Source organism: Enhydra lutris, unplaced genomic scaffold (assembly GCF_002288905.1).
Source record: "Enhydra lutris kenyoni isolate GAN:26980312 unplaced genomic scaffold, ASM228890v2 scaffoldscaffold60, whole genome shotgun sequence".
NCBI lineage: Eukaryota > Metazoa > Chordata > Mammalia > Carnivora > Mustelidae > Enhydra > Enhydra lutris.
In genome coordinates this window covers 2085715-2229893 of record NW_019154144.1, presented here as the reverse complement: position 1 = coordinate 2229893, position 144179 = coordinate 2085715, and the positions used below count along the sequence as shown (strand labels likewise).

Here is a 144179-nt window from a genome sequence, read left to right as displayed (position 1 = left end):
TTCCCGGCATTCTTCCAGGGGAACATGTGTTCCTCAGGTTGTATATAGGATACCTCCGCAACGCAGTTTCATGGAGGAGACTCAAAAATCCCCCAAGGGTGGGGGTGACATGACTCATATCAATCATGGAACTCTGGGGGGCATGATGTCACTTTGATTTACTCCAAACTCTAGACTTGATCGTGATAAGTCAAATAAATAAATGATTGATAGTTTCGCTACATAATTCAATCACACTTATCCCCATAGGAGGGAGCATTTGGATAAGGTTGGCAGTTTTTGCTAATTTAACAATTCTGACCCACTCAGAGGTAGTACCAATAAGATATTGATTTCCCAGGGGAAATTTTCTTCTGATCATGCATACTGAGCTTGAAGCCTTTAGGCATATGCAGATTCTGAGAATTTTTTTTTTTCACCTGAAGCCATTTTTTGTTTGTTTTACTCTGACATTTCAGAGTATTTATTATATTAGCCTGAGGAGATCTCTCCCCCCTCTTTACTCTTAGGTCCTCGGTCATTTTGTCCTAAGAGTGAGTGTGTTTTTTCCACTACCTTTGACTAGATCTCTAGAAGCAAAAGATGGCAGCTGCCAGGGCTCTTCTTGCCCATAGTTCAGATTCAAGAAGGCAGGAAGGTATCTTTACCAGCAGAAAAGCAGGTGATTCGGTTTCATGCCACAAGCTTATGGAAAGGACATCTTTAAAGGATCACAACTATTATTTTCCTGATAAATCTCAATCAGAAGCTAATTACTAAGCATCTACCCACCATCTCCAAGGCACACATAGTTATATTAGATAACCTGTAGCTAGTTAGATAAGACTCAGACCAAGATATACTCTTCACTCTACACACCAAGAATAAATCAGTGAAGTATCATAAGAGATTCCCAAAACTTTAAGAAATCCAAATGTAAAGTGGATTCAGTCAATATGAGCTTCTTGAGTCTTTTAGCTATTGGTCTAGGAGAAAGTCAAAGTGTAGGACTAATGTAAATCAGTCCCATTTGGACGGCTAGGGGAATGTTGCCTCATCTTTGTCCCATGGTTTGATTTGTGTTGTGCCACTCCCAGGGAAGCTGGAATATGTGTGGAATCTGTTTGGGAACAGTAACCAGTGTTTGGAAACAGTTGCCAGTCCAATGGGGGTGAAAGTCTAAGTTTGGAGGAGCAACCAGTTGGAGTTAAAGAGATACCAAAATAAAGACAGATAGGTGAGTATGGTGAAGTTGTTTGCTTACAGTTTTGGATAGGTACATTGTTGGTTTTCTTCTTCTTCTTTCTCATAGCGCTAATAACACTGCTTCAGCCTTGGCTTAAAGAATGGGGAAGGCAGCAGAACGCACTGGGAATGTTCTGGGTAGAGGGTGAGCACTGCATGTGCTTGTCCTGGTCTCCTCCCCCATTCCAGGCTGCCCCCCCACCCCCAGCAAGTGTCTGTTAGCTTATGATTCTAAGTGATCATCCATCACATGCCTAAAAATCAGCTTTGCAGGGGCACCTAGGTGGTTCAGTTTGTTAAGCATCTGAATCCTGATTTCAGCTCAGGTCATGATCTCAGGGTTACGGGATCAAACCCTGCATTGGGCCCCACACTGGGCAGAAGTCTTCTTGAGACTCTCTCTAGGTCTCCCTCTGCTCCTCCTTTTGCTCACACTCTCTCTATCTGTCCCTAAAATAAACAAAATAAAATCTTTTTTAAAAAACTTAGCTTTGGGGCACCTGGGTGGCTCAGTGGGTTGGGGCCTCTGTTTTCGGCTCAGGTCATGATCCCGGGGTCCTGATCAAGTCCCGCATTGGGCTTTCTGCTTCGGTGGGGAACCTGCTTCCCTCTATCTCTCTCTCTACCTGCCTCTTTGCCTACTTGTGATCTCTGTCTGTCAAATAAATAGATAAAATCTTAAAAAAAACAAACAAATAAACAAAAAAAAAAACCCTTAGCTTTGCAGATGAACTTGCTCCAAAGCATTTGTGATAGCCTTTGATGGTGGGGTATAGTAAGTTGTCCTTTGAGGTTGAATTGTATCCACCAAAATGATATACTCAAGTTCTAACCCCAGTTATCTGTGACGCATTTTCGAATGAGGGTCTTTGCGAGTATAATAAACTTAAGGTGAGGTCATACTGCATTAGAGTGGGCCTTTAGCTGATGGCATCCTTCTAAGATGAGGGAAATCTAGTCACAGACACAGGCAGAGGAGAGGCCATTGTAAAGGTGAAGGCAGATGAGGCAGAGATCAGAGTGACGCATCTCCAAGCTGAGGAAGACCAAAGATTGTTGGCAACTGCCAGAAGCTAGAAGACAGGCAAGGAATGAATTCCTTCTCAGAGCTTCCAGAAGGATCCAAACCTGCCATTCCTGTTGAAGGGAACCGTGTGTCATCCCAGAAGCAACACCTTGATTTCAGACTTCTGGCCTCCAGAACTGTGAGAGAATAGATTTCTCTTGTGTAAGCCATGCAATTTGTGGTACCGTGTGACATTATCCCCAGCAGACTAATATGGCGGTCATCTAGCACAAAGGCCAACATAACTGGAACAAGCTTTATTAGAGCCTTTCCATGTCAAGGGAACACATTTTGGTCTCAATGGAAACTTTATTTTGAAAGGATTGCTCTCCTTGACATTCTTTCCTAGGTGTTTTAGGGAGGTACATGCCTCTGTGCTCTTAAAAATATTAAGCGTGCATGTCCACACCCACATAAATTCACTACTCAGCTGTATTTCATCTAAAAAATACATATACTGGGGTACCTGGGTGGCTCAGTGTGTTAAAGCCTCTGCCTTCAGCTCAGGTCATGATCTCAGGGTCCTGGGATCGAGCCCCGCATCAGGCTCTCTGCTCGGGAGCCTGCTTCCTCCTCCTCTCTCTCTCTGCCTGCCTCTCTGCCTACTTGTGATCTCTGTCTGAAATAAATAAATTTTTTAAAAAATCTTAAAAAAATACTATACCTAGGGGGTTTCTTGTTATGAGGAAATTAATTAATTAATTAATACATTTTCTCGGAAGAAGGTGACCCATGTTACATTTTTTAAAAAAGATTTTATGTATTTATTTGTCAGAGAGAGAGAGCAGAAACACAGAGAGCTGCAGGCAGAACAGGCAGAGCAGGCAGAGGGAGAAGGAGGCTCCCTGCTATGGCCCTGCCCAATGCAAAACTCGATCCCAGGACCCTGGGATCATGACCTGAGCCGGAAGAAGACGCCCAACCTACTGAGCCACCCAGGTGTCCCCCATGTTACATTTTTAACATCATATTTAATAGCTCTGGTTCAGTGTTATTGCATTCTCTAAGAGCACCAGCCAACCCCCAGCCAGTGGGGGCCCACACTCTTTAAGGCAGTTTGAGGAAGAGTGATCATCCCTTGTGTGGGAGACTTAAGACTTAGATTCAGATCCACTGGAAACTGCACATGTCCACCCAAACCAGAGGCCACATTCACCCATCTTGGTTTCTGCTACCCAAAAACATATAGACATCTGATGACGATTCGGTGATTTGCATAAATGAAAACTCACCCAACGACCACCTGGACCTCAAGTTAATTTTGTTAAACTTAATGATCAGGCTTAAGGATTAATTTTTTACTGTTCAGTCTGATTTTCTATCACGATGTCAATTTTTCACTGGCTCACTGAAACAGCCACAGACTTGTGTACTCAATAGAATTCAATCCTGCTTTCCATACATTCTGTCCTATCATTGCTTTATTTTTGGCTTTTTGGTGTTTTTTTGTTTGTTTTTCTGGCTATAACTGGTCTAAATAAGAAGAGTAATAGGGAGCTTTTAAAAGTAATTCTATGACAGTTCATATTATCACTGGGAAATACATACAATATTCCTTTAAATGAAACAAGAAGAATACAAATCAGTTTATGATTCTAAATAAACACATTTTAAAACCAGTTTTTTAAAATGGGGAAATTTCATATAAACTCTTTAAAATCTTTTTGACCTAGACAGAGAGAATTTCTGGCATTTTCACAGTTGAGAACTTTATGTGCCCTGGAATTAGCAAGAGAGACTATCCATTTCTGGTCAGTTGGCCTGGCAGAATGAAAAAGGTAGCCTTTAAAAACAAAACGGCTTCCTTTTTCTGTAGAAAGTGTGTTTTGCAGAAGATGGAATACATATTCATCATATATCTGTATGAAATAATCCTGAGCATACAAACTGACATATATCCAAAGTCAATGTCATAATGTCAATGTCAACAGGGTTATTTTAGGATGCTGGGAATAAGAGTGACTTCTCCCTTTTAGCTACTCTTCTGTATTTTCTACAGAAATATCTCATTGTATTATAATCGCAAAATGTAATATAATTAATTGTTAAAATGATCTAAGGGCAAACCTGATGCTATGAAACATGTCCACAGACAGCCGGGAAACAACCACAGTTGACAGAACCTGCTGTTCCACTGTTTTCAAGGATGAGGAGTGGCCCAATTTGGGTGAAAAATGCTCACACCAAGGCCAACAGACAGGCCAGCAGCAGCAGGTTCTCCAGGTGAAGCCCCAGCTGGCCAATGGCCTAAGACCAGCCTTCCCCAGGCTGGAGTGTCGTGGTGTCCAGTTGGCACCATTTTTGTGGCGTCAAGCTCATTTCGTCTTTAATCCCAGCCTGCTTTGATATGTTCAGATGAAATGCTGAGAATTTTTAGAGCAGAGAAAGCAATGAAGAGTCTGGCTCCCCAATCTGTCCATCTGGATAGACACACTTTGAATCCAGAGAACTTCTGGCACCTTCACAGTTGAGAACTTCATGTGCCCTGGTATTAGCAAGAGAGACTAAACTATTTATCATAGGGTATTTGGCCTGGCGGGATGAAAAAGATGGTCTTCAAATAGGAAAAAAAAAAAAAAAAGCCTTCCTTTACTGTAGGAAGTATGTTTTGCAGAGGATATACCTATGGGGAGAAACATTAATCCTAAGGATATTAAATGTGCTGCTGGGGTGCTGGGGTGGCTCATTTGGTTAAGCATCTGACTCTTGACTTTGGCAAAGATTGTGATTTCAGACTCAACCCCAGAACTACTGGAGTACAGTCATGGGGGTGGGGCCCAGCAATCAGTGCTGTAACAAACCCTCCACACGACCCACGATCCCCATGGACACTCAAGGTTGAGGACTACTGGTCTTGCGCATGGGTATGTTACAGTAGGGTGGGGAGGAATCAAGTATTTCAAGTAAAAGGGACATTAATAGGACATGGAGGGAGCTCACTGTTCTAGAGAAGTACAGTGTGTGGGGCTGTCCTTTGCCTGATGGACAGGGCTTCCCAAAAGTCATTTTGTTGCCCTGAATGCCTGGTTCAGTGGCAGTTGCAGTGTTTATTTCTGAGAGATTCAGTAATATCACTCTCTTAAAATGTCAGACAATATGCGATCTTCTCAATCCAATATGATATTGAAGTATTTTTTCAATTTACTTCTAGAATGAAGTCAAAGGACCCAAATTAAAAATATCTCTACTCTTTCTTGCTGATGTTCTCCGATCAGAATGTCTTTGTGCTTTTATGGAATGGCTGCAGTCCAGCCTCCACGGCCCAGTGGAAGTCTGCCAAAAGGTATTCTGGGAACTCGAAGTGGCTCTTAAAGATGTCACCTGATAGGTGGCTAGAGCCACACGGCTCCCTTGGAACAAACACTTTCCACTTACAATGACATCCACTTATTTTCTCTTTTTGTCTTGTCTTCTTTCTTCCTTATGGCACCATTCTTAGTTAGGAAAGCAGTAATTCTACCAACTAGCCCTCCTATCCAATTTAACAGGCCTGGGTCCAGCTGTGTGGGAAGCAAAGCTGCCTATGATGTGAGCCATGTTAGTCTCCTGGGTCGAAAGGACTTGCTCTTCGGGACAATCTGTTGTGTCTCCCATGTTCTCTCTCTCTTGGCCGGAAGGGGTGTGGCTGTGAGGTTAACACAGCCATACAGTGGCAGCTGGCCACTTCCTTTCTCACCTCCTAAGGGCTTCATTTTGGATCCTGTCCAAATAGCCATGTTTTGGATAGAATGTGCAAAACAATCCAACTGAAAGTCGCTTTCGTTGCCTATACAGTAGACACCATCCTCATAGGTTTCGACAGGAGGGCTGAGGTTATGACTCCCTTTCCTATTGCGTGTCTTTATTCAAATTCCATTGCAGAACTTCATGCCTACAGCTAGTCACAGCCATTGAAAATAATCTAATCACGACCACTTATTGAGTGCTTGCAACATGCAAGGCATGATATTAGTGTTTTCTGATCTAACCCCAGGACAACTCTCTGAGGTGGGTTTTTTTAGCCCATTTTGCAGTTATGGAAACTGAAGCTCAGAGAGGTTAAATGATCTGTGGAAAGTTACGCAACAGGAAAGATGCGGGACTGGGATTGGAATTCATGTCTGATTCCATCGTGCTATGGTGCATCTCAGATACGCCTACAGCGAAGGGGTAGAATGTGACAAGTCATTTGGCTGAACACATGATTCTGTGTTCTCTAAATGTGCTCTGGCCAGGGCTCAGACAAAGCAGTCTAAACTAATGACTACATCTCTGAGGTTTCTTATCAGCCTGAGTTTAATCAAAGAGGAATTTGCCAATGAACGATAGATTCCAGAGCTGGCAAATAAGTTCATCTCACTGATTATGATTATTTGTTAGTTGGTACCTGGCCTGCTGTGTTGAGAAGGAGTTGGAGGTCATATGTGAGCCCAGGGGGTAAGGAATGCTATAACGCATGAGGGATATCCGTCCTGGCCTCAAGAGAAGCAATTACAATGAATCAGCTACCACATACGTCCTATCTTTGATGTATCCTGCTGGGTGCCAGGATCTAAAAATGTAGGCACAGCCCCTGAATTTAGATGATACACTGAGACAATAATATTTAATTCATAATGAGGTATGATGAGGATATGCTCAATAAAATGTGGTGTTCACCAATTCTGTGGGACTTGGGGACAATGAAACACCACAGTAGGTCAGATTGGAATTAATGATACAGGCATGCCTCATTTCAAGGAAACCTAATTTTGAAGGCCTGAACTCAACATGATAAACGATAAGGTTCTCAATTTTACAAAAGGATGGCTAGGATGTTTTAAATAATAGCATCCCACCACCATCCCAACACTTGCAAGAGGTTATTTACAATCCCCAGGACGGGGAGTCGGGCTGAGAAGCTTAACTGTTGGAAGACATTCCTTATTGGAGAGAGGTTGAGAATAAGCACTTATAAAGCTGAGACCGGAGTGTTAGAGAAGGGGAACTATGATTCAGTGCATCAAAATTTAATGTACATGACTTTTCAAGAACAGATCTGTCGAAGAAAGTCTTGGGTATCAATATTCTTGAAGAGAAGGAAAATGTCAGGGGATGAGGAAAGATCTTGATACCAAATCCTCATAATCTGTTCAGTTAGGCTGATCTTCACGACAGGAGCTCAGAAAGGATGATGCTGTCTTTGGTGTAATCCAGCATCTCCAGGAAACTTTGGCACATGTGCAGCTAACTTGCCTTTGGAAACAAATCAGAGCCCCAGGGGCTTTGGGACTGCAGGTGACTCAGGGTGGAAGGCTTGCCCAACACCACCAGGGCCTCCCCAACCCATCTGTGGCCATCACCTGAGACAGGCTTTCAGGGACCAGACTGGAATTGGATGCTATCTACATAAGCATGCTGGAATTTACAAGAGTTTTATATAACTTTGCTCAGAATACTGTGAAATACTTGCTTCATTTTCTGTTTCAGTATCTATTGGATACTTTCAACTGTTACAACTTTGCAAGAGTTACTGTTCACTGATTAAAGAAATAATTTCATATTGAGAACATCTTGTACATTCAAAATAGTTGGGGGTCTGTTTATATTTAATGAACTTTCAAAGTACATCTGCAATGTACTTTTTACTACCAGAAGAAGGGGTTGACCAAATGGCATACAATTGGAGTTTGAAAGCCTGCAAAGCTAATTTGACATTTCGTTGATCATTAATATTGACTTTCCAGAGGCAGTTCTCTTCTGGGTAACAAGTCTTACAGAACATCCCAGATGTACCCAGTGGATCACAGAAGTAACCCTCCGAACTGGCTCCATGCAGGGCCAGGAAGTTCTCACTGAGTGAGTAGATAACATTTTCCACATGAATGTGGAAAGCTGGGAACATCAACAACTATACAGCGCTGATTTCTTCTACTCATTGAGAGGAATAAACCTGAAGGACAGCTGTATGCACCTATAGAAACTAATTTGTGCTCTCTGCATCTTGCACAAAATACTAGGAAGCATTAGGTTTACAAAAATCCCATTTGGTCCACGAAAGGACTTAACGTATCCTTCCTCTAACAATCTCTGCTTCCCTCTTCTGCTCTCCACATCTCTAGCCAAAGAAAAGAACCCGTCTTTTTCAAAGGCCTTTCCATGATATATGGTGAGAAATACATTTCACACTATGACCACGTACACATATTCATATATGTATTATGGAAACAAAAGACCCATGAAAAAGTGGTTATCCTTACTCTATAGAATGTACTCTGACACTTTCTATTTTATTTCATTTTTTTTTTTTTTTAATCCTGGCAGTTTGGAACATCTGAGTAAGAACATGATGGAAATGTTCTAGATCTACGCTGTCTGTATGGTGGCCACTAGCCACACAGGGCTATTGAGCACTTGGAATGGCTGGTGTGACTGAAGGGCTGGATTTTACATTTTATTTCAAGTAAAATTTAAATAGCCACATTTAAATTTAAATCGCCCCTGAGGGTGGTCTCTGCCTAGGTACAGCATTCTCCCTGTTTGGGAGCATTTTCTCAAGCTAAACATTTACTAAAGCAATTCCAGTCCTAGGAACATACCAAGGAAAGTAAGTGCCTATGTCCACCAAAGGACATATAATAAACATGTAAAATAATGGCACAAAACCCAGAATAAGCCCAAGGTTCATCACTGATAAAATTAAAAATTTTAAGTATAGTATACTCATACAATAAAATACTATAAAGCTGCATCCAAAGGAAAAAAAAAAATAAAGAACTGCTATCATATGGTTATAATGTTTGGGTGAAAGAAGCCAGACAGAAGAGCAAAGCTGTGTGTATGATTCTGCTTACATGATGATTGAGAATAGTCAAGATTATTAACCTCTGGTTATCAAAGTCAAATAGTGGCTGTCTCTGGAGGGGGTATTTTTTTTTTAATTGAAGGGTATTTTATTTTTTAATTTAATTTAATTTTGTTTTCAGTGTTCCAAGATTCATTGTTTATGCGTCACACCCAGTGCTCCATGCAATACGTGCCCTCCTTAATACCCACTACTAGGCTCACCCAACCTCCCACCCCCGCCCCTCCAAAACCCTCAGTTTGTTTCTCAGAGTCCAGGGTCTCTCATGGTTTGTCTCCCCCTCTGATTTCCCCCAACTCCCTTCTCCTCTCCAACTCCCAGTGTTGGAGGGGGTGAATATTGACCAGGAAGTCACCTGGAGGAAATTCCTGGGGTGCTGGAAATGTTTTCTATCTTGATTCAGGTACTGGTTTTATGGATATATACCTATGTAAATGACTTACTATGCCATACGTGTAAGATCTGTGTACTTTAGCATATATATTATACTTCAATAAAAAAGTTTTAAAGAACGCTGGTTCCCAACCACTGAACTGATTGCATGATCCTCTCATGGGTTGGGAGCTGCGGTTTGAAGAACAGAGCTAAACAGACAGAGCTCAACATCCCTCCCAAGAGCGCCGTTCCCTCCTGGAAAGGAAGTTCACGGAGTTTTAAATGGTGTTTTCTTATTCCAGCCTGGATTTCTTTAAATTTGCTGCATGGCTCTCATTATTGTTCTGCCTTTGCATAGAAGAGCTGATATAAATGTATGTAAAATCAAATCAACTCACTCATTACCCCCGGTTTGTTTTTCTTTATTTTATATGGTTCCCTCTGTTCTGCTTCTTCTGCCTTTACCCGCTTTGCGTGGTCACAGTATGAAGGCACTCTGTAAGCATGAGCTGGCACTTTAGTTCACCTTCTCCTCCTGCTGCTGCCTCAAGACCACTTACACAGAGACAGTGGACTCATCTAGATGCCCACCGGCACAGACAACTGAGTGACAGGGAGTGCTGTCCTCCCTGCCTGGCCAGAAGGGCTTTGGGTCGGCACCACACTTCCTTAATGGCTGATGTTCCGCCTAGCACTGCCCACTTGCTTACAGAGGACCCACAGGGCTAGACATGCCAGCGCCACGAGAGGCTCACTGGCCACCTGAAGGAAAGAGCAGAAACATCACAGAATGTTTGCCCATAAAAACACTGTGGTGGGAAGTGCTCAGGAGGAGAGAGAAACTAGCAAAGAGCACCTCAAGACCGAAGGGATAAAGAAGCAGGATAGAATGACAAGGTGGGAAATGCAAGCCTTGCCAGCATGGAGCCCAGGAAAAATGGAAGTGAACAGTGAATGAGAAGGCAGTTTGGGCAGATGCACACAGTATGAGACCACCAAGGGAAAAAGTGGGGGAGCTCCTTAGGGCAACAATGAAGAGAACTGAGAGTTATTAAATGCCTATTATGTGTAGATTCTTTAATTCTTGTGATCTCATTTAATTTTCATAATAACCCTGTGGGATAAGTGACATTCTATCCATTATACAGATGATAAAGTTGAGGCATATTTATGTTGAAGACCTTGGTCAAGGTGCATAACAATTCCTTGAGTGGCCCTCTGCCAAGACAGTAACAATCTTCACCCGGACCATCCACTTCCAGCCCTGCCTTCCCAGATCTCAAGTGGGCCTTTGGACTAAGGAAGCAGCAACTTAGTAAGGAGTAAGAAGAATGCTCCCTGATGTTTGGCAAGCAAGAGGTGATCTTGTGTGATTATATCCATGCTACTCCAGCAATTTGAGGCCAAAGAAGATTTCTGGGCTATTGGATGTTCATTCTGGTCTGAAAATGTTCCAAGAGATTCTAGTTCTCTGTAAAGAGTCCTTAAAGTCCTGTCCAATCCAAACGGATCTCTGGAAGGGCAGTACGAGGTGTTTCCAGTCCACTCTGAAGGGTATTCTAGAAGGCAGAGCAAATTTCTCTTCTAAGTTTTCCCAGGGACTTTCAAACCAAACTGTGTTGCCCTAAAACTTGATGTCTCAGGGCTTTCCACTGGAATTTCCAAAGTAAACCAGGAATCAAGAGAGTCCCTGCATTTTCCAAGATATGGCCATATTCTTTGGTCCAACGTTGGCAACAGTGAATTTGGTCACGGTTTGGTGATTTTGAGTCTAGATTCAGATTCAATTAATGGTTACTAAGACCTATTAGGTGCCAAATGTAGTCATATATATTATTTCATTCTTTCAATAAGCCCAGAAACAAAGTGTGATTATTTCCATTTTATAAATGGAAATAAGAGAGATGAAGACATCCATCCAATATCATACTGCTCATGAGTGGGGACTGGTCACCAAGCCCAGGCCCTCCAGGCACGTGATCTGAGGCCATCCCATTGTGTTGCTCATCTTGACATGGTGGGTGTCCAATTGAGGGACCTTTACTGTATCATCATGGTCCTTACTTACCAGGCACTGGTAAAGCTCATGATAGTCTGTTAGAGAGGAGATAAAGAAGGAGATAGAGAAGGAGATACACCCACCTCACTAAGAGTTCTAGCTTACAGATAGCTCATAACCAGCACCAGAGTGTGACCAATGAGTGCCTATCCTGCACCAGGTCCTCAGCCCTGACAGTCAATCTCTGATGTCGTTTAACTTTATGATAAGAATACAAATGGTGGCGTGCCTGGGTGGCCCGGTCAGCTGAGCATCTGCCTTCAGCTCAGGTCATGATTTCAGGGTCCTGGGATCAAGTTCTGCCTCAGGCTCCCTGCTCAGCCAGGGGTCAGCTTCTCCCTCTCCTTCTGCCCCTACGCTCCTCCTGCGCACACACTCACTCTTGCTGTCTCTCAAATAAAGAAATGAAATCTTAAAAAAAATATATAAAATGTTATATACCTAGAGTTCATCCCAGGTTACTCCTCAATCTTTTGCTACTTAAGATACCTTTGCGATCAGCCCAATAGAATCTTTAAAATTAAAGTGTTATGCTAAGAATCACTTCATTCCTGGTGATCATCATAAGGCTGCAAGAGATGGCGTCTTGAGTAGTATTCTAGTCCCTTAAAGTAAAAGAAGTTGTATTTTTGAAGAGGGAGTCAGAATATATATATACCTGATCCCTATCTGAGAAAGCTTCGTAAAGTAATAGAACTAAAAATAGTCGAGTATTAACCAAACCTCAGTGGTTTCACCTCAATTTTCTCTAGAGCATCTGGCAACCAGATGACAAGATTTTCCAGTTTTGTTCAAGTATGTATGAGGTAGATTATTAGCCACATAACAAATTAAATCCACTCTGCCAACATGGTTTTCCAGGTTTTGGGTCAAGCCTAACCATCCCTGAACTGTGTTTCAAGTTGGTGGATACCTCCTTTGTAAAATAGCATTGACTCCAATAGACCCTAAATGATCATGCCTTAGCTCATTGGTGATCATGAGATAGATGACTAACAAAGTTTGGAGTAGGATGCAAATATTATTCCCTTCTACTCAATAAGTAATTTTTCTGTAAGGCTTGGTGATAAACATTTCATTTACCACACTAGAAAGGGAGATTTAAGTGGTTTTTCTATTTAAGTACATATAAAATATACATTTTATATAAAATCAATATAATTTGATTATAATATATTTTAATTACAAGAATTTGAGTGGGAAAAGGCTGGACATATACTTATAAATATTTAAAAATATAATTCTCTTATATATGTAATATATATTATATGTAATTTATTACATAATTATATAAAATACCAGTCCCTTAATATGCAGAGTGAAGTTTCATGAAGATAAAACAATGATCTATTTACAGTAATGGTGGCTAATCTATGCAGAACAGAGAAAAGTTGAATTAATTTAGGTAAAACAAACAATGTTTTTTGTTCTTTCTTTAAGATTCAGTCAATAAGGACAACATACAAAATGTTGGCAGTAGAATCTTGTGGTGTTTGCCATTTATATAAAAGTCTGATACAGTTAAATTTTTAAAAACCGTATTCCAGAAAGCTGTCACCTGATTGTGTGAAAGTTCCTGGTTTTCATCATACATCCTTTGGTACAATTACGTTTTCAATTGTGCTGTTGATGCTGCCAGTTCACAGCGATATTTGTGGCATACGTGGGGAGTGAGAACACGAGAAAAATAAGGATAATGAGTTTAAATGAAGTTGGCATCAATGATGGCTGTAGATCTTAGAAAAATGTTTCCTTTGCCAAGAAAAAGGAAGCTATTAAAGTGTGAATAGATCTCATAGAGAGTGTGTTGAAAATCCACTTGAAGTGGGTAGTGCGACTAACCACCAGCATCTGGGAAACCAGAGTGATTGCTACTCAGAGTCAATGGGACCAATATGCCATCAGCCAGGTCTGAGGCCACGGTCACAGGCAGTGTTAGGCCTTTGAAGCAGATAACGGACAACGATGCCTATGGAGGCTTCACATAAATCACATTCAGCAGAGGGTCCAGGACTTTGTTTGAACAATTGCTTCCACAGTCATGGAGCAGCCTGTCCTGATCCAACCACTCCTTTCTTCAATTTATGATTTCCAACATTATTAAAGCAACCCTGGGAAGACATAGGTTAGCAATTAATATTGCATCACTTTCTATTGGAAACCTCAAAGGTTTGGTAAAGCCTTTGTCTTTCAAGGGTGGAAAAGAGTTTTCAAAAATTAAAGACTTTTAAAAATTCATGTGAAGGTGAAGGATGGACTGAGACAAGGAAGTACTTAACATCCTGGTGCATGACAGACTATATCTATACAAGACCAACCATATGGTGGAAAAGAAGAAATTATGTCTTCCAGATGTTTTATCTGCATAACATGAAAAGTTCTTTGATTGAATTTTTCACTTTCATTCATGTGTTTGATGTTCTATGGACAAAGTCACAGATAGGAGAATATGAGAAGAAAATGAAAGGTGTGCAGAAATACATCATCAAAAATGCTTTTTGATGATAATAAAGTTCCCCTTTAATATTTCAGAGTTTTCTTCCAAGCAAGATTTGACGGGTTTATATTTATATAAGACATACATTAACATGTTTTTTGGCCTTTAGGAACTGTTGATCTCAATATCTAAAAATCAAAGAGGAGAGAGCCACAGACTGAGTTTTGGAATGTCCTCATCATAAAAAGCTTGCTCCTGGTGGTTATTTTAGAAAATAAGCCATTAAACCAAAGGAGAAGCTAAAGCAGGAAAACAAAGATTAAAGGGGAGAAAAATCATGAAGTTGGAGGAAATGTGTGTAGCAAAGGCAGCAGAAGCAGAAAAGCAGAGACACACAACTATGACACACAACCCTGGAAAGGTCCATGGGTTGGAGGCCTTATCATAGAGAAATTTGGATGTCAGGTTCAGGAGCTTGGGGAGCTGTTCAATATTTATTTTTAATTTTTTGTTTATTGGAGTCACCAATAATAGAATTCCTTCTGCCTCACCCAAGCTGAAAGAGAATTTATCAAACAATATCAGGTAGCTTATAGAATCTTTAAGTGAGCCAAGGAGTCTGGCTCTAAAACTAGGTAACAGGAGCTACTATCATAAAAACACCACCAATACTCCCAAAGATCCAGAAACCTCCCACACCACCTTTGACAGAAGAATGGATCCCAGTATGCAGCTACCTCCTCGTGTTGCTGATTTCTGGTTCCACTTCTCTTGCGGAACCTGAAGCACTTGAGATTCACAGAACAGAAATCATAAACCTGAACCTTAGCTGCAAGGGAGTCTGGGATATGAGGTTTCTCCTTGAGGAAGCCATTGACCCAGATGGTGAGAGGATGTTCAGCAATGTTGAGCAGCCACTAATGAAAAATGTCCACTATAGAAATGAGATGATCATAGCTGTGCTTTAGAAAAATTAATTTAGCAGGATTTGTGTGGAAGGACTCGAATGGGAAAAGGCTGGACAGGAAGACAAGTTGGGATCCTGTTGGCAATTGTCCAAGGAAGGATTAATATGATCTTTCATATTAATGCTGTTTGTGGTGGGAGCACAAGAGAAGGGAAAGATTCCGGAATCACTACAGAGATAGAATCAACAACATTTAGCAATGATAGCTGAGGTCAGTCGGCAGATATAGGGAAGTCAAGAGGAGATGCCACTCTGAAGGGGACAGTTGAGTCCAGCCTGGGACACAGCAAAGTACACTTGAGGTGGACGAATCCAACAGGCCATTGTAAAGACCTGGAGTTCCAGAGAGAAGTATCTAGATACAGGTATTAGAGTCACCTACAGAGGAATGATAGTTCAAAGAAAAGGACTCGGAAGGTACAGTTCAAAGTTAGTGCTTTTATTCCTTTCCAAAACTGGTTCCTTTTTTTGTACCACTGTTTCTGGTTGTCAGCTTTAGTGATTTTAAGAGACCTTAACCCGGAGCCTTTTCTCCCCCAGCAGAAGAAGAATGAGTGAAAGCCTCGCTCTTATCCAAATAACACATTCTTTTCCATTGTGAGGAGCCAGCCTTCAAATGATTCCCAGAGTCTTTGTAGAACTATGTCTTGGGGTTAGAAGACTTAATTGTTTGTGTGCAGGTGACAGGATGGATCATAAATAAGGAAAACCAAGGCTGCTTTTATTGCGGTCATTTTTCACCTGGTCTGACAAAAAGCTAATGACACAGTTGGTAGATCAAAAGAGTCCACATCACAGGAGAGAAAGTTTCTGAATCTCCAACCTGGACAGGGCTCTATGTGAAAGGAGAGGGAGGGGCTTGTTCCCACGTATTTAAAGTGCCACAAGAGCTCACAGCATGATGCTTCACTGTCCTACATTTCCACTTTGCAGTCTCCTAACAGTGAGGCTTTCTCTGAGGAAAAAGACCCTCTGGGAAGTGAATGGGAAGCTTGTGACCCACAAAGAGTGAACTAAAAAGTTGGGACCAGCATTTTCTTTTAAATCAAGGGACATTTGTTTTGAAGGGTGAAACTATCCCAGAGCGGCTGAGCTGTGGTGCTGGGAAAGAGTCCCGGCCTCCTGCTCTCCTCTGATCAGGACCCCAGGGTCCCCGGGCATGGGTCAGGGTCAGGGTTCCCCAGACCCTGGAAGGATCCTGAAGCTGCACCTCCCTGGAAAATGTGGGTCAATCAGTTGCCCTGGTTTGGTGACCTGGACACAGTGTCACGGCTACTGACTTCCTTCTGAAATCTCACCTCCTGATGTGGAATCTTTTTAGGAGATGCCTTAGAGAGACAGATCTACCCACACAGGGGAACACCCTGCCCCAGAACCGACTCTCCTAACATGCCATTTATTTAAGACGATCTGCACGTGCCCAACGGGGAGTCTCCACAGAGACCCAGTGGTTGCGTCTAGCTGGACACAGCTTCTCTAGGGCAAACCACCCAACCTCTGCATGGTACGTAGTAGATAGTTGAGTCCATCTTCGGAACTCTGTCTTCCCAGAATATCAGGCAAAGCACGGCATTATTATTTAATATCTTGAAGCATCACAAACGTGCATTATTCCAAACAGTAACAAACATTGTTCCTGAGACAGAAAGTCCTCTGCCCAACTCGAAAGACACACTAGGACAGCATGGCAGGGTGGGGTGCAGTTTCCTTCAGGAGGCCAGATGGCTGAAGAGGGTCAGGACCGGTATCTCTGCTCTGCTTAAACTCCAATTGTATACTCTTTCTGCAAAGGAGCCTTCTGCTGTCAAAGGTTTCACAGACGGTTCTAGATGTGGTCACAGATTAGTAAAGGGAAAGGCAAAAACTTGCTTGGCAGGGCTTACACTTCTCAAGTGTTGACCTGGGTTTTGGATTTTTGCGACTGTAATTTTAGATGGTGTGGGACACTCACAGAAGCTGCCTTAGAGGTGTCAGGAGACAAGAAAAGAATTGCTGTGGACACGGTCCTCAACACTGAAGGCAGACAGTAACACACAGGTCAGAGCACCAGGAAGAAATCAGTTAGTGGGATATGAATAGGCATGGATTCCTTTCCTTCCCAACTGGGGCATATTCTTAGACTTTTGTGGAGGCTTCTAGGTGCCCCAGTAATGGCTGTATTACCATGTTGAACCTGACAATGTCCCAAGGCACTTGGGCCTAGACTCAGAGTGCTTCCATCCCGCAGAGGCAATGTGGAGGGAAAAATGTGATGTTTCCTGTAGAAACCTTCCACATCTCCCAGCAGTGGCAGTAAATCTGGGGTCCACTCTTCTTTTCTTTTCTTTCTTTTTTTTTTTTTTAAAGATTTTATTTATTCATTTGACAGAGTGAGATACATCGAGAGAGGGGACACAAGAAAGGGGATTGAGAAAGGGAGAAGCAGGCTTCCTGCTGAGCAGGGAGCCCGACGGGGTGCTGAAGCCCAGTGGCGTGCTGGATCCCAGGGCCTTGGGATCATGACCTGGCCCAAAGGCAGACACTTAACGACTGAGTCACCCAGGCACCCCGGGGTCCACTCTTCTGCCCCCTTAGGCATTAAGCAAAGCTACAGGAAGAGAGTAAGATTTTAGTTGGTGCTTGGCCCTGCAAATCATGAAGGTTACCCCACTGTGCTCGGCGGCAACCCCCAGAGGAAAATCAGGATTACAAAAGGGACAAAGGTGTTAGAAGAGAGGAGTGAAAAGTCTGAGTCCTCGACTTACTCAAGAAAGGTCTAGGACAAAAAAGAAAGGGAGAAGTTGGGGGTGGGGGTCAGCATAGGATGGAGCTCCGGGGTGGCAGCCCCCTGCTGCTCCTTGCTTCACACCAGCCAGCCTTATATAAAGATGTCCTTTACCCACCAGCACTGAGCAAATGTCCCTTCATGGGTGGTCTGATCTGGGCCATAGGTGGAGATGGAGAGAATAAGATAAAGACACTATGACTTCACCTTATCCCCTGTCTGAGGGTGGTCTGGTTCTCCCCGGGGCTTCAGAGAAACCAAAGTGGCCTCCTTCTTGACAGAAGCAGCTGGAAGCTTTGCCTTTATATCTGGCCTCCTTCCTCTGACAGACTTTTGGCCAACAGCACCGTTATATCTGGAGATGTGCTTACAGACCACAGAACATGTAGGTACCCGTGACCCTCACCACAGCCCAGTGGGTGCTTATGATCTTCATGTTCTCCGTGTGGAACCTGATATCCAGAGGGGTGAAGAGACATGTTCAACACCACATCATCTGAAGAAAAATTACTAAAATCTAGATTTCTTTTAGCCCAGAGTGTGGCGGGGGTGTTCTTGTCCCGGTTTGTGGACGGGGAAGCTGAGGCACCCAGGGCACACCCACGTATCTTGCCCTTGGACTCAGCCTTCAGTGGGAGGTATCAGAGGATGACGTTCTGTACTACAGCTACATTGTATTGTTATCTGTCTGCCAAAATCCAATTCTTTCTCTCCCCCTGCCAAAAACTCTTGTCCCCTCCCAAGCACACTACTGCCATGCATACTCCTAAATGTACTTTCTGCTCAAATCTGACCTATTCTGTGGTTGCATTAATTAGAGCAATGGTCCCCCACCACAAATGAGTATAATAATCATCTGGGGAGCTCTTTCAACACAAAAACACTCGTCTCAATTGGAGATAGTCTGATTCAGTATAGCAGGAACGGGGCTGGGGGTAAGCACAGAGTGATTCTTTGCTGTTTCTGGGATAAATCAATCTATCCTTTCAATTCACCCATTACCCAACTGATCTAACAACAGCCAAGAAATGGGCTAGCAGAATCAGAATTCGTGGGTGGTGAATACTCATCCTGAATGTTTGTTCTTTCCCCCCTGCACGGGATAGGTCCATTTCTCTGCCAATCACACAGTGCACGTGCAAAGGATTGGCTGTCCTGCCTCCACCCCACCCCCAGTGACACAATTTCCTAACCACGGGCTTCATTCTCCTGTCACGTGTCAGCTTAGCCAATAGGTATAAATCTGAGCCTTTCTGGAAAGGATCAAAATCACTTCTGATCTAATAAGTATAAGGCTGAAGGAGCATGGATGGTTTTTCTCTCTCCCTTGGAGACCTGAGCCCAGTAATCTAGCTGTTCTGAGGCTTGGCCTGAGAAGAACTCTTCAAGAAGAGTCCTTTCTCTTTAAGGATTTTCAAAGACCAACCCCTTATGTGCTTATGTTTTCCCTTGACTTTTTTCCCTACAATTCCAAAGAAAGCCTCACATTGAGGAAAGCTAGAAAGGCATGATTCAATGATGTCAAATGCTCTCAAGATTCCTCCTTCCAAAGTCTTTGTTAATTGTGCGCAGTATCTATAGTGATAAATTTAAAGACACCCGAAGCAGTGAAGCAGCGGGATCCCAAAAACACTAGACTATTGTATTGTCCCATTAAGTTGAAACAATGGAGCAGAGTCTTGAGCCTGTCTCCAGGGCAACTGGAAATGCCAGTCACCGTCAGGTGGGCTTTCTGACGAATCTTTTAAAATGGACTTCCACATACTTGGTTATTTTAAATATGGAAAAATTAACTCATAAGTATTTAGATAAAATTATGAATACTTTGAACCAAAAATAAATCTTTGCTTTAATCCCTTTTTGGGGGGGGGCATTTTGTTGATCTGTGGCAAAATAAAATTTCTCAGATCAGGAGAAAGAAAAGACCCCATGAAAAACACAAAAGCAACATATTAGCAAAAAAGAAAAAACAAAAAACAAAATAACCAACATGCTCCCTTTTTTTTAACTTAAAAATCTATTTTCGTATTTAAATATGACAACATTGTATAATGCTGGCATTCTGAGATGTAGTCTTAAAATCTCTATTGCCAAAAGACTTCACTTTGCTCTGGACATCAGGCTTGGACCTTCCAGGAAGGCTGAAACAATCAGATGTGAGTGAGGAGCTCTTAACACACAGCTGTAGGCCAAGAGCCCCCGAGGCCTGTGTAGGGGAAAGCACCATGGCATCCTGTCGGACACTCTGCCCCCAGCCTCTCAGTCTGGCCTTGTCTCTCTCTGGTCCCAGCTGGTCCCCTGCACTCAGCTTTGAATCCTTGCCATGACCTCTCGTGCATGACCATGCATTTTGGCAGCATTTTTCTTGGCTGACCTCAGTATTCTCTTTTGGATATAATTTTAAATCCTTGCTCTCCAGACACACTTAGGATGACTAGGAATAAGAATTTCTAGAGCTGAGGGAGGAGTCAAGATGGCGGAGAAGTAGCAGGCTGAGACTACTTCAGGTAGCGGGAGATCAGCTAGATAGCTTATCTAAAGATTGCAAACACCTACAAATCCAACGGGAGATCGAAGAGAAGAAGAACAGCAACTCTAGAAACAGAAAATCAACCACTTTCGGAAAGGTAGGACTGGCGGAGAAGTGAATCCAAAGCGACGGGAAGATAGACCGCGGGGGGAGGGTCCAGCTCCCGGCAAGCGGCGGAGCAACGGAGCACAAAATCGGGACTTTTAAAAGTCTGTTCCGCTGAGGGACATCGCTCCAGAGGCTTAACCGGGGTGAAGCCCACGCAGGGTCAGCATGGCCTCAGGTCCCGCAGGGTCACAGAAGGATCGGGGGTGTCTGAGTGTCGCAGAGCTTACAGGTATTAGAACAGGGAAGCCGGCTACAGAGACAGAGCCGAGGAGTAAGCTCTAAGCTCGGGGTTACCTTGAACCGGTCGCAGGCTCGGTCAGCTCAGAGCGCGGCCGGAGGCAGGGTGACGGGAGTAAATCGGCGCTGTTCTCTGAGGGCGCACTGAGGAGTGGAGCCCCGGGCTCTCGGCTCCTCCGGGCCAGAGACCAGGAGGCTGCCATCTTCATTCCCACCCTCTGGAACTCTACGGAAAGCGCTCAGGGAACAAAAGCTCCCGAAAGCAAACCCGAGCGGATTACTCAGCCAGGCCCCTGGTAAGGGCGGTGCAACTCCGCCCGGGGCAAAGACACTTGAGAATCACTACAACAGGCCCCTCCCCCAGAAGATCAATAAGAAGCCCAGCCAGGACCAAGCTCATCTACCAAGGAGTGCAGTTTCAATACCAAGGAGAGCAGCGGAATTCCAAAGGAGGAGAAAGCAAAGCACGGATCTCATGGCTTTCTCCCCATGATTCTTTAGCCTTGCAGTTAATTTAATTTTTTTTCTTTTTCAATTTATTTTTCTTCTTCTGCTAAATTTTTTTAACTTTTACCCTTTTCTTTTTTAACGTTTTTTAACTAGTTTATCTAATATATATATATATTTTTTTTCCTTTTTATATTTTTTCTTTATTGGTTTTCTTTTTTTAATTGTTTCTTTATTTTTTTTTCTTCTTTCTGAACCTCTTTTTATCCCCTTTCTCCCCCATCACGATTTGGGATCTCTTCTGATTTGGCTAAAGCATATTTTCCTGGGGTTGTTGCCACCCTTTTAGTATTTTACTTGCTCCTTCATCTACTCTTATCTGGACAAAATGACAAGGCGGAAAAATTCACCACAAAAAAAAGAACAAGAGGCAGTACCAAAGGCTAGGGACCTAATCAATACAGACATTGGTAATATGTCAGATCTAGAGTTCAGAATGACGATTCTCAAGGTTCTAGCCGGGCTCGAAAAAGGCATGGAAGATATTAGAGAAACCCTCTCGGGAGATATAAAAGCCCTTTCTGGAGAAATAAAAGAACTAAAATCTAACCAAGTTGAAATAAAAAAAGCGATTAATGAGGTGAAATCAAAAATGGAGGCTCTGACTTCTAGGATAAATGAGGCAGAAGAAAGAATTAGCGATATAGAAGATCAAATGACAGAGAATAAAGAAGCTGAGCAAAAGAGGGACAAACAGCTACTGGACCACGAGGGGAGAATTCAAGAGATAAGTGACACCATAAGACGAAACAACATTAGAATAATTGGGATTCCAGAAGAAGAGGAAACAGAGAGGGGAGCAGAAGGTATATTGGAGAGAATTATTGGAGAGAATTTCCCCAATATGGCAAAGGGAACAAGCATCAAAATCCAGGAGGTTCAGAGAACTCCCCTCAAAATCAATAAGAATAGGTCCACACCCCGTCACCTAATAGTAAAATTGACAAGTCTTAGTGACAAAGAGAAGATCCTGAAAGCAGCCCGGGAAAAGAAGTCTGTAACGTACAATGGTAAAAATATTAGATTGGCAGCAGACTTACCCACAGAGACCTGGCAGGCCAGAAAGAGCTGGCATGATATATTCAGAGTACTAAACGAGAAAAACATGCAGCCAAGAATACTATATCCAGCTAGGCTATCATTGAAAATAGAAGGAGAGATTAAAAGCTTCCAGGACAAACAAAAACTGAAAGAATTTGCAAATACCAAACCAGCTCTACAGGAAATATTGAAAGGGGTCCTCTAAGCAAAGAGAGACCCTAAAAGTAGTAGATCAGAAAGAAACAGAGACAATATACAATAACAGTCACCCTACAGGCAATACAATGGCACTAAATTCATATCTCTCAATACTTACCCTGAATGTTAATGGGCTAAATGCCCCAATCAAAAGACACAGGGTATCAGAATGGATAAAAAAACAAAATCCATCTATATGTTGCCTACAAGAAACTCATCTTAAACCTGAAGACACCTCCAGATTTAAAGTGAGGGGGTGGAAAAGAATTTACCATGCTAATGGACATCAGAAAAAAGCAGGAGTGCCAATCCTTATATCAGATCAATTAGATTTTAAGCCAAAGACTATAATAAGAGATGAGGAAGGACACTATATCATACTCAAAGGAACTGTCCAACAAGAAGATCTAACAATTTTAAATATCTATGCCCCTAACGTGGGAGCAGCCAACTATATAAACCAAGTAATAACAAAATCAAAGAAACATATCGACAATAATACAATAATCGTAGGGGACTTTAACACTCCCCTCACTGAAATGGACAGATCATCCAAGCAAAAGATCAACAAGGAAATCAAGGCCTTAAATGACACACTGGACCAGATGGACATCACAGATATATTCAGAACATTTCATCCCAAAGCAACAGAATACACATTCTTCTCTAGTGCACATGGAACATTCTCCAGAATAGATCATATTCTCGGTCCTAAATCAGGTCTCAACCGTTATCAAAAGATTGGAATCATTCCCTGCATATTTTCAGACCACAATGCTCTGAAGTTAGAACTCAATCACAAGAGGAAATTTGGAAAGAACCCAAATACATGGAGACTAAACAGCATCCTTCTAAAGAATGAATGGGTCAACCAGGAAATTAAAGAAGAGTTGAAAAAATTCATGGAAACAAATGATAATGAAAACACAACGGTTCAAAATCTGTGGGACACAACAAAGGCAGTCCTGAGAGGAAAATATATAGCGGTACAAGCCTTTCTCAAGAAACAAGAAAGGTCTCAGGTACACAACCTAACCCTACACCTAAAGGAGCTGGAGAAAGAACAAGAAAGAAACCCTAAACCCAGCAGGAGAAAAGAAATCATAAAGATCAGAGCAGAAATCAATGAAATAGAAACCAAAAAAACAATAGAACAAATCAACGAAACTAGGAGCTGGTTCTTTGAAAGAATTAATAAGATTGATAAACCCCTGGCCAGACTTATCAAAAAGAAAAGAGAAAGGACCCAAATAAATAAAATCATGAATGAAAGAGGAGAGATCACAACTAACACCAAAGAAATACAGACAATTATAAGAACATACTATGAGCAACTCTACGCCAACAAATTTGACAATCTGGAAGAAATGGATGCATTCCTAGAGACATATAAACTACCACAACTGAACCAGGAAGAAATAGAAAGCCTGAACAGACCCATAACCAGTAAGGAGATTGAAACAGTCATCAAAAATCTCCAAACAAACAAAAGCCCAGGGCCAGACGGCTTCCCGGGGGAATTCTACCAAACATTTAAAGAAGAACTAATTCCTATTCTCCTGAAACTGTTCCAAAAAATAGAAATGGAAGGAAAACTTCCAAACTCATTTTATGAGGCCAGCATCACCTTGATCCCCAAACCAGACAAGGATCCCATCAAGAAAGAGAACTACAGACCAATATCCTTGATGAACACAGATGCAAAAATTCTCGCCAAAATACTAGCCAATAGGATTCAACGGTACATTAAAAGGATTATTCACCACGACCAAGTGGGATTTATTCCAGGGCTGCAAGGTTGGTTCAACATCCGCAAATCAATCAATGTGATACAACACATTAATAAAAGAAAGAACAAGAACCATATGATACTCTCCATAGATGCTGAAAAAGCATTTGACAAAGTACAGCATCCCTTCCTGATCAAAACTCTTCAAAGTGTAGGGATAGAGGGCACATACCTCAATATTATCAAAGCCATCTATGAAAAACCCACCGCAAATATCATTCTCAATGGAGAAAAACTGAAAGCTTTTCCGCTAAGGTCAGGAACACGGCAGGGATGTCCGTTATCACCACTGCTATTCAACATAGTACTAGAAGTCCTAGCCTCAGCAATCAGACAACAAAAGGAAATTAAAGGCATCCAAATCGGCAAAGAAGAAGTCAAACTATCACTCTTCGCAGATGATATGATACTATATGTGGAAAACCCAAAAGACTCCACTCCAAAACTGCTAGAACTTGTACAGGAATTCAGTAAAGTGTCAGGATATAAAATCAATGCACAGAAATCAGTTGCATTTCTCTACACCAACAACAAGACAGAAGAAAGAGAAATTAAGGAGTCAATCCCATTTACAATTGCACCCAAAACTATAAGATACCTAGGAATAAATCTAACCAAAGAGACTAAGAATCTATACACAGAAAACTATAAAGTACTCATGAAAGAAATTGAGGAAGACACAAAGAAATGGAAAAATGTTCCATGCTCCTGGATTGGAAGAATAAATATTGTGAAAATGTCTATGCTACCTAAAGCAATCTACACATTTAATGCAATTCCTATCAAAGTACCATCCATTTTTTTCAAAGAAATGGAACAAATAATCCTAAAATTTATATGGAACCAGAAAAGACCTCGAATAGCCAAAGCAATATTGAAAAAGAAAGCCAAAGTTGGTAGCATCACAATTCCGGACTTCAAGCTCTATTACAAAGCTGTCATCATCAAGACAGCATGGTACTGGCATAAAAACAGACACATAGATCAATGGAACAGAATAGAGAGCCCAGAAATAGACCCTCAACTCTATGGTCAACTAATCTTCGACAAAGCAGGAAAGAATGTCCAATGGAAAAAAGACAGCCTCTTCAACAAATGGTGTTGGGAAAATTGGACAGCCACATGCAGAAAAATGAAATTGGATCATTTCCTTACACCACACATGAAAATAGACTCAAAATGGATGAAGGATCTCAATGTGAGAAAGGAATCCATCAAAATCCTTGAGGAGAACACAGGCAGCAACCTCTTCGACCTCAGCCGCAGCAACATCTTCCTAGGAACATCGCCAAAGGCAAGGGAAGCAAGGGCAAAAATGAACTATTGGGATTTTATCAAGATCAAAATATTTTGCACAGCAAAGGAAACAGTCAACAAAACCAAAAGACAACCAACAGAACGGGAGAAGATATTTGCAAACGACATATCAGATAAAGGGCTAGTATCCAAAATCTATAAAGAACTTATCAAACTCAACACCCAAAGAACAAATAATCCAATCAAGAAATGGGCAGAGGACATGAACAGACATTTCTGCAAAGAAGACATCCAGATGGCCAACAGACACATGAAAAAGTGCTCCACATCACTCGGCATCAGGGAAATACAAATCAAAACCACAATGAGATACCACCTCACACCAGTCAGAATGGCTAAAATTAACAAGTCAGGAAATGACAGATGCTGGCGAGGATGCGGAGAAAGGGGAACCCTCCTACACTGTTGGTGGGAATGCAAGCTGGTGCAACCACTCTGGAAAACAGCATGGAGGTTCCTCAAAATGTTGAAAATAGAACTACCCTATGACCCAGCAATGCACTGCTGGGTATTTACCCTAAAGATACAAACGTAGCGATCCGAAGGGGCACGTGCACCCGAATGTTTATAGCAGCAATGTCTACAATAGCCAAAGTATGGAAAGAACCTAGATGTCCATCAACAGACGAATGGATAAAGAAGATGTGGTATATATACACAATGGAATACTATGCAGCCATCAAAAGAAATGAAATCTTGCCATTTGCGACGACGTGGATGGAACTAGAGGGTATCATGCTTAGCTAAATAAGTCAATCGGAGAAAGACAACTATCATATGATCTCCCTGATATGAGGGAGAGGAGATGCAACATGGGGGGTTAAGGGGGTAGGAGAAGAGTAAATGAAACAAGATGGGATTGGGAGGGAGACAAACCACAAGTGACTCTTAATCTCACAAATCAAACTGAGGGTTAATGGGGGGAGGGGGTTTGGGAGGGGGGGTGGGATTATGGACATTGGGGAGGGTATGTGCTATGGTGAGTGCTGTGAAGTGTGTAAACCTGGCGATTCACAGACCTGTACCCCTGGGGATAAAAATATATGTTTATAAAAAATAAAATTAAAAAAAAAATTAAAAAAATAAAAAAAATTAAAAAAAAAAGAATTTCTAGAGCTGTGCTATCCAAGATGGTAGCCATTAGCCACGTGTGTCTACTTAAAGAACTTAAAATTGAATTAAATATAAAAATCCAGTTCCTCAGTCACACCAGGCACATTTCAAGTGCTCAATAGCCACCTTCCCTTCCATACAGAAACTTCCATGGAACAGTGTGGATTTAAAGGTATTCCTAATTTCATTCCAACCCCAAGGGACTGACCAATTTGACTTGAGTTAACATCTTCTCCAAGTTCTCCCAATTCAAGTAATAGGAAGCCAAAATCACTGGAGTCCGGAATAATCTTGTTAGTCTCCTCCTGAGATAGTTCCAGCAGTGGTTCAGAGTTCTTTCAGATGACTCCAGAATGACTACAACACCACTTTGTCCATCTAGATATCTAAACATTTCAAACACAGCATAGCTAGATCGTAAGTGATCTAGGTCATTCAGAGCAGCATGGAGAAGATGACTCAGAGAACAGCAGAATACCACATTTATCACAACATGTATGGGCAGAGCCAGACCATGTTAGTTTGCTACTTATTTGTCTATTTATTTGGCAGGGTGCCTGATGTTCCACCATTAGAGCTTTATTCCTTTGGGTGTTACAGGTATCGTCTTTTGTCTCTAGACTGGGACAGGGCATGTGGACTACACTGGTGGGGAGGTGAGAAAGAGACAGAACTCTAGGGCAATAAGGGTAGTTGTTGATGTTCTCTTGACTTACTGCCACCTAGAAACAACCGTACAGGTGAGAGAGAACAAGAATGAGGGCCAAGAATGCCTCCTCATATATCATATATGATAAGTGAGAAATTATGCTTTAATGTTACTTGTTATATCGGGCCCATAGATATTCAACACATATTTGTGTTGATAGATATTCAATTTTTTTAAAAGATTTTATTTATTTATTTGACAGAGAGAGATCACAAGTAGGCAGAGAGGCGGGCAGAGAGAGAGAGAGGGAAGCAGGCTCTCTGCTGAGCAGAGAGCCCAATGCAGGACTCCATCCCAGGATGCTGGGATCGTGACCTGAGCTGAAGGCAGAGGCTTTAACCCACTGAGCCACCCAGGTGCCCCGATATTCAATTTTAAGAACAATTTTAAGATTACTTTAGCATTAGAATCGTTCTGAAGCACTTTCATCTACCCTAAATTTTAAACTAATCTCTTAAGTACCCAATGCAACTTTTCTCGATACTTTTTTGGCCTAATGAGTGAAAATCTTCTCTTCCGCATCCCCATCCCAAACAAAATTTCATTTTATTCACTCATTTATTTATTTATTCATTCAGCCGCTATTTTGTGTACATACTCAAACACTGTCCAGTGTCTGCAGAGAATACAAAGTTGAATAGTACCACTTGGTCTAGAAGCTTGGCGGGTGACCATACAATCCCAATTTGGACCTGAATCTTCTAGAAGAGAAAATTCCTAGCTTTGCTCTCTCTGTTTTGTAAACTCCGACCCCAGTCCTGAATCCCAGTCTATTGGAATTCATCTTGGGTGCCTAACTAAGGAAAGTCTAAATAGTAGTGGCCCACACCAGATGGAACTTTATTTCTCCTTAGGTAAAAAACCAGAATTAGACTTCAGGACCAACATGGTGGCTTTTCGGAAATCCAGGCTCCAGTCTTCTTGTTTCATCAACCTTATTGCACGCTTTCATGATCTAAGATCTACGTTCCAGATGACAGAGAGAAGAGAAACAGAAGAGCATCCCTTCACCCTTTGGGGGTTGGCTTCTTCTTAATCTCATTGGGCATAATTTAATCCCATGGCTGCATCTTGCTACAAAAGAGAATGGGAAATTCCATCTTTTTTCCATCAGGCTTCTGTTCCAAAAGAGAACATTTACAATGGGTGATGGGGCAGGGGCGCCTGGCCGGCTCAGTCATTCAGGGGAGCATGCGACTCTTGATCTCCAGGCTGTAAATTTAAGCCCCATGTTGGGTATAGAGTTTACTTAAAAAATAATAATAAATAAGGATGCGTGATAGAGTAGACACCTAACAATCTCTGCCACCTGTCACACACTGTGCCTAAGGCACTGTCCCATCTAAGCACACTACCTTTGGAGGCAAAGGTAATAATCCATGCCCTCTGCTGATGGAAACAGAAGTCATTAACCTTGAGTGATATTATTCACATCACCAACATTCTTTAAATTGTGTATATTGCAAAATTCTAATCTCATCTTCTGCAAGCTTGTTACTGTAACATAGGAATAAAATGGATGTCAGCGGACACAACTACTAAAACCTTCCATAGATATTAAGACAAAACTCTTGCAGAGGCAATAACGAAGTCATAAAACACGAAAAGCTGTAAAATTAGAACATCTAGGTTTTTCATAAAAAGTAAAACAAAACATTAAATTGGTCATATTGACCATGGTATTTTAAATTTCCAATTATCCTGTTAATTTCAAAAGCTTAGAATAGGACATGGGAAATGGGGAAGTAAATTAATGTTACCAGGAGAACCCTAATTTTTTAGACCATAACTTTGAAATAACTCCGTGTCTTTAATTTTTACGCATAAAAGGAAGAAACGAGCACTGTGGAAAACACTAGCCTGTGGAACACAAAGACAAAGTCCATGGAGGCTTTGATGTTAATATATGACAGAGTTTAAAAACAAAAAAAAACAAAAAAAAACAGGCAGAGTGGGGAAACAGATCAGAACTCACTTGCTGCTATTATTCAGCTGGGGATAATTAAACGACTGCCAGGTTTCCCAAGCAGAGAAGAAAGGCATTTTCTCATGAGAAGAACAGTGCTTCTCTAAGTTCTGTTCAAATCATACCCTAAATACACTGAAAGAACTTCTCTTTAAATTGAGATTTATTGGGGTGTCCGGGTGGCTCAGTCAGTTAAGCGTCTGTCTTCAGCTCAGGTCATGATCTCAGGGTCCTGGGATCAAGCCCTGCATGGGCCTGGGCTCCCTGCTCAGCAGACAGTCTGCTTTTCCCTCTCCCACTGACCCCCGCCCCAGCTTGTGCTCTCTCTTTTTCTCTCTCCCTCTCGATCACTCTCTCTCTCTCTCTCTCTCAAATAATAAAATCTAAAAAAGAAAGATAAATAAATTGTGATATATTGAAGATTTTAACTGCTTGTAGCCCAAGCTTCATTTGCTTTTGCCCCAGTGGTTAATGTCAGATTCCTGTCCAAAGCAAAATCCCCTTCTCTTGTCTCCAAATGTTTCTGAGACTTCAGGTGCTCCCTGTACTTGTAGAAAAGCCTGGTTGAATTTCAAGAGGCAGCTGTGGCTCCCCAATATCCTGACCCTCCTTTCCCCTAATAGAGTGCCACACCTATAGGCCAATGAATGGTGGTCATGTCCATGAGTGCTGTGGCTCCCCCAGCACCCTGCCAGCTCTGCTGGTCACTCGAAGGCTCTCCAGCCTCCCACCTCATTGTTACAAATCATAGAGTCCTGGCCAGTACTACCGGCAAAATTAGGAGAAAGACAAAGCACAACTGAAGCTCAGCAGTGGGATAAGAACACAAGGGAGTTATAATCCTGTGGCAGAGACTTTTGTCTCCCAGTATCCTTTCCCCCCCTTTTTCTGTAGTAACAGAATTTTTGCAGGATAAACTAAAGACTATACTTTCTAGCATCTTCTGCACTTAAACGTAAGAGAACATGACGTTCTGGCCAAAGAGATATAAGTGAACATGAAAGAAAGGAGTCCTGCCCCCTTTTTTATCCTTTTCCTTTTCTATGGGTGAAAATGTAAATGCAGTGGCTGGAGCTCCAGCAACAGTCTTGAGCCATGAGATGACCTGGAGAATAGAAACTGTATACAAGAAAACAATTTAAAAAAAAAAAAAAGGTGGGCGCCTGGGTGGCTCAGTGGGTTAAGCCGCTGCCTTCGGCTCAGGTCATGATCTCAAGGTCCTGGGATCGAGTCCCACATCGGGCTCTCTGCTCAGCAGGGAGCCTGCTTCCCTTCCTCTCTCTCTGCCTGCCTCTCTGCCTACTTGTGATCTCTCTCTGTCAAATAAATAAATAAAATCTTTAAAAAAAAAAGGTAGTTTACATTCTCCTAACACCACAAAGTGAATTCTTTCTCAGAAGTAACTATCTCTGGACTTACAGAACATATGAGAAAAGCACTCTGTGTTGCTGAAGTCACTGAAGTCACTGTTACCTGCAGGTAATTTAATCCTAACTTTATGCTACAAATAAGAGCTAACCATAGTCAAAACAGCAGCAAGGTGGATTGGTTTTTCATCTTCTGGGTTCTCTATTACGATTTTTCTCCCCAGGCTCCCTGTTCTCTGATGCTTTCTGTCTCCCTTTGCACAAATGCCCTCCAATGAAGTAGTCATGCTCTGAAATTTTTCCAGTCATTCTTTTTCTATCCAGATTTACCAATCCTACATCCCATTCTTTCGGGATCTGGCAGGTGACTGAGTAGGTAATGTGGTAATTAAACTTATATAAGTTATTCATGTGAAATAATGAGTGTTTTAATTCTAATATAGGATTCTAATAGGGGATTGGGTGACTAGACTGGAGGAATGACTAAACATGGATACCCTAGCAGGTAATTATGGGAGGCATTTTCAGACAGGCAGGCTTTTTGACATTTGATATAAGAAATACAGTTCTGCAAACTGTCAGGCAGCTGCAAGTTTACATCGCATGTCAGATTCAATCAGGGTTCCCAAATGCTTATCTCAACTTGTTCCTTGTACAGCTTGCCCATATAAAAAACCACACCGATGGTGTTCAAAACAAGATACATGGAGCCTAGGTACGATGCAATGTGGAAGTTAACAGTCGGAAAACTCTTCAAGTTTTCAGAAATGATATTCTTTTGATTTTCCTACCTTGGAAATTAGAAAGAGTGTTTGAAAACTCCAACATCCAACACAATGGTATGTGTTGGGAAGCTTCAGGCTCCTCCCATAATCTCCATCAGCTAGCACTCAACCAGCCAAATAAGCATACAATCTAAGTGCAAACACCACTTCTAGACAAATCCAGGCCTTCCAAAACAACTGTGACTCCCCGACACCCTCCCCTTCGGAGAAGAGGGGGCTACCACGGGTCGAGACAGTATAATTTTTTTCCTGCATCAAAGTCAAATCTACTGATTATGTGTGGCGCAGTAGCGATTTATGGTTATTTCATCCTTATGTTCACAGGCTTTTCTCTAGCTTCTTATAACTCGAGCTAGCTCAGAGGGAACTGTCTACTGAGGATATGCAGGAGACCCCCCGAATCTTCGAATGCCGCCTGAGTAACCATCCACTCTTACCTAGACTCCATTGGCCTCACTTCCCACTAGAAATATAGTAATTTGAGCCTGTGTCTTAGACCCCACAGCAACAGCTAATGACCAACATGTAATTGTAAACCAACTTCCTTGAAGATAGCAGTGAAACGTGAAGCAGCCCTTGGAAAGGAGGGAAGCAAGTAACCTCCCGGTGACCTCTTGTCTTTCCTTTCAGCACCCCTTATCTTGCAGCCGTCTTCCTTCTCCCCCTCTTTCATCCCGCTACTGTTTATGACAGTGGACCCCTGGCAGGAAATGAGTTAAAAAAAAAATCTATGAAAATATCTTGTTACCCACAATAAAAAAAAAAATGTTTTAGTTACTGTCTCCTCTCATTTCCCACTTTGAGAAATGTCTCAGATTCTAGAATTACTGTTATTTTTTAGGCACTCACTCCTCCGACCCCAACCTAGAGCATTGCTCTAGAAGCACACCTTTTGACTGACAGGCACTCTCCTAGGCATTGTGGGGATGTATGAGTCATCTGGGACACCACCGCCCCCATTAGCTGGTCGCCTTGTGGGAGACAAGGCAGGATGGATGAAACGATTATTAAACAATGTCAATTGAAGATAATGAATAATGATGTCATGCTATGAACTCGTCCTTGAAACAATGTACATGTACATGCCTAAAAATAGAGCTCAGGTGAGTCAGGAGCTAGGTGGGTGGAGGGTATTAGAACGAGAAAGGTCCAGCAAGGGCCGTGTGAGCCATGCCAACTTCAGAGAGAGTTTGAGGTACTGCTGAAGGCGATTGCTTTGGCCAGAACTTGATCCTGTGAAGGTCTTTGTGCATTTTCAGTTTTCTTTCTTTCTTTCTTTTTTTCCCCCCCAGTAAGTCTAAAGAGAATTTTCAGTTTTGAGGCACTCGGTAGTGGTTAAAAGGAAAAGGATTCTCATGTATGCCCCTTCTTGCTTGTCGACTTGTGGGAAGGCCACTCAGGTTACTGTGTGGGAATGACCCTTCACCTTCTTTTGTGCCCACCTGCAGGAGAGCTTGCTTCTCCTCTTCAGCAAAATCCTTTGGGATTCGAGGAAAGGAAGGAAAGAGAAACACTTCCACTAAAAAGCTATTAGAGGGAAGGCAGTGAAAATGAAATGAGGTTTTAATCTTACTTCTAAGCCATATCATGCGTATATAAGGTTTCATTCTAATCTTTTTGTAAATGAGTGATAATTTGGATGCTCTAAAGTCAATATTTAATTACCCATGAGTTCAACATAATTTGTCCCTTTGAAAATATAAAATTCTTGCCATTAAGAAGAAAAATCCAGTCTAAAGTAAGATTTTGCTTCTGACTCTAGATTTAAATGAGGGTTTCCTTTAAACACAGTTTGAATTATTGACTTCATAGTTTATGACATTGTGTTAAATGAGATAGAGAGGAAAAAAGCACACTGTCTGACCGTGTTGTGTGGCCTTCAATAAATGTTAAATTTATTAATGTATAACAAAACCATATAAACTATAATCTGCAATAATACAGATTTATTGAGCATTCCAATTTCTCATTAACTCACCTTGTGTTTTTCCATTTAGATGAGCTTAAAGTGCATAATGAAAGTGTTGGAAAATGTTCATAGTTGTAGATTATCCTGGACTCCTGAAACTATTAGCTTGAGATTCTGCTTTAGAACTAGTTATTCTTGGGGCTCCTGCTTTTGGCTCAGATCTTGATCTCAGGGTCCTGGGATTGAGCCCCGCATCGGGCTCTCTGCTCAGCGGGGAGCCTGCTTCCCCTGCCCCCCTCGGCCTGCCTCTCTGCCTACTTGTGATCTCTCTCTCTCTCTCTGTGTCAAATAAATACATAAAATCTTTAAAAAAAGAAAAAGAAAATCAAAGACACCCTAACTTTGGCTGTGCTAAGACCTTGACGTTATGGTTCTGTGGCATAGTCCCCCCTCGCCCCATCAGTCCACCTGTATACCTTATGTTCCCTTCCACTGACACCAAATTACTATTCTTTGCACAGGAATTATCAACCCTGCCAAAACCACAGCATGACTGGAGCTATGTGATCTTGATTCTTTTATCCTTTAAATTACAATCAAGCCAAAAGACCAGCTCTCAGAGTAGCAAGTAAAGAAGAGGTCTACCTGTTTTAAGTAAATCTAATGGATTAAATTCCAGATTGGCAAAACCCATGCATTAGGAAGTGATTATTGGCTTTGTAAAAGAGTCTTTCACTTTGCAAAGACGCAACCAGGGGATTTGTTTGAAAGCTCTATCGCATTTCAGTCATACCAAGAGTCCTTCTGTGGGGTAAAGCCAGCAATATCCTGCAAATGGCCAAAGATGCTAATCACTCACTAAAGAAAGTCTGAAAGGTAACAGCTGTTAAACTCAGGTCTACATACAGCAGTTTCTTTAAATATGAATGGCCCACAGACACCCCCCTCCCATACATATCTGCAAAAAAATACTTCCCCACTTTGGAGAAGCAAAATGGTTTTGTCAGTCAGTGAAGACCTGTTTGACACGGTACCATAATAATAAGTTGCAGCTTTGAGTTCTTGGCTGAGAGAGCCTGGTTACAAAAGGATACAAAGAATAATTAGTGCTTGAGGATATTTTTTTTTTTAAGATTTTATTTATTTATTTGACAGAGAGAAAGAGAGATCACAAGTAGGCAGAGCGGCAAGCGGGTGGGTGGGGAGCAGTCTCCCTGCTGAGCAGAGAGCCCGATGCGGGGCTCGATCCCAGGACCCTGAGATCATGACCCGAGCCGAAGGCAGTGGCTTAACCCACTGACCACCCAGGTGCCCCATGATTTTCTTTTTAATTTTACCAGGCTCTTTGGAAAAATTACATCCTACAAAAACAAACAGATGAACGCAAAACCCAATATTCCACACAGCTGAAAGAGCAGAAATAAACCTTCCTCTGATTCTGTTCATGGAGTGGTAGCAACAAAGGTGGACAAATCCAGCACAAAAAGAGGTGTAGGCAGAGCAAGGAAATATCTAAGTTGATGTTGTGAAACAAAACCAAGGAGATGGAAAAGGACAAAATGAGTTGCAGAAGCATGTTTTCCTAACCTGGAGAATAGAAAACCAAAGAGCCAGACCTTCCGCCCGTCGAGAAAGCCTGGACTGTGTCCTTTACATTTCTCCTTTGTGCCCCTCACTCACATACTTCTGTCTTCTGTTACTGCCCGGCAATCCTCCAGGGAGAAAAAGAATCTTGCTTTGTCCGGGCCAGACCTTCAAAGCAAACGTAGCCCTTTGTTTCAGAGCTCTTTCACCTTCACAAAATGCTGATACAGTTTTTACAAATCAGAGGAAATCTGATGGTGGGAGTGGAGGCAGGTTTTGCAGAAAAAGAATTTTCTTTCCTGCCACCAAGACAGGATACATTTAAAGTCATCTCCTCTGGGATAAGTGCTGATGTGTTGGTGGCCTAGACCTTATATGCTTTAAGGATTCCTTTCTGGGACTCTGTGCCAAGCAATGAAGGAATTAGCAAAAAGAAAAAAAAAATCTTTTCCACCTAAATGCTGCTCCTTTCTCTAGCTATCTAAATGTTTCTCAAGATTTTTAGCTGAATGTTCTTCAAGGAGATGTATTTTCAAAAGGAAACCTCTAATTCTGACTGTTCAGCTCAATCAACCTCTTTGAACTTTCCTTTTGGGTTCTCAAAATCCTCAGTGTGCTTTACTGCTAGAAATTGAGCGAGAGGGCATTTCAGGGGATCAATCAAAGATAATAGGAAGGTTCTGAGCTTTTACAGTTGAAAAGAATGCTGTTTTCAGAAATCGTGAACAAGAGCACTATTATGAGCATTTAATTACTTCTATGAATATATTACAAACTCCTCCATCACTAGAATGTAATAACTAAAAACTGCCTTATAACGAAATTTAAATGAATTTCATTCCATGAAATGAGACTTTAAAATCAGCCAGGCAAACAATGGCATTTTTTTTTTCCTGTTGGCTCCTCAAAACTCTTGCTCCATCAAAACACAAGAAGAATGTTGTTCCTGTCATGTAAGCATGCTATTAACATAACTTTTGTCAGAGCTCTGAGACCCTGGTTATGTAATAGTTCCAGGGCAACTCCAGCTACTGCAAGGTTATTGTGAAATCCCTAAAAAAAAAGACAGAAGGAGAGGAAAAAAAAAAAAAAAAACTAAATAAATTTGAATACACATCGAAAAGATAGACAGGTGGTATGAAGGATTTTTGGAGGTAGAGGCATTGATTATCCACAACATGAATGTCTTTATTCTACTGTGGACATAGTCAAAATATAAATCTGCCAATTGCTAAGAGCTTGAAGGCCTGACACCTAAAAGTATTAGATTGAGCCTGAAATATCAAAAAGTAAGAAAATTAATGAATGCTTGAAATACAGTCGACATTGATTATTTAAGAGTTAATTATGCAATTTCTGGATCTTTTGTTTTTTTTTCCTGATTATGCCTGGACCTTAGGCCGTTGTTCCTTAGGATCTCCCCAAGATGCTGGATTTGGCAAGAGAGAGGATACGAAGGTTCATATGCAGGTAACTGTTCCAGCTCAGATAAAAATGTTAAAGGGAAATATAACTATAAAAATGTACATATGTGGTGGCATGGCCTTATGATGGGACAATATGCAAACTTTCACTATAGTGTTTACAAAGAGTTATGATACTGACAAAGTGTTCATGGGAGTGAAAACAGAGGCAAGAATCCAAATTCCATGAGTACAAGCCCAAACATTTAAAAGAAATGGGGAAAACAAAACAGATGGAGAGGGAGCAGGGGTAGAGGTTAGGGTGGTGGGGGAATTTGTTTTCCTGGCTTTACATTTTTTCAAATGTTTCTAATAAGGATATATCACATTTGTGGGATACTTAAAGTTGTAAAGGATAAATTCGTGTCTGTGCATACTTTTTCTGGATGCAGTCATTCTTAATTAATCCTTTTGTCATTTTTGCAAAGGTTGGATTTAAAGAAGGCCTTTAGTTACCAATACAAACAGAGATTCCAAAGGACCATTATAGGTATGACCCAGTTTCCCAGACAGGGTGGCTCGGAAGGCTAACTTAGGCAGGGTCCACCTAGATGTAGTACTTGGTACTGTGTATGTATCTGTTACATGGCTGTCATGATTATTAAGGATTACCTTTTAATGGGTAAACAAAAGATACTCTTTTTATTCCTCTAGGAAAAACCAGATGGCTAAGAGTCTAGGGAGCAACAGCTTCAAAGGGAACACAGACAGAGAATAGAGGATGGTTCCAAAAGAGAGACTTGGTGTTTATTTCAATGGAAGCTGAGAATCAGAAGAGAGACCTTCTTCTTTGGGTCAGAGAAGTTGAAATGGGAGCCCAGCCAAAACTGGAACTGGAATCAAGGGCCCGACAGAAACCCTGGTTTGGCATTCAGGAAGAACATCTCGGCCTAAAGAGGTCTTCACTGGATGGACAAAGATGGACAAAGATCAAGACTACGATGGAGTCAGGCAGACATCAGGATGATGGTGGATGAAGACTGAGTGGACTTATGAGGCTGGACAGAGCTCTCCACATCATAGTTTCTGAGTCACATGAACCGAACGAGGCTCTATTTTATTACCTAGAACCACCCACCCTGGGACAGATTGCACTGTTGTAAATTACCATCTGGAGGAAAGTTGTTTTCATCACCGTGTTCACAAAGACTGGCCTGCGTGTGTGGTTAGCATGAGGGTGACCTCCCCAGGAGAAAAGTACAGGCAGGCCTGGAGACTTCAAGACAGAGGGAGAAGGAAGACCTTTAAGCTCTTCAGGAGATAAAAGCAAGGACCCAGACGCCTTTGTTATTGTACCGTGCTCCTGGATATTCCTGCCATAAGCAGCAACGCTAATTAAATTGGCATTCCTTATAGCCACTGCTGTAGTTTCCTGGGAGCATTCATATTTTGACGTATGAGTTTGTCTCTGTAATACTATCATTGCTCTTAAAATATTCCTTTTCCTTCTATGACCACCTGCTGTGGCCGCTAAAGGGGAACAGTTTGGTGGGTTCTATAGACACTACCTTAAAACATCGAGAATCCAGCCACCTGTTCTCCTCATCTCCCTCCCACCTAGATAGTTCAAGTCATTATCTTTTCTTACCCAGATGATGATTAAAAAAAAAAAAAAAATCCTCCAGATGGATGTCCCTGCTTCCTCTCATACCCCTCTATAATCCTTTCTCTATATAGTCATCGGAGCGATTTAAATAAAACCTAAGCCAAGCATTGACACTGTTCTGCTGAAATCCTCTGTGGTTTCCCTGTGCATTAATCTCAAGCCACACTCTTTGCTGGGTCTCTGAAAACCTGCGTGAACTACTTGTGCTGTCCCCCTCCGCCATCTCTCCCACCCTCTGTCAAGCTCCACCTGTCTCCCTATTTCTTGAACTCACCAAGCCTGTCTTGCCACTTCCTGATGCCTTTGCTTGGAAAACTCTAATCTCTACTTGCTCTCTCACTATTTCTTTAATTTGATTTTATCACAAATATATTTTTTTTAGATTTTATTTTAAGTAATTTCTATACCCAACCTGGTGCTCAAATTCATACCCAAGATCAAGAGTCCCACTCTCTACCAACTGTGTCAGCCAGGCACCGCTATCACAGATATTTTATTTTTAAACTATGTTTTCAAATACAATTAGCATTTGGAACTACTGTGTAAAATCATAACATTTTGCTACGTGACCAAAGTACTTCGCAACCGTGTCCAAGTCGGCCAGAGTGCACAGTGAGGTAGGCGAGGAGGGGGGTGGCCCCCTAAGACATCTCCTTGGTAACTTTACCCACATCCAGGTTCTGGACTTCAGTTTTCTCCGGGTTCTTTATGTGGCTTTTCTTCTTGCCATCACAGATGACCCTCCTCAGAGAGAAGACTCAGTCACCCAGTCTAAGTTAACCTCCTCCCATCACTTCGTCCTGTCTCCCAGTGTCATTTTATTCATAGTATTTAAGGCATTCTGAGGTGGCCATACTTACTTAGTTACCACATTCATTTTCAAGGGTTGCCATAATAAACTGCCACAGACAGGGCGGCTTCCGCAGCAGAAAGCTTTTTCCGTGTTTATTGAGATGTCATTGGCATACAGTGCTGTGTAAGGTTAAGGATACGGCATAATGATTTGACTTATATATATATATCACAGACTTATGTGGCAGCTTGCAGGAAAACCACGGCTGCCTTCCTCACGGGGTCACCACACCGTGCATGCATCCCTTCTGTCTTCCTATGTGCCCTAATCTAGTCTCAAAAGGTCCCCAATCAGATTGCAATAGGGCCCCACGCCAACGGCTTCCTTTTAACATAATCACCTCTTCAAGGCCCCATCGCCAAATCTAGTCACATTCTGAGATCCTGGTGGGACTTCAACATAGAATTTTGAGAGGAACACGATTCAGCCCTTAACAATGATTTATTTGCTCTTTCGCTTACCTGTCTACTAGGACCTCCCCATACCAGAGTTTCAGCATCGCAAGGGCAGTGATTTCTCTCTCGTTCACAGCTGCAGCCATGATGCTACCACCCTGTCATTTCATGTGAAGTGTGAATTGTTTGTACTAAAGCAGTGAACAGTCAGTGGTTTTGAATAATTTTTTATTGCCTTTCCCCAAGGTACCCTATTTTTCTGAAAGCTTTTTGTCTCCTAAAATGCACTCGTAAAGTTTTTATTAATAGATTTTCTCATGAGATAATCAACACCATCACGTTCCAGCCCAGACCCAAGAAATCTGACATTTGAGTCCCCTGAGCAGCCTTATCAGTCAGATGTATACAATTTCTATTAACCATTTTAAAGTGTCGAAAGTATCTCAAGGATTCCTCCCTTCTTTCTTCCTCATCACCATCTTTTCAGATCCCTGGTGTGAAGAAATCCGAGTTGGAAACCTAGTGGGTTAACCCTTCTGGGTGTTGCTCTAAATTTCTCTGATTATAGGACAGTAGATTCCTTCTATGACCAAACTGACCGAAACCTGAAAATGTCACCCTCTATGAGAACCATGTTTTCCCAGGTCTGTGGTAGTTAAAGCGAATTCCAGACCCTCACCCAGTCAGTGTAGCTGAGCTAAAAACAGAGGCTGAAAGGAGATCATCCACTTAGCTTAACGAATCCATGGGGAATCATCCTATAAAAAAAATGATCTATTTCAAAAACAGTAGGTCCCTATGCTTTGAATGCTTTGTCTTATCTCGCAGTCAGCAAAAAGTTTTTACAGGAATGAAAATAAACACACCCATGGTGCTATAAATAAAGGGTGAATCGGGAGCCAGCTCAAAGGCATACCAACCCACTAAAGCATGGGGGAATCACCAGACAGCTGTTCTGAGAGCCACAGCGCACCCCTGACAATGGAGGTACCGACGGTTTATAATGAAAGACTTTAATTTTATACTTAGACTCACAAGAATCATCACTACAGCAATTTGTTTGTAAACTCGAGGCTTCGCACATTTGATTTCCACAGGAACTAGGACGAAAAACACACACCCACGTAGAAAGAACATACACATACTCTCATATAATTGGAGTTTATATTTTGGGGGAAAAAAAAAAAGACCAACCTCCAGCAACACAACTGTCTCAACAACAACAACAAAAATGCATTATTATAATTGTGATTTGGCATATTCCAAGGGGATAATTTTAAATCAGAGTAAACCGGTCTCTTAATTTAGTGACCCTACAGTATAAGCCCCAAAGAACCACCCGATAAGGGGTAAAGCACACTCGGGCTTCCAACAGAATCATCCTTCACTTTGTTCAATGTGCAGCCTGGAAGAGAAGTTGAATTTGAAATTTGACAAAGACTTCTTTAGAATATTCTAAAAAAAAAGTGAGCTTTGGGCCACTGGCTTACATATCCTAGCAGGATAGCGCTTGCTAGAAAAAGAAGGGCAAAAAGTCACAAGATCCGTCCGGGCCTTCTGAGCATTTTACAGTGTCAGCAGATGTGTTTAAGCTTGCCATCATTTTATTCTAATAAATGCTACTGGTGTGATTCGGTTTCAAATAAATGGTAAAATTTTATTCTGATCCCATTTACGCTTTATAAAGCAGAGCTACCTGTAATCCTATTTGTAGAAACTCCCTTCCAGGAATAAGACAAACCCAAGAAGAGATGTGATGGATAAATTAATCCTTACAAGAAAGTAAACTCAAAGTCCAGCATTTTATTAAGCCAATAACTTATTTCTGGGTCCCTGAGGCTACTTATCTGTTTTTGCTATTTATGGAAGAGAACCGTATATGCATGAACTAAGGAGAGAGAGGCTTATGTTCTTCCAGGATTTTAGCTCTGCCTGGCATCAGTGAGTTAGCGCAGACTGTCACACAGAACCTTTTCTAATTGTTACCTGCTTTTACCCTCAATCCTGCTCAGAATGAAACAGACCTATATATGAATCCCAGTGACCTTGACAAGGTTATCTAACTTCTGAGCTCTTTTCCTCATCGTAAAAAATGGGCAGAGTGAGGTGACTTCACAGGGTTGTCATAAAGATTGTAAAAACTAACGTTCTTTAAGTCCTAAATGATGCCTGACACAGAGGTCACGTAGGGAGGGCTGGCGCCGTCCAGCTGTTTTTTAGCTGCTGCTCCCTTTTCTCTCCATTCTCCTCTTGTCTTTTCCTTCTCCTGTTCTTGCTTTCTGTATGCTTAAGACAGGCAGAGAAGTGGTAGAATCCAGGAGAGTTTATGAGGGGTTATTCCACATTCTTTGCCCATTCTGCTACTTGATTAAAGCCTCATGCAGTATGAAAAAGGGCAAGTAAAAGAGCTTCACAAATTCATTCATATCCGTGACTTTGTAATTGGTGTGAATCCCCTTGCGCAAATTAAGGAACAGCCTGGGCGTAATTTACAGATGGAAGTGTTGAGAGCTAGGAGGAGCCGGAGAGGCTCAGTGGAGAAGCAGAACCATTAAAGGGGGTTGCCTCCACACTTTGCCTCCTGCCCAGGGCATCTGTTCTTGTCGCTCCTGTGTTGCTGTTAACTCACTCTTTTGCAAACTTTACGTCTGGGGGTACAGCTCTGTTTCTTTTATTTCTCTTCTGTTTATGTTTGACTTTTTAAAAAAGATTTATTTATTTATTTTAGAGAGAAGGAAGGAGAGAGCATGAGCAGGAGAAGGGGCAGAGAGAGGGGGAGACCAGCAGACTCCCTGCTGAGTGCTGACCACCACCCCCCACCCCAGATCCTAGGACCGTGAGATCACCACCTGAGCCGAAATCAAATGTATCAAGAGTTGGTCGCTTAACTGACTGAGCCAGCCAGACACCCTTATATTGGACTTTTTAATGTAGCACATAGAAGTATTTGGGGCAAAGTGTGCTCTGAGCTCCTTAGGATTGAGGGGAAGAGATGACTTTGTTAAAAGATAATGAATCACGGAGATTTTCAGTAATGAAAACAGCTGGGGTTCACTATTCAGATCTTCAGACTATCATGTACAACATGAACTGCCCCATCTACATCTTTGTTCAAATTGCAGCTATGTTTTGAAGTACTCACAAAATAAAGTATTGTAGGGAAATCCCATGTTAGATTGTTTATCAGTAGGCTATAACCTTGTACTTCAACCTTGCAGGTGATTTAAAATCCATGCATGTTTTCATTTTCAAGCTCAATTGGAGTGTTTATGATTTCACTTCTGTTCGAAGATGGCAAGACACAAATTCCACTAAGTAGACTTAGGAAATGTTCTTCTGGGGCTCTAACGAATGGATGAAATTACTGTGTTTCTCTTTCATGTGATCCTGAGCTCACCGAAGTACTTATATTCCTACTTTAAGGTCACTTGGGTATAAGATCAGGGATGGAAATGTGACGAAGAAAAAAAATGACAGTGGGAAACATAGAGTGAAACATTTCATGAAAAACCTACCCTCAAAGACAAAATAGAGATTTCATCTCCAAATCCCCACAGAATTTTTGAAACTCTCAGGACTGGCTGTACCCAGGAGCCAGAAGCAGCTTTGCTTACAAGTCAGAAACATCCTAATTCCCCACTGACTCCATTTTCTTTGCCTACCCAAGACAATCCAATGAATCTTGTAAAGCAATATTTTCCCAACCGGGAGGATGCTAGAAGATTCCTAAGAGATGCAGAACCCAGTCACCTAGACTTCCTAGTTTCTTTGGCTTCACAATCCAACTCATAGAGTTTATTGAGCAACTACTATGTGCCAGATTGTGACAGCATATCAGGTAAAGCTAGGAATTTAGATGCTTCTAATATTTCCTTTACATGAGGAATACCTGCCACCTTCTGACCCCCAGATCTTCACTTGGCTGATCCTTGTTTTCATTTAGTTGTCAGATCTTTTCTGAGAACGTTGTCTTTTCTAAGGCCTCTGACCACCCACCCTAGAGCCGCCCCTGGTCCCCTGCACCTGTCACTCTTCATTTCACTACTTTATTTTGTTTTTATTTTCTTTAAACATTTATGACTTCCTAAAATTATCTTGTATACTCATGTTTTTACTTTTTGGGTATATTAGCTGTCTCCCCAACTAAAATACAAACTTCATAAGAGTAGGGCCTTTTCTGTCCTGTCCATGTCCTCACCAGGGGCCTGACACTAGTAGGCAAAGGAAGGCCAAAACAGAGTACATTCCTACAAAGGCAGTATTCAAGTGATGCCCCTCGGACAAGGTGGTCCCCAGTGTCTTCCACTTAATATTTCTGAGGCTGAACCTATGATTGAGATTTGGGAAGTACAGGGACTATTTCTGGTGAGGCACTGAGTTTCAGAGGATGAGTAGGAGTTAGTTGGGTGATGACAGGGGAAAGATATACCGAAAGAACAGCTCACACAAGGGTAGGGACCCCTGAAAGGTTCTCAGATTTGCAAGTTTTTTGTGCAACTATAAGAGGCATTGGGGGTGAAGATAAGTAAAAAATTAACGAGGGGGAGAGGGAAGAAAAATCAAGGAAGCAGGGGCCAGACACGGAGGAAGACAAGGTAGGGGATTTGGGATGTGGTTGAAACATTTTTAAGCAAGGAAGCAAAAAATATAGTGGGGAAGACTAACCAGAGGCTCCTGAGTGAGTCAGACCTGGGTCCAAGCCCCAGATGCCCAGCTTCCAGGCCACGTGACCTACTGTCTGTGCACCTCTAACACGGAATAAGACTGGAACTCACCTCACACACTAACTTTGAAAGTCAATTTATGCAAAGTTACTTTGCCTCGTGGTAAGCACGTAAAAATGTGCAATCACTTTATGCTTGGATGATGATTATTGGGGACAACAAAATTGTTTGTACATTTTAGAAAGAGCTCTCTGGAATCAGTGCAGACTAGATGTGATAAGCTTTAAGATCTCATGACATAGAAAACAGTTCACTTGGAGGGGCCTGGGTGGCTCTGTCCTTAACCATCTGCCTTTGGCTCAGGCCGTGATCCCAGGGTCCTGGACTCAAGCCCCTCATTGGGCTCCCTGCTTTGTGGAAAGGCTGTTCTCCCTCTCCTGCCCTCCCTGTTTCTGTTCCCTTTCTGGCTCTGTCTCTCTCTGTCAATTAAATAAATAAAATCTTAAAAAAAAAAAACAAACCAAAAACAACACCCAACAACAGTTCATTTGTTTCTTTCTTTAAAACTTTATTGAAGCAGGGGCGCCTGGGTGGCTTAGTGGGTTGGGCCGCTGTCTTCGACTCAGGTCATGGTCTCGGGGTTCTGGGATTAAGCCCCGCATCGGGCTCTCTGCTCCGCAGGGAGCCTGCTTCCCCCGCTCTCTCTGCCTGCTGCTCTGCCTACTTGTGATCTCTCTCTCTCTCTGTGTCAAATAAATACATAAAATATTAAAAAAAAAACTTTATTGAAGCAGAGTGGATGCATAATGAACTACACATTCTAAGTATATTATTTGACAAAACATTTTAAGAGTATTTGGAGACCAAATAGGAAAGTTAATTCATTTTAAAAAATACATAACAATGATGACCTACTATCGACCATTTCAAAAGAAATTGTTTTAATGCCAAAGAAAAGTTGGGAGAACATTCTCTATAAACAAATAGCAAATGTTTAAATTGGAATACATTACTTCATGGAAAAACCTACTGCATTATTTTCAACATTTTCCCACAGATCAGAGAAAGCCCTATCCTGCACTGGTGTTTGCAACCTCTGACATTCAGACTTTATTAAAGGGTGTGAGCCTGGATGCAGGGAGGCAATCTGGGGCGGCGGGGCGGGCAATTGGTCCCAGGAAGAGCTTGCGAAGAAATAGACCCAGGTTATGGGAGTGGGTATGGAGATGAGGGTGATAGATTAAAGAAATACTAGGAGGACAGAATCAGTGGGAGTTGGATGTTGGAGGTGAATGATGGAAAAAGTCAAGGATGGGTTAAGGGAAGAAGGACGTCCAACTCAGGAGAAGGAGGAGGCTTAGTGGAGAAGCATGTAATGCTTTGATTTATAATATGTTAACTCTGGAGTCTCTGTGGGCCATCCTAATAGCGAGGTCTGGTGGGCCATTGAGATGCATGGATCTGGAGCCCAGGAGAGAGGTCTGTACTTGTGAAACAAAATTGGACACCATCAGGTTCAGTGAGGTATTTGAAACCACTGGAGTAGAGGGTGTGCAGAAGGGGGAGGGAAGAGCAAGGGAAGAAGAGCCAGGGATATTTTCTTAAGCTCCTCTGACCCAGGGAATTTTAATAAGCAGTCAGGAGAGAAAAGCACCATAAAAAGAAGCAGGTGAGATATTAAAGTTTGATAGGAACACCTCATATTTGTAGAGGGATATAAAGTTTATAAAATTCTTTTTCATCTATTGTCTTATTGAATATTTGCAATCAAACTCCGAGGGAAGAAGTACACCCACCCAGGTAAGGAAACAAAGACCAAAATCAATATTTAAGGATCAGATATAGCATAGAAATTGGGCAAGAAGATGGGGAAGGAGCAAAGTAGTAGTTGGAAAAACCAGGAAGGGTGGTATTGTAGCAAACTGTGTGTCAATTTTTTAAAAGATAATGATAGTGAATGTTTCTAGAGTGCCTTTTATCTTTCAGACATTGTGCTAAGTGCTTTACAAAGGATTTCATTTGACCCTGAGAACAACCCTCTGAAGAAGATACTATTATTAACCATATTTTACAGTTGAGATGCTCACATTTGGCTCGGATTAAGTAAACTTGTTCACAGTGCTGTGAGTGGCAGGGCTGGACTCTAGTCCCGCCAGGTCTGATGCCAAACCTGTCCAAGAGCAAAGGAGCAGCCATTATGTCAAGGACTCAGAGACCTGGTCAAGGATGACCAGACCTGAAATTTGTCCACAGTATTTGGCAGTTCAGTATCTTAGCTCAAGAGTCTGGGGGAAGGAGGAGGGAAAGCAAAAAGGACGAATGCCACACTGGCATGGATAAGACTGTCATGTGTCATCTTGAAAAATGTGTGTCACCTTCATTACAAGAGGAGTCACTCTTGTGAGGTTGAGACAGCCCCACACCACAGCCCTGAGTGAGGGTTAGACGGAGTACACAGGACACACTACCGTATACTTTAGAGAAGCTGATGATAAGGGAAAAAAGATAGTTAGGAGTGGGGTACCTGGGTGGCTCAGTTGGTTAAGCAGCTGCCTTTGGCTCAGGTAGTCCTGGGATTGAGTCCCGCATCGGGCTCCTTGTCCAGCGGGGAACCTGCTTCTCTCTCTGCCTCTGCCTGCGACTCTGCCTGCTTGTGCTCGCTCTCTGACAATAAATAAATAAGAAATCTTAAAAAAAATCATTTAAAAAAAAAAAGATAGGAGTTAAAAAGAGTACTGAGGTTGGGGCGCCTGGGTGGCTCAGTGGGTTAAAGCCTCTGCCTTCAGCTCAGGTCATGATCTCAGGGTCCTGGGATCGAGCCCCACATCGGGCTCTCTGCTCAGCAGGGAGCCTGCTTCCTCCTCTATCTCTCTGCCTGCTTCTCTGTCTACTTGTGATTTCTGTCAAATAAATAAATAAATAAATAAATCTTTAAAAAAAAAAGAGTACTGAGGAACAAGGAGACTCTTAATTAATTAATTAATTAATTTTTAAGATGGGAGAGATGTAAGCATATTACCATGGTAAAGGAGAGTTTGCCTGGGATAGTCCCAGCCTCCCTGGAAAATTGTCAACAAGGCCTAGCTTTTCCTCTAGCTTTTCCTGGTTAGGACAACACATTATATGGTCATCCTAGGTAGAAGAACCTTGAGAGGGAGAAGCAGAAGAGAGAAGGGTTGTTTGTTGGAACAAAGTTCTGGAGACAGAGGGAGTGGCTCTGGGTAGGTAGGAGGAGGGCCACGGGGCTTCCCCCAGCAGCAGGAGAGCCATGAGGTGAGAGTAAATGTAGATGTTAACGGGTCATGGGCTGGATGTAAGTTTGTGAGATTTCTTGCTTGACCCTTTCCTCTGGGAAGTGAGCAGCCATGGGGTTAGAGGTGAGCATTCATATTCATGTTCAATTTGCTTTTCAGTCTGTTAGCTCTGAGGTCAATCTTTTCCCATAGGTGTTTCCATTGGTCTCTGTAATAAAAGGCAGACAGTGTGGGTAGATCCGAGCTAAGTATGAACCACTAGCTGAAAACATGTGCCCTAAGAGAAGGGAATTTATTCCTGTTACTATGGCTATGAAAATGTTAGCCCAGCAGCATAATAGTGTGAGACAATTCTACACCACGAACGATTGAAAGCGTCTATCCTATTCCTTTGTCATTACAACAGCAGCTTACTACTGAGAGCTTACTATGTGCTAGTAAGAGTTCTATTTTAAATCTAAATTTTAGCTTAACATTATAAACGTATGCACTTCTGTATTTTTACGACTCTCCCTTTTTTTTAATTGATGAGAAAATCCAGTAACTCATCCAAGTTCACACACCTAGGAAATGGCAGAACCCCTATTTAAATCCAGGGCTCACACTCATAACCACTAGGTTATCTTCCTCCTGCTCTCTGTTATTACAATTTGTTGATTTAAGTTCATTTTAGGTCTTCTCCTTTTATCTGCGGCATTAACCAAAAGTTGTCATTATGATACAAATGACCACTGAGTCCCCCCAAAAGAGATGAGACCATAATCTGATGCGAAGGCTGCTGCTACGTGGGACTAGAGCCACTGTTAAAGAGGGAATCGGTGCCTTGATGGTTGCTAGCCCTTTGATACGGCCAGGCTCTGGCTGCTCTGTGAGGTCTCTGGTGGGCATGCTCAAAGAAGCATGCGAGAAGCGGATCATTCAGTTTAGGAAACGTGGTCGTAAAATCCATCCATGTGGGCCTTTGCCCAGTAAGGCCCCATCAAGAAGTGGATCAGCGATGACAGAGGCCGGTCTCTGGCTCTGATCGTTCTCCAGCTGTGGTGAGCTCCCTGGTAATGAGGGGCACACTGGAAACATTCAGGAGCAAACACAGGGCTTTGGAGAAATCTCTCTGATTCATTATTCTGCTCTCTTAAATATTAATATAATATAAAACATGTTTGTTGATAGACAATGTCACTGTCTCCCTTGGTAAATAGGAAAACAATTTGAACAGTGCGGGATAATTATGGATCAATCACTCAAAAAAACTAGTGTCAAAAAATGACTAATAGTAGAGGTTACTGGGGTAAAAAAGAAATTGAATTTACAGTTCATGCCACAAGATTAGTGGTAAGGAGAGTTCTCTTGTCAACACTGATGGGAATATAATGCTGATTTAAGATTTTAATTTGTTGTGTTTTTTTTTTTAAGATTTTATTTATTTAATTGAGAGAGAGCATAATAGGGAGAGGGAGAAGCTGACTCTTCACTGAACAGGGACCCCAATACTGGACTGCATCCCAGGACCCTGGATCATGACTTGAGCCAAAGGCAGATGCTTAATGGGCTAAACCCCCCAGACACCCTGGGATTTTTTTAATTGGATAGTGTTTTACTACTTTTGTCCTTAAAAAATTTTTTTTCATTGAGTAACTCTATGATGATGGGCTGATTTGTATGAAAATGAAAACCAAGAATAATGTGTTTTATGATACAAATTCAATAATACATCTTATACTCACTTGGTGTGTTTGTCATAACCTAACTCAAAATCATAAAATAATTCAACAATTACATAATGTCACTAGGAACCATTTCGTCTCTTTGTTTCTTGGAACATCTTGGAGGAAACTCTTCTTATGCATATTTGAAAATTATAGAGAACTGTGGCTGCTTATCAAGAAGGTTTTATTTCTTCATTTGTTAAAAAAGATGGAAATGATAACAACTCTAGGTCCTTCTAGCTTTAGCACTGGATCTTCGGTAGGTTAGCAAAAGTAGGGTCAGGTCAAGAAGGAAGGCATTGTAGGACATTAGTAGGAGGCAAAACACAAGTACTACTTTTCTGGTGGCTGATGAATTCTTAGACTGCCCAATTCATATTGTTGAATGTTGAAAGAAAGAAAGAAAGAGCTACAAATATGTTACTGTTAAAAAATACATTTTGTTTTTTGTCAAAAGTGAACTCCAGCCTTCACACAGAAATTGTCTTCTTTTCTGTTGGTGTATACTTTTAGTCATGGAAGAGCAAATGAGCTAAGCCCTTAGTATCATTTCTGTGTGAATGAGACACACTTCTAGGTCTGAGGATAATATGATAAAGGTCATCCCTGGTTTTACAGAAATGACAGGAGTAGGAAAGTTCATCTCTTCAAAGTATGCATGGACAAGTTTTGGGGGGTACTATAGATCTCTGTCAGGCTCTGAGCTACAAAGATGAGTACATCCCAGCTCTGGCCCTTCAGGAGTTGGTAGCTGGGGTAGGTGGAGACCCAGGGCACAAACAGAGGGAAAGGTGGATGTAGACTATGAGATGAATAGCAAAGTTGCCAATCTGTAGCAAAACTTGGTGCTGTCTCCTCCATCCCTGATGCGGTGGCCCAGAGGCTGTGTTATGTCAGAATGTTTTTGTATATTGGAACATAACTTCAGAATTTCATCAAATTTATATTTGTCCTAAGATGATGACCCTTTAGGGTTGAGACAGTGAATGTACAGTCCAAAAGCAAGCTCCCAAATGAGTGGTCTTCTGAGGAATTAGCAGGTGAACAGAAGTCCTGCTGTTGTCCTTGTGTTGAGTCCCGCATCTCTCTACCATGTCCAGTGGGATGGAGAGGACACCCATCTCACCCCACATCGGGGACGGGTCAGCAGACGCCCCAGCTGTGAAGCAGGCCTTCCAGGCCTCGTCCCATACCGCCCCAGACATTACCGCACTCGCTGCTCTGTTTCTGCTTTCTTAAGTCAGTCCTTCAAAAATGTTTATTTCTTAGGCACAGAAAAAAGACTGAAGGGGCACCTGGGTGGTTCAGTCGGTCGGCTGTCTGCCATGGGCTCGGGCCATGATCCCAGAGGTCCCAGATTGAATTCCCCATGGGGCTCCCTGCTGGGCAGCAAGTCTGCTTTTCCCTCTCCCTCTGCTCTTCACCCTGCTGTGTTCTCTCTTTCGCGTGCTCTCTTTCTCTCTCTCAAATAAATAAATAAAATCTTAAAGGAAAAGAAAAGAAAAAAAAGATTGAAATCTTTGAAATGCAAAATGAACAACCACAAAGCATAGGGGCTTTTTGTTTGTTTATTTTTGTGTTGTTTGTTTGTTTAGCTTAATAAATTAGCAAAGAAAGCCAGGGCCAGCTCCCCAGTGTCTAAATATGAGGGGTTTTCTATCTGGTTGGAGTGGGTGTGGGTGTAAAGCTGCGTTTGCTATGCAGTTTGTAGTGTTTTTTGTTTTGTTTTGTTTTAAATTTGGAGTGTATCTTTACTTGGAGTGTACCTTTCCTTGGAGTGGGGAGGAACTGATGACATTATGCAAGAGGGGCTCACATCTCTCCCTGCCACCACTGTGCACTGGGGCTATGTCAAGGGCATATGTATGCACCAGAAACAGATAGCTATAGATACATGTAAGGGCTGGAGGTATTAATGTGGTCAGTATTCTCATTCATATGTAGCTTTCTGAGCAGGGAAAGAACTTGGCCCTATAGTTTAGGAACCACAGGAAAGCTCACAGAATTTGACTTGGTGATAACAATTTCTGGACTCTCTCCTAAACAAGTAATTCAAAATGCAGAAAGGTTTACATGCACAGAAACCAAACAACTGGGAACAACTCTTTGTGTGTTCCTAAAAGAAAATGATTTCCTAAACTGTAGCATACTGATGCAACAGAATAGCACGTAGCATTTAAAAGTGAGGAATAGGAAGGTTAGGTAGCCATTTGAAAATATGTACATTTTTTAATGTTTAAAAAATGAATTTTTATTTAGTATTACAAGAATAATACTTACAAGGTAATATTATAAGAATAATATTTAATATTATTTAGTATTACAAGAAAAAAATATATGTGCCATAAATATAGGAAGTCATGTAACCTGAAACCTGGAAGGAAATACATAAAAAGTGAAAATAGTTTTTCTAATTTCCTGAATATTGATATTACTCTTTATTTTAGAAATAACAGACAACCTGATGGTTTATGTAGAAGTCCTAAAGAAGTAAAACAAACAAACACAACTAGAACTAAAACAGAGGTTTAGCAAGGTTCTCAGAATACAAGGTCAACATACGAAAAACCAACTGTATTTCTACATACTGCTAATAAATAACTGGGAATTTTTTTTAATTCATTTCTAATAGTGTCAGTAATAAATAAAATTCTCAAGAATAAGTTGCATAAAAGACATGTAGAATGTCTGTACTAAGAACTATCAAACATGATTGGGAGAAATTAAAGAAGACCTAAACAAATGGAGAGGGGTATCACGTTCACGGAGCAGAAACTCAATAGTGTTGAGATGTCACTTCTTCCCATACTGACTTAGAGAACCCATGGAACCTCAAAAGCAGCAGGCTGCTTTTTAAAAATAGAAATTGACAAGTCTACTCTGAAGTTTATACGGAAATACTAGGCATCTAGAATGCCAAAACAATCACAGAAGAGAAGAACAGATCTAGAAGACATATACTGCCTGACTTCAAGACTTGGATAGACAAAGAGTTCAATGGGATAGACCAATGAAGCCGAGCCCAGGAATGGACCTATTCTCATAGAGTCAGTTGATTTTAAACAAAGTTACCAAACAAATTCAATGGAAAAAGAAAAGTTAGTTCATCAAACAGTGCTAGAACAACTATAAAAATAAATAATAATATAAATATAAGAGCGGAAACAAAGTAGGGAACACAAGATAATATCTTCATGTCCTGGAGGTAAGTAGGGAGACAGAATATCATTGAAGAAAAATACTGGTAACTAAGACTTCATCAAACTGAAACAATCATGCATATCAAAAGATATTGCTAAGAAAATGAGAAGGCAAGCTAAACTGGGGAATATATTTACAAAGGACTTAGTTCTAGAATACCTACAATGGAATAAAAGAAAGTGTCAAGAGAAAGAAAAACACTGTATAATCTCACATTTATGGAATATTAAAAAAAAAAAGCCTAGAGAAAATACATCCTGGGCTGAATATATATCGTGTAGTAGGATGACTGAAAGAATTTGTTTTTGTGGAACTTTGTTGGCAGAACAGGGAGTAGTCGAACAAGCACTATTTAAGGAGTTGGTTCTGGTCTCCCATGAAACTAGTGTCTTCCTGATCTGTGAAATGAAGAGTTGGCAGGTTTGACAAGCTCCAAGACTCCTGAAGAGCTTTTATATTATATGGATCCAAGAGGTCACATAACAGGACAACTAACCCAATACAGACAAAAGTTACCATCAGACTTTAAGGGCTTTTCCCATTTTTCTATGAAAACAAATATTATCATGACACTTCCCATTGGCTCCACTTGCTCTCACAGTAAATCCCAGCTGCTTAGCCTAAATGGCAAAGTCCTTGGGGATTGGCCTCCAGTTTCTCTCTATAGCCCTTTTCTAGTCCCACCCCCACCCCTACTCCGAAGCAGCAATCTGAATCTCAGTCACCTCCCCTGCCTGCACCCCTCAGCCTCTAGCCCAGGTCTTGACCCATGCTTTCTCTTCTCAACCACCTGGCTTGCTCAACGGGCCTTCACCTGGTTCAACCCCAGATACCTCACTGCTGAATTTGCCTCGTTTCCTACGTGCTTACCAAGTGCCTAGTGCTTATTCCTGCAGTGGCATTTCTCAGCTCATCACATGGTATTTTAATTTCACATTATCTTTCTCTATCTCTTACTGGACTCTGAACAAAGGAGAGCAATGTATTGAGAGAGAGAGCCTGGGGCTGTATCAGAGGTAAGGTCAATGCCCTGGTTGCTAATGATTACAGTGGGGTGGGGCGGGGGTTGTGAGAGACAAGTGTGAAAGATTATTCCTTAAACCACTATGTCTGCGGCCAAAGGCCACCTGGACAAATCATGGTATCTCCAGGTTATCAGTCCTATAAAGGGAACTTGATGGGGAAAAAGGAGGGAAGCTGGACGGGAAGGTATCTGGCTTACCTTGTGTTTCTATCATGGTTGCACATGAGAATTACTTGGGGGAGCTTTGAAAAATACCAGCTCCAGGTCTAGCCTTGGAAAGTCTGTCTTAGTTGTGCTGGGATAAGGCTCAGGCACTTGTCTTTTTAAAAAGGTCCTCGTAACTCTTATGAGGATCATATTGAGACTCTCTGGTTAGGGAAGTGTAAGGTTAAAAGGGCGGGCCATTTTTGCAGTGTGGGTAGGGGGGCTCCTGGGAGTAAAATTAAGTCAGCCAGAGTGTGCCATCTATTTCCATGATATACACGATTTAATTCTGCTCTTCAGATCCCAAACTCCTTCAGATCCCAATTCTCAAACCAGAGGAACACAGACGTTCATTCTGCTCCGGTAAGAGTAAAGACTAAAGACTTACTAAATCAGTAAGCAAATGATTTCTGCTTTCGGAGAAAAGACCTTGGCCGGTTGCGGCAGGGAATTAACATTTCTTGAGACCCTCTTCTACATTAGGGGTCTTTACATTGGTAATAGGGGGCTTCCATTTCCGGCAGTCCTGTTGTGTCTGTGCCTCCTTGGCCCCAACACCCCCTGCCCCCAAGCATTGTTGCTGACCTTCCTCTGCCTCTTGTGGCATTTTCCTAGTCCCGGATCTTTAATAACTGAGATTGGACAGAATAATGAGATAATCAGCCACAGTAATACTTGATTAAAGGTTACTGGTCTCACAGAAAGTAATACTTCTGTCTAGTTAAAATTCATGAGTTGGCTTGAGAAGGCCCGTAAGGAATGATCTTAAGATGGGAATCATTTCAGACCCCTTACATGGCAGATGGGGGAGATACAGTTTTAACAGCTTCATTGAGATACAATTTACATATTATAAAATTCACGCATTTTGCAATAGCCAAAAGGTGGAAGCAACTCATATGTCCATTAACGGATGGATGGATAAATACATATAATGGAATATTTATTCAGTTTTAAAAAGGAAGGAAATTCTGACACATGCTATACAGGGATGGACCTTGAAGACATTATGTTAAGCAAAATAAGCCAGTGACAAAAGGACAGTTACTGTATCATTCTGCTTATATAAGGTACAAGAGCAGCTAAATTAATAGAGTCAAAAAGTAGAATGGTGGTTGCCAGGGGCTGGAAGGAGGACAGAATAGGGAGTTTTTCAGTGGGAATGGAGGTTGGATTCTGTAAGATGAAAGAGTTCTGTGCACGGATGATGGCAATGGCAGTACCACAGAGTAAATGTATACAGTGCCACTGAAATGTGTACCTAAAGGAGGTTATGATGGTTAATATTATGTATATTCTACCATAATTGAAAATAAAAATTTAATTTGCCAATTTAAAGTGTACAACTTAATGGTTTTCAGTATACATACGGAGTTGTGCAACCATCACAATCATCTAACTTTTTAAAGATTTTTAAAAAACTTTATTTATTTGACAGAGAGAGATCACAAATAGGCAGAGAGGCAGGCAGGGGGGGGGAAGCAGGCTCCCTGCTGAGCAGAGAGCCCGATGCAGGACTCGATCCCAGGACCCTGACATCACGACCTGAGCCGAAGGCAGAGGCTTAACCCACTGAGCTACCCAGGTGCCCCACAATAATCTAATTTTAAAACATTTTCATCACCTACCCCACTTCCCCCAAACCCTCCTCATACTCATGAGCAATCACCTGGGGAAGATATTTTTAACATGCTATAGGCGTCACTCAACACTCATAGACTCTTAGAAGGGACCTGAGAGATTTGGTCTTATCTCCTCAGATGAAGAAATTGAGGGTCAGGTAAGCAGAGTGTCTTGTCAAAGGTCACACAGCTAATTCATGACAGAACCAAGTCTTGATTTTCTGGGAAGTTCTTTGTCCTGCTACAAAAATGCTATCCCTCACTTTCTTCAAATTGATGCTTATGATAGACAAATAGTATCTGGAGATATTACTGCTCCCCACCGAGGGCAACTGGGCTCTTTCTTCAGCCTCCCTTCACATCTGCCTGAGCTAGAAAGCAGAGAGGAAAAGAGTATAGTGGGGAAAAAATGGAAACTGTGTTCAATAATGCCCCCTGATGCCTTAATTCCATTGGGGAAGAGTCATAACAGTTTTACTGAAAATCATGTCTCAGCCCCTCATAGAAGAATGATTGGAAACACAGCTAGGTGCAGGGATCTTACTTTTGAAGGATGTGGTGTTTTTGTAGTGGAGACAGGGGAAAGTGTCAATAAACAGCAACATCATGGGTCAGCAATACCAAGGTCCTGGGCTGGCCATGGTGGTCACAATGCCCCTTGCTGTCTGGCTGTTGGAAAGCTGCAGAGGAAGTGGGAGATGCAGCTTCTGTAAGTCTTGCAGTCTTCTGCTTCCTGTAGCATTTAGGCCCAGCACAGGCTTGACTGAGGAAGTCACTGGCTAAAAGTTGGGGTTAGGGGAGCAGTGGATAACTAACTTTGTGAGTGAAAGCCTTCCAAATGTGTTCCAGTATTCCTTTGGAACTCATTGTCAACTGAAGCATTTTCAACTGTCCTTATTTCCAGGAGAGCTTGTGGGGAGGGCTCTGTGGTTGCTAATGGTAGGGAATGAGCAACCAAGTATGAGAGACCATGGAAAATCATGTAGCTGTAGATCTGGAAATTTCTATACCAAGTCCTGAAGCCTAATTGTGAGATTTGGGCCTCTCTCTCTCTCTTTCTCTCTTTTTTTCTCTCCTCTGGTTTCTCTGAGAATTTGAGCTATCCTCCTCCTTCCTGGTTACCACCCTAACTCACCACAGGCTGATGTAGGTTGCTTGGAACGTCTCCATCTGGGCTACTCAAGAAGCAAATACTCTAAACCTCCTGTGTGTTTCCACCCTAATGAGACAAACCTGACTGGAGAGACTGCCATGGGGAATGATATAGGTTTCTAGACAACAAGTTCCCTGAGGACAGTGTCTGGATTATTCATTTTTACTGGTGCCTAGCAGAGTGCCTGGATCATGTGTTTGCTGAATGAATGAGTAGTAACATTTCCTATCAAATGATGCATTATTACTTACAAAGTGATTTATCTCCCACGCATTAACTCATTCTTGCAACTGCTCCTACCTTACCCCTGGAAGGTAGGCAGCAAGACTGTTTTACATATGAGGTCACATAGCTGTAGGTTGGCTTTCAGAGTCTAAATCCGTTGGCATTCTCATACAAGTGTCTTGAGACTGCCCTTGCTAAAATATTCTGCCAAAGCCCTGCAAGATCTGAATATGGATTCAGATAGACATTGGTGGATTCTGAATTTTGTTCCTAAATTTGGAATAGACATATTCTTCATCTAAATATAGTCTCACTAATGGTATGATTTTGTGCTATTTGCTAATCACTGTGGGTGTGTAGGATTTTTTATTATTATTACATTTTGAATTACATAGAATTTAGGGGCTAGCCTGGTAAACTGGTGAATCCCCATGTAGTTTGTAGCAGCTATTTCCTGATATAGATTTGGCCTGATATACTATTGTACCTAATACAGTTTTTGGTGATTTCAATTAACTAGATTGTAGCTTTATGGACCTAGGTCTTCAAGAAACACATGTTCAAACATTCTCCCTCCTTAATGAGATCCTTGTTCCTGTTGAACTTCTATGACCTTATTGGAAATCAATGATTGCTTCTGATCCTCCAAATGTAATGTTGAAAAGACCTGGATGAAATCACTATACAAAATGCTTTGAGATTGCAGGATGTGGAGAGCGTGCTGTCATTAAAATGAATGATTCTGCTTGGAGGTAAACCGTATTTTCAGTCTGTGTGTATATTGCGCATGAGGGAATTTCTCTGTGCAGAATGATTTTCTCCAAATAATTCGTACGCTCACAGCACTGCTGGTAGCAGGTATCACCTAGCTCCTAGGTGGCAGCTTGGCTAAAGCAAGCTTTCCTTTCCTAGCAACTGTTGCTAAGAGGGGCGTGGCTAGGGAGTCCAGCTAGGACGCGTTAGGCCGCCCCCACCCCCGCCACGATGTAGACTACACTTCCCATCATGCTCGAGGGTGGTCTCCGTAGTGACGCACTGGGTGTCCGAGCAGTGGGGAGGAGAGGCGGGGGCGGTGGCGGCGGCAGCAAGGAGGGGCCGTGCTCTCCCCGTGTCCCCGACTTGCGCTCGCTCAAGCAGCTGCCGCCGCCGCCGCCATGTTGGTTTGAGAGGCGATGACAGGAGGCGGCTGCGGCGTTTGGGACTGAAAAGTGGAGGAGAAGGAGAGACAAAGCTCCGAGAGGAAACCATTCCCGGGCTGAGGAGAGGGAGGACCCGGCCTCTTCCGGGGACGAGCCGAAGTCGGCGTCGGAGGGGAGGGGAAGGTGGCGGCGGGGGGAGGCGGAGGCAAGAGAGGAGCGCCGAGAAACCGGAGACGATGCGCCCCGAGACTCGACGCTGCCCGGAGGCGCCCGCGGCCTGAGCCCCAAGGGGCCGTGGGGTCTCCCACCCGGCCCGAACGCCCCGCGCCCCGCGCTCGCCGCCCCGGGCTTTCGCTTCGGCTCCCAAGTAGTTAAATGCCCTTGAGCGCGGGTTTCCGCGGCCCGGCTCCCAGCCCCGGCAGCGCGAGTTGAGCTGTTTCCCCGCGCCGTCCGCCGGCTCCAGCGCGGCCGCCACTCACTGCTCACGCGTCCATGTGTAGCCACATAGTTATCTATGTACATCCACGCTGGGGCATTTTCCTCCTGCTTAATGAGGACTTGACTCGGGAGCAAGTGTGAATCACTGCCGGGCTGGAAAAGGAGGAAGGCGGATTTAACCCCCTCCCACCCCGCTCCATGTCCGTGTGTCACTCGGCTGGGTCTACCTGGTGCGGCCGGTCCTGGGGCTGCTGCTGCCGCTGACGACGACGGGGGCTGCTGCTGCTGCTGCCGCTGCTACCGTCCCGGGAGTTCTCTCCGGCTTCGGCCACACAGGTCCTGGGGATTGTTCTCTTCGCTCGGAACCTCGGTCAGGCCGGCACTTTGGCTCCGAAATAACTTATTTTTTGGAAGGCATATCACGAACCAATCAAGATCGTTAAGGTTGATTGCTGTACCTTGAAGAGTTCTCCTTTTTGTTTGTTGTTGTTTTTTTGTTTTTGTTTTTGCCCCCGGTAAACATCTCTGGGTGTATATCAAACGGCAAGATGTCCAGTAATGTCCCGGCAGATATGGTAAGTGAAGGATAAGTTACGACATTCTTTGATTTAATTGTGGTTTCCAATCTTATTTAATCAGAAAGGATGCAGGCATGGGATGAAGGTTTGCAGGGGACTGTTGAAAAGCCACGGTTCTGGGAGATTTGGAGAAGTTGGAGGAGGTTCTGGTTCCCCCTCTTAGGAAGTACCGCTTTTAATACGGCTTTTCTCATTTGGTTGTGTTTTCTAAATCATCAAAGACAATGGAGAAATAGGGGAAATGTGGCAGTGTAGGTCGAAGTGGAGAAAATATCTCCCTCTTTGCCAGAAATCTTTGAACATTTGTAAAGCTTCTGAAAACGTCAGTGACAGGAGGCAGAGCTGAGGACGGGTGTCCCTACTACATACAGAGGTAGGCAGGGAAACTGGAATCTTGTTCTTTGACACTGACGAGATCATTAATGCAGTAGAGACAAACTTGATATTTTCAAGAAAACGGACGTGTATGTCTTCAAGAAAAAGTCTGCTAGAATTTGCTGTGAGCTTTTTGAAATGTCTGGGTGAACAACTATGGCAACAGAAATACTGAGATGTTTTGGAATTTTCGGAAATCTAGACTGACCGTCTATTGGTACTTATGAATTTCCAGGACTTTTAGTACCAGATATTTAGTAGTATTACATCACTGGACTTTTAAAAGCTAATAAAACACAGTATTGAGCCTTGATCTTTGAATGTTGAGAACTTGAAACAAAAAGTACTTTTGTTTATTGATGCTTTTCTTTCTGTTTCTAAAGGTTAATGTTTGTTAATGTTCTGAGTCTGTTGGCTAACAGAACCCTGTAGGCTTACAGTGAGGGGAGGTGGTGGATTTGTGAGTTGAAATTACACTTTGCAGTCCTAGGGACAAACATAATGCAATTAACAGGAAGATCTCTAAAGAATTGAAGTTAACATTAGCATTTGAGTTTTCGTGTATTCCAATGAAAAAACAGGATTGAACTTGGCTGATTAAATTTTTAAACGTCAGATAATTTCTGTAGGAGCGAACCTCATTTACAGACTTAAAAACAAACCTAACTGACTATAAATGGCATATTTTGACCTTGGTTTAAAGCCATTTTGCTTATGTTTGATTTGCCATTTGATGTACTATTTTAATGTATAGGAACCACAGTGTTCTGTTGTGTGGCGACACAGCAACTTACACTCTCCTTCCTGAGTCTTAAAACTCCTGAATTGTCCCTTTAGTTTTCCCCTTTCCTCCTGGTGTGCACATGGGAGAAGTCTCCTGCGCGACTAAGGATAAGCTGGACATGGTTTCCTCTACCCCACTCTTGAAGTTGCCTGGAAGGGTGTGTGGACTGAGTTGGAAAATGTTATTTCCCCTCTCTGATGAGTATTTTGGGGGCTAATCGCTTCCAGCACAGATTTGTTCTCTAAAGTCTCCGTTTTATATTGTCGGTGGTGCAAGATATGTTCACTCTATTCTGTCATAGAAATTGTAATGAATAGATTTGTGTCTTTAAAACAGTGCCACTACTTTCTTTAGGCCCAGTGATGAAGAAAAGCTGGAATGTGCGTAGCATCAGTTACAAATTGAAATGATTTGGGGAATACCGTTTCCAAGTCAGAAGAAGGTTCGGAAGCTAATGTTCGGATCAGGGGAACGGGAAGTAGTAGCAAGGTTATATTAATAGGTACAATTATAAAATATAACTATTTCTGTTTTAGACTGTATTTTAAGGCCTTGATTCGGTGGTGCTTTGAGATCCCTTGATTAAAGGTGATATGCAAGGGCAAAGCAGTATTATGTAATAAACATATAATGCCCTGATGATGCTGTTTTCAGAGTATGTCTAATCTACAGCTCAGATTAGATTGTTCTGAGTATTTTTTATGTCTCATTTTTGAATTGCTCAACTTGTTGGAAGTCTTGAGGTTTTTTTCTATGTCACAACCTCTTAAGCCTTCATTTGCTCTTATATCGCATTTTTGCTTAAAAGGTACCTTTATTTGATAAGTGCCTGCAATTCTCAACTTTTTGAAATATAACATGATATATATGGTTAAAAGTTGATGAAATGCTTTTTGTTTTGTTAAAGTCTTCATATCAATAATTGACAGTTTGCATTTACATTTGTGACTTTTAAGTAAGAACCATTTCAGCACTCTGAATCTTGAACAACCTTAGCCTCCCTACCCCCACCTCCTTCCACAAGCTGACATTGCTTTTGCAACGTGAGTCCTAACTGATAAGGATATGTACTCTTGGAAGTATGAATGCATACATTTTTGCAATGTGCAGTAAAATGTTCAAGTTTCTAATGGTGGCAGTCTGTGCTATGTAGAAACAAATGTTACGCTCTTTTACATGTTAATGGTGCTTGTCCTTGTATAGGAAAATCCTAGTTGGGAGATGAGGTGGGGCAGTGAAATTATAATCTCTGTCATTTTTTCATTAGAGATAGTTCATTGTTGAGCTACAGTAATTGCTAAATCAATTGATGTTTTTGGTAAAGTCTTCATATGGCAGTGATTGTGACTGACTTTAAAACCAATTTTCTAGCATCTTTTTTTGTTTTGTAAATACAACTCCCATTTCAAATTTGTTTCTAAACATTCAGTAAGTTTTTGTGTTTACCATAAGGAGTCTCTTTTTTTTTATAACCTGAATTTAGCAAGTTGATCTTTTTGGAGGGGAGTGGCACCCCTAGTGAATGGATTGCTATACTCTTTAAAAAAATTTACAGTTGGTACTTCAGCAATTAACATTCTGTAAATATGTCCTATATATAAGTGTATTTACATAAAATATTGGTTTTTCTTTAGCTATAAGTGATTGAGTTTGAACTAAAAGATATACTAGCATTCCAGTATAATAACTTACTAGTGGGGAAAAAAAAAACCCTAAAAATAGCTGAAGAGAATATTATTGTAGTACATTGTATTTAAATGATTCATTTCCTTTATTTATTTATTTTTTTCCAGCCCAAATCATAATTCATGATGGGGCAGTATTCATTGTTAATAATTGTAGGATGAATTATGCTAATGACTATAGGTTTTCTGAAAGAAAATGTTTACTCTTTCTGTTAATGGTAAGGCCTAAGCCTGGATAGATAAGGTGGTAATTTTGTTTTCTGGACTGGGAAATTATCAAGAAATTATTTATAGGAGTATTACAGAAAACATCTGAGCTACTATTTAGAGTTTTGGACCAAAATTATATTTTATGATATTTATAAAATTGAAAGCCCCATGTAAAAAAGAAATTGACAGTGTGAGAATATTAGCAAAGCAATTTTGGTATTTGAAACATTTTAATTCATAAAACAAAGAAAAGCCCTGTATCTTTTTAAGCTATTAAGGTAGAAATTGTAATAGATACAACAATTTTTAGCCTGGGGTTAAGTAAGATAATGATAATTTGAGTTTTTTCATTGGTTAATGATTACTTTTTTGGTAATGTTATATCTCTTTTATTTGTGGAGAAATATGGGAGCCCTCTGGTGGACAGGAAATTACTAAAATGAATTTCCTTTCAAATTGAACTTGTATCACTTTTCCAAGTTAAAGTAAAATGACAGATGTAGAGTATGCCAGGGGACGATGTCATGCTAGAAAAAGGTCCAGAGAAAAGAAAATTTTTAACTTTGAAGAAGGAGTATATTAAGATCTAGTGCCCCAGATATTCTCTTTACTTATAGCTTCTTTTAATTTTTCTTTCTCTTGCTGGAGCTCTTATTTCAAATATAAGTGGGGAAGTTTTATGAAGCTAAAGGGTAGATAAGTATGTTTACCTATGTAAATTTGTGACAGTGAACAGTCTAATAAATAATATATCTCAAATGGCATGTTCTTCTAATTGTTTTACTTGAATATGTCTTACATTTGATGTTCTGAATTAGACATTTTTCATTAAGAAAACAGAAGACAATTTACCTCAGCTTTGAATGTCTTTTGCTTTCTGGCTCTAAATCCTATTCCAGCTCATGTCCCTCTCCTGTGAAGATCGCTTTTAGTTCATTTCTAGCCCTTGAGTGTGAACCATTTTGTGACTGTGTGTTACAGATTCTTCTTATACAGTGTCAAATTTATATGGATATCTGTCTTATATTACATCTCCCATGATTTTTAAAACAGACATTGTAAAGCCAGTGAGTGCTTTTCTTAACTCATGGAGCATTACTCTCTTTATTGTAAAAAAGAACTACTTTTTTACAATAAATCAGTACTACTACTGATTATGGTGTTAAATATGAGGTGTATGATGCCTGCTTCTGTTACTACTTTGAATATGAAAAATGTATTTTTAATATTAAATCTTGAAATTCTCTTGAATTAGTGGTTGGTTACTGATGGCTCTAATTTTCTTAATATGGAACAGTTGATATATTGTAGGAAACTGAAATATATGCTTCCTAAATATATTCTTTAAGAATTCCTCTCATTCTGGGGGAAAAGCTGAAAGTGACTATAGAATTCCTGGTAACTGGAATCCCTGAGGAGTGTCATTCTGAAACAGTAAATTTTCTGATTTCATGAAGGTTATTTTGGAAATACCCGAATCTAACAAGTTGGACTACTATCCTATTTACTTGAGCATGATATACTGCACATAATTCAACTTATTTTTGATGACCTAGAGCCATCATTTGAGTAATATTGATTCAGTTCAATGTATGTTCTTCGTTGAGTACTTCTCTGTGTAACATATGATTATTCTATAAGCTACAACTTCAAATCCTGAGCACCTAATATAGATTGTGAAGCTTTATGCCCCTTTACTGGGTCAATAAATTTACAAAGTGACATGAGGCAAGTCAATTGAGATGTGAGAATAAAAATAATAGAATTCCTATTTATTTATTTTATGCTCCAAAAAGAGGAATTAAGCTTTTGTATTAATATATGGATTGGCTTTGAGGCTTTTCTAGGTCCACATTCAGATGGTTACAATGAGTGTGGTTTGCTGAGGGAACTTGCGTGAGTTCTGTAATGTGGAGGCCAACAGCAGCACATGACTTTCTCAAAGTTTTTGTGGTTTTTCTGTTACAGTATATTATATAGTTACTTTAAAAAATGCTTTTTAAAAGAATCTGTGATACTTTGAATTGAGATGGGGTGCAGAGGTTCACTGTCAGTGTTTAAAAGAGTTGCTAAAAAAAAAAAAAAGTAAAACTCAAAGCTGAATTACTCATTTTTATTTCACAAAAGAGGAATATTATAGACGCTGATATTTTCCATGATGACAAGGAGCTATCAATATTATGCTACCTAGCAGATTCTGTTGAGAAAACAACACTAAGTTGTCTCTATAAGGCAAAATTGACATTTTAATCAATAAGTGAGAAAGTATCTGCTTTTCAGAAGAGACTAAGGTTATAGAGAGAACATTTTGAAAACATGTTTAGACATTTCCAGTCTGTTGAAAAATCTTACGGAGAATTTCAGTGGACTTTGGACCCATTTGTTAGAAACCTAGAAACACATTCTACTGAGCTTGCAAAAATATCTGACATCAGGAAAAATAAAATTTTCATAACACTGACATCTGGTAACTGACTTTTTTTTTTTTTTTTTTTTAAAGATTTTATTTATTTATTTGACAGACAGAGATCACAAGTAGGCAGAGAGAGAGGAGGAAGCAGGCTCCCCGCGGAGCAGAGAGCCTGATGCGGGGCTTGATCCCAGGACTCTGGGATCATGACCTGAGCCGAAGGCAGAGGCTTTAACCCACTGAGCCACCCAGGTGCCCCTGGTAACTGACTTTTAACAAAAACTTATGTATATTTGGTTATAGAATAGAAGAGTGATATAATTTAGTAAAACAGTAAGTGACATATTCTTCTGTAAAGATTGGTGCATCTTTGTGAACTAAGTTTTTCAGTTATGATTTAAACAACAGTTTTTAAAATGTCAAAGTACGTTGAACTTCACAAATTAGGAAAGCAAGATTTTAAAAAAATAAAGAGACATATTGAATAATAGTGCTCTCACTTAAAATGTTAATAGCAGTAGCATTTTTAGTGATTTTAAGATCGAAACAAATTAGTATTTAACATAGTTAATAGTTAAAACAATATTAAAATCTTTTAATTTCTGTTTTAGTATTTGTTTTACAATATACTTAAAATATGATTTACAAATGAATATACATATATTGGAGGTATATGCTCAAGTATTTTATAGTTGGTATGTTCAATAAAAAAAAATTTAAGAGCGCCTGGGTGGCTCAGTCAGTTAAGCGTCTGACTCTTGATTTCAGCTCAGGTCATGATCTTAGGGTCTTGAGATCAAAACCCAGGTCAAGCTTCCCACTCAGCCCAGTGTCTGCTTGAGAGTCTCTTTCCCTCTCCCTCTGCGCACCACCCCCCTACATAAGTACTTATCTCTCTCTAAATTGTTTTATTATTTAAAAAAATAATAAAATTTAGAAGCCATTGTATAAGATGACTTCAGATTTTTGAGCATTTTAAGTTTTTGTGTTTGATATTTAGGTTTAATGTTTCCTGCCTTGTTGAACAGTTACATTTTTCTGTGGTCAGTATGCCTACCTATTCCTCTCTAGCTATTTATAGTTGCTAATTCTAATTTGCTGTGGGTGTGGAAAGCAGATTTTCAAAGTTTATTAAAGTATATTAAAAACATCAAATGGTGTCCAAGTAGGATTTTCAGGAGTTGCCCTATAGTAAAGTGCATAATCTTTGTTTCATGGACTTAAGCATGTCTGTTTTGGCTGCTTAGAGTTCTCTTTACTTGAAGGGCTTATTTTCTGGCTCTTAACTGTGTTTTGCAGAAATGTAGATTTTTGATAGTGAAGAACTAGGTAGATGATTTAGAAAATAAAATTAACATGTACAGCTTTATTTTGAGCGCATAGGAGGGAGAAGGTAGTATTTGTTGTGCACTTGCTGCTATACTAGGCAGCTGCTTGGCATTTTACACGATAACATTTTATTTAATCCTCACCGTGACCCTGGATAAATACAGTTGGTATATAGGGAAAGAAGCTGCAAGTGCCTGCCAGGAGGAGACCACCAGGAATGCAGCGGTAGTGAAACAAAGAAGGTTAATGACTTGCTGTAGCAAGGAAGAGCACACGCCTGAGAAACCATGCCTAGCCTCAGTAACAGGAAATGCGAAAAGTTTAGGGTAGGGTTTGGGTTGTGCTGAATGATTCTAATGAGAAACCAGGCAAAGTAGAAACTAGCTCTGGATTGTGGACTATGTGGACCATGAAGTGGAGGTGGGTTTAGTAATTGGATCTGTCAGTGGTCTTTGTTCAGGAGGCAGGAGAAATGAAGGGGACTGGGGCAGATCTAAGTCATTTTGGATCTCTAGTGTGGTGATGGTAGAAATTTTTGTTGCCTGTTGGTCTTCTGTTGGCCTTGTCTGTGTCTTTTAGAAACACCACAGTGTGATTATCAGCAGAGGTGAGTTTTACTTTCTCACAGTCTAGGTTTAGAGGGGATAAGGAGGTCAAAGAAGCTAGTAAAAAGCAGAGCCAGGATAGGAATTTGGGTCTGATGGCAATAGTGATAAACATGAGGAAGTTCTTTCCCCCTACCATACCTGAGCTAAATCCCTGAGGCAGAATACCTTAGATTCCTTACCAGCACCCTGCCCCAGGCATTCACCACTGGCTGGTCTGAGCTTGCCTGGTAGAGTAGAGATGACACCTGTTTTGTATACCTTCGCCAACTACTGTGTAATCTCTGGGTTGGAATAATTTTAATGAGCATGGATTGTCTTATTAATTGCTAGAATTAAGGGGAGTTTTCTTTAAATTTGTTGGAACTCTGAGTCTTATGTATATACAATAAAATACAGTACAATAAAATTTTTTCTATAAAGGTACCACTTTGAATGTAGAAACTATTATTGCTTTATATACCTAACACAGATTTTTAATGGATTCAGTGCTTTCCGAGTATTTTGTTTTTGTTTTTTATACTCTAGCTACTTATGTATGGTGTAGATTTTTTTTTTAATTATTTTTTATTTATTTATTTTTTTTTGGTGCAGATTTTCTGTTGACTGATTCAAACCCAGTAGCATTTTTTTATGGTCTAAATAAAATATATATGTGTGCAATTTTCTATGACTGGATTTTGAGAAGAAAATGTTCTTTCTGCTGATGAAGATTGTCTAAGTTAGGCATTATATCTTTTGTTTATGAACTTAAATTAAGATGGCAGTTCATTGTGTCTAGACAAAATGTTCTCATGATATATGTTCAGTTTTTTTCACTTTTATATGAAATTAGTGTTTTTGCCTTAGAAATATTCCTACTTCTATATGCTGCTTTTTTCATTTAGTTGTATATTCATGAACAGCTATCCATACAAATAAGTATAGAACCATATTATAATTTTGAACTGATTCTAATAGATGTATATAAATTGTTTAGCTAATTCCATACCCATGGGCATTTAAAAGCTATTATAAGCAATGATATAATGCAGTTTTAAAATTTATTTATTTATTTTAAAAAGATTTTATTTATTTATTTGACAGATCACAAGTAGGCAGAGAGGCAAGCAGAGAGAGGGAGGGGGAAGCAGACTCCCCACTGAGCAGGGAGCCCAGTGTGGGGTTTGGTGATCCCAGGACCCTGAAACCATGACCCAAGCCAAAGGCAGAGGCTTAACACACTGAGCCACCCAGGCGTTCTGATGTAATGCATATTTTAAAACATAACTCTATGCCTTGCTTGATTCTTTTTTTTTTTTTTTAAGATTTATTTATTTATTTGAGGGGGGTAGAGAGAGAGAGAGAGAGAGAGAAGAGAGCGTGCTAGTGTAAGCATGTGCTCAATGGGGAGGGGCAGAGGAAGAGGGAGGGAATCCCAAGCAGACTTCCCGCTGAGCATGGAGCCCACAGTTCCTCTGGATCTTGCAACCCTGAGATCATGACCTGAGCAAAAACCAGGGATCTGACGCTTGACCCACTGAACTACCCAGGCACCCTTGATTATTTTCTTAGGATAAAATTCTTAGGAATGTAGTTGCTCTCTGTTAGATATGTGTTGAAATTTGGGGAGGAGGAGAGTTACATATTAAGTTTAAAACATCCTTGAATTTCTGGATAACCTTAAATTGTTTTTTATGCATTATCCTATTAATACATTTCATTACATTTCATTTACAATGTGTGCATTTTTGTTCATCAAAAAGATTGACTAGTAAAGATTTAGTTTTCAAACTTATGATGTCTTCATAAAATAGGCTGGGAAATGTTTTTTGTTCTTTGTAATAAAAGATTGTGAAAATTAATTTTATTTCATTCATAAATGTTTGAAAGAATTCACTTGGTGAAGCTGTCTGGATTTTACTTGTGGGGATTGTTGAATCTATTTCATACATATATATGACTATTCACAGTTTCTATTACTTTTGTGTCGGTTTTGACAAGTTTTGCTTTTCAAGAGATTTGTCCATTTTATCTAAATTTTCCAACTTGGTTTATGATTTTACATGCTTTTTATTTATTTATTTTGATGTTCATAGTATCTAGTGATACCTGCTTTTTAAATCTGCTTGTTGATAATTTGTGCTTCCTCTTTATCTTGATCAGTTTTCAGAGAGCCAATTTAATTTTCAAATTTAAAATGTTCTTTATTTTCTAATTGGTTCTGCTTTTAGCTTGCTTTCTTTCCTTCTAGTTCTTTTTTCTTTTTTTTTTTTTTAAATTTGCTGTTCTTTTTCAAGTTTCTTAAGATGGATACTCAAATCATTAACTATCTTCTTTTTTAAATGTATGTATTTAAGTCTATGAAATTTCCCTCTAAGCAACTTTTCCAGCAACTTTAGCTGGATCTCACAAGTTTGATATATCATATTTTTATTTATCACTCAATTCAGAATATTTTAGAGTTACCTTTGTGATTTCTTCTTTGATCCATGGGTTATCCAGAATACTTTTTTCTTTTTTTCACTCAATTGAGAGAAGTGCATTAAAATCTCCAACTGTGTCCTCTTCGTTCTCTGAAATTTTGCCTCATATATTTTGAGACTAAGTTATTGACTGCAAATGAATACACAATTATATCTTCCTGTTACTGTCATTCTCTAGTAATAATCTTTGATTTATTTATTTATTTATTTATTTATTTTTTAAGATTTTATTTATTTGACAGAGAGAGAGAGAGATCACAAGTAGGCAGAGAGGCAGGCAGAGAGAGGAGGAAGCAGGCTCAGTGCTGAGCAGAGAGCCCGAAGCGGGGCTCGATCCCAGGACCCTGAGATCATGACCTGAGCCGAAGGCAGAGGCTTAACCCACTGAGCCACCCAGGCACCCCATAATCTTTGATTTAAAACTTATTTTTCTGGATGTAGTGTACTTTTCTTTTGGTTTTTTTCCCATCTTTTTACTTAAAACCTTTCTCTGTCCTTAGAGATGAAGATGAATCTCTTCAAGTATCATATAGTTGGGTTTTGTTTTTTATTAAACTTGATAATCTGTGTTGTTTTACATTTAATTGCCTTAATACATTTTGGGGGCTTAAGTTGACCATTTTACAATTTGTTTTCTATTTGTACTCTCATTCGTTTTAACATCCTCCCTCATTTCTTGCTTTCTTTTGGATTAATCAAACTTTTTCCCCCCTCATATCCTGGCTCTTAGCTTGTTGTTATAAATTCTTTTATTATTTCCTTATGGGTAACCTTAAGTTTGCAATTTACATCTTTGACTTGAGTCTGCCATCAGTTACTTCCTTTACCATTTCCAGGAAAATGCAAAGGCCTTAAATACTTGAAACCCATTTCTCTCTTCCATGCTTGGTTTTAGTTTAAACCTCCAAAGACGTCATTATTGTTGCTGTTGAGATAATAGTAACACTAGTAGTAGTAGTAGTAGTAATAACAATGTTGTTATTAAAATAGCCAGTACTCATTTCACTTTATCCTTACATTTACCGTTTCTGGAAGCTTCATTTCTTCCTGTTTTACTGTATTTACTTCTGGGTCATTTTCCTTTGATATAAGGAACTTTAGTATTACTTTGAGTGCGGGTCTTCTGGTGATAAATTCTCTGTCTTCATATGCTTTAAAAATGTATTTGTTTTACCTTCATTTTTAAGGGGTCTCTTCTTTCTGCACCTTCAAGTTATTTTATGACTTCTGGCTCCCACTGTTTCTGTTAAGTCAGCTTTTGGTTTTACTGTTGCTTCTTTGAGGTTAACGTGTTCTCCTTTGGCTGTGTTTTAGATTTTATCTTTGTCTTTGGTTTTCAGCAATTTTACTATTGTATGCTTATGTATGACTTATTGTAATTATTTGTAGAATTTGTAGAGCATCTTGAGTCTATGGCTTGTTATCTTTTGTTTCTTTGGGAGTTTTCTTAGCTGGTATTCTTTAAATATTGTTTCTATCCAGTTCTCTCCTTTCCTTCTGAGACTATAGTTATATGTATGTTAGGTCATTTCATAGTTTCTACTCCACCCTACTCTGTGTTAGTTTGGATATTTTTTACTTATTTCAAGTTCACTTACAGTATCTTCTCTGTCCAATGTCCAGTTATACCCAATTATTGAGTTCTTGATTTCAGATTTGTATTTTTCATTTCAGGCCCAAAATTGACAAAGGCTTAAGTTCTCACAACGTTTTCATCAGTTTTCTTGAGTGTATTAATCATTGTAATGTTCCCGTTTGATGACTCTGATACCTAGATTACCTGTGAGCCTATTTCTCTTGCCTGGTTTTTGATCATTTGATTCTTTTTTGTAGGACACCTGTTAATGTTTTATTAACATTGTGATGAAAAATTATAGAGGATCTGAATGATGTTATCTTTCTCCAGGTAGGCTTTAATATTCTCTGGCAGGCAGTTAGAAAAACATAAGTCACTTTGATTCATCAGTGATTGTTATGACATGAGGCTGAATTCCGGGCCATCAGGAAATTCAAATAGTCTTGAAGTACATAGCCCTTCTATGATCTCACTTGAAAGTTTGGAGTAATTAGATGCTTCTTTTTTGATAAGATGCTTCTTTTTTGACAAGATGCTTCTTTGTTGATAAGCCTTGGCAATTTTAGGTACAGTGGACCCTTGAACAACACAGGTTTGAGCTGCACAGGTCCACTTACACATATGTATTTTTTCTTCCTGTGATTTTCTTAATAACGTTTTCTTTTCTCTAGCTTACTTTATTTGTTTGAATACATACATAATACTGTTAACTTAAAAATTATTGGTAAGGCTTCTAGTCAACAGTAGGCTATTAGTAAAGTTTTTGGGAAGTCAGAAGTTATATACAGATTTTTGACTGCTCAGAGATCAGCACCCGACCCCCATGTTGTTCAGGGGTCACCTGTATTGCGAGGCTGATGAAAGGCCTGCTTAAGTTTTTAGTCTCATTTAGTCATTTCAGTCTATGTTGTTTATGATTCAGCACATTTCTGGGAGGCAAAAACTGAGTAGAATGTTGGGCTTATTCTTTGAAATTCTGTTTTATCTGAGAACCTGAATTCCTGGCTACCTTGGAAGTACAGAATTCCAGTTTCTGTCTTCCCAGTCCACTGAGACTGATGCAAACTCCAGGATGCTGCTTTCTGCTTGGCCTTTATGCCCTGTACTGGTAGTTGGCAAATAACCCAAGGGGAAAAAGTAGAGATCTCAGCGTGTTTTCCTTCTCTCTGGGCTCTTGGCTCCTAATGTCCTGGTCCTCTTGATTGTCTTTCTATGCCTTCAAATAGCTGGGTTTGCTTGTTTTGTATTTTGCTGTTTTTTATAGTTTTCAGTGGGCAGTATGATTGATACTGCTATTCCCTCATAGCTTGACTAATTGCTTTTTTTCTTTCTTTTTTTTTTTTTTTTGAAATTTTGGCTATATACTCACCAGTTAGATCTCTCTTTTATTTAGAATAAAAGTGGCAAAGAATAGCTACAATTAATTAAATACTTAATGTATATTACTTACTATGGCACCATCAGCCAAGCAGTTGCTTTAAGTCAGACATCTAAGAATCATCTTTGAATCCTCCCTTTCCCTTACCCTCAGATCTAGTCCATTACAAAATATATCTGGAATCCATCAATGCTCTTTGTCTCCATACCAGTACTCTGGTGCAAGCGTCATCTCTTTCTCCTGGACTACTGCATTAGTCTTAGAACTCATTGTTCCATTTCCATTTACATTCCCCAAATACATTTCCAAAAATAGCTTGAGTGATGTTTATAAGACATAAATTGCATTATCTTTCCCCTCTGAAAAACAGAAAACTTGAGCAGCTTTCCATTGAAGAATAAATTCCCATAAAGTAAAGTCACAAAACCTTACCATGGTCCTTCAGAGTCATCATCTGGCTCCTTCTTGTCCCTGAGATCTTCTCTCATTTGACTTATGAGGCCTCAGTAATACTAAGTTCCTCTCAGTTCCTCAGATAAGCTCCAAGCTCTTTTCCACAGCTAGGCTGAGTCTTTGTATAGTTCAATTCCTGTGCTTGCAACACTTATTAGTATACTTCTGTGCCCTCCCTATATGGCTAATGCCTTCTTATTTTTTCTGTCCACAGAGATACTTCCTGACCATATCTAAAGTTGAAGTCCCTTGCTCTCTGGGTTTATGCCTCTGGACTCATTAGCGTCCTCCATAGAACTTGTCACATTTTGTATTTATTTGTCTTTCCCAGTAGACCATAGATAGAGTCTGTGAGAGTAGATACGTTATCTTTCATTTGTCACTATAGCTATTATCTAGTATGGTTCCTTTTGGAACCATAAGTTCTTTGTGAATAGTTGTGTATTAAAGGAATACATGACTCTTATAGGCACCGTACAAAGCTTATTACTCGAGAGGTTTAATCCTCTAAGAAAATTCTCAGAAAAAGCCCATTAAGTAGGTAGTTCTAGTGTTAGTGGTATTTTATTCATAAGGAAAGTGGGATTTAAGATGTTTGGTATTTTCCTGAAGCTACCAGCTAGGTGGGGCTTTTTGTGTTCTTGGATTGTTTTTTACTTCTCTAACTTTTGGACCATTATTACCTTACTTATAGCATACCCTCTTTACTATGTCTTAATGCTAATTTCTGTGATGATACAAATATTCTGGTATTTTAACTTCAGCTTCTTGCCTTAACAAAGGATTTTTGCGGCTATCAAGTATGGTGAATGATTTTTCAAGCTATAAAATCTCTCATTTTATGACTGTAAATAGACTGTTACAATCAATTACATATATTTGAATATATTATGTATATTAAGCACATATTTAAAGAAAACATTTTGTCTTTTTTACTTAAAGGGCTATTCAGTTATACAGATTTTTTTTAATGCTCAAAATAATAAAATTTCTGTGATAGGTATCATTTTATATCTATATTTATTAGTCTGATGTAATAATCCTGCCCTTTTTATTTATTTGCATTATTCACTCAATCAACAAGTATTTGTTGAGCAAATGCTATATGCCAGGCACTGTTTTAGGCTTTGGTGTACAGTGGTGAATGAAACAAAGTTCCTCTCCTAATGGAGCTTACATTTAAGTAGTAGGGAGACGACATTAAACAAGTAAGTAAAAAGTAAGAGTATAGTAGGTGTTGGTTAAGTCTACAGAGAAAAATAAAGCAGAAGAGGGGGTTAGAGAATGCTAGGAGAGTATGCCTGTCTTGGCCAGTTTTAAATATTGTGTTCAGGGAAGAGCTCACTAGGATAATGACATTTGTATATGGATCTGAAGGAGATGGGGAACAAGCCATTCAGTTATCTTAAGAAGTCATATTCCAGGCTGTGGGAATACTGCCTCATGATTTCTTTGTTATTTTTTTGTTTGTCTCACTGTTTCTTCTGCCAGTCGTTACCTTAAATTTTTGTGTTTCTCACAAAACAAAAAGTGGTTTTTGTTTGTTTTCCTTCTGTGTGAACTAAGTGATTATTACCTTCCTCACAACTTTTTTTTTTTTTTTTGCAACAAACATTTATTGGAGTCCTTTGTGCCAGATAGATTCTGTCAGTAGTTAGAGCTGATCAGTTTTATGTAGTGTATCCCAAGTCCATTTCCTCTAAATTATCTCCCACCACCTTCAACCAAGTGTTCATTCAGACATTGGTCCCCTTTATCCACTGCTATCCACCTTTCACTCAGGTTTGTCTTGAAAATACAGATCTTGTCCTTGGACTGTTCCTCTTAATAATGGCTGGCTGTCACTTGCAGGCCAATCCTAGCCAGGCTCCTTAGGTGGTAGCATTAAGGCTCTTAGCAGTTGCCTTCCATCCATCCTCATCTCTTGCGTTTACCCCTTTGTGTTGTGATGAACCCCCTGCTTGACACACATCTTTCTGTTAACTTTTATGCTTCTCTCTCTGAACCTTGCATAGACTTCTCTTTCTTTACTGAACGTGCTGCTCCTCCTTTTTGCACCATTTGTACCTGAGACTTTCTCAATTGCAGGGCTAATTCTTTGGTAATATCTTAAAACTTTGTCAGCCACTCAGTCACCCTAAGTATAGCACATGCTGGAGGCTCCAAACCAAGTGACAGCTGAGGCAAAGCTGCCTTCTAGGAGGGACCGGGGAATTAGAGTAGCAGGACGGATTTTTTTTCCGTCAAGTGTTGGCGGCAGTGTAAAGCACCAAGTCCAGAGAGATGGGGCTTACATCCTGGTTAGGGCTTAGCATCTCTGGTTCTCAGCCCAGAGATTTCTAGGTAGTGATGAGTCTTAGCATTTCTTGGAGTACCATCATACCATCAGACGAACAAGGCCCAGTCCACAGAAGTGCTAGGTGAAAGCATTGGAATCCTGGTTAATTGGGCTGGAATTAATCTTATTACCCCTATGCTAGTACTTATAAATATTTTTAGCTGCTTCTTCTGCTAGACGGATGATCTGCTTTTTGAGGGCCGAGAGGAGCCTTATCTTACTCATTTCTATATACTCCTGTACCTAGCACAGTGCCTGTTGTATAGAGAATACTCAGTGAATGTTGAATTAGCACTGCAGCTTTGTCCACTAGAACTTTCTGCATTGATCAAAATATTTATGCTGTCCAGTAAAGTTGCTGCTGACTGCATGTGGCTTTTGATCACTTGCAAAGTGGCTGGTGTGACTCAGGAACTAAATTTTTAAATTTCATTTTAATTAACTTAAATGTAAATAGCTGTGTGTGGCTAATGGGTACTGTATTGAACAGTGCAGTTATATATGGTTTACATAATTAATTCTCTCATTGGGTTAAAAAGATCACTGGGTTTTTTGGCTTATCTTCCAAATGGTCCCAAATTACTGAGCATTTGGTTTTATTTTTTTTTTTTTTGTGATTTTTCTGTTCACTTGGTGTCAGCATTAATTTTTTGCTGTTCTCATTATGTATACTGTCATCAGCCTTTCTTTTAGCTTTTTGGATTTTAGTCTAAGTGGCATAGAAAGACATGTAATCAAGCTTATAGCATTCTCTTTAAAAAGAGCAAATAGTGTAGGAACCTAGGAGTTGTCTTTGACCTCTCTTTAACCCCAGTAAGAATGTGAAATTAGCCGTCAGGAAAGAAGAGAGGGCTGAAAATATAAATTAGTGTGCACATTCAACTGAAGAAAAAATCCTATCAATATGACATTATATGAATTCATCAAGGGGGAGGTGGGACAGCCCAAAAGTACAATGCCTCCATTTAGAGATAAGAGAATTTAAAAATGAGAACAGGAACAGAGTTAAGGGAAATTTTTTTTCTAAGTTTCATTATCGTGAAAGCCATGCAAGGAAAAACTCAAAGAGGAATAGTGGTGGGCTACAGCAGATACTGCAAGGAGGTGAAGAATAAGGACTAATTGAAGTCCATTTGGGGTAATGTGGTGAAGGCTAAATGGATCTTAACTCATTGTCAAGTATTTAATGTGGTTAAAACAGTGTTTTCCTTGTAATTCTTCCATATTGAAGTGCTAGGCATATAAGGATTCATTATGGTCACTCTTTTTGAAGTCAGTACTATTTTTTAGTTTCTGTGTCCCACAGCTACCTTTTCTCAATCTTTTCTGTCAAAATGTTTTGCTTTGCTAGTGTAGAATCTGGATAGGCATCAATAGTACTTTTTGCTCTAAAATTGATTCTTTTTAATCCTGTACAGGTGAATTTATCCATTACCTAATAGTAGGGCTGTTGTTTCAGTAGTGATCATTCAGTTCATGCTTTGATGCAGGGTTTACTAAGAGATACTGTTTTTTTGTTTTTTTGTTTTTTAATTTTCCATACCCAGACAAAGACAGTTTTGCTAAAAATTGGGGCATCTTGCCTCTTAGGGGTGCTTTCACATTCCAGCTGGCATAGGAAGCAAGCAAATGGCTCTTTCATTTCCCAAAGTGTTGTCTACATTACTCCTTTGAGACTTAGGACAGGCAACCAAGGGAAAAAAGGAGGAAAATATTTTTCCTACATATCTTTATTCTAAAGTAGAGACGAATTCACTCTTAGGTTGTGCATAGTTCAGATGTAAGCCTGTTGTATTTTTATTTTCAAGTTAGGCCAACATTTTTGAAGTCTTTGTTTCTCAATTAGAACCACTACCTATACAGCTGAAGTCTTCTAGAATAGTTCAAGTAGCCATTCCTGTTGGACGCAAGGGAGAGCAGTCTGCTCTGAAATTGTAAAACTGCTTTCTTGTTTCCCAGGTGACTTGACTAACTTACGTAAGTTACAGTTACCTGGGAAATGCACCAGATATAATCACAAGTGCAAAAGAGATGTCTGAGAATGGGTACATCAGATAGTAAAGTGGCAAGAAGAGTAGTGTCCACCACTTCCATTCTATTTGAAAACAGCACAATATATTAATTTTAGCTAAAGAATAACTTTCCTAATTTGACCGTCCTTGTTTTGTTAGTCTTAGCATCTCTTTTTTTAAAATAAACGATTTAGAAGGAAATGTAATCATAATTATGCATTATCGAGTAGGTTAATGGCTTGTCACTCAGTAGTAAATGAATATAACATCTTACGTAGTAAAATGAAATGGTATTTATCCTTTCTGTGATCTCTTTTTTTAATAAGATTTATTTAATTATTTTAGAGAGAGAAAGTGCATGAATGTACGCATAGGGGAGGAGTGGAGGTAGGGGGGAGAGAGAATCCCAAGTAGACTCCCTGCTGAGGGCACTGACCACAACTCAGAGCCTAATGCCAAGCTCTGTCCCAGGACCTTGAGATCCTGACCTGAGCAGAATCAAGAGTCTGACACTTAACTGACTGAGCCACCCAGACACCCCCTTTCTGTGATCTCTTCATTTACCTGACCAGTGTTTTCTAAAGAGAATTATTTATCTGGTTTGTCTTATTTTGCCATTTTTTGGCCATAATCTATTTATTTAGTGTGTTTTCATTTACAGATCTGAATTTCATTGTTTTGTTATTGTTTTATTCTAATTTTATACCTAATTAGAAAGCAGGAGAATTATTGTAAAACTTGTGAAAAAGAAAACATTTTAAAGAAAATAATGCCTTTTATAAACCATTACTTAGTACAAATGCTTAATGTTTTTGCTTTCTACCCTCTAGCCTATTTGCGTGTGGTGTGTGTGTGTATGCAGTTGATGATTCATTTTAGAGTGTTCTGATTTGGAGAGGTCTTAAAGATCAAATTTAAGTATGTGAGTTTGTCCAAAGAATAAAGTAAGTTTCTTTTTAACACATCATATGTGTACCATTACTTTCTTTTAAGATGCAGTCTTTCTGGGCATTCTGTAGAGTCTAATATGAATGTGTCTGAAAACATTTTGCTAATTTTAATTCAGTAATTTCCGTAATATCAAATCAAAGCAAAACTTCACCTAAACCAGAGTACTTTAGTAGAATCAAAAGGAGGAGGAGTTCGAGTTTATTTATAGTTGAGATTTGCAGAAATGCTTATTTAATGGCTTTCTGATCTCACCAAAGGACTCAACTTTCTTTTCTTTCTTTCTTTTCTTTTTTTTTTTTTTTTTAAACCCCCTCCAGTTAGTACTTTGCTTTATCCTATTTCTAGTTTGGAAATACATACATGGTATATGATAAGATCTATATATATATCTTTATAGTACACAAGATTTTTTTTTTAAAACAATCATATACTTTGAATTTTGTTATAGTTTATTTACTCCCCTCTCCACTTGTCAAAAATAAAGTGAAAACAAATTTCTAAATGTATGCTTTACAAAATTTATACATTGTGTTTACTTTTTAGAAATGACATTTGTGTAAAGATTATGACTTACTGAGTTTAGTTTCTGCCAGTTATGAGCTACTTTACTTGCCAAATATATTCAGCCAAGGCAGTGTATTCCAGTGGTGGTATTGTTAGTTAGATCAAAATCAGTAACATCAGCACTGTTTCTCAGTAGTCCTGAGTGAGGGATTTCTGCATCTTCTAACTGAAGTAATTTAACAAAGGGCTTTAAAAAGACCAGTTGCTGTTACCTGGTGACGACTTATAAAATACTTTTGGTTACGTCTAAATTCCTAAAGAGCATGTTCGTTAATGATTCTGTTTGGGGAATTTTTGTGCAGTCAGGTAATTCAGATTATGTATTTCTTTATCGTGTCAGTACAGTACCATTAACCAAAAGCAAGTTTAAAGAAAGTTAAAGTTTTTGTGTGGCCTTGTACTAGAGAAATATTAAGGAAGTAAAATTGGCATACCAAACCTTACTATCTGTGGAATATATATTCAGGAAATAAAGGATACATTCAATGATTAAAGAATGAACAAGAAAGATGGTAGAAAATTCAAAGAAGTTAGCACGTTCTTTTGGGAAGAACAGAATCTTTAAGTTCCAGGTGAAATTTAAGATCTGCAAATAAGTAGTAGCACAATATTTATTTGAAAGGTTTTAAAGTAGCACAGTATTTATTTGAAAGGATTTAAAGTTAGGTCTACCTAATAAACTTTTGCAGAATGGCTTTCTAAGCAATTTGATTAGTTACCCAAAAACTGTGATTACTGTGAAATGGCATAGTAGAGCTGTAAATAGTAAACATAAACTCAGTCCTGATATGTGTACAGCTTTGCTATGTCATGAGGAAAGTATTTTCTTTTTCTCTGTGATGAATTTAGTGTGGTAAATCAGATACGTCATCTGCAAATAATAGGTTTAAAAAGCACACAAGCCTCAGATATATTGAAACAGTGCTCAGATTTCAGTCTTTTGGAGCTTAAGTCATTAAGCCTTCTTGTCTGATTTATGTTATTTTCAATATGTAAGGACGGTTTAGATTAGCACGTACTGAGTGGCCAGGTGGGCACTGTTCTAAGTGCATCACACATATATTAATTCAATAACATTTCCCTAACAGTGCCATGAGCGGGGTATTGCTGTTACCCCCATTTTACAGATAAGGAAACTGAAACATGGAGAAATTATGTAATTTGCTTGTATCTGGAGGAGTCAGGATTCAGACCCAGTCCTTCTGTTTCTAGAGCCTATTATGTAACAATGTAACATCTCTGGGTTTCTGGGAAGTTGTGCTGTATTATTAAATACTACATATATTAGAAATGAAGCAGTTCATTTTATTTATGCATGTGGTAATATTACAGAACAATATGGCAGCATTGATTCAGCGAATAATAGCAAAAAAGCTAAAGGATTGACTTTAATATCTGTAGTATGCAGTTAAATTTACAAAGCTAAAGGGCTAACTTTATTATCTTTAGCATGCAGTTTACTGTTTATAGCATGGTTGTAGCCTAACATGTTGATTTGAACAAAGTCCATAGTTGATTTTTTTTGGTTGGAAGAACAAAAGTAGCTTGGAAAAAACTCAAGAAAAAAAAAAAACAACACAACCCTTTAATATAATGTTTTAAAATGTCTAATACCACTTCAAATATAGGAACCATGATTGTACAATAAACTCCAGGACTGCAAGGAATCTGGGAGTAGCCTAAAATTCATTTTATGTTACTATAAAAAGTCTGAGGACCTCTCAATGCTGCTGGTCTCTGGTACATCTTTGTTGCTGAGTCCCTACACTAAAACGAGGATCTTTATTTAAAGATGCTACTTCCATGTGTTTGAAGTATTGTAAGTTAAGAGACATTGTTAAGCTTGTGCAAACACCATAAATCATTCTACTAAGTTTATTCATCAAATCTTTCATATTTCCAAAGTGATTGATATTTCGTCCTTGCAGTTGTCTATAGGAAAATCTGGGGGGAAGGGGGTAGGGGAAGGGGATGATTGTCCTTCCTTGTAATGGAAGTCTCTGGTCTTTTAATTAGCCTTTAACATTAATGAATGTTGCTCCTTCTTTTGAGGGATTTGGATTCTTTCTAAATTGTTTCTCTCTAAATTGTTAATACATTTCTCTCCTAACTCCCTCCCCCCCTTTTTTTTAAAGTGATATCTGTTCTGGTGGAATGAAGAACACATTTTACTTTAGAAAACTGCTCTAAAAAAAGAAATCTACTTAATTTGCAGTACCCTGGTATTTTAATTTATTATTCTAAGTAAGCAGTAGGTATCCTGGATTGGTTACAGAAAATGTAACTATTATATCAGGTCTTCTAATTCCATGAATAGGTGGCTTAATTTTTTCCAAATTCTTGGTCCTATTAAAACCATCTCCTTAGTTTATGGACTTGGCAGAAACTTGTGTTCACAGGTGGCTGTGTTTCTTTTGACCTCTATAACCATGTTTCTTTATTCCAGGACTTCTGGAATGGATACATACTGCAACAAAATAGTCTTGCTTGGCCTTTCCTCTTCAATCTTACACTGACTGCACATTTTCTGTCCCAAAGCTAAGTGATCAGCTGTACAGTTTGACCCAACTATTTAAGATTATAACGTTGAGAGAAATGGAGAGAATAGTATGATGAAACCACCTGTATCCATGTCCCAACTTCAACAATTAGCAACTCATGGTCAATAATGTATTATCTGTAAACCTACTCTAGTTGCTCCTCCTGGATTATTTTGAAACAAATACCAAATTTATGTGTGATATTATATATATATATATATAGAGAGAGAGAGAGAGAGAGAGAGGGAGATGATATGATATGAGGATAATATGATAGAGGATAATGACTCTTTAAAAACTACAATACTCATCACAGGTTTAGAATTAGCAGTAATAACCTAATATTACTAAATATTACAGATATAAAACATAAAGGTAAATTTTTATGCTACCTTTTACCTGAAAATGCTGAAAAATTAACATTGCAAAACGTGTTGAGCATTAAAGTGGTTTTTGTCTTATGAACATTGAGAAATAGAAAATCCATAGGAAAGTTCTTTTTAAATCCTACTTTAGATGATATTCTTAGAGTTCTCAGTTTTTCTATCGTATATCAGAAAGAAGTAAAAAAAAGTATTTTGACTTTACTGTCAGAATATATACATTGGCCAATAATGTCAAGCACATACAAACTTGTGATATACGTATTTTGTAAAGTAGGATTTTTTTTTTTTTTTTTTTAAAGTAACAAGCTTTTTGAAAGGCTAAAGAAATTGCCACAAGATTTAGAAATAGTTCTGGAACAGAGAAATTTCTTTCTGATGATTGATTGCTTTAATTTGGGAAATCATTAGGTTGCTCTCTTCCTTTTTTATTGAGAGGAAAAGGAAGAAAATAAATAGTATTTTTACCTCTGGTCAAGTGACCTAAATAGTTTGTTCTCTTTTTCCTTTGCTCTCTAATAGATTAGTATTTATTTAAATAATTGATGTTAAGTGTCCCTGAATTCCTGTGGTTTGAAGGCTTTCCAGATACTATTAACTTTCTCTTCCTGAGTGGAGGATGTGCATGATAGTATCTTTTTTACTTTTAGTCAGTCTAAAATTAGACTTCTTAATCATGGATTAAAGAGCTTGTGAATGTATGTGAACTAGAGGTAAAATATGGCTGTATTCTTAATTCTTCGCTTTTTCTGCTTAACTTCCTTTTTTCACTCTTTGATGCAGTTAAGGGTTAATGGAGAGCTAAATATAAATGTTTATAAACAGCTCAAATTAGAAGTTATTTTTTTGTGTAACTTTAAACTGAATAAAAGCAAGTGTTTAAAAAATTCTCTGAATCAAATTTAATTTGGAATTCTTGGCTTACAGAGAAAGCAGTTCTTTATGTCTGGTTGCCATTTACCAGGCTCCTACTTTCCCATCTCTCAAAAGGCTTGACCCATTTCTGGACTGGAGTAGGGATTGGCTGCATGTACTTGTGAATTTAACAAAATTGATCTTCTCTTGACTAGAGATTTTTTTTTTTTTAAGATTTTATTTATTTATTTGACAGAGATCACAAGTAGACAGAGAGGCAGGCAGAGAGAGAGAGAGGGAAGCAGGCTCCCCGCCGAGCAGAGAGCCCGATGCGGGACTCAATCCCAGGACCCCGAGATCATGACCTGAGCCGAAGGCAGCGGCCCAACCCACTGAGCCACCCAGGCGCCCCTTGACTAGAGATTTTTTTTTTTTTCTCTGATTACTTTCCGCTTTTAGAGTTGTACCACAGATTGACATTTAAAAAATTAAAAAACTCTAGAAACCTTGTCCTAATACATTTGAACTGTTTTGTTTATGGCCCCTTCTTGTGTCTCCCTTGACTCTGTTCTCTTGTTCCCATCACTGCAACTAGCCTTTTCATCATAGCCCTATATCTCTACCCCCCAAGGTGGGTAAGAGACTAAAGCAGTGACTAAAATGTGAGAACAAGCCCAAAATGGCTTAAGTCATATTTTTAAAAATTTAGGGTTTCTGCTGCCTCTACATTCCTGCCGCACAGGAAGCAAAGTAAACAGGGACACTGAAATTTAATTACTATAATTTATATTTTCATTCTAAGCATTTAGCATACTACTTTGATAACTAGTAGTCTTTCTTTATTGACCTTCAAAATCTAATACTTTTGTTCCTTTATTCCAGAATGCATGCAGTATAGCAGACAGATTAAATTTATGTTTTCACCTTCTATTCATGATCTTAAAGATGGGAGTGGCTTAGCATTTGGCACTGTAGCTTGGAATCAAACAGTCCTCAGCACAGAATGTCCAGGGATAAAGAGGACACTGCATAGCAGCATTACCACAGGCTTTGTCTTACTCTTGAGGATGTTGCATGCCCTCTAGGTAACTTGTGTTCCATATCTTGAATCAAGAAATGATGCAACATAGGATAGGTAATCCCTAATTTGCGCAGTATTTATCTGTATAGCAATCCCCACTACCTACAGCTTAGTCAGGACCAACAGAAGAGCATCAGAGGTCTCCAAACAGCAAAAAAAATCACACCAATTCTTGTAACCAAATTGATGAAGTTTATTACTGGAAGATTTCAGACTTCAGCATTGATGGCACTCTTCTAGATCCTTTTAAGTCTGTGTTGGTACTCTCATTTTAGAAATAGCTTAAAACTGATTATCTCAGTTTTAAGATTAAGATTTTGATTATCATCAAGAGATCCACTCTCTAGGTAAGACAGAAATGCTGCCCAACAGGCATCTTTGAAAAAACTCCTTACTATTATTCATTGGTTCCAAAAGTAAATTCCCTAAATTCTATTATTATAGTCCCTAATCTAGTCAGTTTCTTCAGTACATTGCTTTAGCCAAGGGGAAGAAGGGACCTTATGCAAAATAACATAGTAACAGTAACAATATTATTAAGTAATACCAAAAAATTGTAGTATATTTACAGAGTTCTTTATAATTTACAAAATGCTTTCATTCATATTCTTCTTTTTTTTTTTTTAAAGATTGTATTTATTTATTTGACAGAGAGAGAGAGATCACAAGTAGTCAGAGAGGCAGGCAGAGAGAGGGGAGCAAGCAGGCTCCTTGTGGCGCAGAGAGCCTGATGCGGGGCTCCATCCCAGGACGCTGAGATCATGACCTGAGCCGAAGGCAGAGGCTTAACCCACTGAGCCACCCAGGTGCCCCTATATTCTTTTTAAAAATAGATTTAGATTTCTTCTAAGTCTGAGAAAGGAAATCCTAAAAAGTGGCAGAATTCCTAGCATAGCGTCCCTGCAAGTTTAGGAAAAATATCCCTGAACACCTTCTTAATTGATCCAAAAGGCATCATTGTATGATAAATATATCTACAGTGGCTATGCAGACTGATTATTTGATAGTTACTGAAGGATGCTAAGTTTATCTGCATTAGAAATGTGTAAATTATGCAATTGTTCACAACTTGAGTTGATTTCAGAAGATAAAGCTGAGATAGGAATGTATGGGTTGTTTTCTTCATTGCATTATAATTCTTCAGACACCTTCCACTGAGTGCTTTTCTGTTTGGATTGGAGTCCATTTGATCAACCTGTGAATGATAGTTGTTTGCCCATGCATCGAACTTATCTTGTAACTTAGAGATAAATCTCATTGTGGTTTGGGAAGCACAATTGAGAATTTCCACAAAATGCCAGTAACGTTGCCTGAAAAAAAAAAATTTTTTTTAAAGAGTGCGCATGCGCACGAGGGGGTCGGGAGGGAAAGAGGGAGAGAGAGTCTTAAGCAAGCTTCACAGCCAGCACGGAGCCTGAGATCTCAAGACCCTGAGCTCCTGACCTGAGCCAAAATGGAGAGTTGGACTTTGAACCAACTGAGCCACGCAGGCACCCCACCTGGAATTTTTGTCTTGTGGTTCTCATTTGAGAAGATAATTCATATTTGGGGCATTCAGAAGACTGGAAATAAAGTGGTATTTTTAGTTTTGCTGTAAGTTGTGTATATTCCATGGCTTCTGGCCCTCTCACGTTTATTTGTTCAGGAAATTTCTAACTTAGTGAAGTAGTTTTAATGTTAATATCTTTTGATCCATGGCAGATTGGTAATTCATGGCAATTTTGTGGGGTATGTGTATTTATAATTTTATAGCATTCAGACTTAGAGGATTTCAGAAGTTTGAAGCAGGTTTATTTTAAGAGGTATCCCAACCCATCTCTCTCCCACTGTCCACCCCAACCCACTTCCCGCTTGACTAACTCCTGTTCTAGGTCTCAGCTTAGGAGTCTCTTTCTCTGGGGTACTGTTATAGACCCTTTTAAGTCTGTGTTGGTACTTTTTCTGTGTGCCTGATGACACAAGATTTCTGTTGTAGAGTTGAGTTACGTTTCAGTTTCTACTTTTTTGCCCAGAGTTAGGCCACTTTATGTGGATTGGGAACTAACAACATTCTTTAAATATTTGCCTAACATATATTTAATGGAAAAGGATAAATTTTTTGTAATGTTTTTTGTATAGGAACAAATACCTTATTCATTTCTACTGGTTGAAGCAAGATCAGTTTTATAAAAATACTTAGACAAAACATTTCCCAAATCTTGGTAGTTTCAATTTATGATTTTTCTGAACCAGACAACTTTCTAGAGGGCATTTAAAATTTAGAAAAAAAATCTCTAACTGTCCACTTGTGGAACTTGAGCTGACTGCAGCCAAATAATGGCCAGTATATTCCAGTGTTGCTTTAGTGTCCCCTGTAGATCTGAATTCCTAGACAATAAACAGCCTCCTGGGCCATGCTTTCATCAGACTCTGGTCTCTCCAATGAGAGCATGGGACACGTCCAGCTTAGAAAAGAGTGGGTGTTCAGTAAATATGGGATTAACTGTTGAAAGAGTATTAGTTTTTCTCTCTGTTACCCTGTCCAAAATTTGGCTTGGAATTTCAGAAATAAAATGTTTACCATTGTTTCTTATTACATATTAGTGTGTATCTCTGTATATTAAGTGATTTATTTATGTGAAGAATAGGAAACTTAGAGCAAACTTTCAGGTTGTTATCAAGAGTTTCATTTCTGGATTAAGTTTTCTTTTTGATTCAATAGAAATTTGTTTTTTCTTTTTCTTTTCTTTTTTTTTTTTTTTGAGATTTTATTTATTTGAGAGAGAGTGGAGAGATAGCACAAGTGGAAGGGAGGAGCAGGCCCCTCTCCATCCCAGGACCTTGGGATCATGACCTGAGTGGAAGGCAGACGCTTATCCAACTGACCCAGGTGCCCCAGAAATTTGTTTTCTTTGTAAGCCAAAAGGTGGGCTGTTTTAGTTAAGAACTGAAGAGTAAAATACGTGAATATGTAAAGATTTTGTTGCTACGTGAATATGTAAAGATTTTGATACCTGAGGTAATTAGATCAACCGATTATTGGCTGTAAAATAAATAATTTCACAAACTCTATATCCAAATAACAGTACATAATTTTTTTTTCCCCTGAAGCTTCTAAGTTAGACCCAAAACTCATTTTTCCTCTTAGGTTGGTTGTATTCATTCAGAATAGGAATGAATTCCCATGAATAAATTGAGGAGCCTGATTTGGATTCTTTCTTTTGTTACAGTAAACATTATTTCATCAGATAGGCAGAACAGTGTCACTAATATTCACCGATGACACCTTTTCCTCCAAGGATTTTCATCTTATTTCAAAATGATTTTGGTTTTCCTTCTCCAAAATATATGAGTATTGTGGTATGTTGATTAAAGTTGCTTTATTTTCACTGAAATAAATGAACTATGCATAGTGCATTAGAAAATGAGAAATAAATGAGAAAGAGCATTTCGAAGCATTGAATACAATTTTTTGTATTTTCCTTAACTGTGAGTTTGCCTTTGTCTTGAGTTGTTTTAGTGTTTATCCAGGCTTTGATTCTTATTCAGGGTTACTTCTGAACTCATGACAACAAAAAAAGATGTGTGTTTTTCAAAAAGAAAAATAAAATCTGAGCAAAGAAAAAAGTAAGGGAGAATACTAAGTAAGGGTGGGTAAGTCCTGTTCCTGTAGACTCTTTACAATTATTAAAGTTTGGCTTTTCTTTGGCTCTGAGCTTCCTGTGGGCAAAGCAAAAATAGATACCTCATTTATAGTAAGATTAACATTGTAAAGTAGAACTTTACAGTTCTTAGAAAAAGGAAATTGTTTTAATTTGCTTAGGAAAAGGAAATTGTTTTTGTTGGCACTAAGTGTGAAATTTGTGACATAGGTCTTTATGAAACAGACATCAAGAAATGTAGTAAGTAGCTCTCTCCAAGTAGATATAATAGGGAGTTTTGAATATAATAAATCCTATTCACAATTTGTTTAAAAATGATTATTTAAAGAACAGCACTGTCAGTGAAAATATAATGTAACCAAATATATGTAATTTTAAATTTTCTGGTAGCCGCATTAAAAAGTGAATGGGTGAAATTAATAATATTTTTAACCCAATATATAAAATACTATTATTTCAACAGGTAATTAAATTAAAATTAATGGTATTTTACAGTTTTTTTTCATACCAAGTCTTTGAAGTCTGTTTATAGCATATCTCAATTCAGATGTTAAATATTCATCAGAAATAACTCAATCTGTATTTAGATTTCATTAGGTTTACATTGATAATTATAATTGAATATAATATGGGATATTAAGAAATGCAGCCCCACAGTAGGAAAAAAAGAGGTTATTACAGTAAAGCCTAAAACTGCTTCATTGACACAGAAGCTACTGAATAAAGCATTACCAATCATAAAATGAAAAAATGAATTATGAGTATGCACATGTATCACTGAGTCAGGAGAGATGACAAAGCCAAGGACAATATATCTTTTCAGACAATGGCCATGTATACACAGAAGCAAATTTTAGAATGGAGAAAGTGTTTTTTAATACCTTTTTATATACAGTTTGTATTAAAGCTAAAGAACTCCTCCTTAGTATTTATAATGAAGCAAGTATTTTGGTACAATTAAAAAAGGCATTAGACTGGGATCAGTAAATATATGGCACCCTTATATTTTAGCTTTGCCCACCCCTATGGTCCTCTAGCCATATACTTTGTCTATGATAGATGTGGGGTAATCAGTCACAACTCATGTTATACTGAGCCCAGAAAATGGCTTCAGAATCCTTCTTAATGGAGCAGTTTTAGCATCTGCTATAAATTGGTAGGAATTGGCAAGAGTTCTAAACCCCGTTTTCCAGCCTGGTATTAGATATTTTCTGGTTATTTTCTTTTCTAAAGTAGACTAATGTAAAGATTAGTATGTCATCAATAACCATGAAAGAGGAAATAACTACCCACTATCTGAGTAAAAGGCTTTTTTCCCTCCATGACACAGTTTTATCTAATTGAATGACTTCCATGTAATTTACTAACATAGGATGGAAGATGCTACTTAGGATGCCCACCAGTTCATTCGAGAAAGGGATTTCTAATGTCCCTAGTTTTTTGTAAACCCTTCATAGTTTTCTTTAAAAAGGAGACTTGCTTATTAAGAATGTATTTTTAAATCGAGCCTGTGTGTAATTTAATGTTGGATTAATTGAATGAAAATGGCATACAACGAGTATTTAAAATCATGCCCTATCATTTCAACTTCTTGAATGTTGTGAGGGTTCAAACATTCATTCAGTACAAACTATGACAGGACAAATTATGTGGAAATTTAGTAACAATGGAATTCATAATATTTCTTTCAGTTGTACTTTTTCAAATTGAAAGACTAATTTCTATGAAAATATGCAAAGCATATGTAGCCATGTTTCTCAAAAAGAAGGCAGTATTTAAGGTCCCTTTTCAAAGTAGAAATGACCAGGATTTCATCCAAGAGGACACATGAGAATTTCTCAAGAGTGGGTCCAGCCTATAAATATAATTTGAAAAGTCTCCCTACATGATTTTAAATCTCTACTGCCTGAGGGATTCCTGAGATTTGGGAATTTTAAAAATCTAGCTGGAAAATTAAAATTTGAGTTTATTTTTCAGACAGAATTTTAAGGTGAGAATTACTGTGGAAAGCTGGTGGGCCATTTATTTAATTGTTCTGTTGTCATGAAGTAGCAGACGTGTTTAGTTTGACATTTATGTTTTTCATAAATATTAGTGTTTCTGTGATTTTAAATATCCTTCAATCGTTTGTAGTCTCTATGGAAGGTTTTGTTTTTTATTTTAATTGTTAGTTTAGTTTAATTGAAATGGTCCTGTGCTTCTGAATCAGATGACAGTTTTCATATTTGACTTTCTGGTTCTTTCGAGTTAATTCTGATGCTTGCAATACAAGATTATGTGTTATCAAGTTGTTATGTATGTATGTACATATTTGTGGGGCCAGACACACTTATATTTTGTATGTCAGATCAATGCAATGTAGAATGATTGAATATATCTTCAACTCTGTTTTCATAATCTTTGTTGTTTATAAAAGTGTATCCATGCTTATTTTAGAAGTTTGGGAAAATGCAGAAAAGGATAAAGTAGAATTTCAAAATCACTAATTATCCTATCACAGATAACCATAGTCCACAAATATTCATAGTATCCAAGAAATAAGAGCTATTAATGTTTTACATGTTCCCTTATTTGTCTTTCTGTCATGCTATAAATACAGTTTCATGTTTTGCTTTTTAAAATCAGCATTTTGGAATGTTCATTTTTTTCAGGATACTAAATATTCTTTAAAAACACTATTGTTGAGCCTTTCATAAAAATATATATATAAAATGTCTAGCATAGTGTTGACACATTAATAAACATGAAACAAATATAAGTTCTCTTACGGTTGGAAAGGTCCACAGGTTATCTTGAGTCTAGTTTAGTATTCTAGCTAGTACATCAAACAAGTAGTTACTATCTTGCCCTCTGCAAGCATACTTCATCAGGAAGCGAAACTCATTTCTTTCTTTTCTTTCTTTTTTTTTTTTTTAAAGATTTTATTTATTTATTTGACAGAGATTACAAGTAGACAGAGGGGCAGGCAGAGAGAGAGAAAGGGAAGCAGGCTCCCTGGCTCGATCCCAAGATCCTGGGATCATGACCTGAGCCGAAGGCAGAGGCTTTAACCCACTGAGCCACCAAGGCGCCCCAGGGTAACTTGTTTCTTCATAAGCTAGCCTGTTTCTTTTATTTCTGGCGCTGATGATTTGCTTTCCTATAATCACCTCCCACTGGTCCCAGGAATGCCCTGAGAACTACCAAGAATTAGTCCATGTACATTCCTCAGTGACAGACGTTCAAATCCCTCTGAAGGTAACTTTCATGTCTACTTTTCCCAGTTTTTGCATCTTTGTTTCCCCACCTTCTAAATTTTATTTTACTTACAAACATAATTAAAAAAAAATCAGAGTAAGGTCAGTTAACCCAGTCTCCCCTTTTCCACACAGATCTTTTCTTTTATAGGTTCAGGTTATTCTTACATAATTTAAATCCTAGCTTAATTTAATATTCTACTTGATCCCAATTCTGATAAGTTGTGGGGTTTCCCCTTCTATTCTACCATTCTTTCTGTGCAGAATACATATTTTAAAAATCATAATTAAGTTTTACTTTATTTTTTTTTAAGATTTTATTTATTTATTTGACAGAGATCACAAGTAGGCAGAGAGGCAGGCAGAGAGAAAGAGGGGGAAGCAGGCTCCCTGCTGAGCAGAGAGCCCAATGTGGGACTCGATCCCAGGACCCCGAGATCATGACCTGAGCCGAAGGCAGAGGCTTAACCCACTGAGCCACCCAGGTGCCCTTAACTTTTACTTTAAAAGATGTAAGTGCTTAATATCAATAGGTGTTTGTTAGCTTTTACTTTTAAAGAACTAATTAAAACATACCAGAATTCAACTTTTTAATACAAATTTTGCAGTTTCAGCATTTTTTTTTCCTAATATCAGATGAATCTGAGACAGTTCTAGCCTTTTCATTCATGGAAAGTTAAAAAAATGTTTTCAACCCCCCCCCCCATATGGGAGTAACTCATAATAATAAACTAGTCACTGAATTTTTACATTCCAATTTTTAAAATCGTGCCACGTAGACATAAACAATGTAACCATCCAGTTCAGGCAGCATTTGGTCACAGGTTTATTTAGGTTGATTTCTGACTGCTATCTGTTAAAATTTCTAACACATGCTCATTACCCAGATAGCTAATGCCAGTTAACGATGGTCATAAGCTAAAGCAAAAAAACTAAAAAGAAACTTAGTTTTATAACTGAAATATATCATATCATAGGATATATCATCTAAAATAAATGATAATCTTTCTTTGGTAGTGGTTCTTTGGTGTCTGCCTAGAGATGGATGTGTGAGCTTTTTTCCCTCAGCCTCTCAGTGTGCTAATTAAAAGAACATCATTTATTTGAATGAACGGGTGTCTGTAGGACACTGTTGCTAAGTAAGTTGACAGACTGGCTTGTATTAGCATACCAAAAGATTGGCTTGACTTTTTCCATCCATATTTTCCCATGTTTTAGAAATTTTTATGGCTGTATAATGTTCCATCAAGCTGGTCTGCCATATTTTTCTTTATCTTTTTTTTGGATATATTAAACCCATACTTTCCTTTTCATTTTTAAGGTTTTTTAGAGGTAAAGATTTTTATGTCATAACTTTGTTTCTTCTGCTTTTGTTTCGTAATGCCTTATATCAAATGAATTTGTAGGAATGGAATCAATGAGTAAAAGAGGAAGAACATTTTTTACAGATTATGATATTAATCACCAAATGACTTTCCAGATGTGTTTACACTGTCTGAGCTCCTCTCTCTCCTGAAATTTGTCCAACCATTGGCCATCGGAGCTCATTCATTCACGTGTCTAGGGTCAGCAGTGGAAATAAGAAGCTGAAATGTAAACCTCTTCTCATTCATGCAGTTAGAGTGAGAAGGGGAAATAAGCTGAAATTTAAACCTGTTAGTTGTAATATTTTTTTTGGTATCTCTTGTCAAATACATAGTAGAAGAAGATGTCAAAACTAGTATTTCAAAGACATTTTAAAAATTGTGAAATTCAGGGCGTCTGGGTGGCTCAGTGGGTTAAGTGGCTGCCTTGGGCTCAGGTCATGATCTCAGGGTCCTGAAATGAGTCCTGCATCAGGCTCCCCGCTCAGCCAGGAGTGTGCTTCTCCCTCTCCCTCTGCCTGTTTGTACTCTCTCTCTCTGCTTGAACTCTCTATCTCTCTGTGTCAAATAAATAAAATCTTTTAAAAAAATAAAATTGTTTGTGAAATTCAGTGACTTATCTGTTTGAATTGACTGTAGGGTATTTGGAGAAGTAAAACCCTTAGATGATCATAAATATAAACATGACAAGGAATGACTGCTCAGCAATTGGACTTTGAAATAAGCTCTTCAAACCATTGGATATTAGTATAGTCATTACTTCCCTTTCCCCTTCATCCCAGAATCATTTTAGGAAGTTTTATCCTCAATCCATTTATTCTGCCATTGTATTAAATACTTTTACTCTTTGGACTTTTTCTTTCAGTATCGATATTTGTGGCAAGCCTTGTCCTTTAAGATCTGGGTTTATTTTGAAAACAAGCAAAAGTCATTCAAAACAAAGTCTGAAATAAAATGATGATGTTAAATGGTGTAGTATTTCTCTAGGCTAAAAGAAAAAGCCAAACATGATAGGTAAAATAATAGGGCAAAATTCGTTTATGTATATGATATGGAAAGGAGGTGATAAAGAACAAAAAAAGAGAAGTAGTCCTTCACTGGGTCTGAAAATACTTTCAAAATGCGAATTTTGATTCCCCCCCACAATGGCAGCAATAGCCTATATTCAATCTAATGGGTTACTTGACACTCATCCACATGTAAAAAGTTCTTTTTTTTTTTCTTTCTTGTTACAGAGTCATAATTTTATGGTCTTTCTATATGGAGCAAAGAAAATAAAATACAATAGTGTAATTTGTTGAATTTAAATACCATTAAAACCTTTTTACTTAACCATAGAATATCTTCAGTTAGTATTTTTTTTCAGTTGATCTTATTTCAAATGATTTGAAATAGCCTTTTTTGCTGTGTAGTTTAAAAGATGAAGTTACTCCATTGCCCTGGATTTCTCCAAGAATGTGGTTTTGATGATTCAGCAAGTTAAAGTGGTTAGTCAAGTATTCCTTAACCAAAGTGATATTGCCCCCTAGGAGACATTTGGCAATGTCTGGGGACTCTATTTGTATTGCCCTTACTTCAGGGAAGGCCAGGTCCCTCTGGCATCCAGTAGGGAGAGACTAGTGGTAATACTACACAGCCTTTAGTGCACAGAACAGCCCCTCACAATAAAGAGTTCATTCTAAAATGCCATTCATGGTGAGGTTAAGAAATCCTGTCTTAGCCTAAGATCTTGGGCTCAGAGGTAGTCAGAGCTGTATTCAGTCTTCCACTTTACATTGGCAAGGTGTTTAAGCTCAGTTAAGCCTCAGTTTTCTCATCTGGAAAATCAAGCTAATATCTGTTTAATGTAATTGTAGTTAGCATGGTTTCTGACATATGGTAAGCGGTCAGTAAATCTTATAATTGTTACGAGCACCACCAACAGTAATATCAAACATGTCAAAAACTACTAAAATGGTAAATTTTGATGAGTATTCAATGAGGATCGCACAGTTCAATTTCTTTGCTGAATTCCCTCTTTTGAAAAGTAATTCATTTATATAATCTCTGTGTAATAGCTGTGCTATAGCATACTTAACAGTTTTTGTTTTCTGTGTATCTTCTTATATGTGTTTCAACCTACCTTATTCAGATTTAAATTTTCGGAATAACCATTGTTTAAAGATTGAAAAATTTATAGAATGACTATAGATGTTCCGAGGACCTTGAGTCTTTGGAATAAGGATTGTTAGTAAGCATATGGACTGTAGCTGCTTCTTTTTAGAGCTACCTCTTCTGTGGTTGCAATAGAGACTGCATTGGTGATCATGGTAATCATGCTATTTTTCTCTTTCTCTCTAATGGCCCCCTGATGATTTTATTGACATATGTTGGGGAAGATAATCAGCTGGTTCAATACTTGTACCATGCCTTCATTAAGGATATTTAATAGTGCTACCAGAAATACCCACTCTTTGAAACACTGACTAATGGTGAGAGGAAGTAGAAGGAAGTAAAGACACAAATGCAACAGGTGGGATTGTGATTCTTGCCCTTGAGAAGTTTATAATCTAATTGAGGAGATAGAAGTTACTTACATGTTTAATTAATATTCAAAGGATTTATAGGCCTAAATGTATGTCAACCTCACTTATAAGACAGGAAGTAACTGAGCAAGGTTAGGAAAAGGATAAATCGAGGGTTGCCATTTTATTTTATTGAAGCCGATTATTTCTTTTATATAAATATGAGTCTAACAGCACTTTAAGGTCTTAGAATTTGCAGCAAGTGTTCATACTTATTTTATTCAATCTTTGCAATAGACATAAAAGGTAAAGTAATAGTTCTTAAAGTGCTTCCCTAATATGCATGTAATGTGAATGAAATTGTGGATTTGAACATGTATTGGGGAATGTCTTTGTGGAGTAGAAGAGTAATAATCTGTTTCCAGCACTGCCCTGGCCAGTGGACATGTGTTAGGAGACCTTAAAGAAGATTAGCAGTGTTCACCAGGTAATTCTATCTTTTCTTTTCTTTTTTTTTTAAGATTTATTTATTTGAGAGAAAGCGTGCCTGAGCGTGAGTGTGTAAGTAGGGGGAGGGGCAGAAGGAAAGGGAGAGAATCTCAAGCAGACTACTCTGAGCACAGAGCCAGAAGGGGGACCTGATCCCATGACCCTGACCTGAGCCAAAACCAAGAGTCAGGCACTTAACTGACTGATTGATTTCAAAAACCAAAACTTAAGTAAGCTTTTAAAAAGAATTTTCTGTGTATAAAAACTACCACTGCCACAGAAACTACCTCTGAGGGTTCCAGAAGCAACTCAAATCTTTAGCCTTTTAGCACATGGCTTAATTTTTATCATCTAATTATTTCTATTAGGCCAGCTCTAACATGCCTCTTCCTTTGCAATGGATTTTTTTTAAGCTTTATCTTCTGTTTCCTGTTTTCTTCAGCCATTAAGAATTGAACAGCAGAACTAAATTATTTTTTATGTCATTGAAAATAAAGACTTTAAAAACAAAACAAAACCCAAACACCTACTACTGCTACCACAGTTTTTAAAAATGGTCCTCAGTATTAATTTTATAGCTAAATGGAAACTTTGACTTGATAAAGAGCTTAGAGTTTTAGTTTAACTTGTGATTGACTAAATTACTTTGCTTGGAGCAATATTGAATAGGTTACATTTGACCCTTGAACAACACAGGTTTGAAGTGCAGGAGTCCACTTATATGCAGATTTTTTAAAAGTAAATATATTGAGGGTGATGGGTGGCTCAGTTGGTTAAGCATCTGCCTTCGGCTCAGGTCATGATCTCAGGGTCCTAGGATCAAGCCCTGCATGGGTCGGGGTTCCCTGGTCAGTGGGGAGTCTGCTTCTCCTCCTCCCTATGCCCCTCTCTCTGCATGCATGCTCTCTGTCTCTCAAATAAATACATAAAATCTTTTTTTAAAAAGTAAATATATTGGAAAACTTTTTGGAGATTTGTGACAGTTTGAAAAGAGACTTGGAGATGAATTGCATAGCCTACAAATATTTTAAAAAATATGTTTTCCCATGAATATATAGAATATATATAGATACTACTCTGTTTTATCACTTACTACCAGCAAATATACAAAAATCTATTATAAAAAGTTAAAATTTATCAAAACTTATGCACACAAAGCATAAGTAGTGCCATTCACAGTTAAGAGAAATGTAAACAAAAATAAAGGTGCAGTATTAAATCATAACTTTATAAAATTAACTATAGTACATACTGTGCTACTATAATCATTTTGTAGCCACTTCCTGTTTCACATTATCTTTCCATTTTTGATCTCTATTCTTAGTAATGCATATAACATCTATAGTGTTTTGTATCATATAAGATAGTAGTGATGTAGGTACTGACAGATGATTCATCATGTAAATAGATGACATAAACTTACAGTATTGAGAAATATAATACTGTATATGTATTTTTCTTATGATTTTATTAATAATTTTCTCTAGCTTACTTTATTGTAAGAATACAGTAATACATATAACATGCAAAATATGTGTTAATTGTTTATGTTATTGGTAAGGCTCCTGGTCAACAGCAGGCTATTAGTAAAGTTTTGGGGGCAGTCAAAAGTTATATATGGATTTTTGACCATGTTGGGGTGAGGAGATGGGTGCCCCTAACCCCTGCGTTGTTCAAGGATCACAACTGTATATACTTAAAAGAAGCAATTTCAAGAACACCAGCATGATTTCCCAAGGAATTACATACTGTTTTTAGATGTATTTGATTACTCTGAAGTCAAGTCTCAAGGCAAGAGAGAAAGAGGCATTGTTCCTAATTTGAGTGTTCACATAGTGTGATCCGTCATGTGTCCACTCCTCTTCCACCTGGAGGGAAATTTCCCACTGCTCTGTTCACTTATACCTGGGTTGAGAACAGGATTTTTATTTCATACTTGTGTCCCCACACAAGGTGGTCCAGGGATCCAGGACTGTTGACCTCAATTGTCCATGAGTTATGAGACCAACAAATAGTCCGTACACCCCTCGTCTTTGAGTCAGCGATTTCTTTTCCCTCTCATATGGGGACTCTGTCTCTTCGTTTCTTTCTCTCTTGTTTGAATCATCACTCAGCTTTCTCTCCATTTTCCAGCCCTTCACACCTGCCCCAGTCTTCTTGTCTTCATGGAGAAACTAGTCCAGAACCATCCCACATGCATTGTAATACATTTTTCTGATTTGAACCTATGTTAGTACTTTGTTTGAATCTCTGTTTCTTGGGGTGAGGAGATGATGCTACCAAGATTTGTATTAACAAAAGCAGTCAGTTGTGGAAGGAAATTTACAAAAAATGAACAAATGAAAATACCAGGCTACCTCCAGTAACTATAACATACAAGACAACACTAAGAATTGGAATCAAATGTTAATTCAGTGTATTTCTAGAGTGATTTTATAGAAGTTGTGGCAATATTTGCCCTTACAGTTAACTTCCTAACAGGTGTTTTGTTTTTAAAGCCAGAACAAGTCAGATTTATTTATTTAGGAAGCATATGTTTTGGAGATGAGTGGGGTAGTCCAAGAGCTTCAGCTTACCCAGAGGCTTTGACATATAGTGATCCTGAAGTAAATTCTATATATATGTATGTGAGCAATTAAGTAAATAACAGTGAGGGAAGTAATAAAACCATTGAACTTCAGAAGAACCTGAAATATCAAATGAGTCATTTGAAGTAAAAGCATGATGTACTCTAAAAAATTTGAATGCTCTGCAGGTTAAACTACTTAAAACTTTTTAATAGTTATAGGTAATTTAATGTAGTGACTAAAAGTAGGGTTGAGTTGAAACCCAGTTCTGGTACTTCATAGCTCTTGGACCTTGGGCAGGCTCTTGAGTCTCTGCTTCAGTTTCCTCCTCTGTTAAACATGGGCATAATGATAGTTTTCCTATAGGGTTGCCATGAAGAGTAAATGCTAGATTCAGGTAAAACATCTAGAAGAGGAGCAAGCGCACGTAGTAAGTTATATGTGTTTGCAATTATTTTCACTGCATATTAGGTATATTTTAGTCATATTATTAGATAAAATAAACTCTTAGGAATTCTCTAGGAAATTGACAAGGCGTATATAGACTTTTTTCTATAGAAATGTAATCTAGGTTACAAACAGTGGATTTACAAATGAAACCTTGGGACATAAAAGTTTATAAATTAGAATTGGTTAGGATCCAAATTATTTAGTATTTGCTAAATTAAAGGCGATAATAGTAGTTGTTCCCTGAAGGCACGAGGTCCTGTATACATAAAAGCTTATGTATAAGTGATCAAAATCACTAACTCTATTCATGAGCAAATAGCCTGAATACTTGAATGTGAAAAGAATTGTTTCTAGTATTCAAAGTTTAAGAGTGGCCAAGAAGAAATTATTTTGGCTTCAATAGGTAAGAACTGTAAACAGTAACTTTGGGTAGAATTGTGCCTTTGTTATTTTGTAGGCCTGATGAATTTAGTTTTTCCCCAAAACTGCTATCAGAAAACATAATCACATGCATAAGCCAATTTCATGATCTTAGAAGCACAAACTAAAGTGTACCTGGTAAATTCTTTTGCTTTTGGAGGCTTTGAATATTTAAGGATTCACATAGTATGCCTGTGGTAAGTGCCCAGTATATATTTGTTGTATGGATGAGTTCTCCTACACAGTTAATCCTGTAAGCATGGGAGAGGGGGACATAGAATACCCAGGATGACCAATGAGTAGATAACTTGTGATAATGGTCCGAAGTAGGATGTTGACAGAGGGAATGGGGGCGAGGGATAGGGAAAGAATAGATGCAGTAAACATTGTAGAAGAAAAATGAATAAAACCTGGTAACTGAGTAGCTATGGAAAAAATAATTGTGATCAAAATAACATTTAAAATCATATTCACTAGCAGCCTCCTTTGTTGAGGCATCATATGTTCTTCATATCTTCTTCTAACTTCTTAGATTCATTATCATATTCTCTACATTAATCTTTACCTGAGTACTTACTTTTCACCTAGCAAACAGAACTAAGCTAGACCAGAAAAGGTCAATATACACGTGGGCATGTGCATATGTGTGTGTGTGTGTGTGTGTGTGTGTGTGTGTGTGTGTGAGATGGGAGGATTGGGGGAGTGGTGTTAATAGGGAGTGCCTCTTAGCATTGTTGAATTGCTTCTGCAGAAAATTGGGAAAAAATGATTTTATTATATTACCAAAGATAGCAACTTTTATGCCAATAGTCATACTTTATACAACTTTGAAGATGAATTAAGGACAGTACCTTAGGGATTGGTAATTATTCAAACATAAATGTCATGAATATTCTGAAAATAAAAGAAAATCTAATTTAGGAAATGAAAGTGATAGGAACATTGTCATTAGTTCTTATAATAAGAGGTCCAGAGACTCATTAAATATCTTTCCCAGACTTTTATATCTGTTTTATAATGTGAGTTACTCAGAGTTATTGTTGATATAAGTCAGCAACTCCTGAAATTTCTCACATATTCTTGCAGATGGTGTTTAATAGACAGGAACATAGGCTGTTTCACTGGTTAAAAAAAAAAAACCCCAAAACATTGCTCAGCATCTAGTCCAAGTCCGAGGGTTGTTGTACTTAACTGAACTGCATCAATTGAAGATTTCTGTCTCCTGGTTTCTTCATAACCTTACACGAATCTTCTTTATCTCTGAACCTAAGTTTCTAAATTTGCAAAAAGTATAATGTGGTATTTTCAGCTCAGTGCCAGGAGTCCTTTAGTTCTTGAATTAATTCTCTGGCAACGATACTTCCTGCTCTTTTCTTGTCCATGTATTCATATAATTATCTAATCTGCTCATAACAATCTTTCCTGTTTATAAATATTTCTTCTCTTGCTGTTAGTCATTTACTTCTTCCCAGGAGCTCACCTGACCCTTTCCTAAACTATTTCTTTGTGAACATTTCCCTTTTAGTTGTAATTTGTACTTTATAATTCTGTAGTTCTCTTTTTCCCTTCTTTGAAACCATCTGCTGTCATTTGTTTTGCTTTCTATATTGTAATACTAAATATTTTTGATGTTGCTGGCTTTATATTTTATAACAACTTTTTATGAACTTTCAGGGCTTTCGTGTGTGGGTTTTTTTTTTTTTTATGAATAGTATGCATTCACCTCTAATGACTAGCACTCAATGATTGTGTTAATTAACATTCTTACATAGTATATCCTGCATAGATCTTATGCTATATTTTACTGATAATTGTATCTAGTGTTATTTGCTGATGTGGATGCATTTATCATATTCGCTTGTTTTGTCCCATTTGTTATGTAGAGCTCTGCTGCTGAATAATTTGTCAGCCTAATCCTAAGTAAATTGATATATTATTTGTTAAAATTTCAAAATTTAATAAATAAATAATTAAAGCACGCTTGTATTCAAGTAAGAATCCATGAGTATTCCAGAGACATTAATTTATAAGTGAGAGCCTCCATATTAAGAGCACATGAGGTCATCATGGCTATCTGGGGCACCACGAAGTGACAGTATCACTAGTCACAGGTTGAAGCAAATTGTCTGTGCAGGCTGAATAGGACTGCAAAGCACAGGCAGCCTGGAACAATTGTTTTCTTCATGGGCAGACAAAATGTATTCTTCTTAAATAGGAGAGCCTGGTATCACTTTTGAATAATGAGTTGACTGACAAACATATTGTAAAGAATAGGATGATTTTTTAAATGTCTTTTTCTTTCTGCCCTCTTCAGAGCAACTGTTTTTCATTACCACTGTGGTCTGTTTCAGGGCTTATATTCCATAATAGCTGTATATGGAAAATGGTGAATCTGTCATCACCTAACTGTGTAACAGTAAAAAATACTAAAGTAAATTTTTTCTTGGTAATTATTGGTAATCTGCTTGTAATCTTGGTAATCTGCTTCCTGGTTATACTACTATAGATAAATTATCAAAATATTTTAAGAATATTGTCTGTAGTCTGGCATATTCTGGTGCATTATTCATTCATCTTCCAGCATATTAAGTATCTACTATTTTTCAGGCAAAGTAAATCATATGAGGTTAACTCTATGAATTAATTTAATATGGATTTTTCTTCTTTTGATCTAAAATGAAGATTCATTTGGGAAACAAAAAATAGCCAAAGGCGTCTCATCTCCACAACTGTTCTTGTTGATATCAGTTAGCAACTTCTGAAGGAAGAGAACTATAAAGAAGTTTCAAAATTGATTTACCACCCTCAAAGACCATGATTTAATTGGAGAGTTAAGACATATTTATGAATGTATCTTGCTACAATAAATGATATGATATATGTAGGATGACCTTATAATATATTATGTAGGTTGAGATACTTTTGAGAGTAAAAGGGAGCACTGTTCATCAGAATAGTAATACCACAAGTGTAAATCAGAGTTGTCCCAGGCAAACATGGATATATAGGACTGCTTCAGCACATGCCCATGATTGGATAGAAACACTGAGTGAGGAAGGGGCAGTGCAGGCTAGAGTGGTCACATAGGCTTCAGAAGGAGGCAATAGACCTGAGTGAGCAAAATCAGGAATTCATTCCCGTGATTCTCGGCAGGATAGGCTTTATAATGAATTTATCAATTTGGCTGGAATAGAAATTTGTTAGGGAAATAGTAGTTGGATTAGACTGAGAAGTTTGGACTACAAACTATGATATCTTAAGTTGCTTAACATCAGCATCCCTCCTACAACAGGGAGCTGGTAGTACCTAGGGTTGTATAACAATTAACTGTATACCTCATGCAAAGTACTATATACTTTTGACTGCTTTTGAGTAATCAGTAAGTGATCAGTAAATGTTAGCTACCTATAGCACAATGACAAAATTTTAAGCTGTCAGAATTGTCTGACAATGTGCAAGATGAAGTTTGGGAATGTGAACGGCAGCAAAGAGAACTTGAAAGAATCTAGTAACCCAGTGAGGGGGAAAAAAGAGTAAATGATGACGCTGAGCCTTCAGGCCTGAGTAACCACGAGACCAGAATTTAGCAGAAATAAGTAAGTCAGGAGGGATACCTCTGATTTAGGAAGAAAGAATTTTAAACAGATCAATTTTGAAGGGACAGCAGGCAGTTGGAGAAATGAAATTTGTACCCCATGGAGAATTGGTTTGGGAATGTTCCACGTAGGTGGCCATTGAACGAAGGGGGTTAGATGGGATCTCTGATAGAGTGTTGGAGAAGAAAAGATTGATGAGGGAACCTTGGAAAGCCCATACGTGGAGTACAAGAGGAAAAAGAACAACTAAAAGAGAAGATCAAAAGCAGGAATAGTAAGAAAAATTGGTTCTATGGTTAAATACTGCAATTGTGTTCAAGTTAGATGAATTTGTTCACTGCAAGAATTCTCTGGGTTTTTAATATGTTAACATACATGGCAAATTTCCAAAACAGGAATATATGAAGCAGTGTTTTGCAAATTCACCTGACCACTGAACTGTTTTCTCTCCCAGAATACTTCATGGAGTGTAGTGTTTCAGAAAATACATTTGGGGAATTACAAAAACCCAATGAGGAAAGACTTTCAAGAAGGAAGGAATAAATTGTGTCAAATGTTACAGAGAGATTAAGGAAGATGAGAAAGGAGAGGAAGCTATTTCATGTCTTTTATTAGATGGTCGTAAGTGACCTTCAAGAGTATGGTTCAGTAAGTGTGGTTTCAATAGGCGGATTTATAGGGAATTAAAGATCAGAGTTAGTGATGAGGAAATGAAGGCACTGGGCTATTAATTCAAATAAAAAATGACTGATTGTAATAACCTGGTCATTACTGAATGCTTATGTATTCTACACATTTTTTTTTTATCATATATAGTAGAATTGTTATATTTCTAAATAACATGCCTATTTTATATTAGAGCTGGAAGGGACTTTTAACAGTCATCTAGGACAGTCCCTCAGAGAACCATTAGTTTCACTTTTATAGGGCACAGGCACACATTAAAATTATTTTGTTTTCTAGCCACAGCCATGACATCAAGTCTAAGCCGTTTTCCAAAAAAAGGTTATGGAAAAATATAGCTTTCAAATATGTGTTTTCAAAGTGTCCATCTTAATGTGAGTTTTAGTCAAATATTAAAGACCATCTCTGGAAATATCTTATCCTTTCATACAGCAGTGATGCAGGTATTTAATTCACAGTCATAACTACAAAAAAAAGTCACTTTGGCATCCTCTAACAATAGGTATAAATAGGTTATTTTAATTAAAACTGTTTCAGCATTTTTTATGATAAAATATTATGCCATAAGACTGATGACTGATTTTTCATTACACTCAAATGAGGCACATCAACATATTATGCCCAACAAATTTGAAATTCAGTAAAGAAACTTTTTCAGTGGCTTGCCTGTGTTAGCCCCACTGCCTGCTGCGGCAGTTGAATGCTTTATAGCAAATTCTGTACTGATTATGTTTTGGTCATCTTTGTTTCTTCTAAGGCATCTAGCGTAGTACCTTGTTTAGTAAACATTTGTGTATTCCATCATTTGAAGTGTCATCTGAAAGTAGAATCATAGGTCCCTCTTCCCCTTATAGATTCACAAAGTCATTTTGGCATATGAAACATTCTGAGAAGTTTTGCAGTGAAGAAACTTGGAATTTTTTTGTAAATAGTTTTTGGCTTTCAAATTGTAGTAAAATACACATAATATTTACCATCTTAACTATTTTTATACTTTGTATAAAGTGAAATACTTTATTATATCAGAATTACTTAGATGAGATTTCTCTCCAACTGTTTTATTATGTTTCAGTAATTTAAAACATCAGAGGATCAAGATTAATTATTAATGGGGAATTATTTTTTCAACAAACCATTGTCTTTGTGATCTTAGCCATTTTTAAATGTACAGTTCAGTGTATATTTGTAATGTACAACCATCACTGCTGTCCCATTTCTAGAACTCTTTTCATCTGGCAAAACTGAAAGTCTGTAATCATTAAATATTAACTCTCCATTTCCCTTCCCCCCAGCTCTTGGCAGACATCTTGTTTGAATTTTTTAACCTGGCATTTCCAGATTTATTTTACAGTGTATAAGAATGCTTTTTTTCTCTTAACATTTACTTATATTCCCTAGAAGTTCTGTCACTCAGAGAAATAGAATTAGTTTTCAGCTAGTGTGTAGCAGATTAAGGAGTATTTTGTCTCAAAAGTTGTGTGAATCCTAAGAGAAAAGCAAGACCTTCTGAAATGGCCATTTGAATGAGACATACGTCCAGTATTTAGGAGGATGTAGGGGGAGCTTGGGAGGATGTTTGGGGAGACACTGAAGTGTGCTAGAACAAACCCTGATCTCAGACAGAAAACCTGGGCTGTACTGTTCTGCTTCGCCCATAACTAGCTAGTCTCCTGGGGCCTCTTTTCCCTTGTCTATTCGCTGTCTGCAAACTGGATGCATTCTGAGACTCCTTCTAGTCTTAAGTATTAAAAGTTGAATGAGTGAGGAAAATTGTAAAAGGCATGAGATTTAAAGTAGTACTGAGAATTTGATAATGGCATAGAAGAAGTATGAGGGAAAGAATCTGGGAATTGATACCCCCAGCAAAAGGGCAAGCACTCACCTTGAGGGGAATATGGTGCAAGGCTCAAATGATGACAAGCCCAGACAAATACAAGAGGTATAGAAATCTAAAAGATTCATCCTGTGTCCTACCCTGTTTTATCGTAGTTCTAGGTGATTAGAGGCAAGAGAAAGAACTATATAGTAGATACTAAAATAGGATGTGTGCTAGAACTACTCAGATGAGATACTATCTGTAAGGAAAACTTCAGGTGCATAGTTGATATTCAGTAAATACTAATTTCCTTCCCCATGATTTTAGGCTTTAAGCCAAAAAATGTACACTGTCCTATTTCTACTAACAACAGGAGATGGATAGAAAAAAGAAAATTGTCATCCTCCTGAAATAATGTGAACATAATGTTATGAATATAGGAAAAGGTACTCTCTCCCTTCCCCAATGTCCTCTTTATTGCTTTGTCTTTGCCGGTTCTCTTTCTCCTATCTATAATTTAATTATCTTCAGTGCTTGGTTGACAGAAACAGTTGTACTGAACTGTTGTTCTTAATTAAGTGAGTCATAAGACCTGAAAGTCTTTCTCAAAACAAAGGTTTCCCTAGATACAGATCCAGTGTCCCACAGAGACTACTTTGGTTTCATTCAAATTCACTATTTAGTTGATAGTATGTATAGGAAATTAGACAACTACGCTTGCGTATTGAAATCTGGTTAAAGTAGCTAGTTTGAATCCTACAGTCAGGTTTTAAAGTGATATAGAACTGTAATTCAATTTCAGAATGTTTTCTATTTATAGGATTTGGAACTTGAAAAATTGTAATTTTAAGAATAATTTGCAGGGTTTCTCAAGAAAATACATTGTTCAGTCTTCACATGAAATTTTAATTATAAAAAAGTCTCCCAAACTTATTTTAAAGTAAATGTGTATTATAAAGTATTTAAAGAGAGAGCATCGTATTGTTGGTATAATGTGATCTACTTAACTAATGATGGTGATGATGATGACAGTGATTGATAACCTATAATAGCTAATTAGGCACTGACTGTGTGCCAGGCACCAAATGCCTTATAAATTTTGAGTTACATTATTTGATTCTGAACTGTACTTATAAGAACCCAGTGGTTTCTTTGTTTCTTCAGTGATGAGGAAAAAAAAATCAGTCTACATTTTCTAGCTGGCAAGTAGGCTAATTTAATATTGTTGTTAATTCATTTGCATAACTCAACAGTTTCTTGTTTGTATTCAGTGCTCAAAAAATAATTTAATGAAGAAATAGTTGACAGGGTCATATAATTTAAAAAGCATTAAATGTTGCGTTGGAATGTTGTTCTCTACCTATATTTTAAAAATGAGTTAAATATTCTGGAAATTCACATTCCAGCTAAAATGAGATGTTGTAAAAGTTTTACTTGGGAACTTAAACTGGAGAACTGTCTCACCTCCCCTTTGCCTATTGTTCAGGTTAGGTAAGTGTTTTTACAAATAAAAAGGAATTCCACTGAGTTTTTACCTATAAAGATTTCATATTTCATGTATTTTAGAATCAACATCATGCTGAGTACTAAAAAGAATATAGAAAAAGATCCTGTAGTTTCAATCCATTTAGCAAATCCCAGTGTACCTTAGTTTATGACTCCATAATACAAGTAAATTCATAGACAAGAATTCGGGTGTATTTTCTTAGAAGTTAAAATCTGTTTCCATGGATGCTTTATATAACGTCTTCATAAATAGGATTGCTGCTATTCCAGTGGGGAATAGGAATGCTTCTTAGCTTCTCTAATTCTATTTTGAAATTCTTTTTCCATTTCTTCAAAAATTTAGTTTCATTATTTCATCTAGGAGGATGAGGCTCAGGAGGATTTGTTCATGCTGTCCTGTCTCAAACACATGTAAGCCAGAGCGTGTGTGGATTGGAGTGGGGAGTGTGGGGCATCAAGCATTCCATGCACAAGAAACCACCCGTGTAAAGGCCTTAAGACAAGTAAGAACTTGGCACTCTCGAGGAACTGAGAGAAGGTACCTGTGGTTGGACCATAGGAAATTCACATTCCAACTATAGTGAGAGCAAGAGTGGTTGAGATGTTGTGGTTGAGATGTTGATGGAGAATAATATGAAGACATTGATAAGGAATTTGCTGGGACTACCTGGTTCACTTGACCCAAGTGGTTAACATCAAATATTGTGTTGTTAGGGCATTCAGGTTCAAATCTTAGCTTATCCACTTACTAAAGTCTCTAAATTCATTCCTCCAACTCTAAAATGGGGTAGTAATACCTGCTTCAGAAATTGGCTAGGTGAGTCGTAACTAAGGGCAATACCCGAAATACAGTAAACACACAATAAATGGCAAGTGTTAGCATTTCTCCTTCTTTGTTCACTGTGCCATATAGACCTTACTCTGGAATGTCAGACTCACAGGTCCTTCTTTTGTTGTTTTAAAAATTAATTCAGCTTAAAAAAAAAAAATTAATTCAGCTAATATTTATGAGCACTTAAAATTTTATATCCTCGCTACCCTCTCCCCCATAATTATGTTTTTATGTCTCTCTCACAGCTTCAAGGTTACAAAATCCTTAAGGCACCAAGCACAGTGTCTGTTTCAGAAGATGTTTGAATAAATGAACAACTAAAAGTTTATGAAATATATGATTACCATATTTTAGCACTGCAATTGTTTGAATAATTTGTTTTAAAACAGTCCTATGTAAAAAAAAAAAAAAAAAAAGCACATTTCTCCCTCATTCCATTTTCCTGTAATGTTTAGCAAAAATTCAAAATATGCCATTTACAAATCTGTAACTCTAGGAACAAGAAAACATGCTTATCTATTTTAAAATTTATACATTGTCTTAAAATAAGTCACTGGTAGACATATCCTTTTTTTCTAGATCAAGTAGCTATTTTCATACAATGTTATTTTTTAAAAAGCATTATTCATCTTCAAATGCAAATAAGAATAAGACAGACATATAATACTATATAAATCTTCAGCCAGTTGAGTGCCAGTTTTTTAAAACATCTTATTTGGAGATATTTATAGATTCACATGCACTTGTTACAAGAAGCAGTACAGAGAAATCCCATATACCCTTCACCTGGGTTTCCTTGCTGGTACTGTCATCTTACATAACTGTAGTACAGTCTCAAAGTCCACAGACATCATTCAGATTTCTCCAGTTTTTCACGCACTTGTTTGTGTGTATGCATTTAGTTCTGTGTAGTTTTATCACGTGTGCAGATTCATATGACCACTCACCACAGTAAGAGACAGAACAGTTCATCACAAGAGTCCCTTGTGCTTCCCTTTTATAGATAGAGCCACCCCTCCCCCTGCCCCTCTTCCTAAAACCTCGCTACCACTAACCTATTCTCCATTCCATAGTTTTGTCATTTCAAGAATATTATATATTTGGAGTCGTATAGTATGTAACCTTTTGGGGTTGGCTTTATTTACTCTGTATAATCCCCTTGAGATAAATTGAGAGCTTTTAAAAAGTGACTTGCAAAGAAAGTCTAACATCTTTCCACTGGCCACTTGCGCTTGCCTTTTAGCAAAAAAAGGCAGGAATGAGCACTACAAAGGCAAAAAAGTTCTTCATTTGAATGTTGGGAATTCCTTCCCTCCTTCCTTCTTTTTAAGATTTTATTTATTTGATAGAACATACAAGGGGAGGGCAGAATTCCTCTTCTGATCAACCTGTTGATCTCTTGGTAGAAAACAGTCATTTTTCTTTTACAGGGCATGGTCTATCTCCATACTTGTCTGTTTCATTTCCAAAGACCACTCCAGTTCATCTTCCACTTTCCCTGTTTACTTCCTCTTTTTTCAGCCTGATGAGTTGAAAACAAATTGTTGTATGAATTAAGTTCTAGAGATTTCTCGAGATTGTTATAACCTGACAAATAGAGATAACAATTTGACCGAAAACTTCTTTTTTTTAACTGAAATACATGCATAGGAGAGTTCTTGTCATTTCCATTGGCCTTACAGGAAATGATTAAGGTTGCTACCTCACTAAAAGTCTTGTTTGGAATTTTTTTGCCTCAGAAGTAACTATGACATGTATCATTCGTTTGGATAATCTGAATACCATCCCTTGGAAATTTTATTACATAATAGGAGCTCCATCTCATATCAAGTGATTTGGAGTCTTGATTAACAGTTTTATTTTTAGACAAGTATGTACATGTAGTGTATCACATTTTAAGCTGTAAATAAGAGTTGTTTTTAATCCATTGTCAGTGTGTCAAGAATTCTAGGACCCCACAAGCAAAAGTTCTTTTAAGGTATTTTATTGACTTAGCATGGCTTCAAAGAAGTAAAAAAATATTTCATTAATAAATATTTAAATAAATGGAACATAATCTTTTAAGGGAAACTAGCTCACATTTATAGGAATTGCCGTACATTTACTGAGAGGAACTATAATTGACATTATTTATCTGAATAAGCTTGAGAAAGTTCTTACAATTATATGGGAGTAATTAAGTACTGACCACCCTGTGTATCCAGATGTTTATCTGGTGATTGGTTTCAAGATTTTTTTCTAAAGAAAGCATGGAAATTTAGTGTTTTCCTCCTTTGGTGTTACAGCCCTAAGATACACTTGCCTGTGTACTGGGGCAGATGTATACTTCTAGTCTCGGAGCAAGGTTGTCACCCAGACATAAACATAGGAACAAGTCCAGACTCATCCAGTAATCTGCCATATCAATAATCCTGTCTTTAGCTTCATTTAAAAATTAGGAACAATCAGAATTAATTTTGCTTTTGAAAATGCCTTACTAAATTATAGTGTTTTATATAAACATGTTACTGACAATGAAGATCCAGAGCCTAACAAATTAAGCACTGAGGTGTTTACATGTTGAAACTATCCCTATGTCCATAGAACTACCAAAAAATGATTATTAACCATTCCCATTCTTTTTTCTTTTTTTAAAGATTTATTTTATTTATTATTTTAAGAGCTGGAGTTGGGAGAGGGAGAGAGAATCTCAAGCAGAGTCCCTTCTGAGCATGGAGCCTGATGCTGGGCTCCATCTCACCACCCCTGAATTCACAACCTGAGCTGAAATCAAGAGTCAGACCCTTAACCGACTGAGCCACCCAGGTGCCCCTCCCATTCCCATTCCACATAACACAGCATTTGATAAAATGCCCAGAATGCTGAAACCTTCATTTGAATCTTAGTGCTGACCTTTCCAGTCTACATTTCCACTTGCTTATTGAAACTAAAGAAACTAAAATATTAGTCAACAAATATTGAACACCTACTATATATCACCCATTGTACTAGGCAGCAGAAGTGTTTCAGGCAATGTGTGACTTCACTCAGCAATTTAAGTTTGTGTGTTTATAGCTGTTATTTTCAATTTGGGACATAAACTTCCTTCCTGAAGTTTAACTTTAACTGTTATTGTCAGTTTTAGATTGTTTTAAATGTAATATTTGATGATTTCTTAGATTTATGTATTTATAGACTTAGAGTTTTCATATTTTCTTTTTTCCCTACCCAAAGGGATAATTAAGTTCTCAGTAGATTTTGAAATCTTACCTTGCATCTTGTTTTGAATTTGTAGCCCAGAGCCTCTACCATGAGTTAGAAACTTTAATGTTTTCTGGGGCCAGGCAGGTATCATAAGTGTATGAAGCAGGTCAGTATGAATAAGTAGGGCTCAGTAGGGTCTGTGTCAAACTAAAACGTTTATGTCCCCCTGTAAACATTAAAAAAAAAATGTTTTTAAATCTGTCAAACACAGCTAGAGGTCCAAAGTTTCCAACATTCTGAAAATCTAGATGCACATAAATTCTTTAGACCATTGATTTTGAAACACAAAAACGAAATAATCAGTTTACTGGTAACAGTGATATATATTAGTTTTAAAATAAATGCTGGGAATTTTGCTGTATGAACCATTTATGGTGTGGGTGATGTGTATTATTTAGTTTAATATATTGTGGACACCTTTCCATGTCACATCATGTAGATCTATACCTCACGTTGTTTAACAACTGCAGATTTCCATAGTAAGGATATACCATCAGCTATTTTTCCATTTCCATATCTATGGATAATAGGGAAAGTCTGAAGTATGCTTTGGCGTTGTCTTTGCAGATTCTAAGAATTAAGTCCTTTTTCCTCCCCTTTTTCTTTGTTACTTTTAAACATTATAATTTGAATAAAAGCCCAATAGAAATTAGTTTTAAACTTAAAAGATGATTCTGAGAAAAAGTAGATTTATATCATTTACATAACTCTTAGGAAGCTTGAATTTATTTTTTTTTCTTGTTAAACACATGGCTGAACCATTATGAGGGGCATAATTTCTTGGACATTAATGGCTGAAGGACCCTTATATAGTAGTGTGATTCCATTAAAAGATTCCATATAAATTCAAAGTATATAGTATATATCAATATCACATATAAAGAGACAGCTATAAATAGTGTATCTCTTGAGAACTGAAATTCATATTATAGAGATCCTGCGTTCCTTGCTTTAAGAATCACTCATTACTTGTTGGTTTTACAAAATAAATAAGTGGTGCTTTCTTAAAATTTAATCATTCTTATAAACTTACTTGAATTTTGTTCAGATGGAACTTAAAAAGTTTCTGGATTGTATTACTGTATTACTGATTGTATTACTTCCTGTATTACGCTCTTTGGTCTAATTTCAAATTTCATTCTGGTTTAAAAAGGCAGCAAGAAGGGGCACCTGGGTGGCTCAGTGGGTTAAAGCCTCTGCCTTCGGCTCAGGTCATGGTCCTAGTGTCCTGGGATCGAGCCCCACATCGGGCTCTGTGCTCTGCAGGGAGTCTGCTTCCACCTCTCTCTATCTGTCTGCTTCTCTGCCTACTTGTGTTCTCTGTCTGTCAAATAAATAAATAAAATCTTAGGAAAAAAAAAAAAGGCAGCAAGAAGTTCTTAACTGGACATATAGAAAGAGCTTTTCACCTGGAATATAGATTGCTTTTTCTGTTATCTTCTAAAAAACTTTTCATGGAAATAAAATGCATATACAGTTAGAGTATAATTTCTAGTATAGAGTCTAGTTCTCCTCCATCTAATATGGGATCCAGTCACATCCCAGTAAATGAGGAATTGTTTGTGCTTAGCACTTTTCTAGAGAGATATTTTATAACTTTCAGTACATTTGAGGCACTGGGAATGGCATTGGCCATGTTGGTGGTAGATAGTAAATCTACCTGGCCTCTAAATGAGTCTGGCCTCTAAATGAGTCTGTGGTAGGCACCAATTTATTCATTGTAGACTTGGCCATCTTAAAGATCTTCTGGAATTTTTTTAGAAGGAAAAAGTATTGGTAACTGAAGAAGAGAGCTTGGCTAACCTGGGACCAGGCACAATTCAAACCGGTACAATGACATTCTCTCTTCTTTATATATAAAGAAACTGGGCTAGTCCCAGGACTCAGCTCTGGACTAGACCCAACTTTTGGGGAAGCCTTACTTCCTCTCTTAACAGAGGCCCAGAAGTATAGAAAATCCCACTGGCATTCCTGTAACTAGGGAAATGAGTGATGTCATGGTTTTTAAAAATAACATCAAGTTAATTATGGATAGAGAAAAAAATTTAAAAATGAACATTTAAAAATGTTTTACAAAAGGTATAAACAAACATATTTACTTGGAAGTGTAAATTCACTGGACCACAAAAATTTTAATTCCATTATTTACCTTCGGTTATTCACTGAGGATGAATCTCTGTCCTTTGTCACTCATAGCTTCTCCTCTGCCCTCCCACAATAAATGATGGGCATTTGAGTTTAACATATTATTGATTCCTCCTTTAACCATTGTAAAGTTCTTTACTGTTTCTGGTTAATTTGTTTACATTTAAATAATTTTTGTAGGATAAAAAGTTATATTAATTCATTGTTTCCCCTTTATTTTTTCTAAGTAGATTATCAACTAAATTTTTCTTCTGTTTAGTGATGTGACCTGCAGTGTCACCACTTTTGTTAGTTTTTCAGTGGAAAATATGTATGCTAAAGTAACAGTGATAACCTACAAAAGCCCAACTCTGAACATTGTTGGAGTAGTTAAAATATAAAAGCATAATGAATTTTGGTTTTCTTTTATTTATTATGACAAACATATCTTCCCCCCCATATATTTAAACAATGGAAATGAAATCATATGCCAAATTGTGATTCTTTTTAAAAAAAAGTCTTTACAGAATTTAAATAGATAAAACCAGCAAATAGCATTAGTAATAGTTCAGAATGTGATTGAAATGAAAAACCCAGGAGTCATTTTTATTTACTTTCAAAATTTCAAGATTTGTATTAAAAGAATCCTTGTCTTCTTTCAGATAAATTTGCGCCTCATCTTGGTAAGCGGGAAAACAAAAGAGTTCCTGTTTTCTCCTAATGATTCTGCTTCTGACATTGCAAAGCATGTGTATGACAATTGGCCAATGGGTGAGTGGTGTTTTTCTCTTGAGAATGAATAATGTTAATTCTTTATGCCCTACCTTGTTTCACAAACATTTTGAAAAAGTTATGAAGATTTTTAAAAAACCAAATAATTGAGAGATTAGTCTTGGGAGTTAAAGGGGAAGGAACACTGTTATCTGTCACTTTGTTCTTCAGTTACTTCATTGCAAAATGGGGAAGGAGCCAGTATGCAAAATCTCTTTGTGCCTTAGAACCATTTTAATGTGAATGAAAATTGTTTTTAAAAAGAAAAACACAAAGTAGCTAACAGATGCACATAACTTTCATATCAGGAAATCTGTTTATACCAAAACACAAAGTAAAAGATAATAAAAACTATTTTTAACAAGTTAAAATATTTTCTCATTGGTCTATCCTATCTATAACCTATTTAAAATTGAGTTTGACATAAAGTTAATTTCTAATTCATGTCACTTCGTGTGTCCTCTGAACGACAAGGGCAAGAAGGTATAAAATCCATTTATGCATTGCATTTTCAAGTCAGTATCCACGACGAACAAAATTTGAGGGAGTCAGGGAATGGTATTCTTCCTTTCTCTGATTCTTTTCCATATGATAAGACTTTGCCTTGCCATCCTACAGTGAATCTTTAGCTTGTTTTTTTCCTTTGAACTTTCCCTAAGTCAGCTTGGTCCTTTTTAGGGCATGTATTATAGTGATATCAATGTTTCAGCTAATTTAACTTAATTTTACTGGCCAAAGCAGTTTGGACTTTTAAGGGACAAGACTCATTTCAACAAAGAACACAGTGTATTCAAAATGAATCAATCAGATCAGTGTTTCTCAACCTTAAATAATATATGGAACTCCTTTAGAAGAAAAAAATTCCTATAGATTCCCTAGTGCTTACTTAAATTATTTTTATTACAATTTTTTTTAAAGATAGAAACATAAAACCCGTTTAAGATGCTTTATCCTTATTAACGCATTCACAACCATAAGACTAAAACAGATCTAAAAAGAAAATGCAAATATAATTCTAAAACCAATAATGTTCAAAGTAACAATATTAATGATACATTTTTGCTAAAACCAACTCACTGCTTGTGCAGTGAATATAGATAGTACTGTTGAGTTTGGCATGCCTCTGCTCCTGCTTGCTATACGAGGACCCAGTTATCTGTAGATTCACCACAAAACCTTCATTTACAATGTGCCCGATTGTCATTTAGCCTTCACTTAGCAAGAATGCATTGTTTATGTATTTAGTCAACCTCTGTTCTTTTCTTACTAGCCTCTCAACAATTAAAGAAGAGCTCCATAAACTGCGTATCTGAGCAATAAATCCCAAGACTGTAGTTGGTTATAAGGTGATTATTTGAATTATCTAGATAATCTCTTCCAGATTATCATTAAAATGAAAACATGGTTTAAAACTTCTTGAGGAGGACTTTCAGAACCATGCCTCTGTTGTTCTTGAACTCAGGATTCATAGACATACATTTAAGAAACACTGATTTGGACAAATACTTTCAATTTACCGGATCTTTCTTCCCTTGACAATTAAGGGACTAGTCAATGTTAGTTCCTAAATCAGGTTAGAGGTAAGAAAGGAATTCAGAAAAGCTGAAGTAGACTAAACTTGGGGCTCTCAGGATATGGGAATTTACTCATAGCCATGCACAACAGTAACTAGGAAAAGCATTTTTAAATACTTGTCTAATAGTGATGTTATACTAAATGTGATGTAGAAGATTACTTTTGTGATATGGGGAGGAGAGGGTAAAGATCAGTTTTGACATCTATGGTATTGTAGAAAAGATTACACAAGACATAAAAGAGCAGTTCCTCTAAAAAATTTATGTTTAGGGAGCAGCATTATAACTTGTGGTTAAAAAAAAAAAAAGTACTTTTACCTTCATAATTGTTTGACTTAGATATTAGAATTACTTTTAATTCCTTAAGAATCCTGATTAATCGTAACCAAAGGCAGGACTCAAATGCAGGTGTTTGTCATAAATAGTGTCCTAAATCAGTGAGCCAGCCAACTACCAGCATTGGAAATTGATTGTATCAATCCCACCTTACTTAGTTTCACACACAAATTTTTGAGCCCGGCCTTTCCTAAGTTTGCCGCTTCACCCAGCAACTTTAGGCAATGCAGGGAAAAAAATTTTTATTTTACCTAAAACATTTAAATTAACAATCTAGTTTTACATTTTATCTCATAATAGGTCAGCAAATGTAAATATTTGTTGGAGCTAATAATGAAAGTATAGTAAATATTAAATCGGTAGAAGAAAACACTTGGTGCCGTATATTTTTGGAAAGAGTTTTTCTTGGTCTGCTCTTAGGCAGTTTAGTGGAATATAGTTAATAGGTAGAATAGCTCTTACCAGCTTAGAGGTCCAAAAAAAAAATCTGCTAAATATATGTTACTAGTTGCTGAAATTCCTCCTTAAAACATTGTCCTATAGGTCTCTCTAAATTACGGATCCTCTGAGAGGAAAAGGTAGATAGCATATTAAACCCAATGAAGTATGTGGAAATCACAACACTCTGTATAAAATAATGAAGTATGTAGCTTCAAGTTTTGCATCTCAAAAAAATACTTACAGATTTTTAGAGTATTTTTTTCTAATGAATTAGACACTGTCATTTGTCTTTATAGGTATAGATACTTCCATCTTGACCAGGAATAGTCTGTTAAATGGTAATTTTGGGAGCAATGAATTCAGAGTAATCCATATTCTAAGGCTTAGTTGATCTTTCTTCTAGAAGAAGAGTTACCTGGGAGCACTAGTGTCAGAAGGCAACAGAGGCATACAAGTGGGGGAGGAAGGACCAGGAGAAAAAGCACCCGGGCCGGTGGGGGGGGGGGGGGCGTGCTAGAGAAGAAAGGACTCCGATTAATTTCTCCTGTCCCATTTCTGTTGTGCTGAGTCAGTGGGAGGCACACTTTTATCAAATTCATATTCATCATTTTGAACACTCAGAAGGAAAAGTGCTCTACTTACCTCTATTCTGTCACTTTTCTTTAGGATATTTTAAACTCATCCTTGTTTTGACAGCTCCTTCTTTAGGAAACAAACACATCATACAAGAATTCTTGAGAAAGATGATAATGGAATGCTCAAATCTTTGTCACAATCAGAGCTTAAATTATTACATCTACCAGCTAGTGAAATCACTAACCCTGTACCCTATCACAATATCAGTGTCCTTAACTCATTATTTTAACATAGTAGTATTCCATATTTCATTGTAACAGAAGTTGTACACAAAATGAAATATTCTGCTACCCATCCTACTCACCAGTTTGTTTTTTGATTTTCTTTATAAGCATATTTGTGTATACCTTGTAATATTTTTCAGTTTTCTTCTTCTGAATATTTTGGGTAAAGTGAACTTAGAGTTGTATCTTCTATAATGTTTATCATTTGGTTTCAGAAGACAGAATAATACATCAATATTATCCAAAAGTAAACATTGTTAATTTTTTATTTTTAAAATTTGTATTCTCTAGTTTTATTGAGGTACATTTTTTTTGTTACTCTCTGTATCAGTATATTAAAATCTTTTTTAACCTAATTGTCTCTAGCTTCAAATATATTTTTTAACAGGTACAAAAATTGGAACATTATAGTATTTTCTGTTAATTACTGGTAATAGTAATTAATTTTCAAATGACATTTCTCTTTTCCTAGGATTAGATTTTCCCCAACTCATTCATTTTAATCTTTAAACTTCAGGACTATAAACAGTGCAATAATACCTTAATATTGTCTCGAAATACACCTAACAAGTTCACTGCTTCTTTTCAGACTGGGAAGAAGAGCAGGTCAGCAGTCCAAATATTCTACGACTTATTTATCAAGGACGATTTCTGCATGGAAATGTCACATTAGGAGGTAATAGTCACCTTTGTAATGGGATTTAGTGTCTGTCTCATGGCAGTGGCATTCATTTGTTTGTTTCAGGGCAATTGGCTGATTTTACAAAAAAAATCATTTCCAACTCATGAATTCTGCCTATTTTGGTAACTCTACTTCTTTACATTTTGCATTCTGTTGAATTTCATTTTAGCACTGTGAGAAGTGTTTACTCCTTTATCAAATAAACTCTCTCATTAGATGTAGGAATCCATACCTATTATTTTGTAATTTTATTGTACTTCTGGATAATATATGTTAGATGTAATAGTTTTAAGTTAAAGCCAGACACACAGAGTAGGCAAAGTTTATGACAACGGGTTTTCAGTCTGACTCTGTTATAATTGCCCATCTAGCAGAAACGAAGGTAAAAGAGTTTCACTAGAGAGACCTTGTAGTGTGAGAATTCAAAGAGCAGATTTAGATCCTGGTTACCGGAGTTGTGCCTTGGCTCCGCTGCTTCCTGCTGTGGAATCTTGGGGAAGATACCTAGCTTTCTTCATTGATAAAATGGGCTAACAATAGTGTCTACCTCTTAGGGTTAAATTATATATTCAAAGCACTTAAAACAGTACTTGGCACACAGTGAACGCTTCTTTGGTATCACTGCTCTTTATATGTGATTGGAGAAATATAGCTCAATAGTGCCCCCTTATGGGGTACATTCTCTACCATCAGCAGGTTTATTTTGTTTTTAGTTCCTGTATTTCAAATATACCCTGATAATTAGAAATTTGTAGGTAAATGAAGTGATCCACTTCAATATTTTTGTGTAAATATAGTCTGTCTGACTTTTTTTCTCTAAACCTATCAATGAAATTGATCAATATAGGTGGGTGTTTGGTAAAGGTTGAATAACATCCAGTTATGTGGTTTTTTTGGTTTTTTTTTTTGTTTTTTTTTAAGAGGGAGAGAGAGCAAGCACAGGCAGACAGAATGGTAGGCAGAGACAGAGGGAGAAGCAGGCTCCCCGCCAAGCAAGGAGCCTGATGTGGGACTCGATCCCAGGATGCTGGGATCATGAACTGAGCCGAAGGCAGCTGCTTAACCAACTGAGCCACCCAGGCGTCCCTATGTGGTTTTTTTTGGTCACAATTTTTCTTTTTAGTTTCCCTGTGATCTTGAATGTGAATAATAAAGGAGAGAGTACACAGGGTCATGGTAATTATCTTCAAATACTGGAATGGCTAGTGGAAGAGTAGGCTAGCTTTCTATGGCTTGAGACTTGCTCTGTATAACCTTGAATTAGACTTAAGACCAACAGCTGGGGATCAAAAGCAGACAGATACTATTCACTACAAAATAGAATTATTTGAGCATGTCAAGCTGCCTCAAAAAAGAATAGACCACTAAGGGAAAAGAGTGAAATCCTTGTTACTGGTTACATATAAGCAGTAGGTACAGCCATGGTTGGGGTTCAATCATTTTGTGGATGGTTAAACCAGGAGACCTGGGCATTCTTTGCCACTCTTGGGATTTTATGGTTCCAGTAAGTTTCAGGTTTAATTTCTTTGTTACCAGGTTTCTTAAAACATAGCCCTGAATCCCCTTTTTTGAGATACAACTTTTTAGTTCCATAGAATTTCAGTCTACTAAAGAAAAGGTGTGATAACAGTCTTACTAAGGATAAAGAAGATCAGCTACAAGTTTGACACTCAATACATTGCTGTTCATTCTTTCTCAAAATGTGATGGGGACTGTGGCATTCAGTCAGGAATCAACTGGGATACTTCGTAATGCAGATTTCTACATGCTGGCTAGTTGGAGGAGAGCTCTCTCTGTCTCTGCCCCTTTCTTGTCCCCTCCCCTTCCCCCTTTCTTGTCCCCTCCCCTTTCCCCCATCGCCCAGTGTACTGCTGAATTGAAATCCTGGGTGATTTTTATGTGAGGTTGAAAACTCCTGTTCTGGGAGCAGCTTAGTGGCTCAGTCGGTTAAGCCTCTGCCTTCTGTTCAGGTCATGATCCCAGGGTCCTGGGAGTCTGCTTCTCCCCTTCTCCCTCTGCCTCTCCCCTGCAAATCGTACTCTCTCTTGCTGTTTCTCTCTCAAATGAATAAATAAAATATTTAAAAGAAAAAAATCCTATTCTAGATATTATACAGAGTCATAGTAGAAGCAGAAGCATCCACAGTGAAGGAAAGAGAAAACCTTTTAAATTCTTCCTTTCCCTTCTTTGAAACCGTTATCATCCATATCCACTAATTCCAGTTAAAATTCAAATGGAAAGGAAAAATAATAATCCCCATCAATCAAATCTGTAGCTTCAAATGGTAAGCCACTCAGCAGCTTCCCAGGCCTGTCCACACTTCTCTAAATGTACCTCTCCTTTCACTTACCTGTTTTCTGAGATCTGTCTTCCTTGCTTTCTCAAAATGAAGATGACGATGAGGGTAATATTTACTGCGTGCTTTCTTTGTCCAAAGCCCTGAACTACGCGGTTAGTCAATACAGTTAGTCCATACAGCTGTAAAGGACAGGTGATAGAATTACTGTCTCTATTTGGGTAGAGGAAACTGAGGCCAGGGGAGCAGGTAGATGACTCGCTCATGACTCGTCTCACATTGGCAAGTAGTGGAGATGTGATTTTGAACCCAGATCCGGCTTACTAGAGTCCAGGAGATGATAGGAGACTAATATGCAACTTGAAGTTCAGTCTTTCCCAGTACATTTGATGAAAAATTTTATAATCCAAAGCTCTATTATTTGCATTTTAATGTTAAATCATCCCTAGGGGATGATCCAAAAAAGGACCTCCTCTTATTTCATCAAAGTGTGTATTTATGGGCCATCATACTTCATTTGAGCTTGAGAACTTAAGAGAATAGACCAAATAAATAAGTGAGCTAGAAACTCACCTTGATTATGAGTAATACTGAAGATACATAGGAGCCTTTTTCAATCTACATGTTAGCCACCATCCTATGGAGCAAGAGTTAAGAAGCAGGTAGCAGGAGGATCGTACTTGCTAAGTGATAATGGATGTCAGAACTAAATCATCTCAACTATGGAAATAACTTTAAAAGTTAGATATACTGGCTGCTTCTAATTTTACACACAGAATAACAAAGCGATTCACCATGAAACTTAACATCTGTATTTGCTTAAGTGGTTCGTGGATACATGGTGTGTGTTATATCATTCTATGTCTGAAGCATTTCATAATAAATTTTCTTATTATGAATGAAAAAACCTTTTAAGTTAAGACTTGATTAGAAAACAGCGATTATTAATAATGCCAAGATAGTGGTTCTCTTAAAGTAACCGTTTAAAGAAAATTATTTTCTCATTGAAAAATATAGGGTTGAGAATAAATATTTAAAATTGAGTTTGTTGTTTGTTCTATTTCTACATTATAGTGGCCTGTTCAGTGCAGTAATTTTATTAGGTGCTACATATTAGACAGATAATTAGACTCAGCAGCAGATGTCTCTTAATCTAAACTTTTCCCTAATTTAGAAAAGGTATTCTCAGAAACTTTTTTTAGCTCCTTTTCTCCTCTGAAGGTTATCTCCAATATTAATTAATGACGTATTTTCTCTCGTCCCCTTCCTTCAACAGTATGATTATTGGTGTCAAACTAAGGGCCATAGCTGGGCAGAATAATTTCTGAATTGTTTCTGATAATATTAACCCACTTTCATTTTCTAAGAGATGCTCTAACTGGTAAGTGCAGTCTGCTGAGGGCGTCCTGCAAAGAGCGATCAGTTCTTTAAATGGTTTCAGTTCTGATTAGTGATTTCAGTAGGTCAGTATATATGTAACAACTATCTTCTGCTTTTCCCATAGCATTAAAACTTCCTTTTGGCAAAACAACGGTGATGCATTTGGTGGCCAGAGAGACGTTGCCAGAGCCCAACTCTCAAGGTAATCCTCACACTGCAGAGGCTTCTCGCTCAAGCCGCCGAGACAGGCACTCAAAAATGGTTGTGTTTTTGGACCTTCTGAGGGAAAGGAAGTTTTCATTGTTTATGATCAGAGCTTGTTAAGCAAATAACCAGACATCCTGGAAACAGGCTATAATTAAAACAGCTATAATTATCATTATAGCTTTTTAATTAAAAAAAAAATTGCAAACATTAAAAAAAATTCTTACTATGTTTGGATGCCCCCCCCCCCCCAATTTGAACATTTTTATAAACCAGGCTTTTCTGCATTTTCTCCAGGTCAGAGGAATCGTGAAAAGACTGGAGAGAGTAATTGTTGTGTAATCCTGTAAACACTGTCCGCTACGTGTGCTGTGATGTAGTCTTTGTCTTTCATGCTGCTGGGACGGAAGAGACCCAACATTGCTTCAGAATCCCTTAGGAAGAGTCTGCCTGTAAACCCATGGAACTGAATGATCTCATGAACACTGTCATCTTCTCGCATCAGAGTAAAAAGAACCAAGAACATTTTTCACTACGATTTTTTATTTCTAGTATCTTTGTTTATGTTGAGCAGTTTTAAAATATGTTGGTTTGTGAATGCTGTCAATCTCCGGGGGCAGAGTTAACAAGTTATCTTTCCTAGCAGAAGCCATTTTGCTGCCACAGAAACGTTCACACCAGAACTAACAAATCAATATAGTTTGCACTAACAAAGATTGACATTATTTTCTTCATCAGCAGAATTTGCAACATGGTTTATAGCACCTAGAAATGCTCAGAAATACAATATTCCACACTGGAAAACATTCAGCAATTAATGGAGTTAATTAGTGGGCCAACTGGAGAGGGAGAAATGGAAGAGAAACTGAAATGTCGGGGGCGTTCTCTCAGAGTCAGCCCCGGTGGCCGCACTGGCACAGAACACACAACTGAGTGTGACCGTTTTCATCGCAACACATGGAAAAACAAAATGTGCCTGCTGTTTAAAGTACTCAGCGGAGAGCTGATGAAACAAATTGCTTTTCCTTTCACACACGCACTCCTCAGTCACGCGGTCACTGAGTGCTTGTCCGCACAGCACAAAAGGGGTGCGAGTGCGCTTCCTAGCCTTAACGTGGGAGGGTCAGTTCCATACTCGTAGACTTGCATTGCCGCGCAGAGATAATAGAAAACCTCATTTACTCATCAGTTTAATGTATTTGAAGATCAGCAAATTGAATTTTTCCATAACTATTGCTCGTCTGTAACTGTGTCCAGTGTCACACTCACTCATTAGAGTTCAAATGAATTCTTAAAATTAAAATAGTTCTCCATAGTAACTAATTTTATTTCTTTATGTAGTTTGCATTTGGTATTAGTGCTTGCAATTGTATTAAAATCAAAAGCTGACTTTTAAGGCATACTACATGATTAAGGATGCCATTCTTTTGTTTTGTACCAATAATTTAAAAATTGATATGCTAAACCAATTTGCACAGCACTAAAGCATGAGCTAGTTTCATCTAAATCTGTAAAAATATAAAAGATTTTATATTTTTTCACTGGGAAGAAATTCTTCCTGGATGAAATTACAAATATGTGTAGAATATATTTAATAAAAAACTTATAAAATACCTAACTATAGAACTTAAATATAGATTGGCGTGTAGTATATAGAACAATATTCCATATAAATAACTTTAGCCTTTATAAAAATGAAGTTGCAGGCTGACATTATGTTCTGTACTTAAGTAAGTGTCCATGGCCCTTAAAAACATTCAGTGTAAATGGTTTCAAAAGGTCAGCTTTGTCTAAAGGTAATCAGGTTATTTTGTTCATTGTCAATGCTTTGATGAAAAGGCTTTAGATGCAGTAGATCTACAAAAATATTGTTCATACTGATCAGAATTAAATTTGTATAGAGCAGAGTTTTAAAACGAATGTAAATAGCACTAAACATTTTCTTTCTGCAACCTGTACTTAGAGATTCTTTCTGTAAACTAAAAAAAAAAAAAAAAAATATCGTAGTGCATTTCAGTGCTAATTTTAAAGGTCTTGGTTAAGTCAATTATTGTTTAAACACCGTCTCATCCATGTTAAAATTTGTTTTCTACTTTTGTTTCTGAATCTTTAAGAAATTTGTTTAATATTCTCTTGTTAGTTTCAGGAGTATTCACAGTGTATCTTTGATATTTAACCTGGTTAATTTACACACAGAGCAACAGTGGATAGCATTATGCAGTCTCTGTTATCACTAAAATGTTGTATTCAGATGTTAAATATTTATATGCTTTGTTGACTAGCTCAAATGTGAATTCCGTTAGTGTTGACTAAAGAGGAAACTGATAGTTACTTAATTGGGCAATTAAGCCATTTATGGCTCTATTCTTCTTTTGTAAAACAAACTACTGGTAATTATTTTTAATACCTATTTTAATTCTAATTACTCTTCTATCTTTCCAAAGTTAAAGACTTACTATTATTCAATTCTGATTGAATTTTTATGATGGTTTAAAAATAATTATCTTTTGGTTTTCAATATATTTTCCAGTGTGTTCTCATGTTATAAATTTCCCTTTTACAAGACCTCAATTTAAAGTTTGCAAAATGGATAAACCAGTTCATTAGTAGAGAAGGAATTATGTCACTTAATTCCTGATAACATTAACATTGTTGTGCAAAATGGAGAACAAAATAAAATAGCAGTAAAATTATATACTGAAAACACCAAAAATTTAGATGCCTTAATAGTATATCCATGAAAATACTCAACTATCCCTTTGAAAATAGTTCCTTGGACTGCCTGAGGTTAAAATATGATTAATCATATCCAAGGCTACTATTTGAAGATCCCTCTGCCAAAAATAACAGCTCACTTACCGAGAGGTAAAGGCTGCATAGATCCGTAATGTAAATAAAGCCTGAATTATTGGCCTGTGACCCTGCCCAGCGCTTGGTATCTAACTCACCTCTTTTACCTAAATTATCCTAGACTTTGTTAAGTGTTCTGGACAAGGCAAAGCTTTTCTTCTTTATTAAAACCTCAGCATGTCTCCTTGATCTGAATTATTTGCTTTCTGTTCAAGATAGGTTATATCTTATCCTATCATGAAAAATAGAGTATCTAACATCGTCAGTCACATTAAATGAGGTTTTCTCATAACAAACATTTATCCTTAGTTTTATGTCATCTTGACCAATGTTGCAGTAATTTCTGTTAGCTGATTGTGGTAAACAATGTTTAATGTGAAAACAAATTAAAACTTTCTTCATCTGTTGTAGAATATTTTCTTCTTTTAAATGACTTCTGTTTGCAATTTTGGTGTATTTCCCTGTTCTTTGTTTCTATTGCTTTTCTCTTCAATGTATTTTTATTACATTCTCTAGTAAAATCACCCTGCACCAGCCTTTATTCTTTCATTTTAACCAAAATCAAAAAGAAATGATCAATCAGAATTTAGCATGCCTTCACACCATCCTTATTGGTCATTGTCACGGGCATGTCTTCAGTTTTTTTCCATTACCATTTTGTAATACAGTCGCTTGTTAGCTGAACAGCAAACAGGTAGGAGGAGGGCTTGAGAGAAGAGTATATAACCTAGAATCATGCCTGAAACAACTGTAGGCAGCTGGCTGCTCAGTATGGTCTCCCTGGCCCAGGGGCAGTGGGCTTCTTGGCCAGGGCAACAGGTGACCACTGTGCCTGCTCCCCCAGCCTCCTGGTGCACTTTCTTCCCAAGACTGTAACACACATGAAGCTCTTTGAGGGACTTGGTGGGAGAGGCATGTCTTCTGGAAGAGTTCACCAGCAAAATTAATGAGAAACATACAATCCTTGGAGAGTCGAGTTTAAACCAGCACTAGAATATGAAAACCTTTCACTTACCATTTGGTGGTCTTTGACCATTCTGTCAAATGTTCATCCTTTAATATTATTTTGTGTGTTCTGCCTCTTTTTCAAAATCACAACTTTCAATATAACACCTGGGTGGTTCAGTTGGTTAAGCATCTGTCTTCGGTTCGGGTCATGATCCCAGGGTTCTGGGATCAAGGTCCGCGTCAGGCTCTTGGCACAGTGGGGAGCCTGCTTCTCCGTCTCCCTCCGCCTGCTGCTTCCCCTGCTTGTGCTTTCTCTCTCTCTCAAATAAAGAAATAAAATAATCAAAAAAAAAAAAAAAAAGGAGTGCTTCAACATACTCCCCTCTTGCACACTAGCCGGGTTCTGATGTTTTTACACTGTTTGCCCCACCCCTTCATGTGGCCCAGCGAAGTGTGCCCTTCTCCCATCACCAGGGCTTAAAAAAGCCCATTCCCTTTGGTGCGGTGGGTTCAGGAGTGGGCATGGGACCAATCCTGGCAAATGAAACTTGAAGGGAACTCTGCTGATGGTTTCTGGAGAAAGTTCTCACACCCAAGGCGGCCTTCCAAGAGACTTGCCTCTGGACATGATTCTGTTTGGATGACCTGACTGAAGCCACTGTGGTCTGGGGGCAAAGCCAGTACCCTGAAGTTGCAGAGCAGAGGGAGAGAAAAACACCTGGTCCCTGAGGACATGGCAGAGCTGCGGGGTTTGCCCACTGTGGAGCCCAAGGCTGTCTCATAAATTTCTTAGGGTTTTTCCCCACTTCCACTCAAAGACATTCCTAGTGATACATAGGAATTCTAGACAGCAACATATACTCCAACTTTATGAAATTAGCTTGCAAAAGGAGAAAAAAAATTAATGATTCTGTGTTCACATCTCTCAAAAGTAAATCTCTGACTAGATAGTTGCCAATTATCCCGAAGGTGAAGGAAAACAGAATTCTTAAGACACCATCATGGCCACAGTCCAGCTCCACAATCATATTTTTTTAAACGGCACAAGCAGAAAATGAGAGTTTGGACATACAGATCAAAGATGGAGATAGTAAGTGTCAAACACCCCTGTGCATTGTGTCAGAAAGGCCTGGAATGAACTGGAGTTGACCGAAAATAATGAAAAGTACATGTTCACTGTGCTTGAAAGAAGAACAAAGCAGGTATACAACACTGCTTGTCACTGGCTTGCCTTAGAATCATTGAGGGAATTTTCATTATTATTATTATATAATATCAGCAATATTTTAAAAAGTGTATATATATGTATATACATATATATACACATATGTATATGTATATATATGTATATATACACTTTTTTTTAAAAAAATATTGCTGTCTAGGCTTCTCACATTAGCCAAATTAAATCTGCCTACTTGTGGCTTGGAGCTGTCGCCTGAATTTCTGCCGATGACCAAAAACAGAACCACTTCAATACCAGGAATACGAGGGAACACAGCGGAGGGGTGGGAGTCAGTACATTTCAAGTGGGACTGGAAACCCAGTGAGATGGTGGACACAGGAAGCAGGGGCCAGCTACCATGGGCTAAGCCCCCAGACCCAGACCACTAGCATTTCCCAATTCTAAGGGAACATGGGCGAAGGCCGATCCTGTTCTGTTGTCAGGAGCAGAGGGGATGCCCCAGACCCCCTGCACTCCTGATGGCCTTGGCACATGCTGGGACCACAAGAAGGCCCAGACAGCCCGCTCAGTATCCTCACCGCGATCCCCAACCCCCATGTGCCTAGAATGCTGCTTTGTGTTCCCCACTTCCTCTCTTCATTCCAGAAACCCTGTCACCTGGCCCTGCGGAATCCAGAATCCAGCAAAAGTCTGCCATATTGCCGCAACCTGGAAGTTCTTGTTCATCTTCGAACCCTCCCTTGAGGGTAGGGTACTAGCCCTCGCCTGTAGTCCTAGAAGTACTGTGCTTTCAAAAGTGGCCATTGACTGAGTGCTTGCTTGGTGACAAGCACCACTCTATGCTCCTGACCCGGGCTCATGCAACAGGTGGCAAAACAGGCCCAGAGAAGTATAGTTTGTTTTTTGAACATCAAGGTTCAGTTTCCCGGGCAGAGACTGTTCCTGGAAGTATTCTTTGTTGTTCTCTTTTGTTTCTAAAATTAAACTTTGCCCATTGTAGATCATCTCATAACTACAGATGAGTATGAGGAGAAAGAAACTAACTCCATCATACAGAACCAATTACTAATATCTTGGTGAATTTCTTTTAGTCCTCTTTATTAATATGTACACATTAAAATAAAAACAACAGACACCATATAACAGATACCATATACCGAGTTTATATACTATTTTTCTTCTTTGACATAAGTATATCCCCAGAATATTAAATCTCCTTTGAAAACATATTTGTTGATAGCTATACTCCATTTATAGGCATATCATTTTCATGTATGCATTTAATAAATGTATACTGTTAAAATTACATTGGAATAACACTACACCCTTACCAGAATGGCTAAGGTTAAAAGGAATGACCATATCAAGAGTTGGCAAGGATTTTAAGCAATGCTCATATATTCTTGGTGAGAATGTAATTTAGAACAACTGTTATACAAAACTATTCTGTGGTATCTACCAAAGCTAAAAATATGTATATCTTGTGACCTAAAAATTTATCCTACATGAATACCCAACAGAAAAGAACGTGTTTGTCCATAAAATACATGTACAAGGAACTTTATAGCCACTTTATACATAAACAAGAAGCAACCCAAGTGTCCATCCACAGTAGAATGAATTTTTAAATTATGGAATATTCATACAATGAAATATTGTTAAGCAGCATAAAACAACAAACCACTGCTCCACTATGTGCAACATTATTAAAGGAAGAAGCCAGACATGAAAGAATACACGCTGTATGAGCTCATTTAGGGGACTCTAGGTGGCTCAGTTGGTTGGGCGGCTGCCTTCAGCTCAGGTCATGATCCTGAAATCCTGGGATCGAGTCCTGCATCGGGCTCCCAGCTCGTGGGGAGTCTGCTTCTCCCTCTAACCTTCTCCCCTCCTATACTCTCTCTCACTCTCTCTCTCTCAAATAAATAAATAAAATCTTAAAAAAGAAAAAAACAGAAATATTGAACATGTACTGGAAACACTCACCCCAGGAAACACACAAGCCATTGGGGATAGAGGTCCAGTTGGCCCAGGCCACCTTCGAGCTTTGTGCCCCTCACTCAGGCATCTAATTATGGACATGTAGGCAATTTCAAACATTTCTACACATAAACCAATACAAGAAATTATGAAGAGGGTGCCCAGATGGCTCAGTCGGTTAAGTGTCCAACTCTTGATTTCATCTCAGGTCATGATCTTCAGGTCCTGGGATCAAGCCCCATGTGGGGCTCCACCAGGCTCCACGCTGGGTGTGGAGTCTGCTTGAGATTCTCTCTCTCTCCCCCTGTCCTTCGCCCCTCCCTGCAATGCGCACATGCACTCTCTCTCTCTTTCTCAAACAAACAAAAAAAGAATAAAGAAAAAAGGAATTACTAAGAAAATGTCAAATGTTTAACTATATGAAGAAAGGAAATTTTAAAAATTTCCCCAACTTTGTATTTGAAAAATTCCAAACCTACAGAAAAGTTGTGAAAACGGTCCAGTGAAAATGTGTATATTCCTCATCAACATATCCATCATTTGTTACCATTTTGCCACGTTTGTTTTCTCTATATATAACTGTATAGAGAAAGAGGTACTTGGAATACAAAGATACAAAGAGTTAGGGGTGAGTCCTGAGTCTTTGAAAGTGCAGATCTAGCGTCTCTTAACCTGGAAATCCTATGGCATCTATTTTCTAAGAAATATTCAGGAAATTCCTTTCATATTCAGGAAATTTAAAGTATATTACTTATAAGACAGCTGATATTGAAATTTCCACAATTGTCCCAGTAACATCCATTAAGCTGCACCTCCTGCTCCTCCCACTTGCGTCAATCAAGTATCACACATGTCATTTGTCATGTCACCTGATCTTTCTCCCAGGGGAATTCCCTGTGCCTTTTGTCTTTCAAGACATTGATATTATTGAAGGGTCCGTATTATTGAAGGGTCCGGGCTAGTTGTGCAGCCTCTCGAGAGACTTTGGAATGTTTTTAACCCCTGCCTCCCTGTCCCTCTTGCTCCTGAGGGACCACTGTCCCTCCCCAACTGTGACTCTCCTGCCATCAGGCAAGAGTATCCACTAGCCTTTCTCTGTAGTCCGCAACCGCACTGCAGGGAAATGGACTTCTGCCCTCTGGAGGTGGAGAGAGCCGCTCAGAGGTCTTCAGTCTGCACTCACGGCTGTGAACACAGGCCACCCATCACACTCGGGGGCTGGGACCCATGAGCACAGCTGCCTAGGAAAGCACATCTAAACATAAGAAACAAACTACCCCGAGCACTATTATTGCTTTGAAATCTTATTCTGAGAACATAATATTCTAAAATTGAGTTAAGCGAAACTGGGGAAAAGTGAGAGGAAAGTAAAGCCACAGAGTATAAGGACCCCAGCCTCTTGTACGGAGCCTGATTCATACATGTTTTCTTTCCAGATCATTTTCCCATTGCTGGCTCCAGGCAGTAGGGTGCAGAACATCTGTGTTGTACAAATATACCGCAATTAAAAATCCATCCTACTGTTGATGAGCATTTGGGTTGCTTCTTGTTTATGAATAAAGAGGCCGTGAAGATTCCTGTATGTGTATTTTAAGGACAAACACATTCTTCTAATATATCCCTGTTTCACCCCCATGTTGGATCAGAAAATTGGGCACATGTATTACTTGGTAAGCTGTGTGTGATGACTAATTTTGTGTGTCAACTTGACCAGACTGTGGGGTTACCAGATATTATGCTGGGTATTTCTGTGAGGATCATTTTGGATGAGATTAACATTTCGATCAGTAGACTGAGTCAAGCAAATTTCTCTCTGTGATATGGGTGGGCCTGGTCCAATCAGTTGAAAGTCTTAATAGAACAAAAAGCTGCCTGTCCCCTGAGTGAGAGAGAATTCTTCCTGCCTGATGGCCTTCAAACTGGACATCAGCTTTTTTTCCTGCCTTTGGACTATGACTAAAAACCGTACTTCCTACATTTCAAATCTGCTGGCTTTTGGACTGGAGCTATGCCATCAGCTTTTCTGGGTCTCCAGTTTGCCAACTTCTGATCTTAGGACTTGCCAGCCTCCCTAACTGCATGAATCAGTTCCTTATAATAAATCCCTGTCTCTACGTGTACATGCATCCTATTGGTTATATCTCCTGGGAGAACGCCAACATACTATGCAGCTGATAATTCTTAAAAGGGATAAAGATTCAGCCACATGGGGGTGGGGCTGCTACCATAATAGCTCCCAGGGATATGACATCTTTAGAGATTCCTATCTACTATTTCTTTTTTGTTTAGCTCTTTATTTTTGTTGTCCCCTTTCTGTAGCAGGTTTGAACTCTGGTAGGTCTGCATGTTAGAATGTGTGGGATTCTTATATTCTCTGACCTCAGTGGTCCAGCTGTGTTACTAGAATATGCTGCAACCTTGGGCAAGAAATCTCTTTCTTAAATATAATCAAGCATTGCCAGTGTCCTAAACATTTGGTAAGCTACCAGGGATCCTGAGTGGAATGGAATAACTACTGCTCTAAAGAAGCCAATAGAAAGATGCTGAGCAGAACTTACATGTCAGCAATTGTGGTACAACTTGAGAGATATGAGGGTATAGGCACAAGATCTCATGAGGACACAATGAGCATGTACGATTCAGGGATGGCTCCTTGGGGGAAGACAATGTCCAAGTAGAATATTTAAATGAGTAGGATTTATACATCATTGTTCAGTGTTCAGCCTTGTTCACAATACCGCAAAGGTGGAAACTATCCAGATGTCCATCAACAGAAGAATGGAAGAGCAAAAGGTGGTACTTCCATCTAATGGAATACTACTCAGCCTTGCAAAGGAAGGACATTCTGACACATGCTATAGTGTGGATGAGCCTGGAAGGGAAGTAAGCAGACACAGAAGGACAAATACTACATGATTCTGCTTACATGAACGACCTTGAGGAGGCAAATACGTGGAGATAAATAGTAGAACAAAGGTTGCCAGATACTGAGGGGAGGAGGGAACAGGGAGTTAGTGCTTAGGGGGGACAGAAATTCAATTTGGGAAGATGGAAACCGCCCTGGCGATGGACAGTGGTGATGGTGGCACAATGGTGTGAATGTACAGGATGCCCCTTAATGGCACACTTAAAAATGGTTAAAAAGATAAATTTCATGTTCTTATAATTTTACCACCATAAAAAATAATAACAAAGGATTTTCAAAAAGAGGAGTAAGCATAATCTAGGAAAAGGAGCATGGCAGAGTGCCCAAGAGGGAAGGCAGAAAGGGGTGCACAATCAGAAATGAAGAGGCCATGAGAGTGGGCCACCTGGCTGGGAAATTATGAGTGGCTCAATATGCCTTCAGCATGGAAGGCATGACCTTGATGGAGGAATGAAAAAAGTGGGGGGTGCAAAGGTCTGCAAGGAGTGTGACCTGGGGTACCTGGGGAGACCTGCCAATGACTTTGGACCTTTCTGGAGATGGTTGCTCAATTAGGTATCATCTCCATTTGCATCACCCAGAATGAACTCCGGTCATCATCTTGGCACAATTCCCGCCAGCCTTTCCATCATAATAAATTATAAATTATTGTTTTTGCTTTAAAAATGCTTATTATCCAATCTCAGACCTACAAATACAGAGAACAAATGGATGGTTGCCCGAAGGGAGGAGGGATGGGCAAAATGGGTGCAGGAGAGTGAGAGACACAGGCTTCTGGTTGTGGAATGAGTAAAACGGGGATGAAAGGCACCACACAGGAAATACAGTCAATGGTGTTGTGATGGCGCTGTGTGGTGACAGAGGGGAGCTAAGCCTGGCATCACATAGAGTTGTCCAATCACTCTGTTGTGCATCTGAAAGTAGCATTATGTGTCAACTCTATTCAAACTTAAAGATTTTAAAAACAAAATAAAACAAAAAATGTTCTGTTATGAAGAATTCAAACAGTCCTAATGCAGAGACAACCTCAAGCCCATCACTCACAAATAAGAACATGATCTGAGTATTTTCTATTTATACAGCTGGTGGAGATAGTTCATGGGCACAATCACTTTTATACACTTGGGATCATATCACAGAAGCTGTCTTTAATTTTTTAGGTATTTAGTATCAGTTGATAATATAAACCAAAGTGAAGCTGGAAGAATTACTAAGGTCATATAAAAGTTTTTCAGCACAAGAGGGCTCTTTCCCTAAGATCTCTGAAGGATTAAAAAGAAAGTGATTATGAAGGAGAAAGAAGAAGCTGGGTTATTGTTTATTTCTGTATCAGTTTCAGATAATACTGATTGACTCCTTTCTCTAACAGATGAAAATGTTCATACTTCTTCCATTCAACAACCCCTGAATTTTGTAGGTTGTGTGATAATTTCAGTATTTTCCAGATTCCTAAGGCATACCCTGTGCTCTATAATTACATGTTCTCATAATTATTTAGTTTAGACTCTATATTTAAGTGAATTCCATATTCACTTGTCAGTCTTTTATCAGAGCTTCCTTATCCTTGATAGGTTTTGTTTGTTTTGAAACCATGATTTATGTATCAGTTAGTAAGGTTTTCATGTAAATTTTTTAAAAGAAGACTTGTGATACTGTCTAAAGATGTCTGTTGCCTTTACATTTGAATGGCATCTGGACAGGTTATCATAATCTTAGGTCACACTTTCTTTCAGAGCTTGGCAGACATTGATCCATTGTGTGAGGCTTGGACGGCTGTGAGGCGTTCTGAGGTCAGTCTCATTTGTTTCTGTTATAGTTGATGGTGATCTTCTGGATGCCCAGAGTTTTCCTCATGTGTGCGTACAGTTCAAAAGCTTCTCCCGGGTAAGCCTTGGAATAGAGCCTAGAGTGTGGAAATCTCCAGGAATGTGGAGTTTGCTTTCAACCTGCACAATCAGTTCTGTCTGGGAAGTTTTTCCATATCTTCAAGTACATTTTTTACTTCATTTGTCAATCCTGTATTTCAGGGACACCAATTATTCTTATGTTGGATTATCTTCACGTCTGCACCACGGCTATTATCTTCCCTGTTTGCTTTAACATTTGTGTCTTCTCCGTTTACATTCACTGAGATTACTGCCAGACTTCCTTCCGTGTCAGCATTTTGATTTTCAGCTAATGTCTGGTCCTTTGGTTTTTAATTATGATGCTCCGGAGTTTGGGGAAGGGGGCAAAAGGAGCGGGGGAATGGAAAGAAAGAAAGCTCAGCTGCAGTGGCGTGTAGTCCCTGTGGAGAAGTTCTACCCTGCCCTCTCCACCGGCATGTCGCTGAGTGTCTGGAGTCAGGGTTCCCTCCGTCTGGCTGGGGGCACTGTACACTTCCATTTGGGGCTACCCTCAGGGTTCAGGCTGCTCTCCCAATGTAGACATAGTCCTGAAATTCTCATTTCTGCTGCAGAATCAGCTCCATTGGTTACTTTCTCCTCTTTCTCCACCCCTCAAGCTCCTCAGTCTCCCCCCTGACTCTTTGTAAAGTGCTCTTTCTGTTTGCTTCTCAGGCTATGAGAAACAAAGAGGGGATAAGAGCAGCACTGACTGACTCATTGCTTCAAGTAGTTTTTGTTCACCTGCCTTTTGACAATCACAACCCATCTTTGACTTATCCTTCTCGTTCACTCATAAATCATATATTGAACATCTACTACAAGCCACTCATTGGAAGAGACACTGAGAGTTCAAGGACAGACGTTACAGTCTCTGTATGCAGTTTAGGAGTCACTTTGTTACCCACCTCATCAGTCATCACATATTCTCAACTTGCTGTTAGTTACTATTCTCCTCCTCTCTACCCCCATCACTCCCACTCTGTGCCATCAATATCTTTGACTTTAGAATATTACAGATCAATTTCCTGCACAGTCCTTTTTACCCAAGACTTCTTGGAGACAAATCTAGTCTGAAGAATGTTTTTAGAGAAGTCTTTTCAAAATCACTGGCTTCCTAAAATACAGATTCAAAAGGGTACATGCATCCTGATGTTTATAGCAGCATTAGCAATAATAGTCCAATAGTCCAATAGTCCAAGAAAGAGCCCAACTGTACATCAACAAAAAAAATCCATGGTTAAAGAAGATGTGGTGTATTGTAGACACACACACACACACACACACACACACACACACACACAAGAATATTACTCAGCCTTCAAAAAGAATGAAATCTTGCCATTTGTAACAACATGGATAAAACTAGAGTGTATTATGCTAAGTGAAATAAGTCAGTCAGAGAAAGACAAATATCATATGATTTCACTCATATGTGGAATTTAAGAAAGAAAACAGATGAACATCTGGGAAGGGAGGAAACAAAAAAAGGAGAGAGGGAAACAAACCATAAGAGACTCTTAACGATAAAAAATAATCTGAGGGTTGATGGAGGGAGGTTGGTGGGGGATGGGTGATGCCATTAAGGAGGGCACTTGTTCTGATAAGCACTGGGTGTTGTAAGTGATGAATCACTAAATTCTGCTCCAGAAGTCAATATGGTTCTGTGTGTTCACTAACTAAAATTTAATTTAAAAAAATCACCGTCTTCCTGACTTCCCTCTGGCCAAGTGCTCATCAGCGACTGCTGACTTTGGACCACATAAACCCAAGCTCCTAGGAATAGCTCTCTGTCCTGGGACTCCAGGCCCTCCATCTGGAGTGAACACTGTGGACTGGCTTCTCCAACATCCATTCCAAACCCTCCTAGCGTTCCTCCCTCAGCTGAACGAGTGAAGGCTAAAACCACATTTTCCAGACTTCCACACAGCTGGGTTCCAGCTCTGATTTAGGTATCCCCTGTTGGAGGAGGAGGCACCCCATGGATTTCCATGCAGAAGTGAGGTAGGAGGAAAGATAAACAGGGCCCAGAGCATCCAATTCCACTGGCACGGGTTGAGGCAGAGGTGTGTGGTGGGGGTGAGGGTGGGTTCTGGTTTGGAAGCAGTGATGCTGGCTGTGTGGCAGCATCTTGTCTGGCAGCTTTCTGATCCTGACAGAGACCTCAGCTCTCCTGGAGCCCAGAGTCGCCACGAGGCTGCAGGAGTCACTCTCGAAGGCTCAACTCAGAAACAACGGGCTTCTCCCTTCCCATAAGTGGGATGTGAGGCTGTGTCCCCTCTGCTTACCCAGCTAGCATGGGCCCTGGCTTCTGCAGTCATCACCTCTGACCAACATACTCAGCTCGACTTCTCCTTTCTTCTCAGGCTGGCCTCCCCTCTGGCCGGGGAACCACTCTATGTGCTCCTACCCCATGCCTGGGGGCTAACCCTCTCCCCAGGGCCTCCAATTCCAGATCCAGAGCTAGCTATGTCATCTCTGAAGCTTTGGCCCCTTACCACCAGCACCCCCTGCCCTGTTGTTCCCCACTGGTCCTCTTCACTGTTGGGGAGCACCCCACTGACACAGCAGGTTGCCGTGTCATCTCTTCTGTTCCAGTTGTGATCCCAGAAAAGCTAGTCCTCCCTCTCCTCCGCGGTGAAATGGAGGCCTGACCATGTGAGCAATGCCTTCTCTTCCAGTTCCAAAGTCGTTGAGACTCTAAACCTCGCAGAAAAGCCACTTCCCAAGTCAGGAGAGCCAAGCTGCTCTTAAACACATTTCATGTCAGATTCTGTGGCATCTTGATTTCCCCACCCCTCTTCCCCCAGGTCGGCTGTGCACATGTGGGATTGTTTATTTTAACTGGCGGGACGAAATCCCTGCAGCTGGCAGAGCCAGGCACCGAGGGATGAGGAGCAGCATTCTTCCTTAAGGCCATTTCCCCCTCAGCGCGGTCACCGTGCTCTGGACAAAGTGAGCACGGCGCATGCCTCCGGTTATCCAGCTTGTCCGCCCAGCTCCCCCGACCCCAGGCCGGGCCTGGCCAGGGAGGGTCCCGGACAAGCTCTCAGTACATGTTCCACGGGACACGGGCGACCAGGCCCAGACAACAGGCTCTGGCCACCGGGGCTCCGCGAAGATCAGCGCTGAGGAGCACCCCTGAGTGAGCTGGGGGGACTGACCTGGAGAGCCATGAGGCCAATATGATGCCATCAGTCGCCCTTCTGCTTCAGAAAAATAGGCTGCTCCGATTCCCTGGCTCCCGCAGGGCCTCGGCGGTCACCGGGAGGACAGGCTGCCACAGAGGAATAACCTCGGAGCCCATCTGCAGGCACGTTCAACAGGTCTTCCAAGAACACTGGACCCCGCACATGCGCAGCTGCTTCCATACCCATTTGTCCCATCTTTTTAGACGGTTCTACACCCAGGGGCCACATCCCATGACTCGGGCCACATCCCATGACTCGCGCCACCCGCAGGAAGGGCTTCCTAGAACTAGACTGGGGTAAAGTGATGTAAAAAGTGGCCAGTTGGAAAATGTCGATGCCTGCTTATTTATACGTCTTTATATATGTACCCCAAAGCGGCTACTAAAAATGAACAAAACACATAAGCAGATGACCTTTGGGTCAGGGATGACTCCAGATTTGCTCTGTTTTCATCTGCTTTGACCTTTCCAGGAACTTGTTCCTGGGTTTATACACACGCATGCGCACAAGTCATGCCCCAGCCCCAAACCCACGTGACTTGGAGACCCAGCAGCGGCCTGGTCGTTCTGATTCTGGCCTGGCATTGCCTTGGCACCCTGCTTACGGGGCTTGCCACCCAGCTGCCTACACAGCCCACACTCCGTGGTCACCTTCCACAACTGAATCCACTCCGTCATGGCCCCCACTTTATAAGGGAGGGAGATCAGACAGTTCCTGAGCGCTGGGGGATGTCGGACATAATTATATCAGCGCCATAATTACCGAAGATGTTGAGTGAATTTGTCTCTTTTTCTTAATGAATTGCTTTGGCCTATTTATCAGACGAGAGCCCAGCAATCTGTTCCTTGGTTGCCTGGAAACTCTCAGCTCTGTTTTATACCCATTTACAGCAATGATGTCTAGCCTGCTTTTCTCCTCCTTGTCTGCACGGCTGCCCAGCCTTTATGTAACCTGTTGGTGATGTGGAAAAGGCACAGGCCCCACCGTCAGGCAGATGCGGTTTTTGAATCCCTGGCTTACCATAAACCAGTCAAATGAATGTGGGCACGCAATTTAACTTCTCTAAACATCAATTTCAACATGCGAAAATAGAGACACAGTACCTAGTCTCCAAGTGGGTTTTATCTTTCTCAAGATTTAGTGAGCTAACGTCTGCACAGAAACCCACACCTGGTGCGTGCCCAAAAGATGTGAATTCCAGTTCTGTTTTCTTTTTTAAATGAACCCATCCTAGCTGTGTTTTGCTTATGGGTGCATTTGCAGATACCTGTGAGGCATCCATCGTGAACAAAAAAATCACCATTAACATCGGGACTGTGTGGTGCCTGGCCCATAGCTGCTAGGATACCTGATTTGTAAGCAAGAGAACATTCAGAAGCTAGCCCTCAACCGGATGGGGTAAGTGCATGAGCCACAAATGCAAATTGGGTCTCTAGCTCAGTTCCCCCAAACTGCTATGGGGATCCCCAAGGCCAGCTCCAAGGAAGAAATGTAGCTGTGGCTGCAAAGCGTCCAGAAGAGAGATGGCCCCCCGGGGACAAGCCACTGAAGAGAATCCCATTCAACAGTTACTTAGAGGAAGGGGAACCACGTGGCCCAAGGATGCCTGCTGCCTGAGGACACTTTCCATAAGACTTTTTTTTTTTTTTTTTTAATTCTGTTTATTGATACACACTGTGTCAGTTTCCCGGGGCTGCCAGAAAGTACTACAGACTGGGTGACTTACACACAGAAACTGATTGTCTCCCAGTTTTGGGGGCCAGAAGTCCAAGATTAAGGCACTGGAAGGACTGGTTCCTTCTGAGGCGATGAGGGAGAATTTATTCCATGCCTCTCTCCCAGCTTTTGGCGTTGGCTGGTCGTCTTTGACACTCCATGGCTTATAGAATGATCATCCCGATGGAGGTCCTCATGGTCACGTGGGTTTCTCCCCGTCTGCAGGCCTGGGTCCAAATCTTCCCTTTTTTTAAGGACACCGGTCATTTTGAATTAGGGGCCCCCTAAGTTGCATGTTAGTGAAGCTGAGGGGGACTGAAGTATCTGAGATTTTATTTACCAGAACACATGTTTAAAGTGCTCTTTGGCATAACTTTTGGCCTCTCTGTAGAGTAAAACTACATCGTTATCATGAAAGCTGATAGGCTATGGAACCCACACAGTCCAGTCTGGAATGCAAAATGAAAATGCTGGAAGTTTCAAATAATCAGTCATGGTAAGAGTACAATTTTAATTTAAATTGTTCTGGAAATGTCTCAAAGTAAGGCTATAATCAGCGTTCAGATGTTCATAAAGGATTGCTCTCCTCGTGAGGTTTATTAAAATTGTGTGGCATTTGATAGAAGCAGCCTGAATTCCCATAAAATAAATAAAATGAACATCCTCTGGTACGGGGCTGAATGGTGTCCCTGTGCCAAATTCATCCGTTGAAGTCCTCACCCCTAGGGCCCCAGGACATGACTCTAGTAGACAGATAGGATCTTCAGAGAGGGGATTCAAGCAACAAGGCAGCCTATAGGCCGGGCCCTAGTCCCATAGGACTGGTGTTCTTGTAAGAGGAGATTAGCATTCACAGGGGGATCCCAGGAGACGAGCACCCACACAGAGAAAAGGCCATATGAAGACAAAGGGAAGAAATGCCGCCAATGAGAGAGGCTCAGGAGAAACCAAGCCTGCCCACACCCGGCTCTCTTGACTCCTAGCCTCCAGAACTGTGAGAAACCAAATCTCTGTTGTTCAAGCCTCCGGCCGCTATCTTGTTGGGGGCAACAATAGGGAACTACTACATTCTTTACTAGTTTAGGAGACCCAGGGTTCTTGTTTGCTTGTTGGTTTGCACTTGGTTTTGCTTTGCTTCGTAATAGCTAACTTCAAAATAATACCCGAATCCTCACCTTTGTGCCCCCTCCCCCCACCATTTCCTCTTCCCGTGGAGCCCTTGTTATAGTTTGGAGTCTGTGAATCTGTGCATCTAGAAGATTCTTTTTTTTTTTTTTAAAGATTTTATTTTTTTTTTTGACAGAGATCACAAGTAGGCAGAGAAGCAGTCAGAGAGAGAGAGAGGAGGAAGCAGGCTCCCTGCTGAGCAGACAGCCCTATGTGGGGCTCGATCCCAGGACCCTGGGATCATGACCTGAGCCGAAGGCAGAGGCTTTAACCCACTGAGCCAGCCAGGCGCCCCAGATTCTTTTTTTTTTTTTAAATAAATCTTAGGGCATTATATGTATTGTTCTGCACATTTTTTTACTTAATTATATGTCTCTGGGATATGTTGTATTTTGACATTTTCCTTATTGATATATTTTTACATTGTTTCCAGTATTTGCTAAGAAAGGCTTTATTTAAAAAAAAAATAGCTCTTTGGGTCTAGTTGGTAGTTTATACAGACCGGTTTCTTTAAACTCGGAAGGGAACAGGAACAGTATTATCAGCTCAAATAAGCAGTCATGCCTCTGACAAATGCAAACATAACCAAATGTCCAAACCAACCATAACCAAAGTCCTCAGTTTAATAATTCAATAGAGCCATATTCTTTAATGTTGTGGTTTCAGTGATAAAAACCAAAAAACCGAAACTCCAGTAGAACAATGCTCCTTTTTTTCAGCACATACAACTTACACCCAAATCCAAATTGGTTTCTGGTTTATTGGTGCTTAATTCCTTAAAATGTTGATTGAGGGTGGCCAGTAAGGCCGGGTGGGACTCCACTTCTTTAGTCTTCAGCTACAATCTTGGAAAGGTACAAGGCCAGATGACCATTTGCATTTTATTTTAAGTTGGTGTGGAGCTGAATTGTTTTGCATTAAAATCAACTTCTAGGTTAAGAAAGGCTGATATCATTTATTTCAGACATCGAGTGACATACAAGATGTGACAGCCCCTCTGATTGGCCTTTACCTTGGAGAGATTTCAGTGCATACCATTGTTTTATTCTGTTTCCAAAGGGCTGTTACTTTAACGAGTCATGAATGTTTTGTCAATTATTATTTGCACATTCTACCCATTCAATTGAGCAGCGACTAGCTTTTATTGGAAGCCTGCAACAAAAGCAAACACAGGAATCTGAAAGAATGGGTGCCGATTAAAACAAATCTATGAGTTGTTGTTGTTTTTTTTAATCAATTTGAGGCAAACAGTGTAGAGCAGGTCGTAGAGCAAGTTGGTAGTACATTCCTACTAGGCTGTAGTTAGAATACACGACTTCAACTAAATACAGTGATAATTTAGACTTAATCATTTTAAATATTTAGAGGATCAATGAAAATGTGACTTCTGTGGTGCTGAGGTGAACACTGAAAGCAAGAAAAGCTTTCATTTTCGGTTGTCATCTACGCTCCCGTATCAGAGCTCTCTCCAAAGCGCCACCATGTTCTCAGCAGAGTCTGAATCTACCACGAAGCTGCGGTCAAAGACCATTGAGCCAGGCGTCTGAAAACCTTCAGCAGTGGTAGCAGTGACAGTGATGTTAGCAGTAGGAGCAGGAGTACTCGTGACCCAACTTAACAACGGAAACATCTGCCATTAAAATTTTACCGGAATTTGAACTTGAGGTAAGCCTCCGTAGGTGTTCCCATAGATGAGGTTCTTGTCCCACCAACCAGTGGGTTAACCATCCTAGGAGGCAAATGTGAGAAGGAGCAGACCTTTCTCCATTTTTTACTGGGCTAAGAGCAAGCTGCAGATGGGAGGGTGCCTCGGCGAGGGGTAACCAGTTCCGTTGTTGAGATCACTCTTCTCCCTCTGCAACTCAGGACTTGTCTCTGAAGTTCCATCATGGTTCTAGGACAACACAAATCCAATTTGGCCCTTCTTCCTTTTCTCTTAGAAAGGCTGGGGTTGTGTTCTTGCAAAAGCACAATTTTGGGTGATTCCTGCCATGAGCTAGGGAGGCAGAGCCAAAAAGGCTTTGATGTCAGACTAGCAGGGGCTCAGTTCCTGGTTCCTATACTCAGTAGCTGTGGGATCTTGGGGAAAACTACTTGACCTCCATAAGGCCCAATGCCATCCACCACCATAGGGTAATGTAGTGATTGAGACACCTGCCATATGTTGCATGAAGGTCTAGCCTCTTCGTCTGGTTAAAAAGTCACATGACCGGGGCGCCTGGGTGGCTCAGTGGGTTAAAGCCTCTGCCTTCGGCTCAGGTCATGATCCCAGGGTCCTGGAATCGAGCCCCACATCAGACTCTGCTCAGCAGGGAGCCTGCTTCCTCCTCTCTCTCTCTGCCTGCCTCTCTGCCTACTTGTAATGTCTGTCTATCAAATAAAATAAATAAAATCTTAAAAAAAAAAAAGTCACACGACCTCAGTTTGGATCAGACATTCCAGCCCAGTTAAGATCAGAGCAGGTGAGCTATGAACACCTTCATCAACAAGCCTGATCAAGGTCAAACTTTCCAATCAGCATGAAGCGTCATGTCATAAACAGGGTACCCAGTGGCTGGCCAGTCTCCCCCCTCACTGCTGTGGGTTGCTGGGGCCAGGCAAGAATAGTGATCACAGAACTAAAACAAAACAACAATGTAGGCATGTTGTCAATAACACTTTAGATTTATAATGAAGTATTAACATTAACACTGATAATATTTTAAAAGATTTTATTTATTTGAGATAGAGAGGGAGAGAGAGTGTGAGGGCATGAGCAGGGGGAGGGGCAAAGGGAGAGGGAGAAGCCAACTCCCCACTGAGAAGGGAGCCCTACACAGGGCTCAATCCCAGGACCCTGAGGTCATGAACTGAGCCGAAGGTAGATGTTTAACCAACTGAGCCACTCTGGTATCCCAGCATTAACACTGATATTTTCATGACTGCAAAATTTATTAAATAAAAAAATCAGTGAAAACAAGTATTTTACATCTTACACACAGAGGAATTATAAACATATTACAAGTAGCAATAAAAGCACATATAATTGTTGTTTTATTATTCAAACATTAAATTATTAGGCAACCTCAATGAACATTGAAGTATTTAGAAATAAGCAAAAACTGCATAAAAGGAAGAACACTTAATTATCAATAATTGTTCTTTCTTTTCAGAGCTCAATCTTAAGAAACAAATGGTTTAATGATATCACTGTTGATGATGAACATATTTTTGTTGAAATTTTTGCAGCTACTAGGAAAGCTCATTTTTCAACTTAGGCTTATTCAAAGAAATTGTCAGAAGATAGCTATGAACCAAATTCCATCTTCAAACAGTCTTGTCCCCTGTTTGATAACTCCAAGGATTCTTTGAAAATAACTCTTTGGGTTTTGTGGGGAGGATGGCCATCAGCAACTGGAATTTTTTGCTGACAACAAGTCGTAGTTTTATTCCCCCAAAGACCATCTTGGTTTTATCTTTACCCTTTTCCTTTTGTTGCCTGTAGAGATTCTAATTCAGTTTCCATATTAATTTCAAAGCTATTCCACAGATATGCTACTTACTAGAAACTTTTATTATTGGAGTATGAATCTTCCCATAGAAATGTTCCTGCTCTAATGTCTTCTACAGAACTGTAGCTTTGTTCTACTTGAAAACTAATCCGGCATGGAATTCTCTGAGCATATCTTAAGACAGTGCATGATCCCAATTCCAGACTATTTAAATATTTTCCAAAAAAGGTCCACCAACACAAGTATCTATAGTTCAGTAGTCAAAACTAGAGCCCTCAGTGACATACTATTAGCTACCATTAATGCTATTTTTATGCATTCATGCAAAAACCATTCCTTGAGCCCATATGATCCACCAGGTGTTCTGCTAGCCATTAAGGATAAGTGACAGATGTTATTATCCCTGTCCTTGTGATGCTTATGGTCTAATGTGAGGTGCAGTAAACAATTAAATGAACAAATAATTGCAAATGGTGATTTGTACATGAAAGCAAACAACTGAGTGCTGGGGCAGAGGATAATGTGATCAGCAAAGGTCTTTCTGAGGACGTGACATTTTGGCTGAGTCACAACTCAAACAAACAGGCAATGGAGGAAAGTGGTCCAGGCAGAGAGAAAAGTGAGTGCAAAGTCCCTGGGGCAGGAAAGAGCTTTGTGTATTCTAAGAACTTAGGGATGGCCTGTGTGCCTGGGATGGAGTGAGAGAGCAAGAGGCAGGCAGGGATGAGGTCATAAATTTAAGAGGAGAAACAAAGGAAGCACCTGGAGGATTTGGAGATGATACTGACCTTATCTTCAGGGCAATGGACAATCACTGAAGGATTTTAAATCATGAAGTGACATAATTTGCCTTTCAAAGAATACTCTGTGGAAAAGTGGTTGAAAGAGGCAAGAGAGGAAGTAGTGAGATCAGTCAGGAGGCCATTCAATTAGCCACAGGAGACATGACAGTAGCTTTGACCCAGATGGTTGTGGTGGAGACCACAGGGAAATAGGCTCATAGCAGATCTGTTTGAAGGACAGCCAACAGGACTTGTTTTTGGGTTGGATAGAGAAGAATGGAAATGCAAGGGGTGAAGGATGGTCCCCAGAAACTTGGGGACATTAGTAGTCAGGTGGATGATGGCAGATGCTTCATCTTGAGGAGTGGGAAAGAGCCAGATATAGACTGAGAGGGGGCATCAAAGGTTCTGTAGGCCTGTTTTATCCATTAAGTTTGAGATGCTGAGGAACAATCAAAGTGTTGGTAAAGAGAATCACTCAAAAAGCAAACACAGGGTGATGGGGTCTGTGATCAAAGGAGTGAGACTGATACAAAGTGAAGGTCAAGCCAAGCTTTATTTCGTACCAGTACTGAGAATCAAACCGACAGGCCAGGGCTATCTCTTATGGAGAGAGTGACCACCCTCAGCCTCACAGACTAGCTTTTATAGAGCAAAGGCCATGTGGTTGAGCCTGGCCAATGATATTGTAACACACAGAGAAAGTTGCATAGTCATGGTAGGTCACACACAGGTGGCCAATTGAATTACAATTTACCCTATAGTAGCTGTTTGAACTAGCCTATCACTCTGGTCAGAATTGGCGCCCTAGTTTGGCGCCCAAAAGGCGAGGTTTACATTCTTTGGTGGTTAGGGAGATAGTATGTGCTTTACCGATTGGATGTCTCCACCTGGCCTGACTTGTCCTTGCATTCTGGGCTCTGTTATCTCTACCTGACCTGACCCGTCCTTGTATTTGGACTCTGTTATCAGGGACTGGTTGACCATATTTTACTGGTTTCCCAGACTTGCTTTTAAGTAAGTTCCCCTTGGGGGTGGAGGGCAGGGTCAGTTTAAGTTTGACTGAATAAACAACAAAATGGCTGTTTAACCGAGATGGAATCGCTCGGGCTAAGTAGGCCCCTACACAGGGAAAGACTGAAAGAGGGCCCAGACCAAGCCTTGACAGAGTCCAATATTGAGGGAACAAAAGGAGGAGAGAAGCCAGCAGAAGAGAACCACAGAAGAGTCAGTGCAGTGGAAGAAGAACGAGGACAGTGGGGTGCCCTCGATGCCAAGGGAATAGTGCTTCAAGAAGGAAGAGGTAGTCGAGTGTGTCCAATAGAGCGACATAAAGGCCAAAAAGTACATTAGATTGGGCAAAATGGAGGTTGTCGGTAACCTATCAAAGTAGTTTCAGAGTAAAGGCAGATATGGGCAGTGGCTAGAAACTCCAGGCAGTGGGTTGGTGCAGCCTGTGTGAACAGCTCTCTCAAAAGCTTGTCCTTCTTGACAAGCAGGGGGGTCCAACACAGAGCCCTGTACCACTGGGCAAGAGGACAGTCATTTTCCCCAGTTAACCACTCTCAATCCCTCAGCCCAGACACCTCTCCCAAACACCAAAGCCTCTTTGTCCCCCTTCATCGCCATCATCCTCATATTTGCACTGGTAAGGGCAGGCATGAGACGGAACCACTTGCTTTTGACCTCTAAGGTAGACATCTCTTGTTTTGTTGGCCCAGATCTCTTCTCGCAGTTGTTCTCACATTTTTCTTTTTCAAATTGTGTTTTGTTAAACTAACCACATTACCAGAAATTGCCAGTGGAGGAATATTGATTTTTCAAAGCAACGCAACACCTTAGGAAGAGATGACATGCTGTTATCACCATCACAGAATGGCTTTACTTTGTCTGTGCCCTCTGTGGTGGCCTGGAGGAAAGGATGCGTACTACATTTAAGAAAAGGGATGGAAGGAATTTCATTAAGGGTACGATGCTAGAACACGAAGATTCCAGCTCTTACGTAACTGAAGAAGGATAGAAATTGCCTTTCAGGAACAAAAGGAAAGAAATGAAATAAGATGTCGCAAACTTAACTGATGCTTGTCACCAGCCAGTTAAACCCTCCTTTGCAGATTGGGCATCTTTTCTCTGTTTGCAGCAAAACTTCAAAGCCTCAGGCTGGCGTCCTGCCGTGAGAGTCACTCAAAACACAATCATGACATTTCTTGGAGTTCAGCATCCAACCCTCGACCCTCTCTCCCTTCATTTTCCCCATCCTGTCACCAAAATGAAGAAAGATAGGAAAGGAGAGAGCTGTGTCCTTTCCCCTTTAAAGCTCCCTGGGCCTCCCAGGAATGTAATATATCCCCCAACTTTCCCTAAATCTCCAAGTCCCAACACTTCCAGGCAGTTATAAGCCATGAGAATCGGAAGACCCAGAAGAACATATGTCTTTTGCTCTAAAAGCTCTTGTGGAAAGTCCCCCCTATTCTACGGAGAAGGAACACTGTATGCTTTGTTCATTGTCTGTTTCCAATGCCTAGTACAGTGCCGGCTCCAGGATCGACAACAGTGTTTCTTTAATGAATAAACAGGCAAATGAGCGAAGCTTTCTAAGTGGACATATTCAAATGCTAAACACTTGGTCTCTATGTCCATGTGCTTCCA

General features: G+C 39.2%; 1 protein-coding gene across 1 annotated transcript; it reads left to right on the top strand.

The window, feature by feature from the left end:
• Positions 1–57622: 57622 nt before the first annotated feature.
• Positions 57623–121389, top strand: LOC111158580 (ubiquitin like 3). Its single transcript, XM_022520702.1, has 5 exons — positions 57623–58397; positions 111529–111637; positions 115438–115524; positions 119331–119408; positions 119708–121389. Exons 1-5 carry the CDS (start codon positions 58371–58373, stop codon positions 119758–119760), a joined length of 354 nt encoding a protein of 117 aa, XP_022376410.1. The 5' UTR covers positions 57623–58370; the 3' UTR covers positions 119761–121389.
• Positions 121390–144179: the final 22790 nt, after the last annotated feature.

Bases quoted from the DNA above. Each gene is read 5' to 3' on its own strand.
- LOC111158580 (XM_022520702.1), top strand. From the start codon at position 58,371: ATGTCCAGTAATGTCCCGGCAGATATG. The intron at 115,525-119,330 runs GTAATAGTCACC...CTTTTCCCATAG, and splicing joins TGGAAATGTCACATTAGGAG to CATTAAAACTTCCTTTTGGC. The intron at 119,409-119,707 runs GTAATCCTCACA...CATTTTCTCCAG, and splicing joins GCCAGAGCCCAACTCTCAAG to GTCAGAGGAATCGTGAAAAG.